The sequence below is a fragment of the Stegostoma tigrinum genome, chromosome 13, assembly GCF_030684315.1.
Source record: "Stegostoma tigrinum isolate sSteTig4 chromosome 13, sSteTig4.hap1, whole genome shotgun sequence".
NCBI classification, from domain to species: domain Eukaryota; kingdom Metazoa; phylum Chordata; class Chondrichthyes; order Orectolobiformes; family Stegostomatidae; genus Stegostoma; species Stegostoma tigrinum.
Window position 1 is genome coordinate 56,215,938 of NC_081366.1, and position 144,179 is coordinate 56,360,116.

The 144,179-nt window shown below is 42.1% G+C and overlaps 2 protein-coding genes across 2 annotated transcripts; both read left to right on the forward strand.

The window, feature by feature from the left end:
* The first annotated feature begins 17,854 nt into the window (after positions 1-17,854).
* On the forward strand, positions 17,855-101,547 carry slu7 (SLU7 homolog, splicing factor). Its single transcript, XM_048543598.2, has 16 exons — positions 17,855-17,990; positions 30,233-30,437; positions 40,821-40,974; positions 41,519-41,599; positions 48,141-48,305; positions 52,664-52,732; positions 61,091-61,135; positions 62,077-62,205; positions 63,798-63,895; positions 66,052-66,119; positions 66,216-66,355; positions 75,626-75,787; positions 86,189-86,293; positions 87,739-87,822; positions 95,453-95,563; positions 97,075-101,547. Exons 2-16 carry the CDS (start codon positions 30,265-30,267, stop codon positions 97,252-97,254), a joined length of 1,764 nt encoding a protein of 587 aa, XP_048399555.1. The 5' UTR covers positions 17,855-17,990; positions 30,233-30,264; the 3' UTR covers positions 97,255-101,547.
* A 10,979-nt stretch (positions 101,548-112,526) lies between these two features.
* On the forward strand, positions 112,527-137,605 carry c1qtnf2 (C1q and TNF related 2). The gene is made up of 4 exons (XM_048543542.2): positions 112,527-112,754; positions 114,330-114,445; positions 123,596-123,844; positions 127,807-137,605. Exons 3-4 carry the CDS (start codon positions 123,601-123,603, stop codon positions 128,436-128,438), a joined length of 876 nt encoding a protein of 291 aa, XP_048399499.1. The 5' UTR covers positions 112,527-112,754; positions 114,330-114,445; positions 123,596-123,600; the 3' UTR covers positions 128,439-137,605.
* Positions 137,606-144,179: the final 6,574 nt, after the last annotated feature.

A 144,179-nucleotide genomic window follows, 5' to 3' on the forward strand; every position in this document is an offset into this window, starting at 1 on the left:
CTTTAAAAACTTAAGAAGAAATTCTCTCAACATTGAAGATGTGCTTCTTCCATTTTCACTTTATTCTCCCACATTTCTTGCCATTGTCAAAGCTGAGCAAGGACATCGAAAATTCCATCTCAAACTTTTCCATAGTTATTTGAAAAGATAACGTTAACAGAGCGAGAGCTATTCCAACAAAAAGTGTATCTGAAGAACTAATAATGGAAAATAAGAGGATGATAGATCAATTGAACAAGTATTTTATATCAGTCCTTACAAGGACACAAATCACATCTCAGAGAAAAAGCACATCAGGAATTGGGAGGAGTGGAGTAACTTAGGAAAATTACAAGCTTCAGGGAAGTGGTACTGAGCAAGTTGTCGGTAATGTGAGCAGAGAAGTCCTCGGGTTCTGATGGACATCATCCTAGAATCTTAAAACAAGTGGCTCATGAAATAGGTGGAGTGTTGGTTTTAAGTTTCCAAGATTCCCTTGATTCAGGGAAGTTTCTGTTAAACTGTAAGATACAAATATAACTATTTTATTCAAAAAAAGGAGGGAAAGCAGGAAACCACAGAAGAGTTAAATTACTATCTGCAATAGGGACGGTGTTATAAGCTATTATTACTTGTGCAGGGCATTTAGTGAAGTTCAAGGTAATCACGTGGAGTCCACATGGGAAATTATTCTTTACCCAACTTATTAGAGTTTTTTTGAAGATGTAACATGTGCAATATATAAAAGGGAATTGGTGGGTATATTATACTTAGATTTTCCGAAAGCATTTGATAAGGTGCCAAATATTGCAAAATGTTTTGCAGAAATAAGACATAATGGTGTGGGGAAACATATTGAAGCGACAAGTTCAGCTAGCTAACAAAAATCAGAGTACAGAAAAAACATAACTGTCTTTTTGTGGTTGGCAAGAGCTGATGAGTGATGTACCTCAGGGATCAGTACTAGGACTTAGACTTATTTGCAATGTATAAATGACTTGATTGAAGGGATGGAAGGTTTTCTGATGACTTAAAGAGAGGTAGGATGAAATAATGTCACCTGCCCTGAAAGCCTCAGGTGCATCTGTACACAGTCACCACTGTAGGCATCAGATCAGCCATTTTGAGAGTGCACTCACAGAAAGCAACGGGCCCAGATAGAGTTCCCATCTGTGCACTCAGATCCTGTGCATATGTGCTGGTGAGAGTATTTGGTGACATCTTTAATCTCTCTGTACTAAGATCTGAAGTCCCACTTGCTTCAAGAAGACTACAATCATCTTGGTGACAAAGAAAACTTTTGCAGTGAGCCTCAATGACTACTGCTCGGTGGTTCTGACCTCGATAAATATTAAGAGCTTCGCGAGATTAGTTGTGGCTTACATTAACTCTAGCCTCCCAACATGCCTTGATCCCTTACAATTTGCCTACCATCACAACAGATCCACAGCAGACACCATCTCCCTGGCCCTACACACATCTTTGAAACATCTAGATAACAAGGTTTCAGAGATACTAGGAACTGCAGATGCTGGAGGATCTGAGATAGCAAGGTGTAGAGCTAGACGGACACAGCAGGCCAAGAAGCATCAGAGGAGCAGGAAAGTTGACGTTTTGGGCCTAGACCCTTCTTCCGCCCGAAACATCAGCCTTCCTGCTCCTATGATGCTGCTTGGCCTGCTGTGTTAATCCAGATCTACACCTTGTTATCTCTAGATAACAAAGTTACCTATTTTAGGCCACACAGTGTGGAGCTGGAGGAACACAGCAGGCCAGGCAGCAAGAGAAGAGCAGGAAAGCTGATGTCTCAGGTCGGGATGCTTCTTCAGAAATGGGGGAGGCGGAAGGGAGCGCTGAAATAAATGGAGGGGGTGGGCCGAGGGAAGGTAAGTGGGATGGTGATAGGTGATTGCAGGTAGGCAGTAGTGGGGATTGGTCAATGAGGTGGGAGGGGCAGATAGGTGGGAGAGAAGACAGACAGGTCAAGGAGGCAGGGATGAGAGGGAGACAGGTAGAAGAGAAGATGGGCAGATCAAGGAGGCATGGATAGGAGGGGCTTGGGAAGGTAGGTGGAAGGGCGATAGGTGACTACAGGTAGGCAGTGATGGGGATTGGTCAGTGAGGTGGGAGGAGTGGATAGGTAGGAGAGAAGATGGACAGGTCAAGGAGGTGGGGTTGAGAGGCAGAGTTCATCTTGGGATGAGGCCGGAGGTGGGGAGATTTTGAAACTAGTAAAGTCCACACAGAGACCATTGGGTTGTAGGGTCCCAAGGCAGAATAAGAGGTGCTATTCCTCCAGCTTCCAGGTGGCGTCATTATCACACTGGAGGAGATCCAGGATGGACATGTTGTCGATGGAGTGGGAGGAGAGTTGAAGTGGTTCGCAACTGGAAGGTGTTGTCGTTTGTCGCAAACCGAGTGTAGGTGCTCTACAAAGCGGCCTCTGAGCCTCTGCTTGGTCTCACCGATGTAGAGGAGGTTGCATTGGGAGCAGCGGATGAAATAGACCACATTAGCAGATGTGCAGGTGAACATCTGTCTGATGTGGAAAGTTTTTTTGCATCCTTGGATGGAGGTGAGGGGGGAGGTGTAGGGGCAGGTTTAGCACTTCCTGAGGTTGCAAGGGAAGATGCCGGGGGCGGTGGGGATAGTGGAGAGTGTGGAGTGGACAAGGGAGTGGAGAAAGTAGTCCCTACAGAAGGTAGATAGGAGTGGGGAGGGAAATATAACCTTGGTGGTGGGGTCAGATTTCAGGTGGCAGAATTGGCGGACAATGATATGTTGAATCTGGATGCTAGTGGGGTGATACATGAGGACAAGGGGGAATCTGTCCTTGTTTTTGTTGTGGGGAGGGTGTGTGAGGGCAGAGGTGTGGGAAACGCAAGAGATGCAGTATACAGCCTTTTTGACCACTGAAGGGGGGACGTTGTAGTCCTTCAAATACAAGGACACCTGGGATGTTTGGGAGTGGAACGCCTCACCTTGGGAGGAGATGTGGCAGAGACAAAGGAATTGGGAGTAGGGGATTGCATTCTTGCAGGAAGGTGGGTGCTGTGGGAGTTGGTGGGCTTGAAACAGATATCAGTTTCGAGGTGGTTACCAGAGATGGAGGCTGAGAGGTGCAGAGAGGAGAGAGAGGTATCAGAGATGGTCCAGATGAACTTGAGGTTGGGGTGAAAAGTCTTAGTAAAGTTGATGAACTGTTCAAGCTCCTCGTGGGAACATGAGGTGACGCCAATACAACCATCGATGTAGTGGAGGAAGAGGTGGGGGATAGTGCCAGTGTACCTACTCCTCTGATGCTGCCTGGCCTGCCGTGTTCCTCCAGCTCCATACTGTGTTATCTCTGATTCCAGTATCGGCAGTTCTTACCATCTTACCTGTTTCGGGCCCCTACTTATTGACAAGAGCTCTGCCTTCAACACCATAATTCCAATCTAACTGATCTCTAAACTCTGAGACCCAGGTCTCTGCTTTGCCCTCTGCAACCTGATCCTCAACTTCCTAACCCACAGGTTGTAATCAATGAGAATAGGCAGGAACACCTCCTCCAAAATAATCCTCATTACCAACACTTCACAAGGTTGAGTACTCAGCCCCTTTCCATATGCCCTATACACTAATGACTGTGAGACTAAATTCGGTCCTAACTCCATCTACAGGTTCAATGATAACACAGCCATTGTAAAAGCATGATGGACAAAATACAGTAAAGAGATAGAGTGGTGTGGTGTGGTGTAAGGATAACAATTTCTCCCTTAACATGAGCAAATTGAAAAAGCTGGTCATTGACTACAGATAGCAAAGTGGAGGCTGCAATCCTGTCCATATCAGTGGTGCCGAAGTGGAGCCGGTCAAAAGAGTCAAAATCCTAGGAGTGGTGATCACCCACAATATGTCCTAGTCCACCCATGTTTTCACTATTGTCAAGACAGCATAACAATGTCAACATTTCTTCAGAAGGTTAAGGAAATTTGGCATGACCACAAAGACCCTTAACAATTTTTATAGATGCGCTGTAGAAAGCGCTATATCCAGTTGCATCACAGGTTGATATGGCAACTGTTCTGCCCAGGACCGTTAGAAACTACAGAGAATTGTGAAAATAGCCAAATCCATCTTGCAAGCCAGTTTTCCATCCATTGATTCTATCTATACTTCTTGCTGCCTCAGGAAGGCAGCCAACATAATCAAAGACACCTCCCATTCCAGTTATACCCTCTTCCAATCTCTTCCATCAGGCAGAAGATTAAAAAAAAACTATACACACATACCAAAAGATTCAAGAACAGCTTCTTCCCTGCTGTTATTAGTCTTCTGAATGGTTCTCTCAAATTTAAAGATTAATGTTGATCTCGCTCTTCGTGTACCTTGTTTGCACTTGTAACACTATATTCTTCACTCTGTTCTATTACCTAAATGCGCTTTGTATGGTATGATCTGTCTGTACTACATACAAAACAAAACTTTTCACTGTACCTCAGTACATTGACAATAATAAATCAAATCAAATCAAAGCACAGTAATTTGTGTAGAGGCCATGACACATTGGGATGTGGAGATTTAGCGAATAGAGTATAACATGGAAAAATATGAAATTGTTTTGGCGGGAAAAAATAGGGGAGGCATATTATCCAAATGGTGAGAGGTTGCTGAGCTCCAAGATGCCTAGGGATCTGATATCCGAATGTAGGAATTGCAAAGATTAATGTGCCAAGGTGTAGTAAGTAAATCAGAAAGTTAATATAATGTTATAGTTTATTGTAAGGGAAATCAAATACAAAATGTAAGGAAGCTACATTTTAGTCATGTGCAGCATGGGTGAGACCACATCTGGAGTACCGTCAATGGCATTGATCTGCTTATTTAAGGAAGGGTGAAAATGCATTGGAAGCAGTTCAGAGAATGTTTACCAGACTAATATCTGGAATAGGTGGGTTGTTTTCAGAGGAAATGTTATGGTTGCATCCATTAAAATTGAAAAGAGTAAGAGATGACTTACTTGAGAGGCTCATGATAGAGTGCACTTGGAAAGGATGATTTCTCTTATGGAGAATTTAGAATTTTCATATTTCAAGGCAGAGGTAGAATGATTCTTGGTAAGCAAGGGATCAGAAGGTTGTGGTAGTAATATAAAATTTAAAATCAACGATTAATTTAGCATTAAATGTGACTTGCAGAAGATAAGCAATACAAATATTACAACGAAGATAGACAAAATAAAATCAGCAGGCAGAATCTTGCTATTAATCGACTAAGTGTCACTTATCAAGTTTCATAGAAGGTTTCTCTCCATGAGCCCCAAGCAAGTTTGCACATATTATCATTCCAAACTCACCTCATTAACGATGCACCATGTTGCGGGATGTCATTCAACTAATGCTAGCCTGATTCTCCTACTCACTGTAGGCAAAAGTACTCTTCACTGCCAGCATTCCTAAGATTCCTGGCACCAGTGCCATATTTAAGTTGCATCTGCAGTATATCAAACACTATCAGACCAAGCTTCCTTGCCTGGTTTGTGTCATTTGACTCAGACATGACAGGCAAAGGGAAATTGGCGCACCACATTGTGAGGGATGGTATGGTGAAAAAGAGGACCTTTCTCTTCCCCAGGACAGGCAAAGGAGTCCACAACATCAGTCTGTGCCAATCTGGTCCAAGGTTGCCACCCAAGTCACTGCAGTTTCAACAATGTAGAGGAACATTCAGCAGTGTAGTAAGGTCAATGACCTGCTTCGCTCTGCCAGTATGAGTGCCATACTCTTCTCTCTGCTATCTCACATTTATTGTACTTCCACTACTGCACCCACCTTCCACCAAGATTCATGCTGGAATACTTCCACTGTTGCGCGCAACATCTTCCTCCTCTTGTTCTCACCACCCAATCCCCTCAGACTACTAACCCTGCATGGCTACTCACCTCCTATTCACTCACTCAGAACTCTTCACCATTTTCTACCCAACTACACCAACACTAACAGCTGTGCCAGCCAAGTTCGTCTCAATCAGTTCTGCACTTGTCTCATTTCAGGAGAAGATGGTCCACTAAAGAGCCAAAAGAGCCAAGATGAATGATGGTCTGACCAAAATCCAGCTTCTTAACCCATAAGAGAATTCTAACCATAGCTACTGTCAGTGTTCGGCTGGCCATGCCCAAGCCTCTAGACTGATAGTGAAGGATGCCCTTTACTTACTATACCAGGTCACCCTGCCTGGAAAGTGACTGCAGACTCTTAGCCATTGAGACAAAGTTGTTCGCTTGAAGCACATGCAGTGTATTTGGCATATAAGTGACTGGCAGATGGTGCAGGTGTGAGATTAACGGAATATGGTGTCATTTGGCAAAATGTACACCCCTTGACTGATAACCATAACAAGCTGTCTGCCTTGTGGCTTTGCTGAACAACAAAGTAGAAGTTCTATTAGACTGTTAGCTCTAGCTGAGGGGGCACTGCATGAAAGTATAAGGCAAGATAAGACAAAGCATAAATGTTGTGATTATCCAATTAAACTCAAAAGTGATTGAATGTCAACAGACCAAGTAAGTATTTTCCCTAGGCTGCATCTAGGTCCAATCCAAGAAGTCGATGCCAACCTAGTATTTCAAATATCTTTGCAGTCACATTGTAATAAGAGGTGCCAGTGCATTACAAACTACAGCACTGAAGAGCAGACCTATGCTATAAATGGATTAGCGATATGCCATGAGGGTGCAGTGAAGCAGGTACGTACCAGACATCATGTGGGGATGCATAGTGGGGGAGCCATGCAGTCACTGTCCATGAAGCATGACCTGAGATGTTGGTGCCTGGTGTCGAAGATGGAAGTCCAGATGAGCAAGCTGTAAGATGGAGTCCCAAGGTAATTGCTTTGACTTCCATGTTGTGAATTCCCACCCAGTTTCAATCTGGCAGGTGGCATAATGGCAAACTGCGTAATAATCAGGTGAGATTAAATAATAATAAGGAGGATAATGAATGTAAATACATGCTCATGGCTCCCAACTCACAAGTATGTCTCGTCTTTCAAAACTTGGTTGGAAAATTGAACATTTTGCTGTTGACATCAAGAAGATTCTCTTCAACTCTGATGTCAAGTCTCTTGATCAGGTACTGCCAGCCTTCGATCAAGTGAATGTCTCTACACCACTCCACCTTCCAGTGCGGACAAGCTGTCCAGCTTGTTGCATGACTAATCCTAACCCTAACCTTAACCCTAACCATAACCCAAACCTGGTTTAATGCTCACCACAGCAGGATATAATCTTTATGGGGTGAGTCTTTGGCCATTTAAGGGCCTCATCAGTAGCAGGATGGTAAAGTTGACCATGACCATTCTGGTATACTTCTTGGCCACCAGGTACCAAAATCTCAGGGCATGCTTCATGGACAGCAACTGCATTCCTTCTCCATCATGCAACCCAACATGATATTTCATATGTACGTGACTCACTACAGGCACGCCCTTCCCCACCTCTAAGCTCAACACAAATGAGAGCAGAGGATCTGCCTTTTTCCATTTCTAAATATTTGTTGTAAGAATGCTGTACCAATTGTGATATAAATCATCCTTACTACACAAACTATTTGACAGAATACGGAGTTTATACCTGGATTGGTTAGCTCTGAGATATATTAGGAAACATTTTGCAGTCCTGGGCATTAAAATAATGCAATCTTGTATCAATATGTATAAAATCATACCAAAACAATCTCACAATCTGCTGAAGTGATAAGGGGAACTGCAGATGCTGGACAATCCAAGATAACAAAGTGTGGAGCTGGATGAACACAGCAGGCCAAGCAGCATCTCAGAAGCAAAAAAGCTGACGTTTCGGGCCTAGACCCTTCATCAGAGGGGGATGGGAAGAGGGAACTGGAATAAATAGGGAGAGGGGGGAGGCGGATCGAAGTTGGAGAGAAAACAAGATGAGTAGAGAGGAGAGTATAGGTGAGGAGGTAGACGGGGGATAGGTCAGTCCAGGGAAGATGGACAGGTCAAGGAGGCGAGATGAGGTGGTAGGTAGGAAATGGAGGTGCGGCTTGAGGTGGGAAGAAGGGATGGGTGAGAGGAAGAACAGGTTAGGGAAGCAGAGACAGGCTGGGCTGGTTTTGGGATGCAGTGGGGGGAGGGGAAGAACTGGGCTGGTTTTGGGATGCAGTGGGGGAAGGGGAGATTTTGAAGCTTGTGAAGTCCACATTGATACCATTGGGCTGCAGGGTTCCCAAGCAGAATATGAGTTGCTGTTCCTGCAACTTTCGGGTGGCATCATTGTGACATTGCAGGAGGCCCATGATGGACATGTCGTCTGAGGAATGGGAGGGGGAGTTGAAATGGTTCGCGACTGGGAGGTGCAGTTGATTGTTGCTAACCGAGCGGAGGTGTTCTGCAAAGCGGTCCCCAAGCCTCCGCTTGGTTTCCCCAATGTAGAGGGAGCCACACCGGGTGCAATGGATACAATATACCACATTGACAGATGTGCAGGTGAACATCTGCTTGATATGGAAGGTCATCTTGGGACCTGAAATGGGGATGAGGGAGGAGGTGTGGGGGCAAGTGTAGCACTTGCTGTGGTTGCGGGGAAGGTGCTGGGTGTTGTGGGGTTGGAGGGGAGTATGGAGCGGACAAGGGAGTCGCGGAGAGAGTGCGCTCTCCGGAAGGCAGACAAAGGTGGGGATGGAAAAATAGCTTGGGTAGTGGGGTCGGATTGTAGATGTCGGAAGTGTCGGAGGATGATACGTTGTATCCGGAGGTTGGTGGGGTGGTATGTGAGAACGATGGGGATCCTCTGGAGGCGGTTGTGGCGGGGGCGGGGTGTGAGGGATGTGTTGCGGGAAATGTGGGAGACGCGGTCAAGGGAGTTCTCGACCATTGCGGGGGGAAAGTTGCGGTCCTTGAAGAACGTGGACACCTGGGATGTGCGGGAGTGGAATGCCTCATCCTGGTAGCAGATGCGGAGGAGGCGGAGGAATTGGGAATGGGGATGGAATTTTTGCAGGAGGGTGGGTGGGAGGAGGTGTATTCTCGGTAGCTGTGGGAGTCTTTGGGCTTGAAATGGACATCAGTTTCTAGCTGGTTACCTGAGATGGAGACTGAGAGGTCCAGGAAGTTGAGGGATATGTTGGAGATGGCCCAGGTTAACTTGGGGTTGGGGTGGAAGGTGTTGGTAAAGTGGATGAACTGTTTGAGCTCCTCTGGGGAGCAAGAGGCGGCGCCGATACAGTCATCAATGTAACGGAGAAAGAGGTGAGGTTTGGGGCCTGTGTAGGTGCGGAACAGGGACTGTTCCACGTAACCTACAAAGAGGGAGGCATAGCTTGGGTCCATGCAGGTACCCATGGTCACCCCCTTTGTCTGTAGGAAGTGGGATGTACCTCCACTGCATCTCAAAACAAGCCAAGCCTGCCTCTGCTTCCCTAACCTGTTCTTCCTCTCACTCATCCCTTCTTCCCACCTCAAGCCGCACCTCCATTTCCTACCTACCACCTCATCCCGCCTCCTTGACCTGTCCACTTTCCCTGGACTGACCTATCCCCTCCCTACCTCCTCACCTATACTCTCCTGTCTACCTATCTTCTTTTCTCTCCATCTTCAGTCCGCCTCCCCCTCTCTCCCTATTTATTCCAGTACCCTCTCCCCATCCCCCTCTCTGATGAAGGTTCTAGGCCTGAAACGTCAGCTTTTTTGCTCCTGAGATGCTGCTTGGCCTGCTGTGTTCATCCAGCTCCACACTTTGTTATCTCACAATCTTCTGAAGTCGCTTCTATTTATTATTTATAGTTAAACTGTCAGCTTGGATTGGACCAGCCTGTGAGAACTCAACATCAGCAGTGATGTAAAGAAGTGCAGGATAGCAGGTCTCAAAGCCTGTAGTTACTATTTAGAGGTGGTTTTATCTATTGTTTGCTGGGCAAAAGATGAGAAATAGCTGTAGAAAGATCCAGTGATATACGAAGTTGTTCTTCCAAAAGCAAAGCAACAGAGGATTGTCCTTCATCGAGTACCAGTATACTCTCTTCAGACTGATTAGCAGGACAAATGTCAATACAATTGAAACTACTTCCAGTTAGTGCATCCCTGATCATTACAACATAATGGCTCAGAAAATAGCTTAATGTTGAGAAAAGACCGATTTTTTTTCTGGCTCATTTGCCAATTATTTTCAATGTGTGTTTTCTGATTTCAACTCTTCTTCTCATGAAAACAGTTTCTCACTATCTAGTCTATTAAAATCCTGCACAATTTTAAATATCTTTAATAAATCTCCCCTTTATCGTCTCTGCTTGAAGGAAAATAATCCTAACTTATCCAATCTTTCCAAAAAAGTGGAGACTCTCATCCCCATTCTTGTAAATCTCTTCTACTGTCTCCAAGGTCTTGACATCCTTCCTAAAATGGAGCACCCAAGATTCAATGCAGTTTTCCAAATGAGGCTTAAGCATTGATTTGTAAATTGTTCATTCCTCATTTTATGACTGTACTCCTTTGCCTATCAAATGCAGGCTCCCATGTGGTGTTTCTGTAAGCTGTAACGGCCTTTTCAGTTTGACTGCTACTTTCAATTTGTGTACGTGAAACTGCATTACTCTATGTGCCCCCTTTTCCTGCAAAATTGTGCAATGTGCATTGTAATGCATCTCCTCATTCTTCATTCAAAAATGCATCATCCCACAATGCTTACCATAAATTATAGGGTGAAATGAGTGAATTGCCATTTTTGACTTGCCTCAAAGTTCACCTTTACAGAGAAGGGTTAATTTCTTTACATTTCACCTGTTTTTAAAAGGAAATAGCATATTGACTCCTTTGACACCCTGGCTGATTTTAATTTGTATGGAAATTAACTAAATTTAAAGCTAGCAGTTCATTTCACTTGCATTATTTTTAGTTAAAATTACTCTGAAGGGATGATATGAATTGGACTCCCCAGCAGAGCAGTGAAAGAAAAACTCCTGGAAAACTTTAACATCCAGTTGGACTTTTCGAATGTGTACATTTTGGATAGCAGGGTGATCAAATGCCAATATTTATACAAACACTCAAACTAGGAAGAGGAAAAGACTGCTCGTTATTTCAAGACTGCTCCACTATTCAATAAGATCATGGCTGATTTGTTTGTGTGGCGAATTCCATTTTTTTCACATACCCATATAACCTTTGATTTCCTTGTTTAACAAGAATCTTTCTACACTTGTCTTAAAAATATTCTACACCCACCCTCCAACATCTTCTGGGTTAGCGATCTATATTCACATAATTCTCTGAGAGAAAAAAAAATTCTCCTCCTTGTTCTACCCAGACCACAGGCTAGACTGTCCAGTTTATTACTGTTACAGACAGGGTGCACCACGTCATTAAGGTGCTGAGCGAGGAGGGATGAACAGGCTCCCATCCCCTTATATCAGTGTTAATGGGAACTGCAGATGCTGGAGAATCCAAGATAATAAAATGTGAGGCTGGATGAACACAGCAGGCCCAGCAGCATCTCAGGTGCACAAAAGCTGACGTTTCGGGCCTAGACCCTTCATCAGAGAGGGGCATGGGGTGAGGGTTCTGGAACAAATAGGGAGAGAGGGGGAGGCGGACCGAAGATGGAGAGAAAAGAAGATAGGTGGAGAGGAGAGTATAGGTGGGGAGGTAGGGGGGGTGGATAGGTCAGTCCAGGGAAGACGGACAGGTCAAGGAGGTGGGATGAGGTTAGTAGGTAGGAGTTGGAGGTGCGGCTTGGGGTGGGAGGAAGGGATGGGTGAGAGGAAGAACAGGTTAGGGAGGCAGAGACAGGTTGGACTGGTTTTGGGATGCAGTGGGTGGAGGGGAAGAGCTGGGCTGGTTGTGTGGTGCAGTGGGGGGAGGGGACGAACTGGGCTGGTTTTGGGATGCGGTGGGGGAAGGGGAGATTTTGAAGGTGGTGAAGTCCACATTGATGCCATTGGGCTGCAGGGTGTGGACTTCACCAGCTTCAAAAAACCCTGCAGCTGTGTGATTGCTGTAACCAGTAAGCAGACAACCTTAGCTGCAGCCATAGCAACCCCTGTCTAATAACTGAAGCTGAACCTCTGTAGTGACAGCATCATAAACAAAACACTTATGGATCACAACTGCGATAGGGTTAGGTAAAACTGTCTAGTTAAGGAAATCACACAAAAGCCTACCTGAAGAAATCTAACACATGGAAAGTGTGAATGAATCTTTAATTTCCAACTTCAAAATAAAACAAACAAACATCACAGCATCAGTTAAAGAAACACGTATTTGGAGCATTCAAACACATCAATCAGTGCTTTATATATTGTGAATCATTTTGAAGTCTTATGTAGCAAATCAATACAATACATCACTACAACAAATTTTATCATAATGAGGTTTCAAAAATTTGTTGACTGACCGGTTATTTAATATTTTATAGATTTAGCATTGTTGAGGAACGAGTGTTAGACTGTAACTACTGTGATTGAATATTGTAATGAGATTTTTCCTACCCAGCTCTATGTATGAAAGAAGCAGGAAAATGCTCATTTAGCAGATTACCTTAAAGTTAAGAATATAGCTTTGACAGAGATAACATCTTTGAACACTTGCCTGAACACTGCAAAGTCAAACTTCTGCTGCAGTTTGCACTACTACTGATTTGAGAAGACAGTTGGGGATCTTAATGTGAAGGTTGTCTTCAACCTATTAAGACAATTTAGACTGTGAAAGTTAATTGAAAGCATGAATGTGTAGGTAAAAAGCTTGAATTCTGATTTCATAAAAAATAGGCTAGTAAAATTTCCCATAGTCCTACCAAACCACAGGGCTGCTCTCTCATTAGATAGAGACAACTGGTGATGGTTTAACGACATTCACGACGGGTTTCACCACATTTCGGGTGAGGGATAGATTGAGAAGAAGAGTCCTTCATGATAACCTCAACTGGTGCAGGAATCAAACCTACACTGTTGGCATCACTATGCATCACAAACCAAACATCCAGGTAAACTGAGATAGTTGCCTAAATATTTGTGTGCCTTTCTCAGCTGTCAAAAGTGAAAACAAAAGTGGACATTTATATGAAGCATCCTTTGAAATAGTCACCACATATGCTGAGCCACATGTATTACAAATTTGCCTGATCTACAATTACAGTGCTTCGAAGCCATTCTCACCACAGTAAGATTACATGGCTTTAGTTCTGCTGAACTTGATAAGCTGTAAATTGCATTTAGTCTTTAAAATTTTGAGCTGTTTTTATTTTTAACTATTTTAAAGATTGCATAATTTTGTAAATTACAGGGCAACATTAAGTGTAGAAAAAAATGTTGTAAATAGTACTGCATATTTTATCAGGAGCCTTGCCTCTACTGTTTTTCTTCTTTTACCCATTCCCGATTATCTCTCATACAAAAGTATTTTCCCTGAAATTAAAATTTTTATCTGCCGCTGACAAACACATTTGCTTGTGTAAAGGCTGTTAAGGTGAGTGCTTGTTTTGGAGAACTAAAGTAGGAAAATGAAGAGATTTTTGTCCACCCGATTTTGTTTGGGTTCCTCCCCTTCACACAGCTCGGTTGATTTGAGAGATCATTCACAAAGAACTGTTGGTTGCCCTTTGATACTCTTTTTAAGTTGCCATTCTTCATCCACGAGTAGTGCAGCCTCTTCAATAGTAGGAAAGTGTATCTGTGCCGCACCCAATCCTGTTTGCACTGAATGTTCGCTTGTATGTTGTTTACAGCAGGTTCACTGGATAACAATCAAAACGGAATCTTGGGTGATTTTCCTTTTCCTTTCTCTATTTCAAGGCTGTTCAAAACCAAACGTGACTTTCCAGCCACTACCTGTCTGTAATCAGCGTATACTCGAGCAACGTCCAAGGTTAAAATTTCCTACCCTGTTAGTCTGTATGGCTGTCTTCCAGACTTCATTGTGCATTCACAGAATTGTGCTACAAAAAAAAAGTTAAAGGTTAGCTTTTCTGATTCCTCACCCATGACATTCTACCTGGCCTACCCCAAAAATCACTATCCTAGCATTGAATGGGAAATCATTAATGGTACTCCCTGTAGTTTTCTGAATTGTGCTCACAACAAATCAAGTATTTTGCCAAAGGACAAAGAAACCAACAATGTCTCCTTGTTTAGTATGTATCAAGTTTCATTACAGTTCTGGTTGTACCTATTCATTCCTTTGGAAATGCCTATTTTTCTGTCCAGTTTTTAAATGCTTTTGAATAAGTTCCTTTCAAGTTCATATTATGCAAAAAATTGCTCTACAAATGAGATGCATATGCTAATAACATATAACAAGTTTATGTATGATTTGAGTGCCAATATCCCTTTCTCACCATTATCAGAGTGCCGTGGCACTTTAAATTTCAGCCACCATGCATAAAGCCGCAGATGGTTAATGGAGATTGATAGAACATTGAAATAGTATGCCACAACCAAAACAAGTAACTAAAAACAATAAATCACATATAGTGAAGTCATTTAATCAAGCTCTCATCAAATTCTAAGCCTTCTGTAACAGGTGCTAAACCCAAAATGGCCAAAAGCACTTCCAAATACAGCTAAACAAAAGCAAAGTACAACAGATCCTGGAAATCTGCTACAAAAAGGAAGAAAATATTGAAAATACTCAGCAAGTCTGATAAGACTGGGCAGTGAAAATGCTTCAGGTCGAGGACCTTTCCTCAGAGACTTGAACAAAGGTACTGAAATAACTCTACAGAGGCAAGTATCCCATCATCAAGTCACCCTCTCTTTACATATGAGCAGTTCTTGATTTAAGTACTGCCACATTCAGAGTCGGGTATCAGAGTTTCAATTTCTCTGACACTCACCCTTTTAATATGTTAGCCAGAGCACCCTGATTGGGACTGATAATCTGATGCAATCAGGGAATTTGTATTCTGAGATACAGCTGGTTGACCTCGTTACAATCACCCCCTGACCCCAGGTCCAAGATATAGACCAGTGTTTTACTTGGAGGCCCTCCTAGGGTGTTTTAGCACTGGGTCAGGTTCCTCTAACTCAGTGTTGAACATGGGCGGCATGTAACACATATGGGAGCCTGCCTCTTGTGCCAGGAGTGCATCAGTAGAATTTTGCTCTCTTCTTCTGGTGGCAAAGGTGTCAAGGTGGATATGACTGTCATGTCCATTTTGGACTCAGAGGACTCAGCAATGCTTGGTGGAGATGGTGAATCTATGGGTTCTGACAGCATTTCTGCTTTTTCAGGGGGTTAGGGAAGTCCCATGTCGTTTGTACGTTTGCAGCTTTCATATGGTCCACATGCTTGCTCAGATCCGTCAAACCTGTCTAAACTTTATACATCACTAGTCCTGATCTCGGGTCAACCGTTCCTCTTACCCAGACGGGGCCATTTCCATGATTCTTACGCCAGACTTCATTCCCTGTATCAAATTGTCTCTCTTGCTTAGCGGAGTCTTCTTGTCCACCACTGGAGTTCCTAAGGCCATTTCACCCTGCCCCCAATGTCCAGGAAGATCAGACATAATTTGGTGCAGAGTCTTAAACTGTTTAGTGGTGTAATCTCTGTAGTTGCACGTGGAGTTTTCCAATATCAAGTAAGAACCTTGACAGCTTAGTATCTAGTGAGGCTGTAGGTTATTTCTTCAAGGGAGCCTTCAAAGACTGGACTGCTCGTTCTGCCAGGCCATCGGATGATGCATGGTATGGAGCTGTCCTTATGTGTTGAATCCCATTTGACTATAAGAAATAACCAAATTCTGTGCTGATGGCCTATTACGTGTGACTAATATGCTAAAAACGATGAGCTCAATTTTTCTATCATCATCCCTGTGTTTGACAAATCAACCTCATACATGTCTAACCACTTTGAGTGGGCGTCCATAATGACTAAGAACACTGAATTCATGAAAGGACCTGTATTGTCAACAAATTCGATCTGGCCAGAGCTTTATATATCCTTAGCAGTACGTCTCTGCTCTTTCATTCTAGCCTTCTCAAAATGAATGTTAATATTCCATTTGCCTTCCTAACTGCAAACTGAGCCTGCATTTCAACCTTGAGAATATCTTGAATGTGGACTCCTAAGTCCCTTTATGTTTCAGATTTCCAAAGCCTTTCCTTGTTTTGAAAATAGTCTACACCTCTATTCTTCCCACCTAAGTGCATAACCTCACACTTTCACTCATTATAATCCATTTGCCACTTCTTTGCTCACTCTACTGACCTGTCCAAGACCTTCTGCAGCTCCCCACTTCATCAATACTGTCTGTCCTTCCACCTAACTTTGTATCAACTGCAAACTTAGCAAAATACCCTACTTTGACCAGATTGTTAATGTATAACGTGAATAGTTGTGGTCCCAACTTCTTAAATAGTGGTGTTACATTAGTTATGTTCCAGTTCTCTGCGACCCTTCCTGACTCCAGTAATTCGTGAAAAATCACTACAATCTCCTCAGCTATCACCCTCAGGACCCTGGGTCTGAATCATTTATCTACTTTCAGACCTTTCCCTTTGTGATAGCCACTACATTTACTTCTACTACAAACTGTAATGTGATATGTAGGCACAGAGTTTTCATTAGTTATTGGCAATTGTGATTGTATTTTCATTTCATTGCTGGTTGCTAGAAATAGAAACTAAGAGCAGATGTTGGTGATTTGGCTCTTTGAGCCTGCACCACCATTCAATATGATCATGGCTGATCTTCTGTTTCAATGCAATATTATCACCTACTCTCCATATCACTTGATGCCTTTAATGTCTGAAAACTTATCAATATCTTTCTTGACTATTCCAACTGAGACAGCCTTCACAGCCATCTATGATAGTGAATTCCACAAGTTGACCACACTGTGAGTGAAAAAATGTTTCTTCTTCTCAGTGCTAAATGAACTACTCCATATCCTGAGACTGACATTCTGGTTCTAGAAATTGTCTACTTCTCCAAATAGTAAATTCAATTTATTTCATTATACTGAGCATTGTATATTTTTAGATCGGACACATTTTATAACATTTTAATCCTAAATTATTTATTTTGAACATCCTGCTATGTATTATTTTGAAAGCTTTTTAGTCATTTTATAGCAGATTAAAAATATTGAAATATGAATCTTTAAAGTTTGTATACAAGTATATGTCACACAAATTCAACTTTTAGCACTGTTTTTAAATACTACTTGTTTATTTTACTCTAATTAACTTTTACAGTGACAACAATAAAACCCATCTTTCACCATTAATAATAGACAGCCTCTGTTACAATGCGTACTTCCTGTAAGTCAAATTTGCTTCAGGCATCATGCTTATATACATTGAGCATAAGCAATGCCACGGGATATTTGATTATTGTATAAAACATGTTATTCTTGTTACATCAATTGTGTTACTAGCAGCGCAGAGTGAAAATATTTCTCAACAGGCCTTTTTTTAAACCATATACCATCTGGTCTCAATGATTTATTTACATTCAGGCCTTTCAGCTTTCCATAAGTGATAGCAACTACACTCACTTCTGCCTCAAACTATAAGGTGATATCTAGGTTCAGAGTTTTCATTAGTTATTGGAATCATGATTGTATTTTCATTTTATTGCTGGTGACTGGATATAGAAACTAAGTGCTGCTATGTTGGTTTTAACTTCTTGATGAAAATTCACTGCCGTATGGACTTACGCTCGTGTGTAATGATATTCCTCCATGGTGGATATTTTGTAAAATGTAAATGACAGTGTTAACCCAAAATATGCGCTTCATCCAAAAGAACAGACATTACTTTTCAGCTATAATAAAATAAAGAACGGTAGATACTGGAGATCAAAAAAAAGTCCTCGAGAAACTCAGCAGGCCTAGCAACATCCACGGAGAAGTGAAAGGTGGCTACGTCGCAGCTTCCGGGATGATGGTTGTACACAGCCTCGTTGTGAAATAAAGATGGCGGATGCGGGCACGTCCTATCTCTCTGACGGAGCGCTGCGCAGAATTGTCGGAAGTGAAACCTGGGGCCTTGTTTACTACGAGGCTGGGCGGATGGGTGAGTGGATGTTTCGGCTGAGAGTGATATTTACTGCACGTCAGCTTTAGCAGTAACACATCAGTTTCTAACGGGACCGGTTTGTCGACCCGATGATACTGGACTGGGCGCCGACTCTGTTTCCATGGGAGGCCCTGGGCTGACAAACTCGCCTCTTCTCGGCGAACGAGACAGGAGACAGTGGGCTTCGGCCTCACCGTCTTGCTCCTGAGGGTCGGGGATGGCCCTCGCTGTGCCTAGGGCATGTATATGTGTGTAGGTGACGGTGAATGGGCTGGAGGCAGATTGTGTTGGAGTACATTCCTGCTGGTGTTGATGGCCCACAGTTCCTCATGGATGCCCAGTTTTGAGTTGCTGGATCTGTTTATCCTATTTCCCACAATAGTGCCACATGACATGTATAGTGGGTCAGCAATATAGGTCAGCGTGATATAGGTTGTCTTGCACTCAGGTTGCTGACTTTTTGATGAACTAAATGTAATATTTTCCACCCCTCGCATTGTTGTGTCTCTATGTCAGTACAACTCGTAATTTGCATCATACATTTTAGACTCGCTGTTTTAAACAATCAGTGCCTGGACACTTGATGCCAAGAATCAAATCATACTGGGTAGGAAGTGACAAAAATAGTCAGAGCTGTGGTGTGACCGGCAGATCAGTGTAGATGGGTCAGGTCAAGACACTTTAGTTTTACTAGACCAGGGCTGTTCTCTCATTGGAGAAAGATGATGGGTGGTGATTTAAACTGAGGGCCACTACACCTCAGGTAAGGAGAGAGGTTGAGAAGGGGAGTCCTCCATGGTAACCTCAGCAGGTGCAGGAAATGAACCTATGCTGTTGGCATTACAGTGCTTTGCAGCTGTCAGGGTACATCCAAGCTATTGTAAGACAGGTAGTCCGGAATCATTGCGGGGGTACATGCAGGTCATTATGCAGTAGATTCCTAAATCATAGAGCAGGGAAACAGGGTGAAGTATGGATGAAAATGTTTTGAGTTATTGAGTGAAAACATACAGACCAGTTGGAAGAGTGCTGCTGAATTGGCAACATTGTGTTCAACCAATTCCTTTCTTCTGTTCTGGAGTGTAAGAAGAGCAATATCTACCCTGGATTTGTGTTGGTGTGCTTCAGTTTGTATTGCTGTAATTTGGATTTCACTGCAAAAGGACCTTGTGATCCTAATGACCAGTGACAATTGCAAATGTGGATATTAAAGTATGGTATATGTATAGCAGCTATATATGAAGTACAACATTTCTTTATAGTCTCTATCCCTACTTTATGGGAGAAACTGCTAGAATATGAGTTGAAGGGGTGAATTTAGCAGTCCTTATCCCCTGTATTAACGTTATTCCTAGAGGAAAGAGTTCCACAACATGTCATTCAATATAAATTATACTTTTTGGGTTAATAACCCTGCCATATTTTGGGGACACCCTGCATTCTCAATGTAGAGATGGGAATTCATTTCCCAAGAACTGTGCAATGCGTGCTGTTAATGATACTGTCATGGACAGATGTGTTTGCGGTACGCAGATTGGTGAGGGTAAGGTTCGCAGCAGTGTCCTTTAGGACTTGACCAATTCAATCAGTAGTGCTACTGCTGAGCTACTTTTTATGGACACAGAAATCCCCCACCCAGGGTACTGATTCATCAGCTAACGGGGCTGGGTACATGTTAATCAACAAATGATTTCCTTACCTACATCTCACCTGATGCCATGAGGCTTCATGGGGATCTGGAGTCAATGTTGAGGACTCCCAGGGCAACTTCCTCCTGACTATATACAACTATTTTACCACCTTATCTGGGGCTGCCCTGCAAGAGGGACAGGACATAACCAAGGATGGTGATGGTGTTTGAAATTTATAAATCTGGTAAATAAACCAAAAAACATAACACTGACTGTACTGTGTGTTGTGAAATTATACATCTTCATTTCTGTCTCTCTCTTATGGTCTAAATAAGTAACTAGTTTCCAGAATTTCAAGCATCATTTCATTTTGTTAGGATTCCTTTTCGTTTGCATCATTAGCGGACCTTAGTTTCGTACACACAGCTGAAATCTCTGGTTGGTCAGTCTGTCTCAAGGTTAAATAGTTCTTTGCTGACAACTTCCCCAATGAATAGATGGTATTAGCCTGGCAAACTATAAACTGTCATTTTAGTCACCATTTTATCACTACAAAGTGTGGAGTTATATAATTTGGCTCGTGTCTTTTTAACACCCACTCAGTTATTCAGTCACAGCACATAGTTATTTATTTTTTAGTGTAGTGATCAGATTAACTAGATCAAAATGAAGGAGCTGATTACAAGGTTTCCGTAAGTGGAAGAAATAGGAATTTTATGACTGACTACCCCTGATGGGGAAAAAATAGTGTGACTTCAACCTTACGCAGATAAGAGTAGTAAGTTTCAAAAGTAGAGATTGTCTAACACACAAAAGAAGAATAAAGGTTAACAGTTTAAAAATCATTGGCAGTGTTAGATTTCTAACCTGAAATGACAGATGTGTAATTCTGGATGTGAGTTTGCTCGCTGAGCTGGAAGGCTAGTTTTCAGACGTTTCGTCACCATATTAGGGAACATCATCAGTGAACCTCCAACAAAGCACTGGTGCTATGTCCCGCTTTCTATTTATCTGGTTAGGTTTCCTTGGGTTGGTGATGTCATTTCCTGTTCTTTTTCTCAGGGGATGGTAGATTGGCTCCACATCAATGTGTTTGTTGATGGAGTACATACAGATGAGGAAGGACACCACTTTGATTGGGACAACACGTCCATCCTAGGACAAGCCAAACAGAGACACGAACGAGAATTCCTAGAAGCATGGCATTCCAACCGGAACTCCATCAACAAACACACTGATTTGGAGCCAATGTGTTTGTTGATGGAGTTCCGGTTGGAATGCCGTGCTTCTAGGAATTCTCGTTCGTGTCTCTGTTTGGCTTGTCCTAGGATGGACGTGTTGTCCCAATCAAAGTGGTGTCCTTCCTCATCTGTATGTACTCCATCAACAAACACATTGATGTGGAGCCAATCTACCATCCCCTGTGAAAAAGAACAGGAAATGACATCACCAACGCAGGAAATGACATCACCAACCCAAGGAAACCTAACCAGATAAATAGAAAGCGGGACATAACACCAGTGCTTCGTCGGAGGCTCACTGATGTTACCTAGAATGGTGACGAAACATCTGGGAACAAACCGGCAAGCTCAGTGAACCAGCTTACATGTCGAACACAAAAAAGACCCACTCTCTTGTGGACCGAGAGGAGGAGAGTGCTATCTTGGAGGTGAAAGGAGGACGTCGGGTTGGCTGTGCACCCTTGCGACCAGTGGATCTTAATGCTGGCTTCGGCCTAACGCTGGTTCAGGGGAGCAGCCAACCTGCAACGATGGCTGCGGCAAGTGCTTGTGCCCCAGGTCAGGGGGTCCGGAACACCATCCGTGTTTCTGTAAAGAAGGTGGATGAAGGTGCGCCTGTGGACCGCACCTTCTTCGTGAAGAGGGTCCTGTTGGACTGTTGTGAGTTCGCTGCTGCGGACATTTACTGCCTGCAGGATTTCCCTGGAGGAGGTTTTTACGACGTGACCTTCAGGAGTGCCAAGCTTTGCGAGCGCTTCCTGGAGGTTTTCAAGGAGAAAGGAGGTGAGGGCCCCCTCCCTGTATTGACCGCTGTCCCACTGTTTGTGATGCCAGCGCAGAGGAGCCGTATGGTGACTGTGCACATGGAAAACCCGCATGTGCCAGCAGTTGATGCCCTGACCTTCCTCGGAAGGTATGTGAAGGTGGAAGGGGATCTAACTGACATCGTGGACCCCTTTGGCATCTGGACGAGTAAGAGGCAGGTCAAGGTGACGCTGAGGATGGGTGCAGACGGGAATGTCGCACACCCACCGTCCAGCTTCGCGATCGGCGGGAGCAGGGGCTACCTGACCTATACAGGGCAACCTAAAGTCTGCCATGCCTGTGGTAGGTCAGGTCACATGGCGGCCGACTGCAAAGTCACCATCTGCAGGAACTGCAGGGAGGAGGGACACCTTGCAAAGGATTGCCCACGAGAGAGAAGCTGCAACCTTTGCGGGGAAGCGGGCCACTTCTATAGGGCATGCCCGCGGCGGGGTACCACCTACGCCCAGGTCGCCGACAGGGGAAATGCGGGGCCAGCCCTCCTGGAGGAGAGGAAGGCACCAGGGCCCAGCAAGGACCCCACTAATGTGCAGGAGGACCAGGCCGTGCAGGAGGGCCCAGCCCTGCAGGATGGGCCCGAGGCCAGCAAAGCACCCCTGCAGGCTCCGATTTTTTCCCCCCCGACAACCCGGAGCCAATGGAGGCGGCGACAGGCGACCCAGGGGATTGGACAACAGTCCGGAAAGCGAGGAGGAAGGTGCGTCGACGGGCCCAGGAACCGCAACCATCAGGCGGGAAGAGGCAGCTACAGGGGGGCTATAAGAGCTCCTCTGACGAGGAGGACTCAGAGAGGGCCCACCCGAAGCAGAAGTTAAAGGTCTCGGGGGGGAAGGAAAGTAGCACCCCAGTTCCAGGTGACGGGAGGCGTCCTGAGGCTCCCTCCGACACCCAGTCACGTGCCGCTGGGGCACTGGAGGGCCGCCCGGAACCTCCAGGCGGGAAGGAGAAAACAGCGCGTCCCCAGCCTGACCCGGAGTCGGACCCTCCTGCCTCGCACCCCTGACGGGGGGATGCCACCCGGAAGGCAGCACGGACGGTTTCCTGAGCCCGGAGAGCGTCCAGCAGTTAGCCCGGGCAATGGGCATGAAGGGACAGATGGAGGGGCTGGACCTTGGACTTGGGGAGGGTACTGCGGTCACTGCCCACAATGGGGGTATGAGTTGCGAGCATTAATGTGCGCAGCGTCAAGTCAACCGCGAGATGTGTGTCCACGTTGGCCTACCTGACCACCGTCAAGGCGGACCTCCTGTTTCTGCAGGAGTGCGGGATACCGCACCTCGGCAGGTACGGGAAATGGTCCGGCGCCTGGACGTGTGGGCCTTCGATCTGGTCGGGGGGTAACGACTGTTGCTCCTCGGGCCTGGCTATTCTGCTGCGGGGGCGCAACTTCACCATCTCTCAAGTTCAGGAGGTGGTGGGGGGGGCGCCTCCTAGTGACTGACATCACCTACAGGAATGCTCCCCTGAGGCTGATCAACGTGTACGCCCCAGCGGTACGGAGTGAGCGGTTGGCCGTCCTGCAGCGGCTTCCACCCCTGCTGGCTACGTCCAGGCCGGTCATCCTAGGCGGGGACTTCAACTGCATCATTGATGCAGATGGAAGATCCGGCGTGGGGACAGCGGGTGGGGGGGAGTCAACTGGATGTCACGTCCAGATTCCTGATGGGCACGGTGAAGGACGCCAAGCTGCTCGACGTCTTCAGCACCCCTGCAGACGGAGCGCAGCAGAGGTACACCTGGTCGCGGCCAGACGGGTCTATCCGCTCAAGGATAGACTTCCTGTTTGTGTCACGGACGTTCTCGGTCAGGTCCACCGGCGTCGAGCTGGTGTTCTTCTCTGACCACTGCCTCCTGCTGGCCATCTGTCACTTACAGGACGACCAGCCGGCCGGCAAGGGGACGTGGAAGCTCAACACGACTCTCTTGACCCCAGAGAACGTCGAGGAGCTTAAGAGGGAGTACGCCGGTTGGAGAACCGTGAAACCCCTCTTTGAGTCTCCAGGTGACTGGTGGGAGATGGTGAAGGAGAACATCAAGAGGTTCTTTGTCCTCAAGGGTGTTCAGAAGGCAAGAGAGAGGCGGGGAAATCTGTCGCGACTCCAGAAAAGGGTGCAGAACCTGCTCCTTCTGCAGTTGATGGGGGTCGATGTCACGGAGGACCTCCGTGAGGTGAGGGGCCAGCAAGCCTCGCTCTTCGCCGCGGAGGCCTCCAGGATAATCTTCCGGTCCAGGGTCCGCTTCGTGGAGCGGGACGAGACGTGCTCGCTTTTCTTCTTTCAGAAGGTGCACAAAGAGAGCTCTGTGCTTAGCCGGCTGAAGGAGGACGACGGCTTGGTGACGTCGTCTCGGCCCAGCAATTTGAGGATCAGCAGGTCCTTCTATGCCGGACTGTACGACACGAAGCCCACGGATAGCACGGCCTCCGAGTCGTTCCTGTCGTCTATCACGGAGGTCTTAGACGACGGCACGAGGGAGTGGCTGGACCGGCCGATATCCCTGGACGAGCTGGCCAGAGCCCTCAAGTCCTTGCAGAGGAATAGGACTCCCAGAAGCGACGGCTTACCGGTCGAGCTGTATTCCGCTCTGTGGGGCCTGGTCGGCCAGGACCTGCTGGAGGTGTACGATAGTGCGCTTCGGGCAGGGGAAATGTGCAAGTACATGAGGATGCGCATCATTACCCTCATTTACAAGAGGAAGAGGGAGAGGGAAGAAATTAAAAATTGGCGTCCCATTTCACTTTTGAACGTGGACTACAAAATCCTGGCCAAGGTCATTGCCAACCGGGTCAGGTCTGTCCTGGAGTCAGTGATTCACCCTGACCAAACCTGTGCTGTGCCGGGCAGGAAGATCGCTGAGAGCCTCGCGCTCATCAGGGAAACGATCGCCTACGTACGGGACAGGCGGGTGGACACCTGCCTCGTCAGCCTGGACCAGGAGAAGGCCTTCGACAGGGTCTCTCATGCTTACATGAGGGACGTCCTCTCCAAATTGGGGTTCGGGGAGGGCATCTGCAATTGAATCCGGCTGCTCTACGCCAACATCTTTAGCGCAGTCTCGATCAACGGGTGGGAATCAGACAGTTTTCCTGTTAGATCTGGAGTCGGGCAGGGCTGCCCACTCTCTCCTGCCTTGTTCGTGTGCTGTGTGGAGCCTTTCGCCGCCTCCATCAGGAAGGACGTGAGCCTGAAGGGCGTGACTATCCCAGGCAGCGGAGGCCTTCAGGTCAAGACCTCCCTGTACATGGACGATGTCGCCGTCTTCTGCACCGATCGTCGGTCGGTGAGTAGACTATTGGACATCTGCGGCATGTTTGAACTGGCCTCGGGTGCCAAAGTCAATGTGGGTAAGAGCGAGTTCATGTTCTTCGGGAACTGGGACGACCGCTCCTTCATCCCCTTCACCGTCGGGACGGACTACCTGAAGGTGCTGGGTGTTTGGTTTGGTGGAGCTGGGGCATGCACTAAGACTTGGGAGGAGTGTATCGCCAAATTGAAGCAGAAGCTGGGCAGGTGGGCGCTCCGGTCCCTCTCCATCGCGGGTAAGAACCTGGTTGTCAGGTGCGAGGGGCTTTCGGTACTGTTGTATGTGGCGCAGGCCTGGCCTATTCCCTGGACCTGCGCCGCTGCGGTCACCCGGGCCATCTTCCACTTCATTTGGGGGTCGAGGATGGACCGGGTCCGCAGAGACACCATGTGCAAAGACCTGGGGAATGGGGGAAAGGGCGTACCGAACGCCACCCTCACCCTGACGGCTACCTTTGTGTGCGGCTGCATCAAGCTGTGCTTAGATCCTCAGTACGCAAACACCAAGTGTCACTACTTACTGAGGTTCTACCTGTCCCCGGTGTTGCGAAGGATGGGCCTGGCCTCGTTGCCGCGGAACGCTCCGAGTAGTTGTACCGTTCCGTACCACCTGTCCTTCGTGGAGAAATTTTTGAAAGGAAACACTTTTGACCACAAGGCCGTCAGGCAATGGTCAGCACGTAGTATCCTCGGGACCCTTCGGGAAAAGGAGAGGGTGGATCCTGTCGTGTGGTTCCCCACGCAGACTGCCAAAGTCATTTGGCAGAATGCCTCATCGCCAGAACTTTCAAACAAGCACAAGGACATTGCTTGGCTGGCGGTGAGAGGGGCTCTGCCAGTGAGATCCTTTTATGCATGCCCGGAATCTCTGCGCCACCGCACGCTGCCCTCGAGGTGGCTGCGGGGGGGGACAAGACTGTTGATCACCTCCTTCTGGAGTGTGCCTATGCGCAGGAGGTCTGGAGGGGGATGCAGTGGTATTTGTCGAGGTTCGTCCCGAGCAGCTCTGTGACGCGGGACACCGTGCTCTACGGGCTGTTTCCCAGGACGCACACTGTGACCAACATCAACTGCACCTGGAGGACCATGAATGCGGTGAAAGACGCTCTTTGGTCTGCCCGCAATTTGCTGGTCTGCCAGCTGAAAGAACTGACCCCGACCGAATGTTGCAGACTGGCGCACTCCAAGGTCCAGGGCTACGTGCTGAGGGACGCGCTGAAGCTTGGGGCAGCCGCTGCCAAGGCGCGGTGGGGAAAGACCACCGTATGAACCCCCTCGTCCAGAATAGGAAAAAGAACCCTATCTGGTAACTGGGCCCAGCTGGCGCCTTCCCCAACTGGTCAGGGGACCAACTGGGACTGTGCGGGGTGACGACTGCTGGGGTGGTTTCTTTGCTTTGTTTTTTTTTTCTCTCTGTTTTGTTTTTTCCTTTAGTTGGTGTACGTACCCCCTGGGTAACCCGGAGTGGCTTGCATGACTGGATAGGTGTATAAATGTTTTATTTTTTGTACATTCTATGAATAAACTATATTTTTTCAAATAAAAAACAAGTGATGAAACGTCTGAAAACGAACCTTCCAGCTCAGCGAGCAAACTCACGTCCAGAACCTTAACCTGAGCTACAAATCTTCTCAAGATGTGTTATTGTTGATGGTGCGGTGATGAAGTGTATAGAAATCTTTAAATCGTTGATGAGTGGTTGTTTCCAGAATTTGCTTTTTACTGGGGCTATTTTTGGGGTGATCAGAGAACCAAGAGCGAGAATGTCTTCAAGTCATTGCTAAAGAATCTGTTTTCTTTTTCTTTCTCTTTCCTGCAACTTTAACCGTTTATAGATACTGGAGTCTGCCCCCCGTTGCGTCTCCAAGCTGGCTGTAGCAAAGGCAACCTTTCATGCCCAGTGTGCCAAATTATGGTGCACATGTGAAATAAAGCAAAGTTTAATTTCTTGATGCAGATTCAGTTGCCTGATTTTGAGGTATTTAGATGATAATGGCAATTTCAGTGTAGACTGTTTTTATTTTCCCACATGGGTTCTGGACTTGGCTCGATCTGCAGTCAGGTTATCGTGTCAGCTGTATTAGGTCAGTATTTGTTTCTCTTTTAAAACCATTTTTTAGCCCAGTAAGATCTTGGTTATATAACACTGGAAGTTAAAGTTTTGATAGTCCACATTTTACCATGTATATGTACAATTAAATCTCAATACAGATTAATGTATTGCAGATATTTGCCAGAGTGAGCTGAGAGGGCCTGCCTACTAAAGTTAATTTGCTCCTTCTAGTTGCTATGCATGTGGATGTAGTAAATTGAGAGGTTACTCATCTATTGGGTATTTATGGAGATGTCTGGTTGCACCAAAAATTGTCAAGTTTTTTTTTAATACTTGCTGCTAGCTCCTCTCAGCGCTGCCTTCTGCAAAATCTGGAAACTGCATGTGTACTTCATCAGGCAGGTCTTGTTTCATGCTTCCACTGGTTTGAAATTATTTCTCTAGGCACACAATGCCAACTCCCCTTCATCCCTATCTTCCCCCATTCCACTTATTTTCAACACTTTCATTGATGTTTCCTTCTTTCTTTTTCATCTTATTTTCATTTCACACTCTGGTAGTCCATTTCCCTTGATTTAAAATTTTTGCATATAACCCCCATCTAATTTTCTCATACGTGTCCTTCCAGTTTGTTTCTCTGTCCAGCTTGTCCAATTGCAGTAAGACATAAATGGAATTCTTTCCTCTTTTGAGCCTATTTAGTGCCTTAGGATGTCTTTGTTAGTGATAATAAATGCAAGTTATCTATATCTCTGGAACATTTCTTGACTTGTGAAAGGAAAAGCAAAAGCAAAATAATTAGTTACAGATTGTGGATAGGCTAATTCATTTGAGTTGGAGTGAACATCAGTGAAGCATGAGCTGAGGAGGTACTGAATTTCATGTGGAAATTTCACTTCCTTTTTCTGACTACATTTGGGCCAGGAATCTCATTAAGGTTAACTCATTGGAGCTGCAAACACTGAGCAATGAATTACTACTTTACATAAAGATGGGCACGATAACCCACCCATCAAAAGGCTAGTGTAAAACTTGCCTTATTTTGAAATCTAATTTAATCAAACCGTACCAAAAGTTTAAAATATGCTATTGGCTTGACCTTGGTTTGTTTGATTGGTCCGTTCTGTGCATGGCTCCTCCCTACCTATGAAAATTGTGTGTCAATTAGTTTTGTCAGTGAGTATCAGTGCATATTTAGTGGTATGGTTCAATGATGAGTTTTTCTTCATGATCTGATCCTTGCTACATGAGTGGTTTTGTTACCTTTAGACTATTATTGACCTTTCTATTGAGTATGAACTGGCCATTAAAACTACCTGGGAAATAAGTGTAGCTAAATTAGAAATGCTAAAAAAAGTGTATTGTTTTTGACAGCCAAGGAAACAAGCACAATAAATCAGCTCTGTTACTGTTAACATGTATTGTTAACTAATGGTATAAGACAATACCGTGGAGTTGGGAATTCTTGCAGTATTTGACAGGCAGTGAATAAAGTGGGGGTGGAGGGGGGATGAATCTGTTTATCATGTGATGAGAAAAATAAACAGTACTATAAGATGAGGAAAGGAAAAGGAAAATGTAAAGGCTTGGATGAAACTTTTCAGATATTAATTCACGATTATGCCCTTCAGTGATTTATGGCCGAGAAATTTTATATTCACTTAGGAATATCTTCCTGGCATCATAAGATGGCTGAGACAACTCAAACCGTACAGTTTTACAGGCTATTCACTGTCATTTGTTTTTTCTGTAACTGCCTTAAACAGACATTAGAGCTTGCTGTGGATGATTAAAACATCGGAGTAGTAATGAATGAATATGTAGAAGATAATAAAGTCAAGCAGTAGCTTTGCACTTGAGATGCATTGATTAGAGTGGATGCAGTTCATATGTGTAGCTCAGTGAGGGAATTATGAAGATTGAAAGATCAAAAGTGATTTTTGGGCACATTATATATTCAATAAGATTTTGGAGTAAATTGGTAACTTGGGTTGTGCATGTTGTGGTTGGTTGGCTCTCCGAGTTGGCTTGTTGTTCCACAGATGTTTCGTTACCCAGCTCGGTGAGCTAACCAACCATGGTATTACACAATTCGATACAACTTAGCTTACTTAAAAGCTTCATTAATGGGGCAAAATTAAATGACAATAAAGTGTTTTTGTATGTAGGAGTAAATTTCAAACCTAAGAACTTTTTTAAATTCTTATGGGATGTGGGCAGTGCTACTCAGCATTTATTGCCCATGTCTAGTAGCCCTTGAAAAGGGGTGGTGATTTGGCTTCTTCAATTATTGTAGTCCATGTGCTGTAGGTACACCTACAATGCTGTTAAGGGGAGAATTCCAGGATTTTGACTCTGGCAACAGTGAAGGATTGATGATATATTTCCAAATCAGAGTGATGAGTGGCTTGGAGGAGAACTTTCATGTTTCCATGTAAGCGCTGTCATTGAACATCCGTTTGGAAGATGCTACCTAAGAATCTATGGCAGATTTTGGCAATGCATGTTGCTGAGATATGACTGAAACCATCAAAACTAGTTTAGCCAGACTAAGTCAAACTCTGAGATGACCTGTGGGCCATCAGGCAACCAAAGTATGAAACCAGCTCCAGTTAAACCTCACCTCAGAATCAACCATCTAGAAATTTAACTACAAGAACCTGTTGAAAACTCTTCTCTTAATTTCAACTTTAAAGTTCCAACTTGATTGAAGAGAACCAGCCCTGTTGGTGTGAGATGCTGGAGGCTGTAAAGCATAATTTGAAGTAATTGTAAAGGTGTGTTATCTTAGCTGTGCCTAATCTTATTGTACGTGTATGAGAATGCATTTTTTTAAAATTTACAGTAAGAGAGAATAGATAACTTTCTTTATGTTAATCTCTCAAAAATTAGCAGCTATACTATTTAGTTTGGGTACACCCTGAAAAGGTAGGAAAAGCACATCTCCTTCAATACAAGGCATACAAATGGACAGTAAGAGAGTACCTACGTTTGATCCATGACAGCTGGCAATGATACTTTATAGGCTGGCAATCAATGGTGCCTATTCCTTTGCGTAATAAAAGCAAGTGGGAACATGATGGGTACACAATTTTAACTGAAAATGTTTATTTTTAGTAAAAGGCATTTTTTGAAATTCCAAATTTGAGCAACTTTATAATCGATGCTTTTCTTTTGACGTTCACAGATTAAGACTACAAAATCCTAAAAATCAAGACAATGGAATCTAGGACTGTGCAGAGCAAGAATCCAGCTAATTCTGAAGAGTCACCAGGTATGGTGGGCTTAGATGAACCTAAAAAAATGACAAGGGAAGACTGGAGGAAGAAGAAAGAATTAGAAGAGCAGAGAAAGCTTGGAAATGCACCAGCTGAAGTGGATGAAGAAGGAAAGTAGGTACCATTTCTATTTCAGTATTTTCTGTCCTTGGTCAGCTGAGTGGCTCCGAGGGAATGAACACAATTGGAGATGGAAATTGATCATTAGCTGTTAGAGGTTAATATTTTGGCTGTTGACTGATGTTTGTTTAACTAAATCTTTACTGAATGAATTCAGATCGGGCAGGAAAACCTAGGTTGGTCAGTATATTGCCATGAGCAATACAGCTGGAATTGGCAGTCTCCATAGCCCTTAAATACTGTGGCTGCAAGAACAGAGGCTAGAAAATCTTCAGTGAGAAACTTGCCTTTGAACTTCTCAAGTGTGCCCATCATCTATAAAGGCACTAGTCAGGATAGTGATGGAATAGTCCCCTCTGGGTACAACTGCAGCAAAATCAACAAATGTGACTCTCTCTACAGTTACAGTTCTATTAATTAACTTGAAATATTTCAAGTGGCAAAATTAGGCAAATAATATATGTATTCTTCGTTTCCACTACTCCATTACACAGAACGTACAAATTTAGAGTTAGGAGTTCTTATCTCGGCTCTTTAAGCTTGCCTACCATTCGATAAGATTAAGAGTGATCTGATTACTCCTGCTCCAACGTATCTTCCCTGCCAGCCAGTTAACATTTCTCCCTTTATTTTGTTATTGCTGAAGAAATCTCTCTAGTCCAGAAATAGCTTCCTTTAGAGTATTCCAAAAATGTAATACTCCCTTTAACGTAGTGAAAAGTTAGTACACCCTCTGTATTTGTCGGTTTTGAACCTTATTTAACTTAAAGAATTATAAAATTTAAAATCTCAATGGAAACAAATTTGAGCACACTCTACAGACCTTAGTTATACTTTTTCTTGTAGCTTAAAGCTGGACACTGTCCAAGACACAGCATACCACTTGATTGGCACCATATCCACCAACATTCTCTCCTTCCACCACTGATGCCTAGTAGCAGCACTACATACAATTTACAAGATGATCTACAGACATTAAGGTTCCTCGCATAACACCTTCCAAACCCATGTTTGCAACCATCTTGCAAGGTAAGAGCTGCAGCCAGATGGCGACATCACCTGCAAATTCCTATTTATGCTGCACACTGTCCTCACTTGGAAATATGTTACCAATCCTTCAGTGTTGCTGTGTCAGAATCCTGGAATACTGTCCTTGGCAGCTTTTTGGGTCTATGGCAAACAGACTTCATCATTTGAGAAGGCAAATCACCATTGCCTTTTCAAGAGCAACTAGAGGCTAGCAATAAATACTGGCCCAGCCAGTGACACCTATATCTTGGCTCAAAGAACCGAGATAAGAACTCCTAATTCTACATTTGTATGTTCTGTGTAATGGAGTGGTGGAAACTAAGAATACATATATTATTTGCCTAATTTTGCCACTTGAAATATTTCAAGTTAATTAATAGAACTGTAACTGTAGAGAGAGTCACATGAATGAGTGAAACAAAATTGTTCCTGTTGTATCTCTAGGTGATCCTTAGACTAACCAATTTTCATCCTCTTTCAAGCTATATAAATTGGTGTTTCCTTTCTAAATGTGGTTTCTTGCATTGCAGTCCTGATGAGTGCAAGACAAAAAAAAATTTGACTTCATGGCTTCACTTGTTTTCATTAATTTTAAATTAGTGTTATGGAGGAGAGGTCGAAACCCCCTGAGAAGCTCACCTAACCTTGTAATCTGTTAAAGGAAATGGAAAGTGGTTATAAACCCCCTCTTACCTCCTGGTCTGTTATAAAAGAAAGGTGAAGTTAAATGAACTCCTGACAGTCACTCTATAAACAGCAAGTTACAATTTAATTATCTAACTCTAATAGCTAACAAGTGAACAGAACTACTAACAAAACCAAACAATTCCCCCCTTAACTATTTCTAAATAAAAACAATTCTATTGGTATGTTGTTCTAATAAATGGAAGCCCCACTTATATAAACGCAAGTGAATAAAAAAAATTAAAACTTAATCTCTCGAAATTGCAGTCAGGATAAGTCTTCCTGAATGTTCTTTGCCTTGTCTGCTGTCCTTCATTCAAGAACACCTTTCACCATCGAATTTGTGTCAAATAAACGTGCCATAGTATGTTTATTTAGATGGTGCTTACTCTGGCTCTCTCAGAAATCTAAGCTGTCAATGATTCTTTTATATATAACAAATGTCCTTTTCATTTATACCCTCAATGACCTATTAATTTCTTAGAATAGGATTGGTCAGCGGTTGTCAAAACCATCAGATTTACATTTAATTGGGCTTTGGTATCTAGGGCCCGGTCTAAATTCAAAAACCTGTTGCCTTGCTAAAAAGCTACTGTTTTGCGAGTATAGCCTTTTGATTATCATGTTTCAATTTCCAGAACTGTCTGCAGACATTTTTCTTTAATTGAAGCCTAGGAAAAAAACAGCATCTTTTAAAGGGACCACACACTTCTCTCCCACCACCATCCCCCCCCCACCATCATTTTACAAACATCAAATTCTAACATTCTGCTTTCTAATTGACAAATACTGTACCCAACTTCATAACACTTGCCCCCTTTGAGAAAGGAAGAACAAACAAGAAGAAGAGGTAGCATTTTTGAGCCTTAATACCAATATTGCCAGATCCGTAGGTCATTAATCTAGAGTTACACATTTCATACTAATTCTATGTACACACATCAACAAAATATCGATCACTATCCATTTCTATCTTGTATAGATGTTTTCCTTAAAACTGCGATAAAGCATCTGCAGTAACATTTTCACAACTCCCAACATGCACACGGTCTGTTAAATTAAATTCTTATAACTTAAGACTCCAATGAAATAGTCTGGTGTTCTTGTCTTTAAATCTTTCTAAAAACAACAAAGGGTTGTGATCAGTATACACAACCATCTCATATTGTTTGCAACATAAATATTAAATTGTTGTAAGGCCAGTACCAAACTCAATAACACTTTCAGTGGTTGAATATTTTCTCTGGTGGATATGGAGTTGCTTTGAAAACAAAAACAAACGATTGGCCTTTTCACAATCCTCCTACTGTAACAACACAACTCCACTACCTACATCGTTTGTGTCGATAGTGACTTTAAAGAGTTGAGAAATTAGGCATGGCTAAAATGGGTGTGATTGTTGACAGCTTTTAAATTCTCAAATGCCTCCTGGCATTGTTCTGACTATTGGAATTTCGTGTTCTTCAATAAATCCGACAGCAGTGCCATCACAATACTAAAGTTTGGTACAAATTTCCTGTAGAACCTGCTTAGTCCAAAAAAATCATAACACTTTCTTCTTAGAGGATCGTCTTGGAAACTAATCAATGTTCCTTGGTGTCATCCATCCATGACGGATGTTGTGTCCTAAGAATGCCAGTTCCACCTTTGCAAATACTATCTTTGCCAAGTTTATAACCAACTTTGCTTTCTGTAGTCTCTCCAATTGCTCCCTCAAATGTGCCATGTGTTCTGTCCATGAATAGCTAAATATCACTGTCATCTATATAGATGGCGCAATTAGTCAATCCTGCCATAACTCAGTTCATAGGTTTTTGAAGTGTGGCTGGTGCTTTCTTTATTCCAAAGTCATTACTTTAAATTGATTTAGCTCATTTGAGGTTGCAAAAGCAGAAACTACTTTCACCATCTGTGACAAAGGTACTTGCCGGTAATCACAAAGTAAGTCCAACTTTTATACAAGTTGCCTGTCCAACTGTTTCCACGCATCAGCTCAATGATGTCTTATTGGAGTATCACTTCCACTTACTTCTATACCTGTGCTGCTTAAAGGAGATTAAGCCTGTAGGGGTGTTTTATTAGAACAGCGTTCCCTATGTCAACTTCATGTACTAGTGTTAATGCTCCCCATTCTATTTCTACACATGTCCACAGTGCCGTGACAAGCCTTTCAATTCAGTTCTCTGTTCCGGAGACAAACCATTTACTGTCATATCCCAAGCTTTAAGGACTTTCTCAATATTTAATTAATTTTGAGGCATATCAAAATCTTAAATCATCTGGATTTGATTCCTCACTGGCAGTAACTGATACCTGTCTCTCTGTTTCCCTTTAATCGGGTGTTTACAGCATGTTCACATGACATACCCGATAAGAAAAAAATTATCGGACATCTTTACCAGATAATTCTCTTGATTTTAACTTTTCAATCTGAAAGGGACCACTAAACCTTTCTTTGAAGGGATCCCTTCAATACTTGATCTACTACCAATACTTGATCAAACATATGAATTTTAGATTTCTTATCTGCTTCTTGCTTCATTAGATGCTGTGCCACTGTCAGATGTTGTCTAGCTAATTCACCTACTCTGTTTAATCTTTCTCTCAGATACATAATTCAACTGCGAGATCTGATTTCAAACATATCAACTTTTCATTAATTAGTTTTAAGACCATCTTACTTCATGTCTGAATGTAGATTCAAATGGAATAGGCTGAGTTGATTCATTTGGAGCATCTGTAATAGCAAATAATATAAATGGGATACCTTTATCACAATCATTTGAATAATCCTGGCAATAAGCCCTCAGCATGGTCTTTAGGGTCTCATATCACCTTTCGAATGCTCTCTGGGATTCAGGATGATATGTACTTGATTTAAAGTTTAGATGTCTAAACTATCCATGACCACTACACAGTTTGGCAGTAAAATTGGACCCTTGGTCTGACAGAATTTCCCTGGCCAGTCCATAATGGGTAAAGAAAACAAGCAATTCCTCTGTAACTTGGTTTTGCTTTGACATTCCATAATGGAATTGCCTCTTGAAATCTGGTAGACACATCCATTATGGTTAGTAAATACTGGTTCCCATTTTTGGTTTCAGGGAAGGGACCTACACAATCAATCGTAATCCGCATAAAAGGTTCTTCAAATGTGGGAATTGACATAGAGGGCACTGGTTTTCCTACCAGCTGAAATGTACAACAGTACAGCAAAATTCAACCACACCTTTGTAATCCAGCCAATAGAAATGCTTCTGTGTCTTGGCCAGAGTCTTCCTCGCACAGATGACCTCCTATAGTAATTTGTGTGCTCCCCACAACACTTCCTGTCTGTATGCCACTGGCAGCACAGTCTGGTGAACATCTTTCCATTTCCGCTGTGCACTAACCTGCCAAGGTCTCTGTGTATGCCTTAGGATTCTAAACTTAAGGTCATAACATTCTGGAATATGTTGATTCCTTTTCTGAGTAGGTCTTATGAGATAAATCTTTACTGTCACATCTTTTTGTAGTAACTCCATTAGTCTTTCAGAAATCAACACCTCTGCCTGATCCTCTACCTTCTGAGATTCTTCCTTTACCATTTCACCAACCAGGGTGTCAGCTAACTGGACCTCAACTCCTTCCTAGATAACAAGGTGTTGAACTGGATGAACACAGGAGACCAGGCAGCATCAGAGCAGGAAAGCGGATGCTCTGTTGCTGCGTGGCCTGCTGTGCTTATCCAGCTTGTCATCTCAGACTCCAGAATGGGCAGTTGCTACTTTCTGTCAGCTCCTTTGCCTTTGGTTTGACTTATGGCTGTGGAATCTTGTCACTGCACAGTCTGGAAAAAATTCCAGGCTATTTTTCCTTAAACTCCTCAGTTCCGTGGTTTTCTTTTGGCTTCTCCACTTCAAGGGGCGTTACTCCCACGTTTGATCTGGCTAGATCATTTCCAAGAACAAATGGTGTATTCTTGGAATAGATACTCAATCACACTCAATGTCGCTTCAGTCGTACCTTAGATAGGGGAATGCCGAATCTTTCTCCATTTATTCCATTCCATAGAATATCACTCTCTGGGGTAACATTTCAGAAAAAGTGCAAATACTTTAATCTTTTCGTAGTAACACTGACCAACCTCCACATCTCTCAGTATTGTAACTTCTTTACTGCTCCCCCTATTCTGCATGAGTAAACCTTACCAGCAGAGTAAATCTTTGAAGAGATCGGGCACTATTTGACTGTAATCCATAACTAGGCTGTACACTGCACTGTAGTTCCTCTACTTCTCTTAGGATTTCCTTCACCATCTCAACTAATCCCCCGGGTTTAGCCTCTTTTACCACATCTTTATCCTAGTGCCTCTCTAACCACTGGCACTGTAACTGTAACCCCCTCGATTACAGTGAAGATACCTGAGGCCTTTTGCCTCTTTCACCCTTTTGGGTTTCTTTGTTCGCATGTGATAAACTGTTCAGTGTGATCTACTTTTATGTGGTTTTTTTACTGAAGAATCTCCCTTTTGGAATGAAATTGCTATTAGAAGCTAAATTTCGATTTATACATCATGCATATTCATCAGTCATCTCTGCAGCTCTTCTTGCTGTTTTAACTTTGTTTCTCAGCATGAATTCTTATCATTTTTGGAAGTGAGTTTTTTTTTAAACTCCTCCAGCAGAATAATTGCGCGAAGATCCTCACATGTCTTTTCTATCTTTAATGTACTCACACAGCTAAGTTGCCAAATTTAATCCTTTCAAACTTGATGTGAGTCTGACCTGGTTCTTTCCTTATATTTCTGAACTGCTGTCTATATGCTTCTGGTACCAATTTGTGGGCACTCAAAAATAGCTTGTTCTACTCCTTCATTGTCTCCTGACACCTCCCCTGACAGCACTGAAAACCTCTCCCTACCAGTTTGGTCTGAATTAACATTAGTGACATATCCTCTGGCCAGTCCATCTGCCTAGCCAGTTTCTCAAAGGAAATGAAAAAGGCTGGATGTGAGTTTGCTCACTGAGCTGGAATGTTAGTTTTCAGACGTTTCGTCACCATTCTAGGTAACATCGTCAGTGAGCCTCCGACAAAGCACTGGTGTTATGTCCTGCTTTCTATTTATCTGTTTAGGTTTCCTTGGGTTGGTGATGTCATTTCCTGTTCTTTTTCTCAGAGGATGGTAGATTGATTTGGAGCCAATGTGTTGATTGATGGAGTTCCAGTTGGAATGCCATGCTTCTAGGAATTCTCGTGCATGTCTCTGTTTGGCTTGTCCTAGGATGGATGTGTTGTCCCACCTCATCTGTATGTAAGGAAACTAGACATTTCCGAAATGACTGCCAACTACTTGGACCTCTTGGCATCAGGGTAGCCCACAAACCCACCAATGCACTAAAACAGCAGCTAATGAACTTAAGACCCTATACAGACAACAAGCAAAACGAACGTCATCTACAAAATACCTTGCAAGAACTGTGACAAACACTACATTGGACAAACAGGCAGAAAGCTAGCCACCAGGATACATGAACATCATCTAGCCACAAAACGACATGACCCACTATCACTAGTATCCTTACATACAGATGAGGAAGGACACCACTTTGATTGGGACAACACGTCCATCCTAGGACAAGCCAAACAGAGACACGCCCGGAGAATTCCTGGAAGCATGGCATTCCAACTGGAACTCCATCAACAAACACATTTTCTCGGATGGTAGATTGATTTGGAGCCAATGTGTTTGTTGATGGAGTTCCAGTTGGAATGCCATGCTTCCAGGAATTCTCCGGGCGTGTCTCTGTTTGGCTTGTCCTAGGATGGACGTGTTGTCCCAATCAAAGTGGTGTCCTTCCTCATCTGTATGTAAGGATACTAGTGATAGTGGGTCATGTCGTTTTGTGGCTAGATGATGTTCATGTATCCTGGTGGCTAGTTTTCTGCCTGTTTGTCCAATGTAGTGTTTGTCACAGTTCTTGCAAGGTATTTTGTAGATGACGTTCGTTTTGCTTGTTGTCTGTATAGGGTCTTAAGTTCATTAGCTGCTGTTTTAGTGCATTGGTGGGTTTGTGGGCTACCCTGATGCCAAGAGGTCCAAGTAGTTGGCAGTCATTTCGGAAATGTCTAGTTTCCTTACATACAGATGAGGTGGGACAACACACCCATCCTAGGACAAGCCAAACAGAGACATGCACGAGAATTCCTAGAAGCATGGCATTCCAACTGGAATTCCATCAATCAACACATTGGCTCCAAATCAATCTACCATCCTCTGAGAAAAAGAACAGGAAATGACATCACCAACCCAAGGAAACCTAAACAGATAAATAGAAAGCAGGACATAACACCAGTGCTTTGTCAGAGGCTCACTGACGATGTTACCTAGAATGGTGACGAAACGTCTGAAAACTAACCTTCCAGCTCAGCGAACAAACTCACATCCAGAAACTCCACCTGAGCTACAAATCTTCTCAAAACTCGCTATGAAAAGGCTATTACATCCTTTTTCATCAAGGTTTGGCACTGTTTGGACATTTGTCTATATCCCTACTAGGCTGTTGGCTACGATGAGTCACCCTCACTTCGGTTTTGTAATTCTCCCATTTGAAGTCTTTTCTTTGCTTCAAATTCCAGCATCACCTTTTTCAAGCAGCACATTCTTTCCTCTGTCTTTCTCTTCTAGCTCCAATTGTCTAATGTTCAGTTTAATTTTTTTCCTTCCAATGCCATTGCACTTTCCTGTTTCTCTGGTATAGTTAAATGCTTGATTAACTTCTTTACAACTTCACCATTCCTCTTATCCCTAGTTAAACCCAAATCTAGCCTGTTGGTTAAGTCTGAAAATGTATCCTTCCTCTGGCTTTCTAAACCTGTCAAGTTTGGGAAGCAGCCTCAAACCTTTGAGCCTGTTTAGCAACATTAAGAGCCATTTCTCTCACTTTTGATTTCACCAACCACAACTCACTGAAATTAAGCAGATTTTCCACTTCTCACCCAAGTCTGTGTAAATCTGCTGGGACCCTTCAAACCCCAAATCTGTTCAGATCGTGCACACCAGATCCTAGATAAAGCTCCCAAGCTGTTTGAGGGGAGGTTCTGATAATTAAAACCAAAACCCCCAGAGAAGTTCACCTAAGCTCATAATCTGTTGAAGTAGATGTGAGAAGTGGTATAACCTGCCTCTTACCTCCCAGCTTGTTATAAGAGAGGAGTGAAATAAAATGAATTCTTGACAGTCAGTCTGCAATTCACAAGTAATAATTTATTTAATTAACAGAACTACCAACAAACAGCACAATTTCCCCCTTAATTCCTAACCATTCCCAAATAAAACAAAATTTCTAATGGTTTGCTGTTCCAATAGATACAAATCTCACTTACATAAATCAAGTTATAAAGAAAATTAAAACTTATTCTCCTTGGAAGTTATAATCAGGATAAGTCTTCCAGAATGTTCTTTGCCTTCTCTGCAGCCCTTCAGTCAGGAACACCTTCCTCCATGTCAGGAGTATTAGCTAAGAGTGCTTTAGTACCTTTATTTATTTAGATGGTGCTTACTGTGAGAGCCAATGATTCTTTTAGAGCTGAGAGCTGTTCTCTTGGCAAATGACAATGGACTCTCATGCCAATTTTCAAATGTCCTGTTCCTTTATATCCTTGATGACCTATTAATTTCTTAGAATAGGATTGGTCAGAGGTTGTCAAAACCATCAGATTTAAATTCAGTTGGGCTTTGGTATCTAGAGCCTAGTTTAAACTAATTAGCTAAAGTCAAAAACTTGTCTTGCTGAAAATGCTGCTTTACCTGCTAACAGTAAAGACTTTTGATATAATGTTTCAATTTCAAGAACTCTCTGCATCTGCTGCTGCCTGCTGACATTTCTTTTTAATCTCCAAGCCTTAAAAAAAAAGCATCTTTGAAAGGTACCAAACACTATTTCGCTCCCCCTCCCCCCGCCCACCTTCCATCATTTTACAAACATCAATTTCTAACATAACAGTGTAGAGCTGGAAGAACACAGCAGGCCAGGCAGCATCAGAGAAGCAGGGAAGCTGATGTTTTTGGGTTGGGGCCTTTTCACACTGTCATCTCTGACTCCAGCATCAGCAGTTCCACTACCTCTGAATCAATTTCTAACCTCCTGCTTTCCAATCCACAAATACTCTACCCAATGTTGCAACAATTAGGATTTAGTAAATAAATTTTTCCAAGTAACGATGGGTGAAAGCAGTTTGCATAATTCATAGGATTGCAAAATTCAAAGTGCATGATCATGGGCTGATTTATTTGCTATAAAGGAATGCACTTGTGTCATCTATTGACCTGTTGCATAGTTGCCTATAGGAGAGATACTTACAGTATTTGTACTGAGCTTTCCGTGAAAGGCTATCCCATGTGCTGAATTCACTTTGGGAATAGTTACTTTGTTAAACAGGTTTCAAACGAAAGATCAAATTGTTCGAAAGAATACTGTAATAACGCCCTGAACATTTTAATCTATGCTGAAGTGAAATCAGAATAATAAGTAGTGAAGTTCTCATGATGAGAATTGATAACTCCCAACATCGTTCAAAGTTTTAATTGAAATGCCATGTTGATTGGCAAAAACTCAAGATTGAAACCGAATGTGAACTATCAGAATTTAAACTAATCTTTTGGTTTTGCTTCCTACTTTGTAGAGATATCAACCCACACATTCCTCAGTATATATCATCTGTACCTTGGTACATCGATCCTTCCAAAAGACCTACACTCAAGCACCAAAGGCCACAACTTGAAAAGGAGAGAAAATTCAATTCAATTGGAGACTGGTACAAGAAAGGTGTAAAGGAGGTATGTAGAGTGTGCTTAAATTAGTTTCTATTGAGATTTTTAATTCTATAATTTCTTAAAAAGTGAATAAAGCTCAAAACCCACAAAAATATACAGGGTTTACTCATTTTTTGTTACATAAGGAAGTATAGTGTTTTTGGAATGCTCAAAGTATGTTAATATATGACCTGGCTGTAGAGTTTTCTTCAGTAAAAAGAAATCAGTGGAATAAACATCGACCATCTGGGAAGGAAGGTAGACAGGAATGTGAATTAGTCAGATCAGTCATAATCTTGTTGAATGGTCAGTGGGTTCAAAGGGCTGATTTACCAACTCCTAATTCTAATTTGTATGTTTTGTGTATTGGAGCAGCGGGAACTAAGAGCACGTACAAATTGTCTATTCTTGCCTCTTAAAATATATCAAGTTAATCAAAACTGTTAACAGTAATCAGTCGTGAACTATTTTGTTTTGAACAAAATTATGTTTTGTGATGTTTTCTGTGTGCATTCAAAATTGAAATGAACTAAAGAATGATGATGATGACGTATATTGCCTTACTCAGGGTCCTGTTGTCACCAAGTACAGGAGAGGTGCATGTGAAAACTGTGGAGCATTAACACATGGGAAAAAAGATTGCATGGAAGTAAGTGACTGTCAACTTCTAGGAGTTGTTTGTCTGTTTCTGTAAGTTATTTTCTGGGACATACCCCTTGCAATACTTTTTTGCAGCAGGTACCTAAGAAGGAGAAATCATTTTATTTAGGTACAGCATTTCGAGAAATAATCTGTTTAGATTTATTGCTTTCAGCTATTTCAGAGTGACTGTGGGGCAAAGCTACCGAACACTAGTGAAATGGGGAAATGTTCTGAAAATCTAACTAATAAAAGATTTTTTTTTGAACCACTTCAACTGAGGTCATTTTCTTGCAAAAATTGTAATGGGTGAAATTCTAATCCATGTTAATAGATTTTAGCTCAGCAGTTTTGCTGAAATATTTGTAAATTGTATTGGAGGTAAAAGGATAGAAAATTCTAGGTAGAATTCTTTAGCATTTTAATTTGTTTGTTAGGGCTGAATTTACCCTAAAATGAGGTAAATGTCAATTTCAGGAGTTTCATGGAGCTTTTCCCTCCTTTGCCCTGGCAACTTTTCTTATTTAATTTTATCCTGCTTGCTGCATTAAATATGCACCAAGCCTTCACGATACTACTGTCGTACTACTGTGTGCAGGCCTGTGACAAAATGCTTGAGGCTGCTACACTTAAATCCTACACATCCTGTCAGCCTGGTCTGTAGTAACTTCCCGGTCAATCCGATGTCCATGATCTGGGAGAACATGCAGCAATGCCACAAAGCATTAATAACTTTTCCAGCTTTGCAAGGGTAGGCGCTACCATCTTTTCACTCTGCTGTTTACATTCACTCTCTGGCTGTACACTCCTCCCATCAAAGCTAATGTGCTATCACTCTCAATATTCCATGCTCAAGGTACCCAGTCAGACTTTCATGTCAGATATTGTCGCTGTCTAATTTCTTATCAGTACTTGGGAGAAAATTGCAGACCGAATGTAAATATAAGATTAAGTAAAAATACGATGTTAATGTGTGCGAATTGGCTCGTTGACATTTGTTTGATTCACATCTCGCCATTAAAACCTCAGACTTTCTTTTCCCCCTCAAGCTTATGAATCTTATTTTTCTGTTTATCATGTTTTCCAAACTGACTTGCCATTGCCCATGTCATTCAGCCTTACATCATGTAAAAGATTAATCATTGTGAAGGTATGCCTTACTGTTTGAACTAACTTTGAATTTCCTGTCAGAATAACAACATCTTGGATTCCGACTTCTCCAGAAACTTTGAGCATCTTATTCTTACGTTTGTAATGATGTTAATAGTGGAGTAACCGAGCCCATTGCAATGAATGCTATATGGTTGCTGAAATGTGGAGGTCTCTGCATCCCAATGTGATTTGTCACGGTATTCTCCTGAGAATTCAAGGATTCTTTCCTCAAAGAGGATGGGAAAAAGGATATCAGACACCTCTTCACTCGTCTTTACCCTGTTTGCCCTTTTGTGGACCACTTTCCCTTGAGGTGCCACAAAGGGACAGATTGAGTGAGAAGAAAGTGTTTGGCACATCTGTTAGTGCTGGTGCAGGAAAGCTGGTGAGGTGTTCCAAATAAGTGAGGAGAAAGCACAGTTAGCAGTAAGAGTTAGTAGTCTGATGTGAGTGAGAGCCATTGAGGAAAGATGCAGATGCAGTGTTGAGAGAGGTGTATTGTAAGCCTTGGTGGAAGATGGTTGAGGTATGGTTAGACTGTAAGGCAGCAGAGCGCAGTGGTGACATTTAACCTTGTGGAACACTAAAGGTCATTAACCTTTTTGTGACATTGCTGCATGTTCCTCTCAACTATGGGTATGATACTGACTTAGGTGGCAGCCTCAGATTGGGCTGGCAGGGTCTGGTGTCATGGTCTTCTGTGGAAATCGTGGGAAATGTGGCTGGTTATCCATTCTACAACCCAATTCACCAGTCCCTGTTGCCAAAAGTGAGGTGCCAACTTGCCTTCCTTAGCCATATTGTTTGGAATTGTACAGCAACACAATAAGGGCAGTTCCTGACATGCAAAGTTTGAATGCTGCTTTGCTCAAAATTAAATATGGCATTGGCAGTGTGAAGGCCAACCCTAACAAGGGAAGCCCTCCATGAAACTTCGTAATATTGCCACAGCCAAAGTATGGGTAAGTTTCATAAATATATCCATTTTTAATCCTGGTGATTCAATAACTTTTAAATACAGTGGCCTTTCTTTGACTTCTTACATAGAATTTACAAATTAAGTGTGTCATAATCCATTTGATCCCTGTAGTCTGCTCTGCCATTCAACCAGGTCATGGCTGATCTGATTGTGGCCTCAAACCCTAAATTCCCACCACTGCTGTTAACTGTTGACTCTCTTACTCGTCAAGAATTTTATCACCCTTTCCTTTACCAATGTTAGCCCATCCGGTATCTTAGCCAAATCCTCTTTCACCATTTTCCTTGGTAAAGGCAGATGCAAAGTTCTAATTTAGGCATTTCAGCCAATTTCTGTCCTTTTTGTGTGTCAACAAGTTTGGTCTGTAATTGGTCTCTGTCCTCCTTTTATGATCCACTGTTATAAACCTGAGGGAAGCCATTCGTTTCTAAAAAGAAATTTGAATTCTCAGATTTTAATTGAAAGAGTTATGCTGCAAGATTTCACTTTTTAGCCAAATGCTTTTACCATGCAAAAAATAACCGATGTAAGTACTACTAAACTGACATCATGTTTCATGCCTCTTATTATTTAAGCCTGAAAGTTTCAACAAGATGCTTCCAGTTGTACTTTATTCCACGCAAGGGTTCCCCAATATTCTATAGAAATATGAGTTTCTCATTCACTTCTCCTGAGTCCAAATCAGCACATGACACAGCTCTTAGAAATTCACTGTTGTCCTCGTAACTTTCCTAGTATGGCACTTAGATTTCCAGAACCTGCACCGCCAGGATTCACTGGCTTTGTCGGTAAATCTGACAAATTTAGTTCTTCCTGAGTTTGGAATTTTCATTCTAAGCTTCAGCCCACTTTCAATTTTTGCATATTGACTTTCGACCAGAAGGCCCTTGGCCCAAAATGGTCTCCATGCTCCATGTTCTGGCTGCAACAGATACAGCAGTATTTTCTTGAAGACTTCGAAGCTGACTAACTGTGTTTCTTTCAGCAAGTGTACAGACAAGGCCCCATACCACATAAACATGGTACATGTGGAACGATCCAGATAGAAATGTAAACTACTTATCTCCCAAGTTAAACCTTTTCCTTTGGTCTGTAAAGTATGAATTCTTTGAAATCTTCCCTGGCTGATCCTTTGCTTCCAGCCTTTTCATTGATCTGGAATCATCCGTATGAATAATTAACAACCCTTGGATGATGTCTGTGAGGCATCTCATCTCTGACATGACTCAGAAATTGGTTACTAATTAGTCTGTATTTTGACACACTGGCATAATTCTATGTTTTCATACTTCTAACTCTGACCTTGTACATGGAAGAACCTTTTGTGTAACAACTTTGGATGGTCTGGCACTTTCCAGAATTTCAATGACCTTATTTATGTACCTTTTGGGAAAATTAAATTTTGACAACATATGGATCATGACATTAAGCATATATAATACCCTGTACTACTTATGTGCCTTTGGAAGACATTTCGATTCCCATTAATATTAGCATCAGTCACTTATCTTGCTTGCTTTAAGCCTCTCTAATTTCACTTTCACTTCTCCTCTGAACTTTGAACCTTGTGTTCATCTTTGTTTTCAATTATAATTTCAATGTTGCATCTTGCATCCCCTTTTTGTGTATTCTCTTTGTCACTTTTATCACTTAGGACATTCTAGTTTTGTTTTACTCATTTTCTCATCAGGAGTGTATCTTATCTACCAATCTATCTCTTTAAATGTGGTTCATTGTTCTGTTGTGATTTTGCCTGCCAGTCTTTGATTGGAATTTTCCAGTTTATGGAGTCTAGATTTGTCCTGCCCCTTCTCTTCTCTCTCCTTCCCTCGCCTCCCTGCCCCCAACATTAACCTAAATGTCTTCCATTTGGCATAAAAGCAGTGTAGGGTATTGGCAAACATGTGATTTTTCATGTAATTGGTCATCCTTCCTTCAGTTAAGTAGTTTTACACTGGATTATTCAGTGTCCTGACCCAAACCCACTAATAAATGGTCAGTTTCCTAAATGGAATCCCCATTGACATTTGATTCACTTAATTCACCACATTCTTTGGAATGAGATCCCCTACCCCATTTTGTTAAGCCGTAATCATACTGTATGATCAAGCGAGGAGAGGTGAAATGGCTCATCTCTTTTCCCACTTGTTTGAATTTCCAAAAGGTGCCAGTTTGGTGCCTGCTTACACATGGATGCTAAAGAATTAGCCAGACAGAATCCCTTGACTTAAACAAGTAATTGGTTGTTTTATTGTGCTCAAACCCAACCAGGTAAAAATACTAAAATATGTCTGACTTCCTCAATATAAGTGCAGACACACATGTGTATTTTTGCATTTTAAATTCCCGTTGCAGAGTACGAAGATTAAATTTGGCTGTGTTAACATTCAATAAGAAAGGAAAGATAAGAGTCACTGGTTATTGCTGGCCTGTGTCACCTGGCTATCCAAAGACTCTTGGATCTCAGCTGGATGTTTAAGCTTGTGGCTGGTACCTTCTACCCCTGGAAACACCAGTGTAGAAAGAAATACTTTAAAAATTCTTTGTGACCAGGCAATCAAAGTGAACTGTGAGGGTGCCATCTTAGCTGGAGATGAGAGAGAGCAGCAGCTTCTCACTGACGCTAGCGGTCTTTTCATAATCACATGTCCTTGGTAAAGGTGCACACAGAACTAGTTAATTGCATTACCTCAGTCTGACCTGCTACCAGAAACCAAAAAATTCCAGTGATTATTAGGACACAGCCATGCAAGGAAATTTGAGGTCTGTTCTTTGAGTGAATCTTTTTCATGTTTCCATGTTAGAATAGTGTGACTATCTCCATTTTGATATAGCAGGGAAAAGACTGTTTATGCAGTTCCAAGTGTTTAATGTTACTGATTGGGTCTTCATAGACCGAGTGTCTCTTTCACTGTGAAATAGAATGTAGACTACATTGTAATGAAAATTGTGGCACCCATTTTTAATGTCAAAAGAGTCCTTGTGTTTCAGTTAAAATCATTTTTTTTTCAGAGCCGCTCCTATGTCTTATCTACAGCAAGTGAATTTAAAATTAATATTTGACATGAATGTTTTTGTTATGTTGCTACTCAAAAAATACTCCTGAATGTACATCTAAACAGTTTGGCCTTTTTATAGTACTACTCCAGTTAATCTAAAGATAATTAAAGTCTGTTGTTATTATCATTCTATAGATTTTGCAATTTCTGTAATTTCTTTTTAGGTTTGATCCTCGATATCATTCCCACTAATTAGGGGAGTGTGTGAAATATATCAGTTGTTTAATGACACCTTTCTGTTTCTTAATGCTAACCAAATCAATACTGCTTTTGACCCTTTCAAAGCATCCTTTCTCCAACACTGTAATATTCTCTTTAATATATACTACCACCCATTCTCCTTTCTTTCCTTCCTATTGTTTTCTGATCATCTTGTAATATTTACGATCCAGCCCTAAATGTCTTTTTGAACCAAATCTTTGTTCTCACCACAACCTTGTACTTCAGGTATTTATTTACACTTTGAAGCTCACCACACTTGTGCATTGATATGCATTAATTGTATGTAAATACACGAAGATCCTAGTTTAGAATATATTGTCTTCCATTTAAATCTGACCCCTCAGCACAGCTTACCTTACTATTCCTTGCTCAAGTAGTGTGTCACCCAATCCATTGTGCACATGCTTCACCTTATTTTGGTACAACCTGGCTCTCATCGTTTTCCTAACTTAATGCTATTTGGGAAGCTTTAAACTGATTTTAACAGAATTTGCAACTTTTTATTGCCTTATGTACCAACCTAGAGTCAACCAAGCCAAGCAGATCACTCTACACATTGGATAAGCTGCATATATTGCTGCTATTCTATATGACAGCAAAGAGGATTAGCCTAGGGATTAATCTGAAACTAAAGCTGTCAGTGCCTAAAACAAAATTCAGGCACTCCAGGATGTGCTTGGCATCAGTGTGGTCACATTGATGTAGCTCAAGGTAAATTCTAGGTATATGTGGGAAAAATTTTCTTTAGGACTTCTGTGTGTTGCATAAACTTATACTGTCCTCGCTTTTCTGTTTCTTCCCTCCCATTTCCTTCAACTTGCATTGTCAACCACACACAGGAACTTTGGACCAAATTTTAAACTTGTGGTTTAAATGCGCCCCCCCCCCCACCCCAGCTGCATGTGTAACTGGAAACCATGTCCAAACCTGACTGCTAGGCCTTGTAAAGTCTCTGTGAAGATCTGAAATGAAGGCTTTTCTTGAAAGAATACAGTGAAAATATAAATGTTTCACTGTAATTTGGCTGTTTAATATTATTATAACTGTGTAGAAAATTTTGTTACAAGTTTGCAGATACTTTCCGTAACTTCATTTTGTACAATGCTCTTACAAAGGTTTCATATTTTTTTTCTGAATAGAGACCTAGGAAAGTGGGAGCAAAGTTTACAGGTATCAACATTGCTCCAGATGAACATGTGCAACCAACTTTTTCATTTGACTATGATGGAAAACGTGATCGTTGGAATGGCTATGATCCAGAGGATCACATGAGGATTGTGGAGGAATATTCAAAAGTAGATTTGGTAAGTGATAGAGTAAACCTCTGAATGGCAAATTGGAAGAATAACTGTTGAGAAAGATATTTTGGTGCCTTGACCCTTTTGTTTTGAATGAACCCTAAGGTCACAGAGCCACCATTTGGTTTGTTGTAGTGAGTTTTAATAATGGCATGTTGCATTTGGTACTTAAGAGCTTACTTTATTCATCCAGACCTCTTCCTGTGTTTAAACTGGGCTTCCCTATGTTCATTTTATTTTTATTCTAAAATAAAGCTTTCAGTAACAACCAACATATGACGTTTATTTGCTATTTTATCATGGTTAGTTTTGTGTGTAACAAAGTGGCTCCATATGGCAGCAATAATATCTAGAAAGATTAGAATTTAGCGTTTGGGTATTATAAGAAGTACTCTACAACTTAAGAAAATTATGGGTAGTTTTGTTATTTTGAGAAGATATATTTACTTTAAGGAAATTGTGGAGACATGCAACTTTAATAGCACACCTTGTACTTCATGTGGAAAGATAACATTCAGGTTTTCGTAATGAATAATGGGAAGGAAATTATCGAAGTGACAAATGTTTAGAAAACTATCTCAGTAGGACAGAAAGTAATACACATGCATTTATTTCTTCGCATTTAGCTTTGGTTTCATTCTCTTTTTGGTGTAGGCTTGGGAAAAGTAATACCATCTGTCTACTAACTCATGATACCTTGTGTCTGAATTTTCAGGTAGATATAACAATTGGGCTATCATTTGCTATTATCGAGGAGTACATTTGACGGCAATCCACACATACATTCCTGGTTGCTGTGCATTTCCAGAGGCTTAATTTCAACAGTACTCTTTTCCTCATTTTGTTTGAGATTCGACGTTGCTGGGTAGACTAGCATTTATTGCCCGTCCTTAATTGTCCTTGAGAAGGTGGCGATGAGTTGCCTTCTCGAACTGCTGCTAGCCTTGGGAATGTAAGGCAAGAGTGGACTGTTAGGACAGGAATTACCTGGATTATATTCGTCCTGCTTCATGTGGACCAGGATATACCAGGGTAATTTTCCACATTGGTGGGTTGATACAAATGTTTGACTTGTGCTGGAATGGCTTGACTAGGGATACAGACGGTTCTGAAGCATAAACAACCAAATCGAATCCTTACAGTGTGGAAACAGGCCTTTCATCGCAACAAGTCCACACTGACCCTCAATACATCCCACCCAGACCCATTTCCCCCTATAACCCATCTAATCTACACAACTCTGAACACTACGGGCAATTTAGCATGGCCAATCCACCACCATCTTTGGACTGTGGAAGGAAACTGGAGCACCTGGAGGAAACCCATGCAGTTTCAGGGAAAACATGCAGACTCCACACAGACAGTCACCTGAAGCTGGAATCGAACTCCGGTTCCTGGTGCTGTAAAGTGAGCCACCGAGCCTAACCAATACGTTTTCAGGACTATTGCCAGAATTTTGTCCGACACTATTGGCCTTTTCTGAATCTGGTACTATCAGCTGTTTCTTTACATTATTTGGTGTGAACAGAATATGCTGAAGACTAGTATCTGTGATGTGGAACTCAGGAGGAAGCTGAGACAAATCATTCCACTTGGCACTCCTGGCTGAAGGTGACTGCAAATATTTCAATATGGCCTTTTACACCTGACGTGCTAGGTTCCCCCACGTTGAGGGTGGGGATATTTGTGCAGCCACCACCTCCTGTTGTTTGTTTCGTTGTCCATCATTATTTGTAACTGAATATGGCAGAGCTGCAGTGTTTTATGTCTAACCAAGTGACTTGACATTCAGACATACAAAAGGCATAAGATTAGAAAATTTGCCCACTAATACTTACTAAATATGATGGAGAAGTTAGAGCTTTCTTATTTAAGTGAATGCTGTTATGTAAGTGGTAGATCTTGGATACTGTCAAACATTTCTTACGTAGAAAATTTACTACTTGCAGCATGTTCTCATTTCTTCCTTTTTTTAGCTATTGTCAGTTTTTTGTTGTGTTCCTTTCTTCTGTTTCTTTATTTACCTCCTTTTATTGTGCTTTCTATTCTATTTTCAATGAAATATTCTAGCTTACACTTATTGACTTAGACTGTGTAGGATTCTCTAGTCTGAGTTGTTAGGTCATGCTGGTACTTGTTTTGTTCACAAGTTCCCAAATCCCTGCAGGATAGGTAGCACACCATTTTTGGCTCCCATAATTAACTGCATTTTCCAGTTCAAAAAAACCCACTCTCTTGGGCAGAAATGACGAATGGGAGGTAGTGTTCATTTCCCATGAATTCAGAATCTAGACCCAGTTTGATTTTTGTCTTTAAAATCTTAACTTTTCATTTCACTTAAAGAAATCTGAGCTCTGAGATATTGACCCTCCAAGACATTGGGTCTTAACTAAATTAGGTGATTTCCCCAGGAGGAAAGTCACAGCTCTTGGAACATAAACCAATTGAAGTGTGCTGTTCCTAAAGCTCAAACTGTTTCTGTCCTGCAGATGGAGCCAAAAGCTCTTTCAATGGCTTCCATTCAAGCACTTGAACGACTCTTGTACTATGACTGAAATACCTCTCAGCTTTTCAAAAAATATCAGTTTTTTTGTGGTTTTTGTTTCTTGGCTTTTTTTTTCAAAGAATTTACCAAGTACTGAATGTGTGTTTTGTAGACCATTATGCCACACTAATACCTGTGAAAATTGACAGATTGCCTCATGAAAAGCTGCGACTTTCCTCATGGACCGATCACTTTATTGAAGTGAGACCCAATGGTCCAAATCTTCCAAACAGCCTCAAACTTGCACCTGGGTTATCTACATCTGATGCACCCTATCCACAGGTCCCTGCCACTGTGTTTGAACTGTTAGTCTGAAAGGACTGTTGTACCCATTCAATAAGGCTGGGATAGGCTGTTCCTCAATCTGTGAGGGTTGGCTGATATTCCAGGATCAGCACATATTGATTTGGGCTTCCAGTCTTATCTACTGCTATTTTTGATCTTTAACTCATCTCACCGAAGTAATCTTCTGGTTAAGTCTGATGCTTGCCATGAGCTGCAAGGAATTGGAGATGCTGTGCAGCTCAGCTGTCAGTTAAAGGTACTGTCTGGAGATGCCATTGAAGATATAAAATGCCGAGGGAGCTGGGGCTGTAGCTTGCCTCTTTTTTATCCCTCTCTTGGTCTTCTCAAAGATTCTATGGCCTGTGTCCAATAATAGCATCACGCAGGAGTACGAAAGTCAATGAGGTGACTATTTTCTATATTTGGAGGTTTTGAACTTTCAACTGTCGAAATACTGTCATTGTCACGCTATGTCTCTAACCTCTGACTGAGCTGAATGCTATCAAGTCTGTGTAGCACGCTTCTAACAAAGTAGGTTCACTGAAGGTGTAAACAATGCTTTGTTCTTAAACAGCCCTGGCTGTTAGCAGCTAGCCAGGCCTGTCTGAGGATTTTGAGGGGAAGTTGGTCATCCAAGGCCCAGCTGCATGAATGCTGCCGGCTCAAAGCTCTGCAGTTTGCAAATTGCAGAGTGCAGATAGGTTTAAACTTGGCTTCCACATTTTGAATTTATTTATAGTACATGCTTACGAAAGAAAATCAATATTTCTGTAACATTCCTGCAGGTAATGGATCATCCTGGGAATAGCCAGGAGGTCAGGCAGTGACTGTGGGAGGAAAAGAGCAGTCGGGCATTGGTAGAGGGTGAAGATAAATAGTTAAAAGTTTAAACTTGCTGGTTAATTCCTGAATGGCTATCATGACAGGACTTCTGCAGGGTCCCAAAAAGCACCATTGTCCAGGTCTCTGACATTTCCGAACTGGAAAATTTGAGCCAGTGTCTTAAGAGGTTGCCAATAATACCTAAGCTTTTTTCTTATTTAGAAACTGAATAATTAATGGTATGCAGCAGACCAAATTTTTTCAGAGGTCTTGCAAAAAAGATTGTAAAACATTGCAGGAGGAATTACTGAAAATTGATATTATTTTAGAATAGATAACTAAATCTGTGTGGCTTAATGGAATTTGGACAATTATGCATATCTAGGGCAAATTTATCACCAGGGTTCAAACTCCTTTATCTAATCAAGCACTAAAATACTTGTAGATCTCTAAGTTGTAAATGACTGTGTATGATAAGTTGAGACTTGAGGGCATTCTTGTTACACATAACTAAAACTTTATGGAAATTATGTTCCTTTTGGAAAAATTTTCTTTTTGTAAAATCAGTCATTGCAGGTATGTAATATTAAAAATAAATATCAATAGGTCCATACCTTAAAAAAAAATTAATTCTGAATTTTCTGCAAAATGTAATAGACTTAAATTAAAGTGCTCTGTTACTTTTGATTTAAAAGTGCTATTTCCCTTTTAGGCCAAGAGAACCCTGAAAGCTCAGAAATTGCAGGAAGAGCTGGCATCTGGGAAGTTAGTGGACTACGTGGTGAGTATATATTAAACAGGATATTGCGCCATATCTACATCAACAAGTTGAGTGTGTGATGGCTTTAGGTAGGCACATTGAAACCAGTGGAATTCCATAACATTCATTTGGGGTTAGTCCCCAATTTGTATCAATTGACATGATGCAGGGGCCAAATGTATAGCAGCTAAATTGTTTGATAACATCAATCTGTAGGAAAGCAAGTTGTCTAGTACTGTTACAGAGGCTACAAAGCAATGTAGTTTAGTTGAGTGAATGTCAAAAAGTTGGCAGATTGATTCTCTTGTGAGAAATTCAGAACCTGTCCACCTTTTACAGGAAGAATAGAAAATCAGTTTACTATTCAAATAGCAAGCAATTACTGAACTCCACAGTACAGAAGAATCTGGACGTACTGGTGCAATGCTCTCAAAATTTAGTAAGTTATCATGAAGACAGATTAAATGCTGGTGTTTATCGCATGGGTAACAATGTAAATGTAGGGAAGCTGTACAGGGTCCTAGTGAGACCAGTTGTGGAGCACTGTGTATGATTTTGGTTATCTTATTTGAAAAATGATATAATTGCATTAGAAGTACTTCAGAGAAGTTTCACTCACTCCGAGGGTGAGAGAGTTTTCCTGTGTTGAAAAGTTGGATAGGCTTGTCCTGCATTTATTAAGAGTTTAGAAGAATGAGAAATGATCTTATGGAAGCATTTAAACTTTGAGGGGAATTCACAGTGTGGATACTGAGAGAATGTTTCCCCTTGTTGACTAGATTAGAGCTAGGTGTCACAGTTTAAGAATGAGAGCTATCACTTTTTAATTTGGAGGTAAGTATTTTTTTTCTTTGGATGTTTGTATGTGGAATTATTTGCCCCAAGAAGTGATGGAGGCTATATCATTGAATTATTCAAGGCAGAATTGACTATCCAGAGTTGAACCCCTGACTCCCTCATCTTTGTCTAGCAGACAGGCAAGTGGGTTTGAGACTAAATCAAAATCAGCAATGAGCTTATTGAATGGCAGAGCTCAAAGGCCCATGTGGCCTATTCCTGCTTCTAAAGCCTCAATTCCTAAAAGATTGTGCTGAATCTTGCAGGCATAATCTTTTTCAAAAATCTGTGATCACCTTTATTTCTCTGCTGTACACTTTGCAGTGAACTAGGGTATTTATTCATAATATGTTCTAACCAAAGACTGCATTATCCAGATTTGGAAAGCATTTATAATTGAATTGAATTGCATCTTGCTGTAGCCTTAGCTTATGTGGGAAATCTGACCAATCTTGTTCACTTAGGGACCTGAAGTATTTTGAAAGAACAATGTTACGAGGAACATTGAGTGCTTTTAGTGAATATATGCTCCGGAATAGATTTGAACAGCTTTCTGCAAATGTTTCACGTGACCTGAGAAAAGTTGATGCGCCAGTAAAAGAAAGAGAGTCTTGTAGCACCTTCTTTTCATGCCATTAACGTGGTCTAGGGTGATCTTAGGCCTCCGCTTCATCTGTTGACAAGACCTACAATGACAAAAGGAGAGGGAAAATTGAAGACAGTGCAGGTCCATGAGGCAAGTTTTTGAGCCTTGTGGCCTGTTCTGGATAGTTACATTAGCTGGTCTGTGTTCAAAAATACATTACTGCTGTGTGCTCTTCATCCTGCTTGTTTATGGATGTTCTGTTGCAAACTGGTTATAGTCTGCAATGCGTCTAGTGCCTTAACCCTCCAAAAGCACCGGTCTTGCTTCAACCTTCAAGCCAAAAATCCTGAAACGACACAGAGTAAAAACTTGTTAAAATAACTCTGCCCCATTTTCCTGACTGGCACCTAAAGAATGGAAAATCCTGGATCCAACCAGTTAAGGTATTTCAAGCAGGCTTTTCTGAGAAACCCCACTTTTGTTTTAAACTGAAATCACAATGGAGATGCATCCGTATCCTTGGTGTTGCTTTTTGTAGTGACCAAGTAAAAACATAAAGGAGCCGCATATTAAGCTCATAATCATTATCTTGGTTGAGTTAGTGTTGTTAATACATTCATTATTGTTGAGCAAGTGACAGTTTGCAGTCATATCTAACATGTTTTGTGCTTTTCAAGTGCGGGGCGTTTGAGTACAGTCTATACTCTGAATCAAAAAGCACATTCCTCAGAATGTTTATCACAATCAGCCAATCATTAAAACTTACAGTCTATACACACGATATCACATAAGCACTAAAATTCATGTGTAAAATTGCTTCATTTTCTGGTAGGCCAAGCATCTTGTTAGATTGAAGGGCCTATGCCTGAAATGTCAGTTTTCCTGCTCCTCTGATGCTGCTTGGCCTGCTGTATTCATCCGGCTTTGTACCTTGTTATCTCTTTGCTTCTGGTCCCTTTGTAAGTTTGCACAATACACAGCACTCCATGATCTGATCAGGATAAGGTAACTTCTATCTGCCCTGTTTCTACCTAGAGCCTGCATGCTAAGCGAATGGCTAGGACTGTATTCCTAAAATGGAGCTATACAAATGTAGCACATGGAGCTATACAAATCCCACCATATATCTTGACCAGTAGAAACAAGCTTGCAATATTTAGTAGTGGAGAAGCCACAGTGGATTTCTCAACCACCACATCATGATAAGAGAGAATATTTACTGTTCCACCTTAAATGTGAATTGGAGTGTGGGATGGGTTATGTTTGAGGTAATTCTATGGGGCTGCAGATTCAAATCTAGCAAACGTGCCATCTGCCTACCAGAAATATGCTCAGAGTAAGAGGTTAGAGCTCATTCCATCAAAAACACACTTCTCGTTGAAACTAACAAAAATATTTGTACTAGACCAGAGAGTTCCATGGCTACACCATTAATTTGGGTATGCCTTGTGTTTAGAATTGGGCAGAACTTGCAGTGTTATTAGCTCCACTAATAACCAGTTCATGATAACCAATCAAGTTTTTATGTAGCTTAGTTACACTTGTTATTAGTGACATATGTTGATACTCTGGGAGCTATTCTCTGCACAAAAGAGGGGCATTCAAGTCCTGTACCTTTTTCTTTAATTACCCACAAAAATGGAGAGCTTGTATTTCCCTGTTAATTTCCGGGCAACGCCTCAGGTAATCTGAAGCAATTTCGAAGCCAGTCAGCAACATCCCCTTTTCTCATGGTGCAAATTATTTTCAAACTTTTATTTTCTTGCATTTGTCCTAATGAACAAAGAAACTTCAGCAACATGTCATTCTTATCCCCAACTGGTACAATGTAGTCAGTGTAAGAAACCTAAAAGCGAGGACTCTGTGCAAAAACATTTTAAAGTTAGAGAAATAGGGACATGATTAAGTTTATTGCTGAGCATTTGGAGAATAGAAAATTTGATTTCTTATTCGGCAAATATTGACTCATTGGCTTTAATTTTAAAAAAACGGTGCCAACCAACAACGCATTGCAGCCTGCATTACATAAAATGCCACTATATTCTGTTCCAAACTAATAACCCAAGTGCGGCAAAATCCAATCCACTTTTCCTCTCTCTCTTGATTTTAAAAAAAAAGTCATCATGTATCTTTTAGTCCCAAGTTAAAGTGATCAAAGAAAATCAAAATAAATATTGCTTATTTCTGACTGCATTATGCTTCAAAATTTGAATTAACTATTCAGGTTATTCAAATATTCTAACTTTCTGCAAGGCATCCATTTGCTCTACATAATTGGGAATTTTTGACACCATAGAGTGATAGTCATACAGGACGGAAACAGATCCTCTGGTCCACCTTGTCCATGCTGACCATGTGTCTTAGTCTCATTTGCCTGTATTTGGCCTATTTCCTTCTAAACCCTTCCTATTTGTATACCTGTCCAGATGCTCAATGTTCTGACCAATGCACCCTTAAGGTACTCAAACCCTATAGTCCCAGCAATATCCTTGTAAATGTTTTCTGTACCCCTTCTAGTTTAACATCCTTCCTATAACAATGTGACCATATTTAACACAGTATCCTAAAAGTGGTCTCACTAATATCTTGTACAGCCATGACGTGACTTCCCAGCTCTTGTGCTCATTGCTCTGACCAATGAAGGCAAGCCTGCCAGGCCCCCATACACCTCACTTTCACCATGGACGTCCAGTCCCTATACACCTGTATTTCGCATGCAGATGGCCTCAAGGCCCTCCGCTTCTTCCTGTCCCGCAGGCCCGACCAGTCCCTCTCCACCGACACCCTCATCCGCCTAGCCGAACTCGTCCTCATCCTCAACAACTTCTCTTTCGACTCCTCCCACTTCCTACAGACTAAGGGGGTGGCCATGGGCACCCGTATGGGCCCCAGCTATGCCTGCCTCTTTGTAGGTTACGTGGAACAGTCCCTCTTCCACACCTACACAGGCCCCAAACCCCACCTCTTCCTCCGTTACATTGATGACTGTATCGGCGCCGCCTCTTGCTCCCCAGAGGAGCTCGAACAGTTCATCCACTTCACCAACACCTTCCACCCCAACCATCAGTTCACCTGGGCCATCTCCAGCACATCCCTCACCTTCCTGGACCTCTCAGTCTCTATCTCAGGCAACCAGCTTGTAAGTGATGTCCATTTCAAGCCCACCGACTCCCACAGCTACCTAGAATACACCTCCTCCCACCCACCCTCCTGCAAAAATTCCATCCCCTATTCCCAATTCCTCCTCCTCCGCCTCCGCCGCATCTGCTCCCAGGATGAGGCATTCCACTCCAGCACATCCCAGATGTCCAAGTTCTTCAAGGACCGCAACTTTCCCCCCACAGTGGTCGAGAACACCCTTGACCGCGTCTCCCGCATTTCGCGCAACACATCCCTCACACCCCGCCCCCGCCACAACTGCCCCAAGAGGATCCCCCTCGTTCTTACACGCCACCCCACCAACCTCCGGATACAAAGCATCATCCTCCGACACTTCCGCCATCTACAATCCGACCCCACCACCCATGACATTTTTCCATCCCCACCCCTGTCTGCTTTCCAGAGAGACCACTCTCTCCGTGACTCCCTTGTTCGCTCCACACTGCCCTCCAACCCCACCACACGCGGCACCTTCCCCTGCAACCGCAGGAAATGCTACACTTGCCCCCACACCTCCTCCTTCACCCCATCCCAAGCCCCAAGATGACTTTCCACATTAAGCAGAGGTTCACCTGCACATCTGCCAATGTGATATACTGCATCCACTGTACCCGGTGTGGCTACCTCTACATTGGGGAAACCGAGCGGAGGCTTGGGGACCGCTTTGCAGAACACCTCTGCTCGGTTCGCGATGAACAACTGCACCTCCCCAGTCGCAAACCATTTCCACTCCCTCTCCCATTCTTTAGATGACATGTCCATCATGGGCCTCCTGCAGTGCCACAATGATGCGACTTGAAGGTTGCAGGAACAGCAACTCATATTTTGCTTGGGAACCCTGCAGCCCAATGGTATCAATGTGGACTTCACCAGCTTCAAAATCTCCCCTTCCCCCACCGCATTCCAAAACCAGCCCAGCTCTTCCCCTCCACCCACTGCATCCCATAACCAGTCCAACCTGTCTCTGCCTCCCTAACCTGTTCTTCCTCTCACCCATCCCTTCCTCCCACCCCAAGCCGCACCTCCATTTCCTATCTACCAACATCATCCCACCTCCTTGACCTGTCCGTCTTCCATGGACTGACCTATCCCCTCCCTACCTCCCCACCTATACTCTCCTCTCCACCTATCTTCTTTTCTCTCCATCTTCGGTCCGCCTCCCCCTCTCCCCCTATTTATTCCAGAACCCTCACCCCATCCCCCTCCCTGATGAAGGGCCTAGGCCCGAAACGTCAGCTTTTGTGCTCCTGAGATGCTGCTGGGCCTGCTGTTTTCATCCAGCCTCACATTTCATTATCTTGGATTCTCCAGCATCTGCAGTTCCCATTATCACTACTTTAACCTCCCTGTCTACTTTTGAAGCCACTTTCAACAAACTATGAACCCTTCATCCTAGGTCCCTCTTCAATTACACTCTCTAGGCTCTTCCATTAACTGTGTAAGTCCTGCCCTGGTTTGCGTTATGAAAATGCAGCACTCGCATTTATCAAAATAAGCCCACCTGTCATTTCTTGGCCCATTTGATCAAGATCTTGTACTCTTGAATAACCTTTATCACCATCCACAATTTTGCCGTCTTCTGCAAACTTACAAACCAGACTCCATTTAGTTTCATCTGAATCATTGATATAAATGTCGAACAACAGTGGACCCATAACTGATTCTTGGGACACATCATTGGTCATAGGCTTCCTGATAACAATCCTGTATCACCACCCTCTGTCTTCTACCATAAAGCCAATTTTGTATCCAGTTGATTTGATTGTCTCCGTCTCTCCCTGGATCCCATTTGATCTAACCATACAAACTAGTCCACCATATGGAACCTTGCCAAAGGCCTTGCTAAAATCCATATAGACAACATCTACCACCCTACCATCTTCTTGGTAACTTCTTCAAAAAAACTCAATCAAATTTGTGAGACATGGCTTCCCACACACAAGTCACGCTGACTAACCCTAAAATTCCTTGCCTTTCCAAATGCATGTGTATTCTATCTTTCAGAATCCCCTCCAACAACTTCTCCATCACTGATGTCACACTGTCCAGTCTATAGTTTTCGGTCTTTTTGTTGCAACCTTTCTTAAACGATAGCACAACATTATGCACCCTCCAGTCTTCAGGCACCTCACCCATGGCTGTGTTGGTACAAATATCTGTGCAAGGGGCCCCTCAATCTCTTTCCTAGCATCTCACAATGTCCTGGGATATGCTTGATCAGGCCCTAGGGATTTACCTACCTTTTCTGCATTTTAAGACCTGCTACACCACCTCTTCCAAGACATTAGTGTTTATTTCCCTGAGTTTCCTAGCTTCCATATCTTTCTCCACAGTAAATACTGAAGAAAAACGCTTGTCAGTGTCTCACCCATCTCCTGTGGTTCCACACGTAAACAGCCTTGTTGATTCTTAAGTGACCCTATTCTTTCCCTAATTATTATTTTACCCTTGACATACTTGGAGAATCTCTTAGGGATTCTTCTTAACCTTATTTTCCAAAGCTATCCCATGTCCCCTTTTGCCTTTCTGATTTTTCTCAGTGCTGTAATCAATGAAGGCAACATACCATTCTGATGTCACACTCACGGCCACAGAAATTTCTCTCTGTGCCCCCGACTAGAGACTCCCCAGTCGCAATCAACTGCTTGGATCTTGACGTTCCTCTCTCATCAGCAGAGTCAGCCATGATGCCAAAGACCTGGCTGTCAGTGCTGTTTTCCCGAGCCATCCCCCCACAGCAGTATCCAAAACTGTATCCTTATTTGAGCAGTAAATAGCCATGAGACTCTTTCACTACCTGCCTAGCCCTCTTGACAGTCACCTATCTACCTGACTCTATCCGCCATGACCTTGAATTGAACATAATACTTAATGATTACTTCACCAGGCGTTGAGTATTTTCCTAGCTTCATTCAAAATTTGAATAGCTCTAAATAGAAACAGTTCTTCCTTTTGAAGGTGGTTACTAGCCCATGTTCATTGAGAAATAAAGAGCATGCATGTTGTGTGAGGTGAAAATAGAATCCAGCTATTTATAAGATTCCTCTTCCAGGCAGTTTCATAACTCAAATGATCATTGGATTATTTTTATATATTGGCTTAAGCTTTGAAGATCGGTAAATGAGTAAATTTTATTCTCTCCTTCAGTCTATTATGATTGCGTTATTGAGCTTCTCCAGGATGTAATTTTCTTTAAATCCTTTTGTAGTATGCACTCTCATGTAGCTCAGAAATGTAAACACGTGTTTTTTCGGCATTTATGATGCTTTTAAATATTTGGGTGCTTGTAATTTGAATATGGAGATAATTTAGATGGGATGAAATATAGCAAAAGATCTAAAACAATATACTGTCATTTTTAATGTTCATTTAGTTGATTCTAATACATCTCTCAATGAAAAGTTGAAATAAGCAATCAACCTAGTCAAAACTCAGCCTTGTGAATGCAGAGGTCCTGAAAAGCCTTCAAATTTCTAACAATATTAGACATACATATTAAATGAAACTCCCAAGGAGCAAATCTTTGTACGTGCTAGTTGAAGTATAATAATTGACAGTAACTGCCAGGTCACTCCGGACAGCATTAAAAGTATTAAATGTTAGGCCATGTTTTAGCATGAAATGCAATGGAGTTAGTCTTAGACTCCCACAATGAACATTTGTAGATATCAAGCAGAATAAGTAAAGTAATGCTGATACAGAATGGATATACATCTATAATTGCTATTCTACTTGCGTAACTGTGCTTAGTCATGCGGAGTCAATCTATCTATTTTATCTATCATTTATTATTGCAGAACTCTTCAAGACGTCAGAGGGGAGAAGAGGATCATGATTCAGCAGTACGTGTATTAATTCAATGTAACATTTTCCATGTTGCTGAATGTTTCTAGTTCCAATTGGAGCAAGTGTATTCTGCATACAGTTAATGTTGCATGTAATTTCTATCTTCACCCCCACACCCCACCTCCCAGCCAGTCAGTGAATTCTAATGTTTTTCCATCCAACAGCACTCAATTCTGTTTCGGCTGAGTTGGACCAACAATTTTGTGTAACCTCCCTAGCTTATGTTGCACGATCTAATCGTGCGTTTACTTGGATCCATCAGGGAAGCACATTACATACGTTGTAAAATTTTATATTAAAAGTAAAACTTAACAACTTTGATATTCAGTTGCTGAATGAATTAATACTCAGCATAGTATCACAGAATCCCTACAGTGTGGAAACAAGTCCACGCAGACACGGGGAGAAATGTGCGGAGTTTGCACAACAGTCACCCGAGGCTGGAATCGAACCTGGGTCCCTGGCGCTGTGAGGCTGCAGTGCTAACCACTGAGCCGCCGTGCCACCCCAATGAGTTCACACTGACCCTCGGAGCATTCCACCCAGGCCCATCCCCCTATAACTCACCTAATCTACACATTCCTGAACACTACAGGCAACATAATATGGCCAACCCACCTAGCCTGCACATCTTTGGACTGTGGAAGGAAACTGAGCACCTGGACGAAACCCACGAAGACACTGAGAGAATGTGCAAACTCCGCACGCAGCAAATCAAACCCGGGTTCCTGGTGCTGTGAGGCAGCAGTGTTAACCACTGAGCCACCGTGCAGCTATCATGTTGAAGGATAGATGTATTCTCTTTATTATCTATGATACCAATGAACAGATAATGGAGATATTCTGAACATAAATACAGCTTTTGGTATAAATAGAAAATGTACTTTTTCTCATTGATTTATCATGACTTTGAGCTTTGTAATTGTCATTGTTTCAGGAGAAAGACAACAGTGAAGATGAAGATGAAGATAAGTATGCAGATGACATTGATATGCCTGGACAGAACTTTGACTCAAAGAGAAGAATTACAGTTAGAAATCTACGTATTCGTGAGGACATTGCAAAAGTACGGGAATGGTACTTATAATTAGGTTTAATCACAATACCTTCTGACTTTTCTGTTGTTCAATAATATTTACTGTTGGTGACAGTACTTTGGGTAGAATACGTGCAACATGTTAATGGTTTAAGGCTGAAGACATAGGTATTTTCAGAGCTTAAAAGATGAGTTTGATGTCTGTGGCAAGTGTTAATTTACTTGTGTACATATTTTGAACCCTTCTAAGTATGGTTTTTTAATGGGCTCTTTCTCTTCCCACATTTGATTGCTGGCCAACAGAATGCACTTGCATTGTTACCCTGGCTCCAGCAAATGGTGTTTTTCAGCTTGTCTTTGGAAATTTTTGCAGACTGCCTGGGATAGCTTAAATCCAGTAATATTCAGTAGTATTTAAAGCAAAATCTCAAATATCATGTAAAAATGTCTTAAAACCATTGTTTCAAATTAGATTATCCCTCTGAGAATTGCATTTGCATTCTGCACCAGAGCAAACAATTAGCAATATTATAATTTACATGCAGAACAAAACAAATGTTGTTCAAGGTTTATTTCTTTTATTCTTTACATTTTTTATCCTTTTTAAAAAAAGGTATTACATTAAAAAATCTTGTAATTTGAAAACCAGCTGACTTATTGTGGGATGAACTTCTACAGATGTTGACAGTTTTCTGGAAACCACCACAAAGTGGTTATTCTTTAATTATTCTTTTTCTGAGGATGGTGACTTCAGCTTGTACAAGGGGGCATTGCTACAAATTGAGGGGTGATAGATTTAAGACAGATGTCAGAGGCAGGTTCTTTACTCAGAGAGTGGTAAGGGCGTGGAATGCCCTGCCTGCAAATGTAGTTAACTCAGCCACATTATGGGCATTTAAACAGTCCTTGGATACGCATATGGATGATGATGGGATAGTGTGGGGGATGGGCTTAGATTAGTTCACAGGTTGGCGCAACATCAAGGGCCAAAGGGCCTGTTCTGCACTGTATTGTTCTATGTTTTATGCGCCACTGTAGGAATAGTTTGAAACTATTAGATTAAAAGATCTTCCACATTCAGTTGTAACAGGAAATGGGAATACGTTACAGTAACTTTTATTCTTTATTCACTTGATTTATCTTCTTCAAACTTAAGAAAATATGTCTAATGTGATTCCACAGCTACCCAAGGCAAAATCCATTACTTCAGCATAATTTGAGGCCAGCTGGACTTCTGACCTACTTTGCTGCTGCTTGCTTGGTATCATGCAGCAGACTGCCAAGAGTCTGGCAGTTCATGAAGGTTGTGATCAGTGGTTGGATGTTTGTTATTTTATTGTGAGTTGTGTCATGTCAGCAGCTTCCTAAATTTACTGTAGAAAGAATTAGGTGTTTTTAAAATATCAATACTAAATCATTGTTGCTATTTTAAAGATCCATATGGCACAGAGAGAAGTAATTAGCTCAACAAAATAAAACGTGACAGGAAACTCCTATGATAATTCTGAATTTGATTTTAATTGTTCACTTCAATTGTACAGGAGTTTTAAATACAAAATAAATTAAAGCAGTATCTTGTTTGTACTTTTTTAATGCTGTTTTTGTTTCTCCCCTTTTCTAAGTACCTGAGGAACTTGGATCCAAATTCAGCATATTATGATCCAAAAACGAGAGCGATGAGGGAGAATCCCTATTCCAACACTGGCAGAAACCCAGATGAGTATGTGATTTTAAAATGCTTAGTCTGTTCAATAATGGTCACAGCAGCCCAAATATCTAACTACGTTGTCTATAAAAGGACTTTGTCAAATAAATGATATCCAGGTTGCATTTGCCTCATTTAAATGAAAGGATACAATGTATTGAATTTAGTTAACTAACTCTCCGGATCTTAATGAGTACTTGGTTGAATTTAAGACAAAATTTAAGAAATTATACGATCCCAATAAATAGAGGAAGCTCAAAATTACTGAAAGTGCAATTTTGCACTCCAGTTTTGATAAATGCTGTCATTTAAAGTTCATGTGAACTTTAATTTGTTTTTCTATTTTCCACTGTATATTTCTATCTTTTTTGTAAAGTAGTTGAATGCATTCTTTGTAAGAAAGGCTAGTCTGATCTTATTTTGTTTGAGTATTTAAGTAGCATTTATTACTAGTACTCATTCAGTATATATGTTTAGCCCATTTCATTGGGCAGTTAAGAGTCAAACACATGGTTAGTGTTCTGAAGCAATCTTTGGATTATAAAGGCAGGAATGGCTGATTTCTTTCCCTGGAGAACCAGACGAGTTTTTATATCAAGGAGATGTTTTATGGTCACCATAAGTGACTTCTTATTCCAGATTTGTTTAGTTCATTGCATTTATTTTGTTTAACTGGCATAATTGGATTTGAATTAGTTCTGCTGGATAACTGATCTAAGTATGTGGGTTGCAAGTCCAAAACCTATCACAATGCTCCTGCTATCTTGAGCAGATTCTTTCACTGCAGCCACTGCACCACAACCTAACCATACAAAAGTGCTGTGAGCAATAAACACAGCTCATTTCCTTAAGGTGCAAAATATTATTATTTTGTAATATGCTTTTGTTGACAATGCTTCTGGAATTTGTGGCTTGGAAGTAGGTGGTATTGAGTCTTTGCTACATCCACTTTATAATCCCTCTGTATGTAGTACATCCAAATTTCAGGCTCACTGAAGATTCTCCCTCAAAATACGTTTTTGGCCAAGCTTGGAGTCACTCTTCTAAATCTCCACCTGTGGCTCACAGATTATCTTTGTCTGATTCCCCTTTTTATAGGGTATCTTAGAATTCTAGGTAAAACACATTACAAATGAAAGTTACTGATGCCCAGAAAATAAACCATTTGGTGTTCGTGTACAAAATATTACAGCTTGAATCATTCAATACAGTACACTTTGTGTTAGGTATCTGTATGATGCAAGCCTGAAATACAGAAGGATTATTAGGTGGATATAGCAAAGACTCTTACCATCTACTTTCAAGCCACAAATTCCAGAAGCAGTGTCGACAAAAGTGAGTAGAGAGGAGCATTGTATAGCTTGAGTAGGCTTCCATTGCTGAAGGATGAGGTTGTGAAGGGACTTGGATATATGTTTGAAATTTTAACGAATTAGTGCCAGGTTACAGAACTGATGTAGATTAGTTTTTTCATCTGGGTTGTATTAAGCTGATGTGTTTAGAAGGCAGGAGAGAGATGGAATCTTTGAGTTTGGAAGTGACAGATGCATGGGTGTCTCCTCTGTAAAAGATGGATAGAGGCAAAGATGTAGATGAGTGATTCTAAAGAGGTGGTTGTGATCAGTTTTGATAAAAGATGGCAGAAACATAATGGTGTGTCCATGCAGCGTGCCCGCTGAGCTAAGAATTGTGTTTTCAAATGTCAAAGGGCACAATTGAATGAAAGTGATGAGTCAAGGATGGATGTGTGTGGAGGCATATTTAATTGTAAATGTTGAAACTTGAAGAGGGTGCATAGAGATGTTAAATGTTATTGCTCAACATCTAATAAGATGAAAAGATGCTGATAGATTTGTGAATAAAATTTTGCATTTGTTTTTTCCAGCTTATCGTTTGTTTTACTTGCTCAAAAATCTTCACCAAACAGAGCAAATCCTGAACAGCTAGGGAGTCTAGTTTTGAACATGAAGTTTGTTTTAAAGTTAATTGGATAATTAATGCTTAATCTATCTTCATTAAAATAGCAACTATACTTCAAAATTTTAATTGACTATGACGAGTACTGAGATGTTATGATGTTGTAAAATATACCCGATGAATGGAAGGTATTTTCTCACCTAGAGGTGCCATATTGCTAGAATCTTATCTTCTGTTGTATCTTTTTATTCTAGAGTTGGCTACGCAGGAGATAACTTTGTACGATACACGGGTGACACCGTTAAAATGGCACAGACACAATGTAAGTTCTCTAACATCTGAACTTGAGAGGTTTCAAGGCTCTATCTCTTTCTATGTTTACAACTGTGACAGTTTCATGAACATTTTTTCCCCATAGTGTTTGCCTGGGAGGCTTATGAGAAAGGTTCAGAGGTTCATCTCCAAGCTGATCCTACGAAACTTGAAGTCCTTCACCAGTCATTCAAGGTTAAGAAAGAAGAGTTTGAGAAACAACAGAAAGGAAGCATATTAGAGAAGGTACAACACACAGTAACTTTCAGATTGTATAGTGTCATAAGAGTTGCATCTTTTAAAAGTTACAAACAGACTTAGCACCTCATCGTTTACATCTGAAAAACTTTGAGTCCGTTCTTTTGAAAAGTCATCAGGCTCCTAATCAACATGGATATTTTGGGTTGAGTCTCCCTGCCTACTTTATCAGAACATGCACCAGCAGAAAATATCCCACACTGTTGTCATAACTGTAAGGGCAATAATTTCAAACAAGCCTAAAGTGCTCACCTGCTAACTTGATGTTGTGTGACTGGCAGAGTTTCTGCATTAAAAGAAAAAATGAAGTGATGAATATATTATCAGAAACCTCCTGAGACTTCAAGTTGTTTGTTGCTTTTTCTGTTGGGAAACTCCATTTCTGTGCCAAATGGAAATATAGACTGATGAAAGTCCATGTTGACTGAGGCAAACATGTCCCATACACTGTTCCTGCAGCTAGAGTAAACTTAAGACTTGTGTGAGAAAAGGCACTGGATTGCTCAATGCTGAAAAAAATATGATAGGAAGGGAGAAACAAGAATATTATCAATGCTGTAATTCTTTTTGGGTCCAGATTGTTATAGTGATTGATTGCAGTACTTTGAAGACAGCTAATTTTTATATCAGTTGCAAAGATTAGCTGTTGTAATTGAAATCAGACAACATAAATTGGTTTGCTTTTTATGTAATGCATGATATATGTAAGTAGAGATCCATTATTTAAAAGATTCTCATTCCATATTCAAACATTGTATCTGTGGCATTGAGACCAAATTTGAATGGATACCATATTGCTGTGAATGATTACATTTCTCTTTACAGTCTTACCATAACACTTCACCCCAACAGATAAGGGCAGTTGAGGAGTGTGGGTTGGGTGGGAGGTGCTGGTGGAGGGAGGTGTGGGAAGAAGTGTCAATGATCCCTTCTCGAAGGGCAGTGTACTTAACTGCACACAGTATGTGAAACAAGGTAACTGAGCTTGGAGCGTAGACTGAATTTGACAGGTATGATGTGTGTATCAGGGCTGGGAATTAACTATCCAAGCGTACATATCCCATTGAAAGGACTGGAAGATAGGCAAGGGAGAAGGGTTACCTTGTTAGTAAGAAATTTCATCATATTACTTGCTATTGGTTTACAGACAGAAGGCATAGAATCTGTGGGGGAGAGTTGAGAAACTGCAAAGGTACGAAGACTCTGATGGGAGATTTTCTGATGAAGGATCACCAGACCCTAAATGTTAACTCTGTTTTTTTCCTTCACAAATGCTGCCAGGCCTGCTGAGCTTTTCCAGCAACTTTGTTTTTGTTCGACTCTGGGAGTAGTTCATAGACCTCCTAGCAGTAGTCAGGATTGGGGAAGAAAATAAATTGGGAGAGAGGAAAGGCACTGTTACAACAATCATGGGTGACTTCATGGTAGACTGGGAATATCGGGTTGGTAGTGGATCTGAAAAGAAGAAATATGTTGAATATCTGCAAGATGATTTTTCTTTTTGGATCAGCTTTTGATGGAGCCACAAAGGAGTAGGAAGTTTTAGATTTAGTGATGTGTAATGAGACAGATTTGATTAGGGAGCTTAAGGTGCAGGAACCTGTACAGGGCAGTGACCATAACATGATAGAGTTCACGCTGTAGTTTGAGAGGGAGAAGCTGGAATCAGATGTAACAGTATCACAGTTGAGTAATGGTAACTGCAAAGACATGAGGGAGAAGATAGCCAGATTTGTTTGGAAAGAGAGCCAAGCAGAGAAGATGGTGGAGCTGCAGTGGCAGGAGCGTCTGAGGCTAATTTGGGAGGCACAACTGAAATTCATCCCAAGGAAAACAGAACATGCTAAGGGGAGGATTGTCAACCATGGTTGCTTCAATGCAGATCCAGACAGTATAAAAGAAAAAGAACATATTGTATATGTTGAAGATTAGTGGGAGGCCATAAGATTGAGAAGCTTTTTCAAAAGCAGCAGATGATAGCTTTAAAAAGGCAGTAAGTGGGAGAAGATGAAATAGGAGATGAATAATGCTAGTAATATAAGAAAAGATTGCAAGAGTCCTTTTCTTAAGATATCTAATGGATAAGACAGGCAAGAATGAGCACTGGACTGCTGGAAAGTGAGACTGGAGAAGTAGTAATGAGGAACAAAGAAATCCTGGAGGAACTGAATAAGCAGTTTGCAACAGTTTTGGCAATAGAAGACTGGCAGCATATCGGAAATTCGAGAGTTGAGGACAGAGGTGAGTGTGGTAGCCATTACTAAGGAGAAGGTGCTGGGGAAGCCGAGAGGTCTGAAGGTGGGTGAATCACCCGGACCAGATGGACTATTCCCCAGAGTTGTGAAGACGGTGTCTGAGGCGATTGTAGGGACATTGGTAGTAATTTTTGAGGAATCGCTGGAGTCAGGGAGGGTGCCAGAGGATTAGAAAATAGCTAATGTAACACTCCTGTTTATGAAAGGAGGGGGGCAGAACACAGGAAACTGGGCCAGTTAGCCTGGCCTCAGTCGTTGGTAAGATTTTAAAGTCCATTATTACAGATGAGATTGGAGTACTTGGAGTGCATGGTTAAATAGGGTTGAGTCAGCCTGGCTTTGTCGAGAGGAGGTCATACCTGACAAATCTGTTGGAGCAGTTTGAAGAGGTAACAAGCAAGTTAGATAAAGTCAAGGCAGTGGATGTGATCTAGTTGGTCTTTGACAAAATGCCACACAAGAGGCTGTTAAATAAGTTAAGACTCCCTGGTGTTAGGAACAAGGTACTCGACAGTGGATTGACTGATTGGCAGAAGACATAAGATTAGAGATAAAGGGTCTTTATCACATTGGCAGCCAGTGACTGGTGGAGTTCTGCAGGGCTCCATGTTCAGACCACACCAATTCACGATATATACTTGCGACCTGGGCGAAGGAACTGGGCATTATTGCTAAGTTTACAGATGAGACAAAGGTAAGTGGAGGGACATGTGATGTTGAGGAACTGGGAAGGCTGTAAAAGGACTTGGACAGGCTACGGGAGTGGACAAAGAGGTGGCACACAATACAGTATGGGAAAGTGAGAGGTTAGGCTCTTGGGTAGGAAGAATCAAGGCATTGACTATTTGCTAAACAAGGAAAGGCTTTGGAAATCTGAAGTGCAGGGGGACTTGGTCCTAGTTCAAGATCCTGTTCAGGTTAACATGCAGATTCACTTGGGAGATACGAAGCCAAATACAATGTAAGCATTCGTTTTGAGATGGCAAGAACATGAGCAGTGATGTACTGCTGAGGCTGTATTAGGTTCTCTTCAGACCATGTTTGGAATACTGAGAAGTTTTCGGCCCTATATCAAAGGAAGGATGTGCTGCATTGGAGGTGGCCCAGATGAGATTTACGAGAAGATCCTGGTGTCGTATGAAGAACTGGATTTGTACTCTTGTGGAGTTTAGAAGAATGGGGCAGTGGGAGTGATGTGATTTGCAATTTATAAAATACTGAGAGGCCTGGATGGAGTGGATGTGGAGAAGATGTTTTAACTAGTAGGAGAGGTTAGGATCCAAGGGCAAAGCCTCGGATTGAAGGATGACTGTTTAGAACTGAGATGATGAGGAATTTCTTTAGCTAGAGAATGGTCAATCTTTAGAACTCATTGCCACAGAAGGTTGTGGAAACCAAGACATTGAGTGCCTTTAAGATAAGGGAAGGTTCTTGATTAGTAAGGAGATCAAGGGTTACAGGGAGAAGGCAGGAGAATGGAGCTGACTAACATATCAACCATGATTGAATGGCAGAGTAGACTCAGTGGGCTGAATGGCCTATTCCTGCTCCTACGTCTTGTGGTCTACCAAATCTAGCCAAAACCTTAAATGTTCCCTCAACTAGCTTCCTGTGAGATTGAAAGATTTTTTTCAAAACTAATCATTTTTGAACCATCACAAAAACATGAATTGAGTAGATTAAGGGTGAAAACATAAGTCATCCAAGTATTTAATGTGAGGCTGGATGAACACAGCAGGCCAAGCAGCATCTCAGGAGCACAAAAGCTGACGTTTCGGGCCTAGACCCTTCTTCAGAGAGGGGGATGGGGTGAGGGTTCTGGAATAAATAGGGAGAGAGGGGGAGGCGGACCGAAGATGGAGAGAAAAGAAGATAGGTGGAGAGAGTATAGGTGGGGAGGTAGGGAGGGGGTAGGTCAGTCCAGGGAAGACGGACAGGTCAAGGAGGTGGGATGAGGTTAGTAGGTAGGAGATGGGGGTGCGGCTTGGGGTGGGAGGAAGGGATGGGTGGGAGGAAGAACAGGTTAGGGAGGCAGAGACAGGTTGGACTGGTTTTGGGATGCAGTGGGTGGAGGGGAAGAGCAGGGCTGGTTGTGTGGTGCAGTGGGGGGAGGGGGCGAACTGGGCTGGTTTAGGGATGCGGTGGGGGAAGGGGAGATTTTGAAGCTCGAGAAGTCCACATTGATACCATTGGGCTGCAGGGTTCCCAAGCGGAATATGAGTTGCTGTTCCTGCAACCTTCGGGTGGCATCATTGTGGCACTGCAGGAGGCCCATGATGGACATGTCATCTAAAGAATGGGAGGGGGAGTGGAAATGGTTTGCGATTGGGAGGTGCAGTTGTTTGTTGCGAACCGAGCGGAGGTGTTCTGCAAAGCGGTCCCCAAGCCTCCGCTTGGTTTCTCCAATGTAGAGGAAGCCATACCGGGTACAGTGGATGCAGTATACCACATTGGCAGATGTGCAGGTGAACCTCTGCTTAATGTGGAATGTCATCTTGGGGCCTGGGATAGGGGTGAGGGAGGAGGTGTGGGGGCAAGTGTAGCATTTCCTGCGGTTGCAGGGGAAGGTGCCGGGTGTGGTGGGGTTGGAGGGCAGTGTGGAGCGAACAAGGGAGTCACGGAGAGAGTGGTCTCTCCGGAAAGCAGACAGGGGAGGGGATGGAAAAATGTCTTGGGTGGTGGGGTCGGATTGTAGATGGCGGATGTGTCGGAGGATGATGCGTTGTATCTGGAGGTTGGTGGGGTGGTGTGTGAGAACGAGGGGGATCCTCTTGGGGCGGTTGTGGCAGGGGCGGTGTGTGAGGGATGTGTTGCGGGAAATGCGGGAGACGCGGTCAAGGGCATTCTCGATCACTGTGGGGGGAATGTTGCGGTCCTTGAAGAACTTGGACATCTGGGATGTGCGGGAGTGGAATGTCTTATCGTGGGAGCAGATGCGGCGGAGAAGGAGGAATTGGGAATAGGGGATGGAATTTTTGCAGGAGGGTGGGTGGGAGGAGGTGTATTCTAGGTAGCTGTGGGAGTCGGTGGGCTTGAAATGGACATCACTTACAAGCTGCTTGCCTGAGATGGAGACTGAGAGATCCAGGAAGGTGAGGGATGTGCTGGAGATGGCCCAGGTGAACTGAAGGTTGGGGTGGAAGGTGTTGGTGAAGTGGATGAACTGTTCGAGCTCCTTTGGGGAGTAAGAGGCGGCGCCGATACAGTCATCAATGTAACGGAGGAAGAGGTGGGGTTTGGGGCCTGTGTAGGTGTGGAAGAGGGACTGTTCCACGTAACCTGCAAAGAGGCAGGCGTAGCTGGGGCCCATGCGGGTGCCCATGGCCACCCCCTTAGTCTGTAGGAAGTGGGAGGAGTCGCAAGAGAAGTTGTTGAGGGTGAGGACGAGTGAGAAAATGAAGTAGATAGAAACGGGCCGTGCGGGGTTGGGGAACAACACAAGTCCTCCTCCTGGACAACACCCCCAGGCCTCCTACCTTCCCTCGACCTCTTCATCTCCAACTGCCGTCAAGACATCGACCGCCTCAATCTCTCCACCCCACTCACCCACTCCAACCTCTCCCCCGCAGAACAGGCAGCCCTTCGTTCCCTCCGCTGCAACCCCAACCTCACCATCAAACCCGCAGACAAGGGTGGCGCAGTGGTAGTATGGCGCACTGACCTCTACATCGCCGAGGCCAGACGCCAACTCTCCGACACCACCTCCTACCGCCCCCTCGATCATGACCCCACACCCGAGCACCAAACCATCATCTCCAACACCATTCATGACCTCATCACCTCAGGGGACCTCCCACCCACAGGCTGCAACCTCATTGTTCCCCAAACCCGCACGGCCCGTTTCTATCTCCTTCCCAAAATCCACAAACCTGCCTGCCCTGGTCGACCCATCGTCTCAGCCTGCTCCTGCCCCACCGAACTCATCCCCACCTATCTGGACTCCATTTTCTCCCCTTTGGTCCAGGAACTCCCTACCTACGTCCGTGACACCACCCATGCTCTCCACCTCCTCCAGGACTTCCAATTCCCTGGCCCCCAACACCTCATTTTCACCATGTACATCCAGTCCCTATACACCTGCATTCCGCATGCAGATGGCCTCAAGGCCCTCCGCTTCTTCCTGTCCCGCAGGCCCGACCAGTCCCCCTCCACCGACACCCTCATCCGCCTAGCCGAACTCGTCCTCACCCTCAACAGCTTCTCTTTCGACTCCTCCCACTTCCTACAGACTAAGGGGGTGGCCATGGGCACCCGCATGGGCCCCAGCTATGCCTGCCTCTTTGTAGGTTACGTGGAACAGTCCCTCTTCCACACCTACACAGGCCCCAAACCCCACCTCTTCCTCCGTTACATTGATGACTGTATCGGCGCTGCTCCTTGCTCCCCAGAGGAGCTCGAACAGTTCATCCACTTCACCAACACCTTCCACCCCAACCTTCAGTTCACCTGGGCCATCTCCAGCACATCCCTCACCTTCCTGGATCTCTCAGTCTCCATCTCAGGCAAGCAGCTTGTAAGTGATGTCCATTTCAAGCCCACCGACTCCCACAGCTACCTAGAATACACCTCCTCCCACCCACCCTCCTGCAAAAATTCCATCCTCTATTCCCAATTCGTCCGCCTCTGCCGCATCTGCTCCCACGATAAGACATTCCACTCCCGCACATCCCAGATGTCCAAGTTCTTCAAGGACCGCAACTTTCCCCCCACAGTGATCGAGAACGCCCTTGACCGCGTTTCCCTCAACACATCCCTCACACCCCGCCCCCACCACAACCGCCCCAAGAGGATCCCCCTCGTTCTCACACACCACCCCACCAACCTCCGGATACAATGCATCATCCTCCGACACTTCCGCCATCTACAATCCGACCCCACCACCCAAGACATTTTTCCATCCCCACCCTTGTCTGCTTTCCAGAGGGACCACTCTCTCCGTGACTCCCTTGTTCATTCCACACTGCCCTCCAACCCCACCACACCCGGCACCTTCCCCTGCAACCGCAGGAAATGCTACACTTGCCCCCACACCTCCTCCCTCACCCCTATCCCAGGCCCCAAGATGACATTCCACATTAAGCAGAGGTTCACCTGCACATCTGCCAATGTGGTATACTGCATCCACTGTACCCAGTGTGGCTTCCTCTACATTGGGGAAACCAAGCGGAGGCTTGGGGACCGCTTTGCAGAACACCTCCGCTCGGTTCGCAACAAACAACTGCACCTCCCAGTCGCAAACCATTTCCACTCCCCCTCCCATTCTTTAGATGACATGTCCATCATGGGCCTCCTGCAGTGCCACAATGATGCCACCCGAAGGTTGCAGGAACAGCAACTCCTATTCCGCTTGGGAACCCTGCAGCCTAATGGTATCAATGTGGACTTCTCGAGCTTCAAAATCTCCCCTTCCCCCACCACATCCCTAAACCAGCCCAGTTCGCCCCCTCCCCCCACTGCACCACACAACCAGCCCTGCTCTTCCCCTCCACCCACTGCATCCCAAAACCAGTCCAACCTGTTCTTCCTCCCACCCATCCCTTCCTCCCACCCCAAGCCGTACCCCCATCTCCTACCTACTAACCTCATCCCACCTCCTTGACCTGTCCGTCTTCCCTGGACTGACCTATCCCCTCGCTACCTCCCCACCTATACTCTCTCCACCTATCTTCTTTTCTCTCCATCTTCGGTCCGCCTCCCCCTCTCTCCCTATTTATTCCAGAACCCTCCCCCCATCCCCCTCTCTGATGAAGGGTCTCGGCCCGAAACGTCAGCTTTTGTGCTCCTGAGATGCTGCTGGGCCTGCTGTGTTCATCCAGCCTCACATTTTATTATCTTGGATTCTCCAGCATCTGCAGTTCCCATTATCACTCATCCAAGTATTTTTGTATTTATTCACTTGCTCGCCTGGTATTATTGCCTTTTTGTTGGTTCTTTTCCATTTGCTCATTCTTGAACATGCTTCCTTCTAGTTATCATTGTTTCTTGTCATCACTTCTGTACTTGTTTTTACATTACCTCTTTCCATCTCTTAACATTACTTTTCTAATCCTCTTCTTTTCTCTGTTTGGAACTTTTCATTGTAATTGATCATTGGTGTGCCATTCCATTGAATGTCAAATTTTAAATCAAAAGTACTGATTTTCTGAAGAAGGGTCCAGACTCAAAACGTCAGCTTTCCTGCTCCTCTGCTGCCTGGCATTCATCCAGCTCTACACCTATGTTTCATGCCTTTTTTAATTGTTCGCTGATGTAGCTCTAATGCTTTAAGATCATTGGTACGAAAGATAAAGCAACAGTGATTTTTAATATATATTTGTTGACAGGCTGTTTTAATTCTCAGTCTTTAAACTGGAGTCTAAATGTTCAAAAGTAATTTGGGTTGTCAATCCTATTCATTGTGATATGGTCTTCGGTAATTTCAATCTGAACATTTGTTACAGTCCCCATGTAACAGGCTAGAAATAGGACAAGATGCTTGACTGCTTGAGCAACTGAAGGCTAAAAGTCCTAGGTTTCTGTATTGTCAGTGAGCATCCATTTGTAGCACAAGTCATTCTTCAATTTGTTTGTTTCTGTCCATTAATTTAACCTTTTAACCCATTCTAAACCTGTTTGGGCCTGAGGACTGAAACACAACATTGGGTTTTTACTTTGGCCATTGAACATGTAGTTCTAATTTTCCGTACCTCATGCTAATCCATTCACTGGCAGATTGTCATAAATTCACAAATGGCAGACTGGGGCATAGAATCATTTAGCTTATGCTGTCAGACTCTAACATTACCATTGCAGTGAATGCCGGCCCATTGCTTTTGTTTCTGAAGTGGGGAAAATATTCAAGTTAGAACTTGTTAAACCTGTGTTCAACCTGTACTTGTTAATCCTCCTGTAAAGTAAGATCTGATTAATTGTTTAAAAACTAATTTTTGGATAAATGACCAGCTGTCCTAATCTGACTGTGCAATATTTTCTGATAGTTAATAAAGTTACCAATTTTTTGCAGTATGGAGGTCAGGAGCACCTAAATGTTCCACCACGTGAACTGCTGCTAGCTCAAACAGAGGATTATGTGGAATATTCAAGACATGGTGCTGTCTTAAAAGGCCAAGAGAAAGCAGTCGTACGTTCTAAGTATGAAGAGGATGTCCTGATTGGTAATCACACGGTAAGTGATTTGAGGTTTAATTAAAAGAACTCCCCCCTACTTTGATCTTATGAACTTGGAGATATTTGATAATGTGAACAGTTCTTTAAACATCAGTTTGTTGGAATTTGTATTTCATCATAAATCACCACTGCTCTTTCTGTCCCCATCTCTCATCTTGGAACCATCTTGCCTCACAAAACTGCAACATAGAACATGCCCTTCAGTCCACGATGTTGTGCCGAACTTTTACTCTAATCCTGAAGTCTTTCTAATGTCTACCCCTACCTTACACTATCATCCATATGCCTTTCTGGATGTGAGTTTGCTTGCTGAGCTGGAAGGTTAGTTTTCAGACGTTTCGTCACCTTTTTTTAATTTGAAAAAATATACTTTATTCATAAGATGTACAAAAAATAAAAGATTTATACACCCACCCAGTCATGCAAGCCGCTCCGGGTTACCCGGGGGTACGTACACCAACTAAAGGAAAAAAACAAAGAAGAAAAAAATACAAAGCAAAAAAAAACCCCGGCAGTCGTCACCCCGCACAGTCCCAGTTGGCCCCCTGACCAGTTGGGGAAGGCACCAGTTGGGCCCAGTTGCCAGATAGGGCCCTTTTTTCTATTCTGGACGAGGGGTTTCATACCGTGGTCTTTCCCCACTGCGCCTTGGCGGCGGCTGCCCCAAGCTTTAGCGCGTCCCTCAGCACGTAGTCTTGGACCTTGGAGTGCGCCAGTCTGCAACATTCGGTCGGGGTCAGTTCTTTCACCTGGCAGACCAACAACTTGCGGGCAGACCAAAGAGCGTCTTTCACCGCATTGATGGTCTTCCAGGCGCAGTTGATGTTGGTCTCGGTGTGCGTCCCGGGAAACAGCCCGTAGAGCACGGAGTCCCGCGTCACAGAGCTGCTCGGGACAAACCTCGACAAATACCACTGCATCCCCCTCCAGACCTCCTGCGCATAGGCACACTCCAGAAGGAGGTGATCGACAGTCTTGTCCCCCCCCCGCAGCCACCTCGAGGGCAGCGTGCGGTGGCGCATAGATTCCGGGCAGGCATAAAGGATCTTGCTGGTAGAGCCCCTCTCACCGCCAGCCAAGCAATGTCCTTGTGCTTGTTTGAAAGTTCTGGCGATGAGGCATTCTGCCAAACGACTTTGGCAGTCTGCGTGGGGAACCACACGACGGGATCCACCCCCTCCTTTTCCCGAAGGGTTGCGAGGATACTACGTGCTGACCACTGCCTGACGTCCTTGTGGTCGAAGGTGTTTCCTTTCAAAAATTTCTCCACGAAGGACAGGTGGTACGGAACGGTCCAACTACTCGGAGCGTTCCGCGGCAATGAGGCCAGGCCCATCCTTCGCAACACCGGGGACAGGTAGAACCTCAGTAAGTAGTGACACTTGGTGTTTGCGTACTGAGGATCTACGCACAGCTTGATGCGGCCGCACACAAAGGTAGCCGTCAGGGTGAGGGTGGCGTTCGGTACGTCCTTTCCCCCATTTTCCAGGTCTTTGGACATGGTGTCCCTGCGGACCTGGTCCATCCTCGACCCCCAAATGAAGTGGAAGATGGCCTGGGTGACCACAGCGGCGCAGGTCCAGGGAAGAGGCCAGGCCTGCGCCACATACAACAGTACCGAAAGCCCCTCGCACCTGACAACCAGGTTCTTACCCGCGATGGTGAGGGACTGGAGCATCCACCTGCCCAGCTTCTGCTTCATTGGGTGATACACTCCTCCCAAGTCTTAGTGCACGCCCCAGCTCCACCAAACCAAACACCCAGCACCTTCAGGTAGTCTGTCCTGACGCTGAAGGGGATGAAGGAGCAGTCGTCCCAGTTCCCGAAGAACATGACCTCGCTCCACACAGCACACGAACAAGGCAGGAGAGAGTGGGCAGCCCTGCCTGACTCCAGATCTGACCGGAAAATTGTCCGATTCCCACCCGTTGATCGAGACTGCACTAACGATGTTGGTATAGAGCAGCCGGATCCAATTGCAGATGCCCTCTCCGAACCCCAATTTGGAGAGGACGTCCCTCATGTAAGCATGAGAGACCCTGTCGAAGGCCTTCTCCTGGTCCAGGCTGATGAGGCAGGTGTCCACCCGCCTCTCCTGTACATAGGCGATCGTATCCCTGATGAGCGCGAGGCTCTCAGCGATCTTCCTGCCTGGCACAGCACAGGTTTGGTCAGGGTGAATCACCGACTCCAGGACAGACCTGACCCACTTGGCTATGACTTTGGCCAGGATTTTGTAGTCCACGTTGAATAGTGAAATGGGATGCCAATTCTTAATTTCTTCCCCCTTCCCCTTCCTCTTGTAAATGAGGGTGAGGATGCCCTTCCTCATGGGACTTGCACATTTCCCCTGCCCGAAGCGCACTATCGTACACCTCCAGCAGGTCCTGGCCGACCAGGTCCCACAGAGCGGAATACAGCTCGACCGGTAAGTCGTCGCTCCCGGGAGTCCTATTCCTCTCCAAGGACTTGAGGGCTCTGGTCAGCTTGTCCAGGGATATCGGCCGGTCCAGCCACTCCCTCGTGCCGTCGTCTAAGACCTCCATGATAGACGACAGGAACGACTCGGAGGCCGTGCTGTCCGTGGGCTTTGTGTCGTACAGTCCGGCATAGAAGGATCTGCTGATGCTCAAAATGTTGGGCTGAGACTACGTCACTGAGCCGTTATCCTCCTTCAGCCGGCTAAGCACAGAGCTCTCTTTTTGTGCACCTTCTGAAAGAAGAAACGCGAGCACGTCTCGTCCCGCTCCACGGAGCGGACCCTGGACCGGAAGATTATCCGGGATACCTCTGCAGCGAAGAGCGAGGCTTGCTGGCCCCTCACCTCACGGAAGTCCTCCATGACATCGACCCCCATCAACTGCAGAAGGAGCAGGTTCTCCACCCTTTTCTGGAGTCGCGACAGCTTTCCCCGCCTCTCCCTCGCCTTTCGAACACCCTTGAGGACAAAGAACCTCTTGATGTTCTCCTTCACCGTCTCCCACCAGTTGCCCGGAGACTCAAAGAGGGATTTCACGGTTCTCCAACTGGTGTACTCCCTCTTAAGCTCCTCGACGTTCTCTGGGGTCAACAGAGTCGTGTTGAGCTTCCACGTCCCCTTGCCGGCCGGCTGGTTGTCCTGTAAGTGACAGTCGGCCAGCAGGAGGCAGCGGTCAGGAAAGAACACCGGCTCGACGCCAGTGGACCTGACCGAGAGCGCCCGTGACACAAACAGGAAGTCTATCCTTGAGCGAAGAGACGCGTCTGGCATCGACCAGGTGTACCTCTGCCGCACTCCGTCTGCAGGGGCGCTGAAGACGTCGAGCAGCTTGGCGTCCTTCACCGTGCCCATCAGGAATCTGGACGTGACGTCCAGTTGACTCCCCCCACCCGCTGATCCCACGCCGGATCTTCCATCTGCATCGATGATGCAGTTGAGGTCTCCGCCTAGGATGACTGGCCTGGACGTAGCCAGCAGGGGTGGAAGCCGTTGCAGGACGGCCAACCGCTGGGGCGTACACGTTGATCAGCCTCAGGGGAGCGTTCCTGTAGGTGACGTCAGCAACTAGGAGGCGCCCCCCCCACCACCTCCTGAACTTGAGAGATGGTGAGGTTGCGCCCCCGCAGCAGAATAGCCAGGCCCGAGGATCGACAGTCGTTACCGCCCCCCGACCAGATCGAAGGCCCACAGGTCCAGGCGCCAGTCCATTTCCCGTACCTGCTGAGGTGCGGTATCCCGCACTCCTGCAGAAACAGGAGGTCCGCCCTGATGGTGGTCAGGTAGGCCAACGTGGACACACATCTTGCGGTGGACTTGACGCTGTGCACATTAATGCTCGCAACTCGTACCCCCATTGTGGGCAGTGACCGCAGTACCCTCCCCAAGTCCAGGGTCCTGCCCCTCTATCCGTCCCTTCATGCCCATTGCTCAGGCTAACTGCTGGACGCTCTCCGGGCTCAGGTAACCGTCTTTGCTGCCTTCCGGGTGGCATCCCCCCGTCGAGGGTACGGAGGCAGGAGAGTCAGGCTGGGGATGCGCTGTTTCCTCCTTCCCGCTTGGAAGTTCCGGGGGGCCCGCCAGTGCCCCAGCAGCACGTGACTGGGTGTCGGAGGGTGCCTCAGGACGCCTCCCGTCACCTGGAAGCATGGTGCTGCTTTCCTTCTCCCTTGAGATCTTTAACTTCTGCTTCGGGTGGGCCCTCTCCGAATCGCCCTCGTCAGAGGAGCTCTTATCACCCCCCTGTAGCTGCCTCTTCCCGCCTGATGGTTGCGGTTCCTGGGCCCGCCGACGCACCTTCCTCCTCGCTTTCCAGACTGTCGTCCACTCCCTTGGGTCACCTGTTGCCACCTCCATCGACTCCGGGCTTTCGGATTGGGGGGGAGCGGAGCCTGCAGGGGCGCTTTGCTGGCCTCGGGCCCATCCTGCGGGGCTGGGCCCTCCTGCACATTAGTGGGGTCGTTGCAGTGCCCTGGTGCCTTCCTCTCCTCCGGGGGGACTGGCCCCGCATTGCCCCTGCCGGCGACCTGGGCGTAGGTGGTTCCCCTGCTGCGGGCATGCCCTATAGAGGTGGCCCGCTTCCCCGCAAAGGTTACAGCTTTTCTCTTGTGGGCAGTCCTTTGCAAGGTGTCCCTCCTCCCTGCAGATGGTGGCTTTGCAGTCGGCCGCCACGTGACCTGACCTACCACAGGCGTGGCAGACTTTAGGTTGCCCTGCATAGGTCAGGTAGCCCTTGCTCCCGCCAATCGCGAAGCTGGACGGTGGGTGTACGACGTTCCCGTCCGTGCCCATCCTCAGCATCACCTTGTCCTGCCTCTTACTGGTCCAGATGCCAAAAGGGTCCATGATGTCAGTTAGGTCCCCTTCCACCTTCACGTACCTTCCAAGGAAGGTCAGGACATCAACTACTGGCACATGCGGGTTGTACATGTGTACAGTCACCATACGGCTCCTCTGCACTGGCATCACGAACAGCGGTCAATACAGAGAGGGGGCCCTCACCTCCTTTCTCCTTGAAAACCTCGCAAAGCTTGGCACTCCTGAAGGTCACATCGTGAAAACCTCCTCCAGGGAAATCCTGCAGGCAGTACATGTCCGCAGCAGCGAACCCACAACAGTCCAACAGGACCCTCTTCACGAAGAAGGTGTGGTCCACAGGTGCACCTTCATTCACCTTCTTCACGGAAACACTGATGGTGTTCCGGACCCCCTGACCTGGGGCACGAGCACTCGCCGCAGCCATCATTGCAGGTTGGCTGCTCCCCTGAACCAGCGTTAGGCCAAAGCCAGCATTAAGATCCACTGGTTGCAAGGGTGCACAGCCAACCCGACGTCTTCCTTTCACCTCCAACACAGCGCGCTCCTCCTCTCAGTCCACAAGAGAGGTGGGTCTTTATTTTGTTCCAGATGTAAGCTGGTTCACTGAGCTTGAAGGTGTGTTCCCAGCCCTTTCATCACCATTTTAGGTAACATCATCAGTGAGCGTCCGATGAAGCGCTGGTGTTATGTCCCGCTTTCTATTTATCTGTTTAGGTTTCCTTGGGTTGGTGATGTCATTTCCTGTTCTTTTTCTCAGAGGATGATAGATTGGCACCAAATCAAGGCGTTTGTTGATGGAGTTCCGGTTGGAAATGCCATGCTTCTAGGAATTCTCATGCGTCCCTCTGTTTGGCTTGTCCTAGGATGGATGTGTTGTCCCAATCAAAGTGGTGTCCTTCCTCATCTATATGTAAGGATACTAGTGATAGTGGGTCATGTCGTTTTGTGGCTAGTTCATGTTCATGTTCATGTTCTCAAAACCCGCTCGCACCTATGGGCGCAATACGCTAAAAATGAACATCAACTAGCCACAAAACGACATGACCCACTATCACTAGTATCCTTACATATAGATGAGGAAGGACACCACTTTGATTGGGACAACACATCCATCCTAGGACAAGCCAAACAGAGGGACACACGAGAATTCCTAGAAGCATGGCATTTCCAACCGGAACTCCATCAACAAACACCTTGATTTGGTGCCAATCTATCATCCTCTGAGAAAAAGAACAGGAAATGACATCACCAACCCAAGGAAACCTAAACAGATAAATAGAAAGCGGGACATAACACCAGTGCTTCGTCAGAGGCTCACTGATGATGTTACCTAGAATGGTGACAAAACGTCTGAAAACTAACCTTTCAGCTCAGCAAGCAAACTCACATCCAGAACCTCAACCTGAGCTACAAATCTTCTCAAAACTCAATATGCCTTTCTAATAGCCACTTAAATGCCCCTAATGAGGCTGACCCCACTACCTTCTCCAGCAGTGCATTCCACGCCCTGACTACTCTAGGAGTGAAGACCTTACCACTGATGTCTTGCCTATATCTACCTCCACTCACTTTAAAACTACGCCCCTCATTATAACTAGCTCCACCCTAGGAAAAAGTCTCCGGTTGTCTGCTCTATCTATACCTCGGATCATTTTGTACACCTCTGTCAAGTCACCTCTCATCCTTTGTCGTTCTAAAGAGAAAAGCCCTAGCGCTCTCAACCTTTCCTCGTAAGACCTTCCCTCCATTCCAGGCAACATCCTGGTAAATCTCCTCTGCACATTTTCCAATGCTTCCACATCTTTCCTGTAATGAGGCAACCAGAACTGGGCACAATACTCCAGATGTGGTCGAACCAGGCTTTTGTATAGCTGGAGCATAACGTTACGGCTCTTGAACTCAATCTCTCTATTAATGAAAGCTAACACACCATACGCCTTCTTAACAACTCTATCCACCTGGGTGGCAGCTTTCAGGGAACTGTGGACATTAACCCCAAGATCCCTCTGCTCCTCCATACTGCCAAGAATCTTTCCGTTAACCCTGTATTCTGCTTTCAGGTTTTCCTTTCCAAAATGAATCATCTCACACTTTTCAGGGTTAAACTCCATCTGCCACTTCTCAGCCCAGCTTTGCATCCTATCAATGTTCCATTGTAATTTAGAACAGCCCTCCACACTGTCCACAACGTGACCCACTTTGGTATTGTCCGCGAACTTACTAATCCAACCTTCCACTCCTTCATCCAAATTATTTACAAACCTTACCTTGCTCCCCATTTAGTCCTATCCTTGCTTTATCTCTTACCTATCTGGAAGTTCTTCATCAGGATTCTGGCCTTGGTAAAGCCATGCAGTATTGAAGATTACTTATACTGAGGAGGAGAAAAGAAGCTTGCATTTGTGTTGGACTTTATGACCTCATATCATAGACATCTATAACACCAAAAAAGGCCCTAAATTCCATCAAGTCTGCACCAGTCAAAAACAACGATTGAACTTTTCTAATTCCATTTCTGAACACTTGGCTCACAGCCTTGTATGCCTTCACATTGCAAGTGTACACCTAAATTCCTGTTAAATGTTGAGGATTTCTGCCTCCAGCACCCCTGTATAGACAGTGAGTTCAAGGTTCTCACCACCCTCTGGGTGAAAAACGTTTGCCTCGCATCCCCTCTAAACTTCCTGCCCCTTACCTTAAATCTGTACCCCTGGTTGTTGATCCCTCCACCAAGGGGGAAGGTTTCTTCTTACCTACGCTGTCTATGATCCTCATGACTTTGTCCATCTCAGTCATGACCCCCATGCAGTCTCCTCTGCTCCAGTCTCTCTTCATAAGTAAAACACTCCAGCCCAGGCGATATCTTGGTCAATCTCCTTTGCACTCTATCCAGTGCAGTCGCATTCTCCTGTAATGTCAATTTCAGAACTGCACACAAATACCCTCGTTGTGGTCTAACAAATTTTTTATACAGTTCCAGCATTATTTCCCTTTGCTTAAACACTCCGCCTTGGCTATTAAAGACAAATGTCTCATATGCCTTCCAAGCCACATTAACTACCTACCTTAGTTCGAGAAGGCAGCTTACTACCATCTCTCAAGGATAATGAGAAATGGGCTTAAATGCTAACTAACTAGTGAAGCCTGCATCTTAGAAAAAATAGAACAAAATGTGCGCACATTAAATTTTTTAAAAATCATGTTTTTTCTTTATTTGTTAAAGGGATCAGGACTTTGCTGGCTAGGCAGCATTTATTGTCCATCCCTAATTGCCCAGAGGGCAGTTTAGAGTCACCCCAATTGCTGTAGGTCTGGAGTCACACGTAGGCCAGACCAGATAAAGATGGCCGTTTCCTTCCCGAAATGGCAGTTGTGAAACAGATGGATTTTTCCGACAATCAACAATGGATTTGTGGTCATTTATTAGACACTTAATTCCAGATTTTTATTAAATTCAGATTCCCCCACCTGCTGTGGCGGGATTTGAACCCAGGTCCTCAGAATGTTATCTGGGTCTCTGGATTAACAGCTCAGTGATAATAGCACTAGGCCATTGCATCCTCCCTCCTTGTTCGGAATGATGGTTTGTATTGATGAGCATGAGAGAGATTACCTGTTCAAATGTTGGCTGTTAAACAGTTCGTAGTGAGGATTAGAAATATCAACAACAACTTCATATAGAACAATAAGTCCCTTGACGGACCCCTTTTCATGGCTCTGTGAGGGAGGGGATGGGTTCAGAAATAAATTGGACACCACATTTCCTCTGAAGAGTCTATTTTATTCTCCCGATTTCTTCATCTCTATCTGATGATGCATCCTTTCATATCGATGGTTCAGATGTATCTTTCCTTTTCTCCACAGAAGATTTCTTTTCACTGTAGTTAACAAGACTCCTTGTCTGTGTCTGCTCCATTTCCCCCTCCTCCAGAGCCACAATTCAATTTCCTTTGTCCTCAATTTCCATATAATCAGCCTCTACTAAACAGATCCTCTTCTGCATTTTGACCACCTTGAGCAGGACACCACAAAAAAATAGACGTCCCTGTCCCCTTTCTGAACGGATTATTACCTTCACCGCACAGTCCACACCTCAATTACCCCAACATCACCTCCCCTTTTGGCACTTTTCAATGGAACTGCAAGAATGAAAACCTTTTTATTACATCTTTTCTTTCCAACTGAGGTTTCAAACTCCTCTTCCACATGAAATACAAATTTAATTGACATTCATTGTTAACATTCTAATTAGGGCACTGTATTCTGTGTTTACAATGCAAACTATTATACAGTGAGGAAACTGGATATAGATTATATATCTGTTTTGTGGAATACCTCTACTTAGTTTACATGTGAGCCTGAGCCTGTCATTTTAATTAAAAACCATAAGAGCTGCAGATGCTGTAAATCAGGAACAAAAACAAAGTTGCTGGAGAGAAAGAGATAACAAAGTGTGGAGCTGGATGAACACAGGCCAAGCAGCATCTCAGGAGCACAAAAGCTGATGTTTCAGGCCTAGACCCTTCATCAGAGGGGTGATGAAGGGTCTAGGCCCGAAATGTCAGCTTTTGTGCTCCTGAGATGCTGCTTGGCCTGCTGTGTTCATCCAGCTCCACACTTTGTTATCTTGGATTCTCCAGCATCTGCAGTTCCCATTATCACTTATTGCTGGAGAGAAGCTCAGCAGGTCTGACTGCATCTGTGAAGGAGAAAACAGAGTTAATGTTTCAGGTCCACTGACCCTTCCTCAGAACTTATCCAGCAACTTTATTTTTGTTCATGTCATTTCAGTTCTCTACCTTGTTCTCACTCTGACTCTTCCATCCTTAGCCTTCTACTGTTTTCTAAAGAAGTTCAACACCAGCTCAAAGAGCAACATTTCATCTCTCAATGGACACTTCACAGTCTTAAGGTCTCAGCACTGAGTTCAGCCATCTCAAACTGAAACCTCTGCAGCAATTTAGTCTCAAATTGTTTTTCAGGTAGCAATTGTTCATTGTTCTGCCATCCACACTTCTGCAAGCCTTTTTACTTGTGGTATTATTACTCTGCTTAGTCTTCTACCTTTTATCTTTTAATCTCCTCTTCTTTAAAACCTACACAGACCTTCATTGTTCTTTTTACCATCCTCCCCTCTCCTTCAGACTTACTAAATGGTATGAAAAATCAACAACCTAAAATGTTAACTCTGCTTCTGTCTCCAAAAGTGCAGCTGGATCTACTTATTATATTCATGTTTTTAATTTTAGGTTTGCAGAATCAGCAGCTTTTGTTTGTAGGCATTTTTGTTTGGTTCATATTTTTTAGTTTCAATAAAGTATTACTTTATAGTGTTACTTCCACTTCAAATCAATCAATGTTTTTCCAAAATAATTTCGTTAATATTACAGTAATGAGGAAATTGTCATATTTTGGATATTATAGGAAGATAATAAATATCATTAAAAAATGTACTCCTATACAGTGTCATGAGGAATCTCTAGCGGGCTAAGTCAAAAACCCATTTAGGAAGCTGCTGTAATGAGTTTTCAAATCTTTCGGTTGCAATGCTATATTTTATGGGCAGCCTTTCATTTGATGTTTTACTTGTGTGTTATCTTACAGTCTGTTTGGGGCTCCTACTGGAAGGAAGGGAAATGGGGGTACAAGTGTTGTCACTCATTTATCAAGACATCTTATTGTACAGGAGAAAAAGGAAAACAGATCGCTGTACGTACTGCAATATTTCAAGATTGTCTGTTTCATTATTCTTGCAAAATTGTGTAATTTTTCAGCAGTTTGAATGCAATCTTGTGTACTTCTAATTTATTTTTAATTATTCAAGTTGGTAAGTTATTTGGTTCATGTTTAACTTGGAATTCCATCTTAGCATATGGATTCAAATTTTAATCTTGGATGAATATTCCATCACACTGTTGACTTCAGCTTTGTAAGTAATGGAAGAGGCTTTAATAGTGAATTGAGCTGCTTGTTGCAAGCTAATCACAATCCGTTCCATTCTTGAACTGTGTGGAGTTAATGTGGACAGTCCAAATAAGTTTCTGAAATAGTGCAGATTGTTGAGCCATTAGGGCTAGAGATGATTAAGCTTTCTCTTGTTTGAACTGATCATTCTCAGCCACTTTTAAGCGTAGACCTGAATGTTATCTAGATTCTGCTGTAGTCTGACAGAGGATGCTTCTTTATCCAAGGTCAGAAGTCTCACAACATTAGGCTATAGTCCAACCAGTTTATTTGAAATCATAAGCTTTTGGACCGCTGCTCCACCTGACAAAGGAGCAGCACTCCAAAAGCTTGTGATTTCAAATAAACCTGTTAGACTATAATCTGGTGTTGTGTGACTTCTGAACTTGTCCACCCTAGTCCGACACCAGCATCTTCACCTCATCTTTATCCAAGGAATTCTGAAGGAAGTCAAATGTGATTTATTCGGTGACGAACCACATTGACATTATGAAAGAGGTAGATGTCATGATAAAACCAGTTGTTGAAATAAACTGAAGTTGTAAGTCCACACCTTGGGTACGTAGAGAGTTATAGGGTTCAACAGAAGTTAAAAATGCATATAGTAAAGATAAACTAAAACTTTAATGATAACATTGTTTTAAATTTAAAATTATATTTTCCAATTCTGCTGAAAGATCTACACATGAACCATTAACATGTTGTTATTGGGGTGGCATCGACATAATGCTAACATTATCTGACTAGTAATCCAGAATCCATAACATGATAGCTGGTGAAATTTGGATTCAATAAAAATCTGCAATTAAAGCCTAATCTAATGACAACCATGTCACCATTGTCACCCATCTGGCTCACAAATATCCTTTAGGGATAGAAATGTGCCATCTTTACCTTGTCTGCTCTACTTGTGACTCCAGACCCACGGCAGCCTGGTTAACTCTTGACTGCTCATGAAGTGACCCAGCAAGCCGATCAGCTCAAGTGCAGTTAGAGATGGGCAATAGGGGCTGGCCCAGTAGCAATGTCAACATCTAGTTAATGATTTTAAAAAAAACTCTCACTAAGTTCTGATGGACTGCTGTATTCCCAATGATATCCATTCTTTCATCATAAATGAATTATTTAATGATAGATTCAATGCTAGATTTCAATCTTCATCAATATGTTGCACTTCTTTTCTCACTTAGGTGGAAGATAAATCTGAATTTCCAAGTGAGATCCCCAGTTCTAACCAAGAAGCATATGAAAGCATACCAAAAACTTTAGTGGAGGCAAGTACCATTTTCATGTAAAAACGTAAAGAAACTGTGGATGGTATAAATCAGAAAACTAAAACAGAAATTGCTGGAAAAGCTCGCCAGGTCTGGCAGCATCTGTGGAGAGAAATCAATGTTAACATTTTGGGTTGAGTGACCCTTCCTCACAATTCTGTCAAGAGATGATTAAGCTTTCTCATGGTTGAATGGAACAGAGTTCTGAGATAGGGTCACTAAACCCAAAACGTTAAGCTTGATTTCTCTCCATGCTGCCAGCCCTGCGAAGTTTTTCCAGCAATTTTTGTTTTTATAATTTTCACCTACTGCTTTGTCCAAATGTAATAGAAAGCTTTAGAAATCCGAGTTTTATTTTATTAGATAACCACTTGAATCTGTGGCTGTCTGAATTTCTTCATAATTTCCCTTGTTTTTAATATAAATAATATTTGAATACTTAGCAGTAGGTTCCTGACTTCCAGTGGTATCCTTGTAGTTCTCTTTCAAAGAAATGCTGCCTGAACATTTCTGATTTCAATCACCTATTCGGTGAAAATCACATTTTTCAAACACAGCAATTTTTTGTTATTTGCCACTTGCAGAGCTTTATGAGGTTTCAACAAATGCTAATGTTAATGTGTTGGCTAGGGTATTGGTTAGCCAATTTGGGTAAGTGGCTAGTAGTTTGTGATTCAGAATAATCGCAACAATATGGGAGTGATAATGGGAACTGCAAATGCTGGAGAATCCAAGATAACAAAGTGTGGAGCTGGATGAACACGGCAGGCCAAGCAGCATCTCAGGAGCACAAAAGCTGACGTTTCGGGCCTGGACCCTTCATCAGAGAGGGGGATGGGGAGAGGGAACTGGAATAAATAGGGAGAGAGGGGGAGGCGGACCGAAGATGGAGAGAAAACAAGATAGGTAGAGAGGACAGTATAGGTACGGAGGGGTTAGGTCAGTCCAGGGAAGATGGACAGGTCAAGGAGGCGGGATGAGGTGGTAGGTAGGAAATGGAGGTGCGGCTTGAGGTCGGAGGAAGGGATGGGTGAGAGGAAAACAGGTTAGGGAAGCAGAGACAGGCTGGGCTGGTTTTGGGATGCAATGGGGGGAGGGGAAGAACTGGGCTGGTTTTGGCATGCAGTGGGGGAAGGGGAGATTTTGAAGCTTGTGAAGTCCACATTGATACCATTGGGCAAGCGGAATATGAGTTGCTGTTCCTGCATCATTGTGGCACTGCAGGAGGCCCATGATGGACATGTCGTCTGAGGAATGGGAGGGTGAGCTGAAATGTTTCGCAACTGGGAGGTGCAGCTGTTTGTTGCGAACTGAGCAGAGGTGTTCTGCAAAGCGATCCCCAAGCCTCCGCTTGGTTTCCCCAATGTAGGGGAAGCCACACTGGGTACAATAAGTACCAAATATGAAAGAAGTCATAGGAAGACACAAAGTAGACCAATCAGCCTAACTGTGGCTCGGTGCATAGCACTCTGACTTTGGGGTCCAGTGTTTGAGTGAATTAAGTGCCACTTCAGTGACTTGAGTGCAAAATATATGCTGACGTTCCCCTATTTTACTGAGGGAGCTTCGCACTGTCAGAGGTCCTATGTTTTGGATGGGATGAAATGGAAATCCTGGCTCTCTCTCAAATGATTGCAGAATGTCCTATCAAAGAAGAGCAGAGTAGGAGACTTCACCCTGCTGTTACTATCAATTATAATAATGATAAATATATAATATTAATGCTGATATTAATCCATCTACCAATATCACCCACAACCACTATCAATCAGAAGGACAAAGGCAGAAGATACATGGGAACACCACCCTTTGCAAACTCCTGCCCAAGTCATTCACCATCCTGTATTGGAAATATATCGCTATTCCTTCAAAGTCATTGGGTTAAAATCCTGAATTCCCTACCAAATGGCTCTGTGGATATACTTGCACTAAATGGATGGCTGTATTTCAATTGGGCACCTCACCACCAACTTCTCAAGGGCAATGAGATAGGGTAATAAAAGCTGGGTGGCCAGCAATATATTCATCCTGTGGAAGAAAATCATAAAAATAGATTATTTAGCCATTGCACAAATTGACTGATTCACTTCCTACATTACAATGAAGATTGTGAAAGGTGATATACAAATGTAAATCTCTCTTTCTTTGGAAAGACAAATAAAGACAAAGTTTGACCATGTCTGTCTCATTTACTTTTCTCCCTCACCGGTTTCCCCATCTCTCCCCTGAAGCAACTAGAGAGAGGGAGGGTGAAGGTGGACATTGAAATTGATCTTGGGCAGCAGAGCAAACTGGAAGATTTCATATTCTGCAATAGAAAGAAAGGCTTTCATTTATGTAGAACTTTTCACACCGACCAGATGTTGCTAACTGTTTTACAGCCAATTAAGTACCTTTTGGAGTGTGGTCACTGTTGTAATGGGGCAAATGCAACAGCCAGTATGCATGCAGTAAGCTCCCACAAACAGCAATAGTTAGAAAATCTGCTTTGTGCTGTTGATTGAGGGATAAATAGAGAACACTAGGGAGAACTCCCTACTCTTCCAAATAGACCACCTAGGCAAGGGCTTGGTTTAACTGTCTTAGTGAGAGACAGGGGCTTGCGACTGTACAGGACAGTTATTAGGCCACTTTTTTGAATTCAATTCTGGTCTCCCTACTATAGGAAAGATGTTAGACTTGAAAGGGTTCAGAAAAGATTTACAAGGATGCTTGCAGACTAGAGCTACAGGGAGAGGCTGAATAGGCTAGGGCTATTTTTCCTGGAGCATCAGAGGCTGAGGGGTGACCTTATAGAAGTTTATAAAATCATGAGAGGCATGGATAGGGTGCATAACCAAGGTGTTTTTCTCAGGTCAGTGGAGTCCAAAACTAGGGAGCATAGGCTTAAAGTGAGAGGAGATGTAAAGATCTTAAGATTTAAAAAAGACCCAAGTCACAACTTTTCACAGAGAGGGCAGTGCATGTTTGGAATGAGCTGTTAGAGAAAGTGGTGGAGGCTGATACAATTACAACATTTAAAAGGTATCTAGATGAGTATATGAATAGGAAGGGTTTAGGGACTAGATTAATTTTGAATACTTGGTCAGCATGGACAAGTTGGACCAAAGGGCCTGTTTCCATGCTCTATGACTGGCATGACACTAGCTCAGTGCTGGACTGGAGTGATAGCTTTTACTCATTGTATCTGTACTCAAATATACCACATTGACAGATGTGCAGGTGAACATCTGCTTGATATGGAAGGTCATTTTGGGGCCTGGGATAGGGGTGAGGGAGGAGGTGTGGGGACAAGTGTAGCACTTCCTGCGGTTGCAGGGGAAGGTGCCGGGCGTGGTGGGGTTGGAGGGGTGTGTGGAGCGGACAAGGGAGTTATGGAGAGACTGGTCTCTCCGGAAGGCAGACAAGGGTGGGGATGGAAAAATAGCTTGGGTGGTGGGGTCGGATTGTAGATGGCAGAAGTGTTGGAGGATGATACGTTGTATCCGGAGGTTGGTGGGGTGGTATGTGAGAACGAGGGGGATCCTCTGGGGGCGGTTGTGGCGGGGGCGGGGTGTGAGGGATGTGTTGCGGGAAATGCGGGAGACACGGTCAAGGGCGTTCTTGACCACTGCGGGGGGGAAAGTTGCGGTCCTTGAAGAACGTGAACATCGGGGATGTGCGGGAGTGGAATGCCTCATCCTGGGGGCGGAGGCGGAGGAATTGGGAATAGGGGATGGAATTTTTGCAGGAGGGTGGGTGGGTGGAGGTGTATTCCAGGTAGCTATGGGAGTCAGTGGGCTTGAAATGGACATCAGTTACAAGCTGGTTACCTGAGATGGAGATTGAGAGGTCCAGGAAGGTGAGGGATGTGTTGGGGATGGCCCAGGTGAACTTGAGGTTGGGCCACCTCTTGCTCCCCGGAGGAACTCGAACAGTTCATCCACTTCAGCAACACCTTCCACCCCAACCTCAAGTTCACCTGGGCCATCTCCAACACATCCCTCACCTTCCTGGACCTCTCAGTCTCCATCTCAGGTAACCAGCTAGAAACTGATGTCCATTTCAAGCCTACTGACTCCCACAGCTACCTAGAATACACCTCCTCCCACCCACCCTCCTGCAAAAATTCCATCCCCTATTCCCAATTCCTCCGCCTCCACCACATCTGCTCCCAGGATGAGGCATTCCACTCAAGCACATTCAAGATGTCCACGTTCTTCAAGGATCGCAACTTTCCCCCCGCAGTGGTCGAGAATGCCCTTCACTGCGTCTCCTGCATGTCCCGCAACATATCCCTCACATCCCGCCCCCGCCACAACCGCCCCCAGTGGATCCCCCTCATTTTCACATACCACCCCACCAACCTCCGGATACAACGTATCATCCTCCGACACTTCTGCCATCTACAATCCGACCCCACCACCCAAGCTATTTTTCCATCCCCATTCTTGTCTGCCTTCCGGAGAGACCATTCTCTCCGCGACTCCCTTGTCCGCTCCACACTCCCCTCCAACCCCACCACACCCGGCACCTTCCCCTGCAACCGCAGGAAATGCTACACTTGCCCCCACACCTCCTCCCTCACCCCATCCCAGGCCCCAAAAAGCCCTTCCATATCAAGCAGAACTTCACCTGCAAAGCTGCTAATGTGGTATATTGTATCCATTGTACCCGGCGTGGCTTCCTCGAGATTGGGGAAACCAAGCGGGGGCTTGGGGATCGCTTTGCAGAACACCTCTGCTCGGTTCGCAACAAACAGCTGCACCTCCCAGTCGCGAAACATTTCAGCTCCCCCTCCCATTCCTCAGACGACATGCCCATCATGGGCCTCCTGCAGTGCCACAATGATGCCACCCGAAGGTTGCAGGAACAGCAACTCATATTCCGCTTGGGAACCCTGCAGCCCAATGGTATCAATGTGGACTTCACAAGCTTCAAAATCTCCCCTTCCCCCACTGCATCCCAAAACCAGCCCAGTTCTTCCCTTCCCCTCCCCCCCCCCCCATTGCATCACAAAACCAGCCCAGCTCATCCCCTCCCCCCACTGCATCCCAAAACCAGCCCAGCCTGTCTCTGCTTCCCTAACCTGTTCTTCCTCTCACCCATCCCTTCCTCCCACCTCAAGCCGCACCTCCATTTCCTACCTACCACCTCAACCCGCCTCCTTGACCTGTCCATCTTCCCTGGACTGACCTATCCCCTCCCTACCTCCTCACCTATACTCCTCTCTACCTGTCTTGTTTTCTCTCCATCTTCAGTCCGCCTCCCCCTCGCTCCCTATTTATTCCAGTTCCCTCTCCCCATCCCCCTCTCTGATGAAGGGTCTCGGCCCGAAACGTCAGCTTTTGGGCTCCTGAGATGGCAACAATATGGGAGTTGGCTTCCATTCTGGTTGAGGTGTGTTTGGACCTTTCTGTTCACGTCATAGTGATTCAGTGACCGTTAAATAATTAAACAAGTCATCTAGTAACAAAGAAGATGTTGATGTAGTGCTTAATCTGTTACAAGGACACCCTGAATCAAACATTTACTTGAATAATGTTATCCTAAATAGAGACTAGCCCTTCAGTCCAATTTAGGTCATAATGTGGGACTAGCATAATTAGTTAGCTTGCAACAATTGGAAATACAATCCGCCCACAACTGTAGATACTTCTAGGTCTTGTTAACTGAAGTGTACTTCGTGTGTGTGGTACTTTAAGTGGGAATCAACTTGAGCGTTAGGGCATGTTTCTATTTCTTTATGCAATATGAAACACAGCAACTGTTGCAATGGGCCAGTGACCAACATGTGACCTCTAAAAGGAATTGGCTTTATTTTATTCACTTGTGGGATGAGTATCACTGGTTGGCCAGCATTTATTGCCCATTCTTAGTTGCTGTTGAGAAAGTGGTGGTGAACTGCCTTCTTGAAGCACTGCAGCCCATTTGTTGTTGGTTAGAGAGGGAACAGTGATATATTTCCAACTTGGAATGGTGTGTGGCTTGGAGAAGAACTTGTAGATGGTGACATTCCCATGTATCTTGAACTTCTGGATGGATGTGGTCATTGGTTTGGAAGGTGCTGACTAAGCATTTCTGCTAAATTTTTGCAGTGCATTTTGTAGACGGTAGCAGCAGTGTGTATTGAGTGTCGGCGGTAGAGGGAGTGGTTGTTTTGGATGTGCTGTGAAAACAGGGGGCTACTTTATCCTGGATGGTGTCGATCTTCCTGAGTATTGTTAGAGCTTTCCATCACATTCTTGATTCACCTGGTAGATGATGGACAGGCTTTGGGGAGTCAAGAGGTGAAATTACTCACCATAGTGTTCCTAATCTCTGACTTTCTTTAGCAGCCACTATGTTTATGTAGTGAATTCAATTGAGCTTCTAATCAGTAGTAACCCCAAAAGTTGTTGATAGTGAGGGATTCAGTGAAGGTGACATGGTTGAATGTCATGGAGTGCTAGTTAGATTATCTGGCATTTGTCAGCCCAGGCCTGGATATTTTCCAAATTTTGTTGCATTTGACCATGCAGATACTGCTTCAGTATCTAAAGACTCACAACCGGTGCTGAAAATGGCGTAATCATCGGCGAGCATCCCACTTCCGACCTTATGGAGGCTGGACCATTGAAGCAGCTGAAGACATTTGGGTCTGGGACACTACGCTGAGGAACTCCTGCAGCTGAGATAACTGACGTCCAGCCACCACGACCATGTTCTATGTGCCAGATAACTCATCAACAGCAGAGAATTTTCCTCGATTCTCGTTGATTCCAGTTATGCTAGAGCTTGTTTATGCTGTGCTTAATCGAATGTGGTCTTAATGTTAAGAGCTATCTCTCTTGCCTCACCTCCAGAATTCAGCTCTTTAGGCCACGTTTGAACCAAGGCTGTAATGAGGTTGGGAGTTGAGTATCCCAGGCAGAGCCCAAACTGGGTCATCACTGAGCAGCTTATTGCCGAGCAAGTGCTGCTGGACAGCCCTGTTGATAACCACCTTTCATCTCAGTGGTTAGCACTGCTGCCTCACAACGCTAGAACCCAGGTTCAATTCCACCCTCTGGTGGCTGTCTGTGTGGAGTTTGCACATTCTCCTTGTATGTGCGTGGGTTTCTTCCAGGAGCTCCAGTTTCTACCCACAGTCCAAAAATGTGCAGGTTGGGTAGATTGGCTGTGCTAAATTGCTTGTAGTGTCCAGGAGTGTGTAGATTAGGTAGATTAGCCATGGGAAATGCCAGGATACAGGGAAAATGTACGGGAATGGGTCTAGCTGGGATGCTCTTCAGAAGGGTGGTGTGGACTTGGTGGACCGAATGGCCTGTTTCCACATCATAGGGACTCTATGATTTTATGATCAAGAGTAGACAGATGGGGTGGTTATTGGTCTGGTTGGCTTCGTCCTGCTTCTGGTGTACAGGACTTTCCACATTTTCAGGTAAATGCCAGTGTTGTAGCTGTACCGTTACAGCTTGGCCAAGGGAGCAGCAGGTTCTGAATCAAAAGTCTTCAGTACTATTGCCAGAAAGTTGCCAGGGCCCATAACCTTTGCAGCATCTAGTGTCTCCAACTGTTTCTTGATGTCACATGGAGTGAATCAAATTGCCTGAACCCATTTGCAGCCTGTATTAATTATTTATAACACCAGTTTGTCTCTTTGTTATAGATTCATAAAGAAAAGCTTAAAGAAAGCAATAAGAAAAAGAAGAAACACAGAAAAAGTCATGGTTCAGACAGTGAAGATGAAGAAGCAAAGAAGCAAGAAAAATTGAAAAAGGTTTGAGTTTTATATATATCCTAGCTTCTCCTCCCTTTTCAAAGAATCTTCTTTAAATATACTTGAGTAAATTTATTTTGATTAAATTCCTACAGTTAGTTCACTGTTAACACTTTGTTTACCAAAATGATATTTCCTTTCTGTCTAACAGATGTGCAAACAGGTAGAACTACGTAAATGAGATAACTAACTTTACAAAATTACACTGAGGAATCCATTAGTTCTACTAATTTGATAAGTCACTTCTAATTTACATTTTGGATTAACTTTAACAGTGCAAATCAATAGTAAAAATTCAGCGTAAAAGTGAAATATTGAAACATTTGATTGTTGTGCTGCCTTTTGTACATTGATTACATCTGTGCATGACAGCTTCTATTCCATGTTTACAGAATAAAATCTATTATCTGTCAAAAGTCCCTATAATAGGGGTCTTTAGCTGACTACAGTTCAAATAGACTATTTTGTAAAGAAAGCATTTGTTCTGCAGTTTTATTTAATTGTATTTTATCTCCAATAATACATGGCATAAAAAGTTAGTTAGTATACATCAAACTTATAGCTACTGAAGTATAGATCTATTGATATACTTCATTTGTGCTGCAAGTGGAAATGTGTTATTATTGAGTAATACACTACATGCACAACTATGGTGATCTGGTCTGCTGGAATAGCTTATACACTATCCCACCTAATGCTTTTTGACCAATTTCCTTTTCTCGTACTCCTGACAGTTTCCATGCTGGATAACCCTGACTGTATCTTGCTATAACATTTCTCACAAAAAAATGACTGCCACATCACATCTCTTTGATTAATGTCCATTTTTATTCAATTATGCTGTTATCATGTGCCTTTGAAGGAAGGTATGAGGAATGTTTCAAATGCAACTTGGCTGTTACTTTTCTGTCAGATGAATTTTGTAGCTATGTAGCGGGCAGCAAAAGCTGACTATGTGGTTTACCAATGACATATGTAGTGTAGCACATTCTAGTGCCTGTTGAAATTGTTGGTTAATTGATATGCAATTGATCTCACATGAATCAGTAATTTTTGAGTTACATTTCCTCTTTGGTAGTTTCACCTTCTGTAACATCAAATACTCTTTCAGCTTGCATTCTCCTAATAATGAATTCTGTGATCTTTATTGAAAATTGGAAGTAATGAGACCACCCTTTGCAAAATAAAATCACGTGAAATCATATGAGTTAAAATAATATCTGCTCATTTTTTAAGAAAATACCTTAGTACTTTTAACAAATATACCAGCATTAGAATCTGTGATAATGCAATTAATGTTAATATAGGAAACAGATAATCTACAGCTAAGTGCTAGCTCATTTGTATTTTTGGAGCGATCCTATAAGCCTGCACATAACCCTTTATCAGTGTGCCTGGTACATTACTTTGCTGGTTTTTCTGTTTTGCATGCTTTAGAAATCAGTTGTTAAGCTTTCAAGCTTGTTGCTATGTAACTGCTGCCACATGATGTTTAATTTTAACATACTCAGGCCCTGGTTGCTGAAGAAGCTCGTTTGAAGCAAGTTGAACAAATTTTGCAAATTGATGAACGTAAGCGAGGTTACAACAGCGTACATGAAATAAAAGAACCTACAGAAGAAGAAATGGAGGCATACAGAATGAAACGTCAAAGACCAGAAGATCCAATGGCTTCTTTCCTTGGAAAGTAATGTATGACTTCTATCAAGGTTAAATAATTGAACGTTCCCAGAACCTATGAACAGCAGTGCTACAAAAGGTTGATTTGTCAGATCTCCACAAGCTGAAAATAAAATTCCATTTTTGATTAATGTATAATGAATTCAGTATCTCTTTTTGCAAATGCTGAATATTTTGCAGTGTTCCCTGCTTGGAGAAACTGGTAGTGTTCATCTCTTCTGGATTTGGTTTGGTTTGGCAAATAGTTTTCTACTATTTAAGGATTTGTCATTTTAATATGCTTGTTTGTAGAGTGTCAAGAACTTGCAGTCTTCAAGTAATTTGAATTATTCAGTTTATAGTCTGTTATATTGAACTTGCATGGGTATGATGGGCCAAATGACCTCCTTTATTTGCCATAATAATTTAAACACATGACTCATGCATATGCTAACTCAAGGTTAAAAGCCTGCAGATTCAATTCTTGCTTTGCCATAAGCTCTGTAACCATACAATTTCAGATATGACTATTTTCAAATGTTTAATTTTCTTTTTGATCACTTATTTAAAAGGTACTGTATTTCTTTGCACATTTTCTATGTAAAGTTTTTTTTTACACCATCTTGAAATCAAACTTTTAAGATTTGTCCTTATTGACAATAAAATCTGCATTGACTGCAAGAAATCTAAGAAAAAGGATTATGTACTTTTTGATGCTGGTTATTAAGATCCTCTCTTCTCTTCCATGTTCCTGATTTGAAACCCGTTTACCAGCGTAATTCTTAAGTAGACCATTTTAAGAAATTTTTAATATGATTTAATTCTTCAAGCCTGACTTCCTATCCCTGTTGGAAACTACTTCTGATTTTTTTTACTTGTGACATCACTGATGGAAACTGAAATTTGGAAATTTCTTGAATTGCAGTTACAAGGTTACCCACCAGTGTGTCCCCCATGACGGAACCTATGAACTGAAGAACATGTTTTGAGCATTCACCCTGATGGCTTTTGCAATTAACATGCTGAGGAGCAGGCAATTTGTAGTGGCAGTACACTGTTTAATAAACACAGACAATTGTTGACCAAAGAGGAAAGAATCATGCACAGTTGACCTTCAAAGTAATTAATTTGGAGGCCAAACTTTATTTTTGGTGTGGGTTGAATGGAATGGACAGTTGCTACTATACAGCCCCTACCTCAACCGCATACAATTTGCTGAACATCCAATGGCCACTTTCCTACTGAAGACACTCAATAGAGATAAGGAACAGAGAATCTGGCTAGCTATTTTATTTTTCTTTGCTTCCTGTGTAATCTTGTATTCAAACCCACCGACTGTCTCCATAATATTTCATCCTTCAGCTCTCCTTTAGTCAGAAAGGAAATTCAGTTGAGAGATAGCAAGAACCGCAGATGCTGAAGGTCAGGCAGTCTCAGAGGAGTAGGAGTATCAACATTTCAGGCCGAGACTCTTCGCCAGGACTGGGGAGGGAGCTGGGAAATAAATAGTGGAAAGAGGCCTGGGACAGTGATTGGTGCATGCAGGTAGGGATAGTGGGGATTGGTCAGTGGGAATGGTGGGGTGGATAGGTGGAGAAGGAGATGGACAGGAAGTGTCAAGTCAAGGAGTCCGGGATGAGAGGGAGGGATTGGACATGGAATGAAGCTAAGGGGTGGGTAAATTTTAAAACTGGTGAATTCTATGCTTAAGCCATCGGGCTGTAGGCTCCTGAGGTGGAATAGGAAGTGTTGTTCCTCCAGTTTGTTTGAGGCACCAGAGGAGGCCCATGATGGACATGTCACAGAAGGAGTGGGAGGGAGAGTTAAAATGGTTAGCACCTGGAAGGTGTCATTGATTATAGTGTATGGAGCACAGGTACTCCACAAATCTGTCACCAAGTCTACGTTTAGTCTCACCAATGTAGAGGAGGCCCCATCGGGATCAACGGATACAGTACACAAGGTTGGAGGATGTACAGGTGAACCCCTGTTGGATATGGAAAGTTTTATCTTGAGCCTTGGATGGAGGTGAGAGGGGAGGTTTTGGGGCATGTGTAGCCCCTATTGGAGTTGCAGGGAAAGGTGCTGAGTGTGGTGGGTTGGTGGGGAGTGTGGAGCGGATGGGGGAGTCGCAGACTGAACAGTCCTTACTAAAGGCAGATAGGGGTGGGGAGGGAAATGTCTCTTTAGTGGGATCCCTACACCTTCTAGTCGCTAACCATTTCACCTCCCCCCGCCCACTTTCTGGGTCACATGTCCAGCCTGGGCCGCCTCCAGTGCCACAATGACGCCACATGCAAACTGGAGGAACAACACCTCATATTTCGACTTGGGAGCCTACAGCCTGATGGTCTAAACATGAAGTTCACCAGTTTCAAAATCTCCCGACCCCCTTGCCTCATCCAATCTCCAAACCTCCCTCTCGTCCCCACCTCCTTGACCTGACACTACCTCTCCACCTCCTTCCCCACCTAACTGTCCCACCATTCCTACTAACCAATCCCCACTACCCCTACCTGTATCCACTTATTGCCATCCCACCTTCCTTCCCCCAGCCCACCCCTCTTCCCTCTATTTATTTCCCAGCTCCCAGCTCCCTTCCCCCTCCCCAGTCCTGAAGAAGGGTCGAGGCTCAAAACATCGACTCTCCTACTCCTCTGCTGCCTGATCTGCTGTGTTCCTCCAGTTGCACACTATTATCAAATCCATTTGAGACATTTTGTGAAATGAATCAGGAAAGACAATTTTCATTTGTTAAGAGGATATAAGTTTAGTACGTTCCCATAATGAAGGAATGCTTAGTTTTCTGATGGGCCATTCAGACATGCAATTAGATAAATGATTGAATAAGTAAAAATAAATGTCATGTAATGATAAGAGAATGGGACTGGAATACATTATTATTTCAGAAAGCTTGTGAGAGCGATGGAGCTTTTTTTATTCTTCCTCCTGACATAGAATAACATTTTACAATGAAGTCAACTGCAGGCTTGTTTCTCTGATGCAAGCTTGTTTCTCTGATGCAAGCTTTGTGTTGTCTTTGGATACCAAGGTATTGTCAGGTATTATTGTAAGGCATTACAGCAGCTCACAGTCCTGATTGTGCTTCTTGCGAGCTCCTTGTAGTAAGTACACAGTGGTTATTTTAACTCAAGGTAAACCATTTTAAATAAATTAATAAATGTGTACTAGACTGCTACTTTAAGTTATCAACTAGTTGGCAGAGAATCGCTGGAAATGTCTATCTATTTCATCTGAACATCTTGGAATCAACATGTAAGACAGACAATACATAATATCCACATTTCTTTATTGAGGGTTGTTGATTAAAGGTAGATTGTATGCAACATTGTCGAAGACAAATCTTAATATCAGACCATAAATTGCTCATATCTACATTTGCCTGACATAGAGTTAAATGAAGGCTGAAGATATCAATTTTCTGTTTTACAGTTTGCATTCCATGATAATTGTATCTCATTTTTTGATTGTTTAGCTTGTTTATTTTTCTTTATTATGAACAATAAATTATTAAAATGTTCACAACAATTTTTTTTCTAGCCTATAGGTAATCTCACAAAAGCATTGAGATTGCAGTGTTTTAAAGTGAGAAATCATTGGAGTTTAATTTTCTGTTTTTCTTTCTTTATTAGTTTCCATTGAACTCTGTTTTGTGCAGCGATTTAAACCCTTCGTGTGATTCCATGTGTGGCCAACCTTCACTAAATTACAGATCTATTCCATTTGAGTTTTCTTGTCTGTAAACTGTTGTTTTTCTTTGTTTTAAGAGTATGACTCTAATCTTCAGTGTTTCAAATTGGTGGTTATTTTGAGAATAAGAAGGAGCATCAATGAGGCAACATGATCAATTTGATTGCCACTGTGCATCACATCTTTTTAAAACCACCTCGCAGCTCTCAGTGCTTAATCACCCAGATTTTGTGGCCGTGACAAGACATGACGAATGTCACCATGGACTTTCGTCAATCCTGTAAAACAGACAGAAGCTCTTGGGAGTCTCAAGAACACAGTTCAATGCAAAAATATTGAAAATACTGCCAACAATTTGTACGTTTCATAGGATATGCTGTTGATGTATGGAGATTTCAACCAATTCTTAATCGATGACCTAATGAGAACTTTCCCTTCTATACTGAAATATCACTGTTTAAAAAGATCTTAAAGGTTTCACCTTTTCAATGTAGATCAACTGCACTGACCACAAGTTTGAGATGAATATCTTGTCTTGAAATCTTAGTGAAGTACTGAACGCTTTAAATATTTATGGTAGGTTACATTTAATAAAGCTGTTTCAGATCTTTAAATTTTATTGTAACTCAATGTACTTTAGCTTTTTTTTAAATATTAAGATCATATGTTTTGAAATTCCATTCTTTCGTTATTATACTCTGGCCAGTAGAAAAAGTAGAGGGAGCTTCCATGTGTTAACAATATAGTTGATCTCGTTTTGAAACATATGTAAAATAAGATAGACATATTTTCCTAAATGTTGACTGAAACCTTGATCGTGCACAGAAATAACAGAAGTAGAAGAGAGTGCCAGGATTGCTAATAAACTATGAGTTGCAAACTAATGTAACACAATAAGGGTATATCATCTACAATCACCCAAGAGTGCATTTAACAAGGTTACAATTTTGGTGTATGCCAATTAAAATTTGAACAGATCTCTTATTTTTGTCAACAAAATAAGCTGGTTTGATATAGAAATGGATATATATTTTCATACTCATTTGCTAGTAATTAAATGAAAGTGTTTTCCAATATAACTTTATTGATTAGCAAAGTGGACCTCTGTTCCATATAGTTGAAAATAGGAGTGAAGCAAATAGGCAATTAATGTACAGTGAAACACCACCTTTCACTTATGACCCTATTAACTGAAGTTTATTTTCTAACTAACTCTCTTTATTTGCTTTTTAAAATTGCATGATGCAAAAATAATGAGTGTGGATGCATTCTCCTAAAGATAATTGACGAAGCGTGAACTCCAGAAACAATGCTTAATTTCAAATAGAAATTGCAAATGATACATGAACTAGCAATTGTCATAACTTGGCTTCAATTTTCAATTGAAATTATTTGTGCATCCTGAGTTTGCACAAGACTGCATTAACCTTACATAAATTGCTAATTTCCTTTTTGGTCCTGTGTTACGGAGGGAACACAGAATAGCTGAACCCCTCTTATAATTAAACTAAAACACAAGCCCCAATCTGTTGTAAAAGGAGTAGGGCTTTCCCTCTAATAATTACCCCCGAAATGCTCAGAGAAGCTCGTCTTTCCCCTTGTAATCTATTAAAAGGGTTGTTAAAAGAAACAAAATCCCTGATCTCCACTTTACAAGTAGCAAGAAACTATTTATTTAACCAACCAATGAACAAATTAACAGATTTACTTACAAACCGACAATTCCCCCTTAGACTATTAACTACTTCCTAACTAGTCTAAATGCTACGGAATACTGCTGAAGTAAACATTTTAAGTCCCATTTAATAAGTCCAATTACTAAAAACAAATTTATAACTTAATCCCTCCAAGTTTGTACAGTCTGTCTTCTGGAATATTCTGTCTTCTCCCATTCTCTTCACAAACTCCATTCTTCCACTAATTCTCCTGTCAGGGATTTTTATCTCCGTAATTTCTTCAATGAGGACTTGATTTTTAAATAAGTTTCAACACAGTGTCCCTCCCTTCTCCATCCCAGGAAAAGCATTGTTTTTAAACAGATAGCAGAAGTTGGTTATTAAGGTGAGAGTTGGTTGCAGTAAGCCTAAAGGCAGTTGGCAGTTGTTGAATGGTGACTGACTTTAAGGGTGAATGAGTCACTCTGTCAGGACAGAACCAGAATTAGTTATTTTTTTGAACCATGTTTTCTATGAGATGTTTCTGGTTTACTACAAAACCAGCATGAAGATTTGGAATCTTCCTACCTAATCCGATACGGCAGTTTCTGGAATCTCAAAGAAAGGAAAACTTCGTAAGAATTATAGCCTGGATGATCTGAGAAAGTAACCCTGATCAACATTTCAGGAAAAAACCAAGGTATCTATATATAATGCCCTTGAGCAACACATCTTGAAAAACATTTAAATAATCTGGCCATGTTGTTATTTTATTTATCCTTTAACTATATTTGTTTGTCATTTGTATGAATGCGGCTGAATACAAATATTTTTGGATTCAAAAGCACAGACAGTAATCAGCGTACTATGCAGTTTAATTTTCTCTCTGCTAATATTAGTTTGTGTTTAATAAATTGTAGAGCCTGTGGCTGTAAATTAATTATTTACAAAGTCTGCCATTGTTTATACAAGGTGTGGTTAGGAACCATTGGAGTGACTATTTGGGGATCTTCAATACTTTATTTTACTGAGTTGCGAATATCATTCTACAAAGACTGTTCTGGTTTCGCTGTCTCCATGCCATAACAAACTTTCCTTGGTGATTTCAACTTGCACCACAATTCATTTTGTTTTTGTTTCTCCTCTGAGTTTACTGCTTTCCCAACCTCCCCAAATCTCTCCCTCCATGTAAACTCCCCAGTTCACTTTCGGGACCATTCTCTTGATCTTGTCATCTCTAATAGTTCTCTTAGATCCTTGTATCAATCACAGAAAAAGCCATCTCTGGCCATCTCCTTGTATTATTCTCTCCAACCTCATCTTCCTTCCAAATCCCAATATTATCTCTTTTGTCTGTACCTGAGGGGGGGAAAAAAACTCATCTTCCAGGCTCCCAAACTGCCTCCCCCAGTCTACTTACAACTGCTTTCACTATTCCAACTGTCAAACAGTCTGAAAGGTTAATCACAACATTTCAGCAGCTACTGATTTACTGAACTACCTCCTTATGTAGTTCCCAAGAAAGCCATTATGCTTGGTACTTTCCTTCTGTACAGCTCCACTCACTTAAATTCAGGAATGCTGACTTTGAAGTGTTATGATGGAAAACAAGTTTAGCCATCCACTTCTAAGAACTAACTGGACTAAGTAAAGCTTCAGTGTATTCTGTTCGAATCTGCCAAAAGCACTCACTATTCCAGACAGATAACTTCCTTGATGGCAGACCATCTCTTGAATCCTTCTTCCTTATCCCCTCTGCTCTCACCTCTTACAAGTGAGAGAAGCTCACTTTAGACTTTGGTTTCTCAACTTTGGTGACAATTAGCTGCCTCTGCATCATTTCTCCTTTTTAACTAGCTAATCTTCTAAAGGTCTGCTGTGTCTTAACCCTGAATTGTTATTGAACTATCCAAAGAGTGGCAGGGCCACCAGAAGATTGTTTCAAAACTATAATATTTGTCAAAATAAGCAATGAACAAGACCCTGGAGATCAGCCAACTAAAATGGACATCTGATTTTGCAATCAATGCTTTGTATATCCATGCAGGGTTAATGGGTTAGAAAAACCAGTGACCTGCAGACAGACATGATGTTGAGGTGCTGATGTTGGACTGGGTGGACAAGGTCAGAAATCACATGACACCATGTTATAGTCCAACAGGTTTATCTGAAAATGCAAGCTTTCAGAGCCTCAGTTGTTCCGCAGCTGTTAGTGAGAGAGGTAGTATCAGACGCAGAATTTATAAGAGCTCAAAGGTCACACCACTGATGAGGTTATATTAAACAAACCTATAATGCTGTTAAATCTTTGATCATTTAGAAGGTTTTAATTGTGTAAAATGTATATGTAAATCCCCAAATTCCTTTCTAGCCACTTTCCTGAGAAAACTAATGGTTTTACAAGTGTAAAGCAGAGGTCTGTCTCGTGCTCGCTCTCACCCCTCCCACCCACACGTGCACACAAACACACACATGCTCACGCTCTGTCTCCCCCATATGCGCGTGCACCCTCGTAGATCCTCTCATACAGTGTGTGTCTCTCGCCTGCACACAAATCTATAGGGTGAATTTGTATCTGCAGATACATTGTTTTGTCCAAAAAGCACACAATTTATAGACATTTGGTCAATGAAGCATTTTATAAATTCCTGCTTTTGAAATAAAACCAGTCTGACTAGACCAAAACACAAACAAATTCTAAACAAGGTCTCATACCTAACATGCACTGTCTGACCTAAAATGTCACCACCTCTTTATACTGATAAAACCTTTTAGATTTCTCAGGACAGCGAATTGTAAGGAATTCGGAGATTTACATATACATATTAATCAATTAAAGCTTTCTTACTGATTAAGGATTTAACAGCATCTTAGGTTTGTTTAATATATTCTCATCAATGGTGTGACGCTTTGATCTTTCACTTATAAATTCTGTCTGATACTACCTCTCACTAACCTTGGATGAAGGAGTGAAGTTCCAAAAGCTTATGTTTTCAAATAAACCAGCAGACAGACACCGATACCAGAAGATAGCACAGCAAAGAGACAGAATTTTGGTTATGATAGTAATCTCACGTGGAGAAGGGAACAGTTGTGGAAAACAAGAGGATAATGATTTAAGGAAAGGCAATGCTTCACAATATCAGCATGTATGGGATGGGAAGGAAAGTTGAGGGGTCAGACATGTAGGGAATGGGGTGATTTAATCTCATACAAGTTGCCCTTGATGCTTTTTCAAAAATACACACAAAACTGAAATGAGAAAAAGGAATTGTTTCTGACCATACTCCTGGAAATGCACAATGAAATTATTTGCATTCATTCAAAATCTTGGAAGTTAACCTTGGATCTCTTTCTACAGAGACTGGGAAATGCAATGAATCGATTATTCTGAAATTTACATGGGCACATTTTGTTGCTTGGCCACTTCCTTGACCATTTACCTCTATGATAATGCCTGGTGATGGGGTCAAGGGTTCTGATTACTGACCCAATTTCCATCCATGTGCCCATTATTGAGTGAATAATTTCTCCAAATATTCTGTTTTGCTTTTACTCTCAACCGTTCTTTTCTGGGCTAACTAGAACCATTACAACTTAAAAAGCTTTCCTAAAACTTGTTGTTAGTTTGGAATAACTTGAACGCTGGTAAGTTTTTGAAAACATGTATAAGTCACCAAAAACTTTTGTTGTCCACGAGATGTTTAAATTTCAGAAATTGTAATATTTTCTGATCCAGTTCAGTTGCTTAGAAATATCCTTCATCCTGTTGCAGATTTATAGAGTTACAGTCATACGACATGGAAACAGACCCTTTGGTCCAACCAGTCCATGCAGTCTATTTTCCCAAACTAAACTAGTCCCACTTGCCTCCGCTTGGCCCATATCCATTCAAACCTTACCTATTCGTAAACTTCTGCAAATGTCTTTTAAACCTTGTAACTATACCTGCCCCCATCATTTTCTCTGGCAGTTAATTCCACTCACAAATAGCTGTCCGTGTAAAAAAAAAAGCCTCTCATGTCCTTCTTAATTCTTTATCCTCTCACCTTTTAAAAATATGCCCCCTACTATTCCTCTCATGATTTTATAAATTTCAGTAAGGTTATTCCTCAACCTCCTACACTACAGTGAAACAAGTCCCAGCCTTTCAAGTTGATTTTTGTATCTCGAACCCTCCATCCCCAGCAACGTCATGGTAAGTCTTTTCTGAAACCTCTCCAGTTTAATGATATCATTCCTATAGCAGGATGACTAGAACTGCACACAAGTCCAGAAGAAGCCTCATCAACGTCCTGAATAACCTCCACATGACATCCCAACTCCTGTACTTAAAGATTTGAGCAAAAAAGGCAAGCATGCTAACCTACCACCACAATTTTGGTTTCAGTATCAGAATGTGGTGAGATTGATAAATATGTACTTTAATGTGTTAGGAAGAGCAGGCAGGAAAGTGGAGTTGAGACCGAAATAAGATCAGCCATGATCATATCAAATGGCAGAGCAATGCTTGATGGGCTTAACTTCCTGCTCCTACTCCTAGTTCTTCTGTTCTTAAAACTAATTGTATTCTTGAAGAAACTCGAGGAAACATTTGGTTTAGTGGATCTCTATCTGTGACACGTCAAAATAAATTTGGGTGACTCAGTGGTTAGCGCTGCTGCCTGACCGCACCAGAGACCTGAGTTTGATTCCATTCTTGAGCAACTATGTAGAGTTTGCACATTCTCCCCATGTCTGCGTGGGTTTCCTCCAGATGCTCTGGTTTTCTCCCACGGTCCAAAGATATTCAGGCTAGGTGGGCTGGCCATGCTAAATTTCCCGTAGTGTTCAGGGATGTGTAGATTAGGTGAGTTACAGAAGGATGGGTCTGGGTGGGGTGCTCTGAGGTTCAGTGTGGATTTGTTGGACCAGAAGGCCTATCCCCACACTGTAGGAATTCTGGTAAATTCTATTTAACGAGACGATGTGGTGAATTCATAAATCCCTACAGTGTGGACAAAGGCAATTTGGTCCATCAGGTCCACACCAACCCTCCAAATAACATTCTGCCGATACCTAGCCTTCTGTTCTATCACTGTAACCCCATGTTTACCATGGCTAACCCTCTTACTGTACACATCTTTGGACTGTGGGAGGAAGCCAAAGCACCCAAAAGCCATCTTGAAGTGACACCATGATCATTATTTCTACATTTCACGGTACTGCTACATAGATCCACTTACAAAGACATGTAAGTAGGGATAAAACTCACATGAGCTTGCTGAAAATAATACTGTCAATGTTTTTATTATTTGTATTTTAAAAATGAGTTAAATTATGAAGAGTTGTAGAACTGACCAAAATTGCAACAAATGATATAAAAAATGTTTGTTTTGCATATGAAAAATATGTACACTAAGTTAATAGAATATCTGTTTTAAATGATGGATGGTTAGAGATTAAAGTCCTCAAAGAGGCTGTATTCTTGGCAAAGGAATGGTGCTTCAGTACATCAAACTCCATCTGGAGGATTAAAGCAGCCAGTTTTTTCCCCACTAATTTTAATTAGTTTTAATTTGCTTTCAACTTTACAATGAGCAAAAATGAATACTGTTTGAATTAAGGAAAAATAAATGTCATCCCACGATTTCAGGAAGGAGCAAGAGAGGAAAAATAGGGAACTACAGACTTGTCTGTCTGGCAGTAATAGGTAAAATGCCAAAATGAAGCATAAAGTATGGTGATAAATAGTTACTTGGATAAAAATGATCTAGTTGAACATCGTCAGCATGGATCTGTGAATGGAAAATTATGTTTGACGAACTTGTTAGAAAATTTGTTACTAACAGAATTAATAAACAGGAGTCAATGTTTGTAGTTTAGGTCTTCAGAAAGCTTTTGATAAAGTCCTTCACAGAAGCTTATTTAAAGCACGTAGTGTAGAAGTTAATGTACTGCAATGGATTAAGGATTGGCTAAGAATAAGAAAACAGAGTAGGAATAAACGGGTTATGAGTATTGGGGTACAACAAAATCAGCACTTGGGCCCCAGCCGTTCACAACATATATGACAATGATTTTAATGTGAAGACCAAATATAACATTTCCAAATTTGCAGGTGATACAAATGTTAGCAGGGATTTGTGTGGTGAGGAAGATATAAAACATTTCCAGGAAGATTTGGGCAAGAACATAGCAGATGGAATACAATGTGGAAAAATGTGGGGTTATATACTTTGGTGAGAAGAACAGATGTGTTGAGAATTTCCAACATGATGAGGAGAGGTTAGAAAGTGAGGATGTGCAAAAGGACTTGGATATTATTGCTACTAAGTCACTGAAGGCTACTTTGCAGTTGCAGGAAGCTGTTAGGGAGACAAATGGAATGTTAACCCTTTATGGCAAGAGAATTTGAGTAGAAGGTTGGTTAGATTGCACCTGGAGTACTGAGTGAAGTTTTGACCCCCTTAACTCAGTAGCGTATTATTGCCATATAGGAAGTGCTCTATGGTATATGTTCCTGGGATGACAGAGCTGTCGTGTAGAATATATAACAGTATAGCATTGGGAATAAGCCCTTCATCCATCATGTCTATGCTGAGCACGATGCCATTCTAAAATAATCCCATCTGCTTGCACATGGTCTGTATCCCTCTATTCCCTGTCTGTTCTAAATGCCTCTTAAATGATGCTATTGTACCATGTTCCACCACTTCCCCTGGCAGCATGTTGCAGGCACAACCACCCATTGCGTAAAAAAAAAATTACCTTGCAAATCTCCTTTAGACTTATCCTCTCTCACCTTAAACATATGCCCCCAGTATATGCATTTACACCCTTGGAAAAAGACTCCTACAATCCAACCCTATCATGCCTCTTGTAATTCTATATACTTCTATATACTTCAAATTCTATATATTTTTCTCAGGTTGGGTCTCAGTCTCCGACACTCTAGCATAAATAATCCAGGTTAGTTCAATCTCTCCTGATAGTTAGTACACTCCAATCCAGGCAACATCCCAGTAAACATCTTTCGCACCCTCACCAAGGGCTCCTCATCTTTCCTATAGTGTGGCAACCAGAACAGCACACTGATACTCCAAGTGTGGCCTAACCGAAGTCTTATGCAACAGCAACATGACTTGCCACCTTTTATATTCAATGTCCCAAACAATGAAGGCAAACACGCTGTACACCTTCTTTAGTAACTTATCCACTTAAGTCGTCACTTTCAGGAAACAATAGACTTGCACTTCAAGATCTCTGTGAATCAATGCTCCTAACGGCCTTGCCATTTTCTGTATATTTTCCTCTTGCATTTGACTTCCCAAAATGTACTTGTCCGGATTATGCACCAGCTGATTCAACTCTGTCCAACTGATCTATAGCCTGCTGTATCCTTTGACAATCTTCCTCACTATCCATAACTCCACCAATTTTTCTGCCATCTGTAAACTGCCTACATATTCATCCAAATCATTTACATATGTTACAAACAACAGAGCACTGATCCCAGAACTAATCATCTTGGAACACCAGTTAGAAGAACACCCCAAAGTAATTACCCTCTGTCTTCTATGACCAATCAATCTTATATCCAACTTACCAACTCACCGTGAATCCTATGTGCCTTAATCTTCTGCATAAGCCTACCATGAGGAATCTTGTTAAATGCTTTACTAAAGTCCATATAGACAACATCACAGCTCTATCCTCATCAATCATCCTTATCACTTCCTCAAAAATATCAAATTTGTGAGATAAGACATCCTCCACATAAAGCCATGTTAATTTTTATCCTTAATAACTCTATTCTTTTCCAAATCTGAGTGAATCCTGTCCCTAAGAAATTTCTTCAATAATTCCTTACCACTGATTTAAGGCTGTATGAAGGGAGATTAAGTAAACAGGGCCTGTATCTTCTGGAGTGTTGAAGAATGTGAAGTGATGTCATTTAAACCTGCAAAATACTTAAAAGATTGACAGAGTAGATGTAAGTAAGATGTTTCCCATGTTTGAGGAGTCTAAAATCAGAGGACACAATTTAAAAATAAGAGGACGTCAGGTAGGTCCAAAATAATGAGAAACGTTCTTACTCAGAGGATTGTGAACCTCTAGAATTTTCTACCCCAGAGGGCTACAGAAGCTCAGTCTTTGAGATAATTTTTTTTGATTTACCAATAGAGTCAAGGATTAATAGGTTAATGTGTGTAAAAGGCAATATAGTAGTCAATCAGATGTGATTGTGTGCAATAATGAAGGGGGCCTGATGGGCCAAATGGTTTCCGTACGTTCCTGCATTCATATTTCATATTCGCTGTAAAATACACATATCCCAACATAAACATTATTATGTTGATTTCTTTTTCAAACAATGCATGTTTAAGGCTAAGATAGCTAGATTCCTGATCAGTTGGGGTATCAAATGTTACAGGGAAAACCTAGGAAAGTAGATGTGTGGAATGTCAAATCAGCCATGATTCTATAGAATGGTGGAGCAAGTAAGCTGAATTGCCTACTCTTGTTCTTATTTTTTATGGCCATATTCTCTTAAAAGCATTTGGATTAATATTGGGTAAAAATATAATCAGAGGTTACTGGGCTAATAGTAAGATTCTTAGTAGTGTAGATGAGCAGAGAGATCTCGGTGTCCATATACACAGATCCTTGAAAGTTGCCACCCAAGTTGACAGGGCTGTTAAGAAGGCATACAGTGTTTTAGCTTTTATTAATAGAGGGATCGAGTTCCGGAACCAAGAGGTTATGCTGCAGCTGTACAAAACTCTGGTGCGGCCGCACTTGGAGTACTGCGTATAGTTCTGGTCACCGCATTATAAGAAGGATGTGGAAGCTTTGGAAAGGGTGCAGAGGAGATTTACTAGAATGTTGCCTGGTATGGAGGGAAGGTCTTACGAGGAAAGGCTGAGGGACCTGAGGCTGTTTTCATTAGAGAGAAGAAGGTTGAGAGGTGACTTAATTGAAACATATAAAATAATCAGAGGGTTGGATAGGGTGGATAGGGAGAGCCTTTTTCCTAGGATGGTGACGGCGAGCACGAGGGGGCATAGCTTTAAATTGAGGGGTGAAAGATATAGGACAGATGTCAGAGGTAGCTTCTTTACTCAGAGAGTAGTAAGGGAATGGAATGCTTTGCCTGCAATGGTTGTAGATTCGCCAACTTTAGGTACATTTAAGTCATCATTGGATGAGCATATGGACGTACGTGGAATAGTGTAGGTTAGATGGGCTTGAGATCGGTATGACAGGTCGGCACAACACCAAGGGCCGAAGGGCCTGTACTGTGCTGTAATGTTCTATGTTAAGTTACACAACACCAAGTTATGGTCTAATAGCTTTATTTGAAAGCACAAGCTTTCAGAGCACTGCGCCTTTGTCAGGGGAAGTAAAGCACACAGGCACAGAATTTATGGGCAGACAGCTCAAATTTGTATGATCTTTTGATCTCTCTGCCTATTAATTCTGTACCTGTGTGCTTTTCTTTACTTCACCTGACGAAGGAGCAGCGCTGTGGCAGCTTGTGATTTCAAATATTGGACCATAACCTGGCAGTGTGTGACTTCTGACCTTGTCCACTCCAGTCCAACACCAGCATGTCGACACCATGGGTACAAATGTGTTGGGTCTATTTTTCAGAATTGAATTAAAGGTAGCTCTAGTAATTAATGGAAGGGCAACTGTTTCCCTGCTCAATGCTTTTCACTTTCGCCCCACAGATCAAAGAACAAAATCAAACTAAAGCAAATCCAAAAATGAAGTTTACACATGAATACTGGAGACAGCTGTCAAAGCAATTTTGTGCAGATAAAAACCAGCAGTTTCAGACCACTTCAGCATGTGCAGTCTGATTCTTAATGCAGTCAAACTTTCCAACTACGTGACGTAGGCAGGAGCTTTTCCAGCTGATTATGTTATAAGCAAAGAATGTACAAGATAGAGGAAGGAGAGAAGGGGATAGACCATAAGTTACTTTGACTTGGAAAGGGGTGCAGGAAGAAGAATCATGAAATGTCTCTGAACTTATCCTGTCTGTGATCTGTTTTTGAAGCCTGATAGGGATTGCAAAACAACGGGAAGGAGCAGCTTACTTTCTTGACCAAATGTTTCATGCAAACTGAAAATTGTTAACTTCACTGCAGCTTAACTGGCAACGCAGCTACATTCGGGTAGGTTCTGTTTACATTGTTTTTATTTTAACTCTTCTCGTGCTTTTGTACTGAATGATATGATTTAAGATTGAATCCTGGTAAAACGTAGCTGAAGAATATCTGCCTTCACCTATATTTATGCTAAGTCTTTAGGGACAAAATAAGTAAATGTAGGTTATTAGAAGGAAACACCAGGCATTATTGATGACCCGCCTTTACTGCTTTCAGTTTTGATTCCTTAATCTTTATGAATGGTAGTTATATAAGGTGTGCAAATTACTAAATAAGCAATGCCCAAGTGTATTAGTTTGCCTCTTTTTAATATGAAAGAACACTGCAAAACTGAACAAATTCACTATGTTTTTCTGGCATTCAGCCAAATCTGATACAATGACAGAAGTTGAGGTTTTAATCTCAAAGATCGATTTTAAGAGATCAGTTGCTGACCAATATTTTGTGTCTCGAATTAATTTCTACACTACTTCTGTAAGCTAACTCCAGGAAAGCTGAATTTCTTGTATATTTTGTACTAAGAATTTTGACATGAGCCTCAATTTGTCAAGTTTGGAGAAGGCATGTGTCAGACAATTATGAAATACAGTGAAATTATTATTTGCCTTAATGAGAGGGATCTCTCTAGTGGAGAATGGGAATGGCAAGTAATAACTCCAAAATTGTTCTCAAATTTTGATGTCACACTTCTGGTAGCATAATAACATAGACACATGCATGAATCAGAAAAGGAAATATTATGGTGTGTCATTTATAGAAGCTGAGAAACAAATAGCAAATTGAATTATGCATTCAGACATCCTGAGCAGTTATGGTCTGTCAAATGTCTTAGAAGAAGAATGTAGATAACGGAGTTCCCATGTTATGTAAGATATTCTGCAATGACTCATTTGTTGCCTGGTTTTCTCCAGATTAGTTCACAGTATACTATCTGCTCTGGTCAATTGCTATTTCACACTAGTTCTGATGATTCCTGAGGGGATCGAAGATGTAGAACATTAAATGTATTTTTAAAGAATTTAATTTATTTTACATTTGTTTAGATGCTGCCTTAGAGGAATTAGCATATCCAATTACAGTGTGTTACAAATATTGCTGCTTTGGAATGTGGCATAAGTACTACTTTATTTCTAAGAAGTATCGCTCGGTTCACAGTAACTCCACTTAACAATGCATTTGACTAACGTCATTCGTTCTGTTTTTGTGGGACCACAATTGAAGAATAATTAGGGAAGTATATACATAACAGTAAAGCATAACATATTGGAAAGTAACGCTTTGATTTACATTTTAATGACAATAGTATGTCAATCAGTGATTATTTTGAACCACTACCTTCAGATATTCATGGATCTAATTTACATTCTCACTGGTCATTTTAGCTTTTGTTAAACCTAACAGATTCTTTGAACTGTATTACAAGGCTGCAGGTTTTTCAAGCTTCCAGATGTTGTAAGAAGTGAAACTAAAATGAAAGCGAATTTTGGAAAATGAATGCGAAGATGCCTTGAATTCCTCGACTAAGTCTATTTTATTCATGCTAAAACAAATGATAACAACTTGGTTTTAATATTTTCTTAGATCACAAGGCATCTGTGGGAGGAGCTGAACACAAAGTGGCACTAACCGGTCCGGGTTCGAGGACATCTTTTTGGAGTACTGGAACAGATGACTGCATAGGGGCATCATAACTGAAGGTGAAAGTGCATCCAGACAATGGGCAAATACTGTTGCAGTATGCAGCACTTGTAATTGTAAATAACCTCTGAGATTGAACACCAGTGGAATATAGCAAGAATTGTGGGGCACGTTTTAAGGTTGTTATCTTGCTTTACGTGCATGCTATCAGAATGCTACAGATAATTGGCCACATTGAGGTGGGCATATGATCTCAGGTTTTTATTACCAATATATAACCCAGCTGGAGATTATATTCTTGGCTCCCTGATGATTATACTATTCCTGCTCTGACAAAACAGGATATACAAACGTAGGAACAGTAGGAGGCCATTCATCCCATATGCCATTTATTATCATCAAGCTGATCATCCATTGCAAAGCCTTTTCCGCATATTCTGCCCCATGTCACGTTATATCGTTGTCAGATTTCTGGATGCCAATCTCTGATTAAAACATATTCTGTGGTTGAGCTTCCTAGACCTCTGGGATCACGATTTTCAAATGCTCACACCATCAGGGTAAAACAAATATCCTCATCTCAGACCCAAGCAGTTTCCCCCCGTGTTTTGTAATTGTGACACCAGATTCTATACTCCCCAACCAGGGACCTCAAGTATTTTGTAGTTTTCAATGAGTTTACCCCTCAGTCTTCAAAACTCTAGTTTCCCAATCTCTTTCACTGGAACTGACCCACTGGCCCAGGAGTTCAACTGGTGAACCTTTGTTGGATACGATGACCATAATATCTTTTCTAATGTGAAGGAAGCAAAACTGCACACTGTACTCCAGATGTGGCCAAACCCCATTTCTATACTCTTAAAGCCATTGCTGCGCCTGTACTTAAACCCTCTTGTGATAATGGCTAAAGTACAATTAGACTTCCTTTTACCTCTCTGCACCTGCATCTTAACCTTCAGTGACTTATGGCCAAGGATACTGGAGCCCTTCTGCATATCTACATTTTCCAACTTCTTACCAGTTGAGAAACACTCTGAACATCTGTTGTTCCTATGGAAGAGAATGACCTCACATTTTTCCACACTTAATTTCATCTGCTATGTTCTTGCCAACTCACTTAAGTTTATCCAAATCATTGTGAAGCTGTTTTGCACAATCTTCACAGCATACATTCCCACTTGGCTTCCTGTCATCTGCAAACTTGGTAAAATTACATTTAATCTCTATGTCCAATCGTTAATATAGATTGTGAAAGTTTGGGCTCAAGTATGATCCTTGACATATCTGTAATAGCTTGCCAATCTGCCTGTAATGAAGCCACATTTAGCTTAGACAAACATTTCTGCTATACATAACCATATAAGATTTTACAGCTAATTATTTTGTTTTCCACTTGTTTATATTTATATTCTAATTTTACTTTCTTGATCCTCCTTTTTATTCTAAAATTCTTTCAAACTTTGGCTTTATCACTGTTTCTGAAAACTTGGAAAGGCCTTAAAAATGTCATACAATCCTAAGATTTTGAGGGGTTTTGTATCATGAGGAATTGTTAGAGACTTTTCAGGATGCTCTTTGGAGTGTTGGTATAGACCTGATGAGCAATACGTCCTCTGTCTGCTCTTTAGGGATTCTATGAATAGAACAAGTTACTTTGACTGGTTAGATATAAATACTGAGATCATCAGGAATCAGAAGTTGCAGGAATGACCCCATTGAAATCTTGAGATGTTTCCTATTTCTCCACCCAAAACAGTGACATCATCAAATGAACCAATTGCAGCCTCCAACCCTAACCCTTTCAGAACCATTACCTTATGCAACGTTTATGAGCTTAAAAAGCAGAGGCGAATAGTTAAAAACTGGTTGAAGATCTGCACTGCATCCAACCTAGTGATGCCCAATGTCTGCCCAGAGCCATCTCCAATTGAATGAGCTGTGCTGGAGCAAGCACTCTGTTTTACTGTACAAATTGAAGGCCTATGACATTTATGGGATCCTGTCGCAAAATGCAAGCATAAATAAGTGGAATTAATGCTTTATGATCTTTGCCTAGTTATACCAGGTTTTTAGTTATGTAAGCAGTGATTCTTAAATGAATCTTGGGAGACACCTTAAGTAACAAAATAATTTGTTAAAGTTATGTTATTTTGGATACAGGAATTGTTTTATGTCCCCACCAGGACCTGAGAGCTGTCTAGGAGCAGAGTCAGATGCAATTCTTTCTCAGTCCAACCAGTTAGGCTGGAGCCAGATGCAATTTGATGCCCACAGACCCATGCTTCTTTTTGCCTGAAGCCTGAGATCATATCTGACTCAGACATCAGTGTGGAAGGGACTAGTGAGCAAAGCAATGACTACCAATTTGATGCGGTTATTTGTCATAACTTCTCCTCTTAAATTCTGTAATCCGTTCTTGGCTCTTGAATATTGTTCAGGAATTACATTTGAAAATTATTGCAAGATATTAATTTCACCCTGATTGATTTTGCCTCATAAGCCATGTTCCAATTACTTACACATTTTGCAAGTGGATATTTAACATCTGGTGCTTCAAAGTTGGAACTGCAGGTAATTAAAATGATTTCCCCCAGATAACTGTGTTTGCAAGTTAATAAGGAATTTCCTCAAACATTTTCATCACTGCCAATTTTCTTGTGGGTTGTCTCAGTGGTATTTTCAAATTATTGCAATCCAACACACTGTTACTCATTAGCATCTTCTCACTATTAGAACAAACATGTTATTTTATTCAAATAAAAAACAAAGAACTCCAGATGCTGTAAATCAGGAACAAAAAGAGAATTGCTGGAAAAGCTCAGCAGGCCGGGCAGCATCTGTGGAGGAGAAGACAGAATTAACGTTTCAGGTCCGATGACCCTTTCTCAGAACTGAGGAAGGGTCACCGGGCCTGAAAGCACTTCTGAATATAAAAAAAAGTGCTCAGAGCCCACCATTATGAATCTAGGGAGGATTATCAGATTGTTGGTCTGTGAATAAGTCTACTTACAGAACCAAATCTCACTGCACCTAGTGTTTCTTTTTTGGACACATTTTAAGAAGCAAATAATTAGTAGAGGAATCCCAAGTTCCTTTCATTTTCTCCCTAACCTGAAGGTAATAAGCTTAATTATTGCAAGTCTAATAATTCAGGCTGCAGTCTACCACTTCTGTATAGACGGTGTCTGTGATATTCCTACTTTGTATGGTTGTCTTTACTTCAAGTGAACGCACTTATTGCCTAGCCATTAGGGAAGTCTGTTATTTAAAGATAAGAGCTCAGGAAGGGTTCAGTCGAAAAATGAAAGTTTCATCATGTATCAAAGCAGGAAAATATTTGTGCTGCTTTTTTGTAAATAAATATTTAAGTGTGTTTTAAAACATTAGGAAAAGAAGCAATTGAAATTGTTTTTTTTAAATGAGTCAGGGTCCAAAATACAATATAGATTTTAAAGATTTAATGAAATACCTATTTAGAATCATCAATTGTGCATGAGAATTTGAGAATATTATAAAGATTTTGTCCATATAAAAGCAAGATATGAAATTACCACCTACATATTGCATCCAGACATGGGCCAAGGAATTCAGCGATACCCATTTTTGGGTATCTTATCTGCAAAGCACTAACAGTTCAATTTGAGGAGATACAAACCACTGTGGTCTTAATTATTCTGTATCTAATCTTGCGATTGGCATTTGAGCAGGGTCGTATGTTCATTTAGGCCAGTGTATAAAGTCACGAGGATCTGGGGATGAAGGGTTTTGGAATAGAACTGGCAAAGGATCGGCATGGGGAATGGGGAGTGTTGGCTAGGTTGCTGGGAAAGAACCTCACAGAGGCCTGCAGTACTTTTGAGGTATCTCAAAATTGATTCAGGGTGGTGGACTGGGACTAGGATGTTGGCACCTGAACTGGGGTGGGCTGGGCTGGGCTAGAAACTCTTGGAAATTTAATCAGAATGAATTCAGGAATTTTGGTACTGGGAGCAGCAGAGATTGTGTACTAATCTTTGTTTTTCCCATACTACTTAACACTGATTTTCCTGGAGACAGTCAGCACAGGTAAAAGCTACCTTCAGGTGTGTGCTGCAGTTACCAACACAATGTTAGGTCTCACATTAGTGTTTGTTTGTACCCTCGTTCTACTCTGATATGATTAAAGGCTACCTCTTGTTTAACTTTTATCAAAACAGTATCTTATCTCACCTGCACTAGACTTGAGTATGTGGGTCAGTTTGGCACAAAATAGCACTTGCAGCACTGAAAACCTGGGCAACACAGAGGCAAGTTTCATGCAAGTCCATTATGTCACAACAGGGAGCATTGAACCTCAGACCCACTCTTTGGTCCCACTCTTCACTGCAAAAACCAAAAGAGCAAGAAAAAAAAAAGTTTGTGTAATTTAGAAAGAAATGCCCTTCATCCTCTCTCTGAACTATGCATAGCCAATTTTTGAAAGACAATAGGAAATTCGTAGTTAACACATTTTGGTAATCGATTTAAGGTAATTATAGAGGAAATCATGTTTAACTCTTTATGTATCATATTTCATATATCTTATACTCTAGCCACCTGTCTAATGCTTCTGCCCCATCACTACCCCAACCAACTGCCCTATCTTTTACATTTTAAGCACCTTATTATCAGACAAAATAGCTTCCCTTTTACAGTTTAAGAAATATACTTGCTGTACGTATAATGGAAACAAGCTTGCCTCTTCAACTTCACCACCTCACAATCTATCTCCAGCTGAGAGATGCTCCTTAAATCTTGTCTCTTTGGCAATGCTTTTGGTCACCTGTCCTAATTTGCCTTCATGTAGATCAGCATTAAATCCAAAATTAATATCAAGACAGCGCATAAATCAAGCCTGATAACTAAGAATTTCTTTGCTCTTCAAATAATAGTTAAAGGTAAATGTTATCTATAGGAATGTGTTAATACAAAAGAAAATAATTAAATAGCATTGATTTTACAATGCACTACTGGAGTCCTGAAGAGTCACTTGACCCAAAATGTTAACTGATTTCTCTCCACAGATGCAGCCAAACTTCCTGAGCTTTTGCAGATATTTGTTTTTATTTTAGATTTACAGCATCTGCAGTTCTTTCAGTTTTTATTTTGTTACAAATGGTCTTAAATTTGCCTCAAAGAATCGTGTTTTATATAGAGAATGTCTTAAGTGGTATCTTTCTACTTGTAAAAGATCCTTGTGTGACACCTGCTGCATTATATCAGGGAACAACTCTGGGCTGCTGGTTACTTGAAGTGATGGTGGATACTGTTACTGTGCAAAAATTTGTTTCTTTGAGAGTTGTGACCTATTTGTAACAAGTAGAAAATGCACAGATGGCATTATTTGCACAGTTAAATATCTTGTTGTGGCACTGAAAGTATGTGGCAGAAGTCAATCAATGCTTAACACTTGCTGAAGCACATTTTTACTCAGAATTAATGAGATTAATATAATACAAATCTAAAACGATTCCACTATTCTTATTTGTGTAGCACCAGCAACCATGTACAACTTCCCAGGCAACAATCTCCATGATAGTGTCTTTGAAAGGAACAACAGATTTGGCTGGCTGGGTTTATCCTACAATGTGTGCTTTGTATTCCTTCTGCAGCCATTTCCTCTGGAAGAATTATAAATAATACAGCAGTTGAACAAATACATATGGAAGAATTTCATGAAAGAACTTGGAATTTCTGACCTGCATCATTCTTGGTCCCCTTTAGTGATTCTCAGCTGCTAGTTCACTATCATATTCACTACTAGTCTTTGTGTTGTACGAGATCAACTCAGATTAAATACTGAAGCAAGCTCATCTGATGCCTGTATTTTGAATCCAATTATTGGATAACGAATCTTATAAAAAAAAATTATTCAGCCTGTTCAGACACACTTGGAGTAGGTAGGACTTAAACCCAAACCTTCTGACTCAGAGGGAGGGACGTGATCACAGTTCCGCAAGTTATTTGAGCTAGGCTCAACTGACTCAAGATTGTGACCTTAATAATTTGAACTTGAATGCACTCAAGCACTAGAAATTGTTGAAAGAATCATCATGAGGTTAATTTCAAGGTTCTGAGTTACAAGGAAACACTGAAAGGATTTGGGCTTTTCAGTCTGGAAAGGACATAGCTGAAAGATGATGTTATAGAGGTAGGCCAAATGTGATATTACATTGTTTAAGAATAGAAAGATTCTTCCCATGGCCTGGTCAACAATAAGCCCTCAAGGAGCCTCAAAAGCTGTTTGGAGTTACTTGCAGTTTCCAAATTGGATTTAATGCTCTCCTGCTGTGAATACATTTCAAATTTACTTTAGTTAAAAGAAATTTTACGTGGAGTATTGAAAGAAATAATATGTCTCTTGTTAGTTAGGACATCAGGGAATATCATTTAGCAATCAGTACATTCTCCGCTTACATTTTACCAAAGCAGGATTTTAGGCAGGAATGCAGAATTTCTGAGCAGCTGTTTTTTTTCTGTATATTCCTTTAATGAAGATCAATGTATGTGAGGGCTCAAACTGAGGGAGAAGGTAATCACATACATATCTAAAAAAGTGATTCAGACTTCAGTTCCATCTTGATGAAATTAACCTTTTTTTGGCAAATAATTCGGGGCAAATTTAGCTAGAAAGGAAAATTATAATGCTATATGAAGGATTTTAGCTGGTGAAAGTTGATTTAATATTGCATACAATTCCTTCTGTACTGTACTATTTTGCACATGTTTCCATTCAAGGGATTCCACAGTAGAACACAAATGGATTTGGGTGAAGGATTTACCACACAAAGAAGCAGCTTATTACTTTCTCCAAATGGAACATGTGAGGTGACTCAAATTGAGTATCAAGAACACCACAGAGATATTTATATCTCTGCAGCTAGTCCAGATTCCAGTACTGTTTCAAGGAGCTTGCAACTCACCCTGTGGCAGTGAAAGATAAACAGACTTGATTTTTTTTCCACTGCAGGATTGTGTCAAGTGTCTGCTGATATTGAAATAGTGAGAGCCGCAAATGCTGGAGTCAGTGATAACAACAGTGTGGAGCTGGAGGACCACAGCAGGCCAGGCAGCATCCGAGGAACAGGGAAGTTGACATTTTGGGTCAGGACCCTTCTTCAGGGGAAAAAAAGGGTCCTGACCCAAAATGTCAATTTTTCAACTCCTCTGATGCTGCCTGGTCTGCTGTGTTCAGCCTGCTGATTTTATTGGCATTCTTTGAAGTATGGTCACAATAGCAAGCATGTCTTTGAAACCTTCCTAATGAACTGTTCGTGTTTTATCCATTTCTGCAAAATAAGAGCAGCAAATTCTCCAAGTAAGACAAGTATCATTCTGATGTTTGATTTCCATATGTAAGCAATAAATTTAATTGAATATATACTAACAAAATACGATCCACATCAGCTTTAAAAGTTTTCAGGAGCAGATTGAGATAATGTTTGAGCAAATTACTGCAGATGCTGGAGTCCGTACTGAAAACAAAATATACTGGAGATCACAGGTGGCATCCATGGAGAGAAAACGAGCTAACCTTTAAAGTCCAGATGACTACTTCACGTCAGTTCTGATAAAGAGTCATCTAGACTCAAAACATCCCCTTGCTTTCCCTCTATGTATGCTGCCTGACCCGGTCTGATGTCCAGCTCTTCATGTTTTCATTTGAGATAATGTACACTGTGCTTATTAACATCTCCACATTGGGGATGATGGGTGGAAATAGGCTGTTCAGGTAGTCCAAGGTTTAAGGGGACATGGAAGCTCTGGAAACATACCTAGTGTGGCCTGGAGCTTACCATGTCCACTGTGAGTTGCGTTCCTTGCCATTACTGACCATTGTCTAGGTGCAAATGCAACTAGAAAATGGCTGGGACGATGCCCATGGTAAGCTACTCAGTATGATGGATGAAATAGTGGAATCCACATCTGCCGGACACGAGGACATTGAAAGGGCAAATATACAAGCATGTGCTTGCAAACTTCAGTTACATGTCGTTTATAGACAGTACTTCACACATGTGCAATGCTTTCTTTTTTTAATCAAATGTTGGTCAAATATAGTTGTACCATGCTTTGATGTTTACAAAACTAACATTATCTCAGTGAAGCAGAAGAGAGAGACAGAGGATCGCAAATTTAGAATTCAAATGATGCAGTTTAAAAAAAAGACAGAAGTTATGGGGAGTCTAATGGAGAGAGTCCTAATCCTAGTGGATCCTAGTCCTAGAAGAGGATTTTAGGGATTATGACACTGTGGAAAAAGCTATACTCATTGCATTTGAATTAATGCCTGGATCATATAAGCAAATGTTTTGGAATTTAAAGAAAAATCTGGGAAAATGACACTGAATTTGAAAGTGATAAAGGAAGTAATTTTGACAGGTGATACAAACATTATTAGCTAATCATTTATGAAGTCAATAGAAAGCTCACTCTCAGAAGAATTTTAAAATTCACTACCTTTTCTAATAAGAATCCATGTTGAACAACAAAGGGATGCAATTGCTTGGAAGACAACAGTAATGTGTATCATTTAGTTTAGATTGTTGAACGTGCTAAGCAAAGGTTGAGATTTAACCCTGGATTTTCCTCATTTGATCACTCAGTGCTTGCTATAAACAACATCATTTTAACTGGCAATCTGGAATGTACCACTTAGTACAATTAACTTTACATGAGTCGATGTCCCTTTTAAGCTAATGTGTGTGCTTGACTGTGCTGCAACTTTGAATGTACTGTGCAGTGAAATAAACAGGCCATGTGTGCCAAAGAAGAATTAAAGGGAATATCGCTGTGGAGAAAAGGATGTTAGAACTGTTGCTAATATTCCTGATGCATAAAGGGAAATTCATCCACATTTCCCACTCTTGATCGTGAATCTTGCTGAAAGTACACTGAAGTAGATGTTCAGTGAGAACAAAGTTGGGATCACTTTTTCTTTCAGATCTCCAGAAAGGATACGTAAACAGGATAACTATTTGTTGTATCAGAAATAATGGGAACTGCAGATGCTGGAGAATCCAAGATAACAAAGTGTGAAGCTGGATGAACACAGCAGGCCAAGCAGCATCTCAGGAAGCTCCTGAGATGCTGCTTGGCCTGCTGTGTTCATCCAGCTTCACACTTTGTTAACTATTTGTTGTATTTTGCTTTTGGTTGAACTAAAAACCTATTTTAACCTTCCTTCCTAGATTTTATGATGTTCTGGTTGGTTCTCCTTTTCTGTTTTACATCTCATGCTGCCAATCAACTTCGAAAAAGCCAAAAGTTGCCCATTACAATCGATCCTTCTCAGCTCATCTGCAGTGCACCTGGCCCTCCTGGGGCTCCTGGTCCTCCAGGATATCCTGGTCAATCAGGGATAATCGGAAGAATGGGGATTCCTGGGAAAGATGGGGCAGATGGGAAAGATGGTCTTAAAGGCCAAAAGGGAGAACAAGGTAAAATAGTGACACCACTCTTTCTTGTATCTGTTGTCAGTAATCTGGAATTTACAGGCATATCCATGCCTACTAATGCCACATTGGGCCAGGTTAAGATTAATCCACTGAGCAAGTGCAGTTGTGCTAGTCAAGAAATCTACCACTGTTCTCATCTGCCAGAGACTGAGTTTATTCCAATGTTGGTGATGACCATTCAAGGGTCTTAATTAGTGCTGCATTAGGAAGGTCAACCAAAGGCCATTGTGTCCAGGTGTTAATTTCTGAGATGGCAGGAGGATGTCAAGCATCCCCCATTTTTCAGCCAGTTTATTTGCTTTTATTGTCACCTTCCTCACCACTTCCTCTGAGAAGCGAGTATTTTATCCCTGGATGTCAATTCAGACATAATACAATGGTGTAAAATGAGTTATGGAGTGTCAGAAAGTCTCTTTACTGCTGACTCCTTTCATTTTTTTTAAGAGTTCAAGACCTACCCCAAAGAAGGAGAACAGCATATAACGTTTTTAGGTCCTTTAAAATAACAGCTTTTAATTAGTAAGAGTATTGCAAATGACAGCGACAGTGGATTTCTTTTCTAATTCAGCTTCTTATAAATTTTCCTAATTTTGAAGTTATAATCGTCATTGATATGTGATCATTCTGGTTATCGATTAGAACAATGCTTGGATAGATGTTGTGGATATTAAGCTAAGATATCCATAATACAATCAGATTGTAAGAAAAGTGCAAATAGGCAAGGCTGATTAATTCAAGAAATAGATAGCCCTTTAAATGGTGTTTTCTACCCATGTATTTATCTATGGATTGTAGGGGAGGGAAGACCTTACATGGCCTCCAACCTGCACAAATGTGCAAGGCCCTTAATATTTTTACTTGCGAATGTTGTAAAATATGTAAATTATATATGAATTTCTTGTATAACTTAAATATGAAGAGTTAATGTTTATTAGGAAAAAATTTTTACAACAATCTTAACATCAAAAAATTAAAATTTTAAGATCATTAAAGTTAAATAGGTTTAAGCTTCAAACCAGTACTGGTTAATTAAACAAGCATTATTATTTATTTCCTAAAATAACAATTTTTATATTATTTTAATGGCTGATTTAATGACTCTATAGATTATATACTTTGTTGAAAATGCATGTATTGACCTTATCCAAAGTATGATAACTTCTGGATTTGACAAAATGTTGCAATGATAAAAATTATCCTTGATTTTCCTTCTTTACTTGGCTAAGATATAGTTACTTGTCTGGGACTATTGCTTTTATGTGCTTTTCATCTGTATACAGTTTTCATAAAGTTTAATGCAGTAAATTGGATATAAGGTTGCTTCACCTTTACATAAACATTGATAGCTTAGTGCACTGTAAAAGGAGAGTTGAAAATTGCAAATAAACATATCATTAAAAAATCCATGCAATTTTGAACTTGAGCCATAGTGATAATACAGCACAGAAACAGACCCAAATCGGTCCAATTCGTCCATGCTGACCAGATATTCTAAATAAATCTAGCCCCATTTGCCAGCATTTGGCCCATATCCCTCTAAACCGTTTCTATTCCTATACCCATTCAGCTGCCTTTTTAATGTTGTAATTGTACCAGCCTCCACCACTTCCTCTGGCAGGTCTATGCTACCCTCTGTGTGAAAGATTTGCCCCTTCGGTCCCTTTTAAATCTTTCCCCTCTCACTTTAAAACCTATGCCCTCTAGTTTGGGACTCCAGTACCCTGGGGAAAAGGTCTTGTTTATTTACCCTATCCATGCCCTTCATGATTTTATGAAACTCTGTAAGATCACCCCTCAGCCTCTGACACTTCAGGGAAAATGGCTCCCAGCCTATTGAGCCTCTCCCTACAGCTCGAACCCTGCGACTCCATTTTCAAGTAATTCTGAAACATGACCCAACTTTGTAGCATAGGTTCCTTTGAATTAACACCAAATCAATATTTACTTCCATAGAATGTGTTATTATTCTCATTCCAAGTCATTACATCAAAAATCAAGAAATTTAAACTAGAACTTCATTTCACAAACTTCCCAACTTCATCTTGGGTTAAACTCATTCTAAGCAGTCCCAGGGAACTCTAAGTGATTTTATCTCCACTGATAAAATTTATACAATATACTCCACAGAAATTGTAGTAAATCCATAGGAAATGCAGATTAGATCCATAAGTCGCATGACACCAGGTTATAGTCCAACAGGTTTAGTTGAAATCACAAGCTTTTGGAGTGCTGCTCCTTCATCAGGTGACTTCACCTGACAGAGGGGTAACACGTCAAAAGCTTGCGATTCCAAATAAACCTGTTGGATTATAACCTGGAGTCGTTTAATTTCTGACTCAGTAGTCAATGGATTAACATCTTTGGTTCAGTCTGTGTACCTGATTTTTTTTTTTTAAGAATGAGAATTGGAGTACTGATGCAGACCTTAATGACTGCCTATTGGGAGGAAATATGATGTGGAGCTCATGCTCCTAATTAGTTTCCAATTGCCCCACCAGAAAATACATATGTGTGATCTCTTGGTGGTTAGCTGAACTGAGTAGTATAGCATGCCAACCTTCACTGTTGACATGAGAAATAGCCAATTAGACCAGGTAACCTATTTTGATGCCATGGTACTATATAACCGAGCAAGATTCAAGAGCCTTCAAGATAGGGCGAAAGGGAGAGACATGAATGTAAAGCAGATAATCAGGTTTGATGAAAGGTCATCCAACTGAAACTGCACCTAAGAATTTTATAATTTGATTCTAATATTTTGAAAGTAGACTTCTAGAGAAAGGATTGTTTGGTTTTATTGAGGACCTGGAAGCATTTTTTGAAAAATGTTAGATTAGATTAGATTAGATTAGATTAGATTCCCTACAGTGTGGAAACAGGCCCTTTGGCCCAACAAGTACACACCGCCCCCTTGGAGCATCCCACCCAGACCCATCCCCCTATAACCCACACACCCCTGAACACTACAGGCAATTTCGCATGGCCAATCCACCCAGCCCGCACATCTTTGGACTGGAGGAAACCGGAGCAAACCTGTGCAGGAATAGGGAGAACGTGCAAACTCCACACAGGCAGTCACCCAAGGCTGGAATTGAATCCGGGTCCCTGATGCTGTGAGGCTGCAGTGCTAACCACTGAGCCACTGTGCTGCATACATCACCAATGTTTGTACCATTAAAGTACAAGGCATGAATTCAACCCATCATGGTTCCAGGTTTCTGAACAAATTCAAATGTTTAAATAAACATTGTAAAAGGACAGAAAAAGAAACAGAAAACTTAACAATAAATGCACATTCCATACACATCAGCACTAGGTAGTGGCATAAAACAAGAACATTATTCAGAACTCCTAAATGTGAAAAAGAGGAGGTGATGGCTTACTGGTGTTATTGCTGGGCTGTTAATCCAGCGGCCCAGGCAACATTCTGCAGGCCTGGGTTCAAATCCTGCCATGGTAGATAGTGGAATTTGAATTTAATAAAAATATCTGGGAAATAAGAGTCTAATGCTGACCATCTGGTTCACTAATGTCCTTTAGGGAAGGAAACTGCCATCCTTACCTGGTCTGGCCTACATGTGGTTCCAGACTCAGTAAAGCGGTTGACTCTGAACTGCTTCTGGGCAATTAGGGATGGGCAATAAATGCTGCCCAACCAGAGATGCCTTCATCCTGTTAATGAATTAAAACAAACTAAACAACTTTTTTGAACTTTGAATTGACAGAACAGCTCTGGTTGAAAGTTATGACAGAAACAAAATAAACAGATTGAATTTTTCATGACCTCAGTTTACCAAACTATTTCACAGCTATCAAAGTCCTTTGTAAAGTAGTCACTATTGCACAGTGATCACTTGGTGTCTTACTTCAACACAGATCTTGTATGACCATGTGAACTGCATTACAAATTTTACAAGGAAATAAAAGCAATGTTTTCTTTTCAGGTGACAGAGGAAAACCAGGAATAGGTGGAAAACCTGGTGTTAAAGGCATACGGGGAGCTATTGGCAAAGCAGGCCCCCGAGGACCAAGGGGTTTGAGAGGGGCTCGAGGTAATTCAGGAACTAATGGACTAAAAGGTGCTAATGGAATCAATGGTGAACCGGGTTTGCCTGGAATCTGCAAGTGTGGTACAAATACTGCAAGATCAGCGTTCTCTGTGGCTATCACCTACAGCTACCCAAAGGAACGTATGCCCATCAAATTTGACAAGGTCCTTTTGAATGAAGGAGGGCATTATAATGTTTCCAGTGGCAAATTTATATGTGGTATACCTGGTATTTACTACTTTTCCTACGATATTACCCTGGCAAACAAGCACCTTGCTATTGGGTTGGTGCACAATGGGCAATATCGCGTTAAAACTTTTGACGCCAACACTGGGAATTATGATGTAGCCTCTGGTTCAACTATTATGTTCCTAAAACGTGAAGATGAAGTTTGGCTGCAGATATTCTATTCTGAACAGAACGGTCTGTATTATGATCCGCACAGGGCAGACAGTTTATTCACTGGCTTCATGATTTACATTGATCAGGACTATGTGAATGAACTTGAAGAGGAGCAAATTCTCTAAACAACAAAACCCTTGTTTTTTTTGTGTTCTAAAACATACATTTTCAAAGATGCTGCAATAGGCGCTGTTCAACCACATAAATCCAGATTGAGATATTTAAAATCAGTGATTTTAATGTACAACCTAACAAGATAACACCTTCTTTAAAGTAGCAAACAGAAAAATGTCGCAGGGCACAAGCAAGATTTTATTAAAAATCTGTTTTCCAAGTGAGTGACATGCCAACAGTATAGGCTTATATTTATTTCCCACTCTAGTTGTTCCTGAATGGTTCTGGTGGAGTTCCATGTCAGTGTCTTCAATGCTTATTGGATTGCTGATACACTTTGGAAGAATGGGCCAGCGACAAAATTCTGACTGCTGGTACTTCAGATCAAATGAGGACAGCAACTTTGGACAGCACTCCAAAAATGTGTAGGTTAGATGGATTGGCCATGATAAATTGCCCATAGTGTCTACGGTGTTTAGACCAGGTGGATTAGCCATGGGAAAAATGCAAGGTTACAGGGGTAGGGTAGGAGTCTGGGTGGGATGTTCTTCAGTTTGGACTTGATGGGCCAAATGTTCTGCTTCTATACTGTACGGATTCTATGAACTTGCCTTCACCTGAATGGCATGAGTGAACTAGTTGGCATTACAATATTCCAGGAGCTTTTATGATAATTATTTATGTTAGCATCTTAAGTGAGTAGTCTACTAAATTAATCTTATTTTGGCATATTAGACATTAATGAATACTTTGACCAATTTGGTGTTCTTGATTTGCCACCACGTGCCTTGGTTTCATAGTTTTATTGCCTCCACAAGGCAAATACAAACACAAGACCCAATCTCGAAGCACATACCCGAAAGGAAGCTAGCAGGGTTGGGTGCTGGACAGGAGGGTATATGGGTATGAAAGTGGGGGAAGAATATTCATGTCCCTGTTCACACCATGCTCTTGACCAGCACTATTTTAATTCATAAACTTCAGGAGGCCTATACGTAGCCCATCAAGGCAGTGAGACCTTATAAATATGCAAATTAGGGCCCCAAGGTGATTTTTAACCATTGTGTCACAGGTTCATACAGTGCAGAAAAGGCCCTTTGGCCCATCACGTCTGCACCAACATAAATACCACTAAAATTGCATTAATTCCAATTTCCTGTACTTGATGCATAATATTGCTTATGTGACTTGGGCTGAATTCAGACGCTACCACCCAGGAAACATGTCAACAAGCTGAGCTGGGACAGGTGAGGTTAGGAAAATGTTTTCAATTATTTTCCAGGCCAGTAGGAGTGGGAGTACCATTGAAAGACCTGGAGGTAAACATTGAAGATCCTAATTTGGACTTCTACTCGGCATTATAACCATACTCCACTTATCCATCAACCATTGTTTAAAAAGTGCCAGGAGCACACTATTGCATTTTCAGTTATGGTTTCCTGCTGATGAAATTGTGCTCCCACCCATCAGCCAGCTCATGATTTTGACCATGCTTATGCTGGAATCTGACTTCAAGCATTTGAAGTAAAACCTGTAAGTTACACTCTCTTAGGGCCTCCTGCAACCAGGTCCAGACCGTACAGAGTGTAGTCATGCCTGGAGTTAGCGCTGAGACCGCTAGGTCGGTGTCATAGGTCATCACTGAACCACTGAGTTCAAGTTTTGAAGTTTTTTTTAATGGAGGCACAAAGAAAAATATCACGTATTTCATATAGTGTGCTGGGATAAGTGGTGAAAACACAATATTACATGGTCAACAGTAATGCCATGCAGGACAGGACATGGGAGATGAATTTATATATGGTAAGCTCTTTTAATACCTTGTTATGACCAAGTGAGGACAGACGATGTCTCCTTTCTTTTTAATTCCTCTTGGTCAATTTCAACACTTTTTATTTTATTTTCAGCAAGTAACCATCAAACTTCAAGTAAAGATGTAACTAACTAGATTAATATCAAAGAGATAATTATAAGGTTTCCTCAAATGAAAGAAAGTGAAATTTTATTACTTAATAATCCTAAGAAAAAATAGAACATGGCATCAACTGCACATATAAACATGTAATAAGTTTAAAAAGGAAAACAAGTTTTGATTTGGACAGGAAGAGTAAAGGTTACACAATCCAATTTCCTTGGATTTCTTCATGTGTAATATTTTTAACCTGAGACAATAGTTATTTACTTCTTGACTGGTATCTTTAGTAGTGATGTACGTTGATACCTTCAAGTTCTTGGTGAATACTTGTTTCCCAATCTGCTTTCTTTCAACAGATTTTGACTTGGAATAGAACATAGAAAAGTACAGCACAGTACAGGCACTTCGGCCCATGATGTTGTGCCGTGGATTAATCCTAATCCAAAACTAAAATAACCTAACCTACATTCCCCTCAATTCACTGCTGTCCATGTGCATGTCCAGCAGTCGCTTAAGTGTCACTAATGACTCTGCTTGCACGACTACCACTGGCAAAGTATTCCATGTGCTCACAACTCTCTGGGTGAAGAACCTCCCTCTGACGTCTCCTTTATACCTTCCTCCTAACACCTTAAAACTATGACCCCTCGTGGCAGTCAATCCTGCCCTGGGGAAAAGTCTCTGGCTATCGACTCTATCCATGCCTCTCATTAACTTGTACACCTCAATCAGGCCAACTCTCTTCCTCCTCCTCTCCAGAGAGAAAAGTCCAAGCTCAGTCAACCTCTCCTCGTAAGACAAGCCCTCCAGTCCAGGCAGCATCCTGGTAAACCTCCCTTGCACCCTCTCCAAAGCCTCCACATCTTTCCTATAATAGGGCGACCAGAACTGGACACAATATTCCAAGTGTGGTCTCAACAGGGTTTTGTAGAGCTGCAGCATAACGTCGAGGCTCTTAAACTCGATCCCCCTATTAATGAAAGCCAAAACACTTTATGCTTTCTTAACAACCTTATCTACTTGGGTATCAACTTTGAGGGAGCTATGCACTTGAACACCAATATCCCGCTGTTCCTCCACACTGCCGAGAATCCTGCCTTTAATCCTATATTCAGCATTTAAGTTCGACCTTCCAAAATGCATCACTTTGCATTTATCCAGGTTGAACTCCATCTGCCATTTCTCAGCCCAGCTCTGCATACTGTCAATGTCTCACTGAAGCCTGCAAATAGCCCTCGATACTATCAACGACACCAACAAGTGTGAGATGATGCACTTTGGTAGGAGTAACCGGAAGGCAAAGTACAGGGCTAATGGTAAGATTCTTAGCAGTGTAGATGAGCAGAGAGATCTCGGTGTCCATGTACGCAGATCATTGAAAGTTGCCACCCAGGTTGACAGGGCTGTTAAGAAGGCATACAGTGTTTTAGCTTTTATTAATAGAGGGATTGAGTTCCGGAACCAAGAGGTTAATATGAAGCTGTACAAAACTCTGGTGCGGCCGCACTTGGAGTATTGTGTACAGTTCTGGTTACCGCATTATGAGAAGGATGTGGAAGCTTTGGAAAGGGTGCAGAGGACATTTACTAGGATGTTGCCTGGTATGGAGGGAAGGTCTTACGAGGAAAGGCTGAGGGACTTGAGGCTGTTTTCATTAGAGAGAAGAAGGTTGAGAGGTGACTTAATTGAAACATATAAAATAATCAGAGGGTTGGATAGGGAGAGCCTTTTTCCTAGGATGGTGACGGCGAGCACAAGGGGGCATAGCTTTAAATTGAGGGGTGAAAGATATAGGACAGATGTCAGAGGTAGTTTCTTTACTCAGAGAGTAGTAAGGGAATGGAACGTTTTGCCTGCAACGGTAGTAGATTCGCCAACTTTAGGTACATTTAAGTCGTCATTGGACAAGCATATGGACGTATATGGAATAGTGTAGGTTAGATGGGCTTGAGATCGGTATGACAGGTCAGCACAACATCGAGGGCCGAAGGGCCTGTACTGTGCTGTAATGTTCTATGTTCTAATGTACACCTCCAACCTTTGTGTCATCAGCAAACATACTAATCCACTCCTCAACCTCCTCATCCAAGTCATTTATAAAAAGTACAAAGATCAGAGGCCCAAGAACAGACCCCTGTGGGCCAGCACCCAGCACTGACCTCCAGGCAGAATATTTACCATCTACAACCACTCTCTGCCTCCTGTTAGCCAAACAATTCTGAATCCAGACAGCCAAATCATCCTGTATCCCATACCTCCTGACTTTATGAATGAGCCTGCCGTGGGGAACCTTATCAAATGCCTTGCTGAACTCCATGTACACCACATCCACTGCTCAACCCTCGTCAACCTGTCTCGTGACCTCCTCAAAGAACTCTAATATTTTTGAGGCATGACCTGCCCCTCACAAAGCTATGCTGACTCCCTTTAATCACGCTATGCTTTTCCAAATAGTCATAAATCCTATCCCTCAGAATTCTTTCCAAAACCTTTCTGACCACAGACGTAAGACTGACTGGTCTGTAATTTCCAGGGATTTCCCTATTCCCTTTCTTGAAAAGAGGAACAACATTTGCCTCCCTCCAATCTTCCGGTACGACTCCCGTGGAGAGTGAGGAAACAAAGATCTTCGCCAGCGGCTTAGCAACCTCCTTTCTCGCTTCCCGGAGCAACCTAGGATAAATCTGGTCTGGCCCTGGGGACTTATCAATCTTAATGTTTGCCAAAATTTCCAGCACATCAACTTCCTCAATCTCGATCTGTTCAAGCCTGTTTCCCTGCTCCTCAAAGTTCTCATTCACAACAAGGTCCCTTTCCTTAGTGAAAGCTGAAGCAAAAAAACTCATTGAGGGCTTCTATCTGCTCATACTCCACGCACAAGTTCCCTACGCTATCCCTGATCGGCCCTACCTTCTCCCTGATCATTCTCTTATTCCTCGTGTATGACTAATATATAAGAGAAACAGAAAGAATGAGAGAGTTCCAGCTCTTGCTGTGACAGGTTCATGTTCACATCTCTCTACTCTTGCTTAAAAGCAGCTCGAGAAACATAGTTTAGTTTGTATTCCTGACACTAGCTACACTGTCTTTCAAGGTTGAATAACGGACTGGTATGCCTTTCATCTCTCAATATATGAACATATCATGCAAATGTGAATTAAAGTATGAGGTACAAATTTTATGATACTGACTCAGCTTCCTGGTTTCAATGTTTTTAGATAAAATGATAATTCCATTGTAGATTAGTTTGTTTAAACTACATGGATCTATTGGACTTGCCTTTTTGATTTGATTTAATTTGATGTGATTTATTATTGTCACATGTACCTAGGCTCAACCTGTGGTCGGGTTATTATGGAAGCCATTTTAAGTCGGTATTTGTCCCTTCTTGAAAATAACTTTTTCAGTCCATGAAAGGTCTCTGATGTAATAATTGGATGATGCAAGTTGAAAATTGATAGTCCATGTTCACCACTATGTAACAACTCTCCACCATGAAGGATGAATGTGAATTTTTCCAATTTTTTACTGTGTTTAAACGTAATTATGAAACAACAGTATAGGGATTTTGATGACAATACTTAGATTCCACATTCACTCTTTGTTCTAGTCTATGACAATCACACTTGTTACGTGAATTATTTTGGTTCTAAGTCTTAACCATTGCCGCCTATTTGTCTAGTCCTATACCAGATTCAGGCATCTGTTTTTTATAAATTTGATTTCTGGGAGGTTGGGGGTGATAATCTAAGATTTGCCTCTTGTAGGGTATCTGGATTTGCATTTCTTTGAAGTTTAAAAATAACCTTTTTTGCTGCTTCACAATAGAACTCTCCTCAGTAAAAGGAGGAGTAAATATTGAGATTTCTCCACCAGCCAGTTCTGTCATTGCAATATTCATTGTTGGACTGGCAACATTAACTGCTGTGCTAACTTGTCCTAACTTGTCAAAAAAGATCAAGAAAGTGCCCACTTCTTTCTCATCAAACCAGTGAAAATGTTCAACTTTAATTCTGAATTGGGCTGTCCCAATCTAAACTGCCTTTCCTTTTTGTTTTCCCTTTCCCAGAGTTATCTTCTCTCTGCTCTCACATTTGCATCTTTATTTCTTCCTTCAATTTCTGGAATTCTCTCTCTTCTCTTTTTCCGCTGAAATTCTGGTCCTAATCTGAACTGTTCCAATATAAATTTATTGATTTCACTTTCTTCAGTTTTCAATGCTAGAATTGCACCACCCATTTTGCAATTTCTTTTTCTGGATTTTAAGCAGAACCTCATTTCTAACTGCCCAGCTTTCTCTTTTAATCCTTCCAAAGTTAGCCTCTGCATTTTCTGAAAATTATTTTGCTCTGTTCTATGAAAGCATTAGCAACAAATGTGGGCATTTTAGAATTATAATGTTGGTGACTCAAGACAACCTGTTTGAAGTATTTTTTTCAAAAAGGAGAACTTTTGAAGGAAGCATTTATTTCCCACCCCCACTCAGTCCATAATTTGCCTGTGTGATCATTACAGTAAGCCATCATATTTGTTACTTCCAGGTGAAGTGACTATTTTTACCCCTCTCTGTTGATTGCAACAAATATATTTTAGCATGAATGTATCATACCTCTATTAAAGTTAACTAGATCAAAATGAAAGTTGCCATAGGTTGCTCTCTCATTGAGAGATGACTGCTGGTGAGTTTAACATAATGGGAACTATGCCTAAGTTGAGGGACAAGATTGAGAAGCCAGGTCCTTAGTGAGTGAAGGAATTGGATTTACAACATCAGTACCACTCTGTCAAATTATCCATCCAGTCAACTGAGTAACCAACCACCAAAGGTATCAATTCAGAGGATATCTTGAGTGAACGAAAAGGTAGTTTTATTTTCTACAAATCTCAAGGGGAAAAATAATAAGATGCAATGTCAAGCATATACAGACATAGGTTATAACGTGGAGTGTCTGCTACATACAGAGAGAATAACGGTTACAACATTTAAAAGTCCATAGACTACTTGAGGTGCTTTAATCTGAGACCACAATTGTTTAATTATTGATCGGTATCCTCAGTAGTAATTAAGTTTGTACCTATCTTGAGTTGATTAATGATTGTTACCCTGATCCACTTTCTTCATCAGGTGTTATCATTTGAGAGGCTGAGAGAAATTGAACTTTTATTGTTACACATTCATTTTTCTTTCTCTCCATTCTGTGTATTCCCGGAGTTTGGCTTCAGTGTCTTTCAAAACTAGCTAACTGGTAGGTAAGCCTTTAATTTGCCCATACATAAAATTGTCATGCAAATTTGAATTGAAACCAGAGATGTGACTTTGTTGATGTTGATTCAGTTCACTGGTTTCAGTGTCTTCTGATAAAATGATCGTTTCCTGGAGGGTGTTTTTATTTTACATGGGCCTCCTGGACTTTCCTCAATCTGTGGTCAGTTGATCATAGAAGTCATTTTCGTCCAGTCTTTGTCCCTTTATACAAATTGTTTCCGTTCATGAAAGCTTTCAGGTCATGACAATCAGATGATGCAAGTTGAAAATTCTTAGACCGTATTCTCCACTGTCATACCAAATTAAAATATCCTTAAATTGATTACTTTGTACTACTCATGGAAATTTTATTCCCAAATTTTTAACTACTTTATACCAATGTATCAATCTTATGTTCTTATAAAATATGTTGTAGCTTTGATATAGTTTATTAAAATGAAATACAATGTGAGATAGGAACTTATTTGCTTGTTGCAATGTTACATAGTCATAATCTGAAGCCAGGAAATTGTCACATGACTAGCTCATTTTATAATTCCTATTTCTATTGGCCTTCTTTGTATTGCAGAATATTATCTGTGTAGATAATAATATTTTGTATTTCTGACTGAGGGCTTAAACATACTAAAACTTGAAATTAAAAACAATTATTTGGAGAATAATTCTCATTCATTAGTTTTTCATTTGAATTATTATCTGAGCAAAAGATTTAACATTATATAATACGAATTGTAGTAGCTCATTGCTTATTGCCCCTGAAATCAGAGAATAGCAAAAAAAACCAGAGTAGAAGAATTAAAGGTATAGTCTGCTGATTTTAACAAGGTCATCATTTTTTTTTAAAAAACCTCATTTAATGTAATCATTTCAATGTAATTCCACTGCAATTGCCTGTATCCCTGAATACAAGACAGGAACAGTTGTGCTAGCAAAGCACAGCACTACATCCTGTGTTGCACTGAAGTTCCCTATACTCCTACGTTAAACGGATCTGAACAGGCCTTCCTACTCTCTAGTGCTAAATTAGGATTAATTTTATACTATGACACAGTACTGTTAGGAATTGAATGAACTTGGTGACAATCTCTGGGAGCAATAAATAGTGACACCTCTGCCACCCAGTGGTGGGAGCTTGGGGGGTTGTTGGCAAGACCTGAGGAGTTGGGGTGGCTGTCATGAACTACAGAATATGCACTAGACCAGTTGAATAGTCGACATGGTTCCTCTTTCAGGTCTCCCCAGAACCACCTTCCCTAGCTCAGTTTTCTCAGAGATAACTTTCAGGCCAATCTCGATCCCTACCCTCCCTCCTCTCCCCTTTCCATCAGGCCTGCTGGAAACCTTGAGCCTGTGCCATGCACAAATCCTGGGGCTGAAAGGCCCAATCGCCAAGCAGTTAACCCACTCATCCCAACCCCAGGTCTGGCAGGATTGGTTCTCCTGGCCCAGACACACATTACCTTGCAAACCCCATGCTACCACCATCACTTCCACAGACAGAGTTGGAGTCTCCTTCCCTCCACCTAATCCCTCCTTTCCTCCCTAGACTCCCTCATGCCAAACCTCTCAAAGTCAGGAAGAGAATGGTGCTAGTGCTATCCAGAGATGCGGCGCTGATTCTTCATTGCTGTGTTTGCCCATACACACTGCGCCTGTTCAGGACTGTGCATCTGTAGCAGCTCAGTGCACATGCTCTGGCACCAGCCATGGCCAGACCACAAGCAGAAGAAAACAAATGACTACCACCTAGGATTTGGTACAGGAGGGTAAATTGCAGCAAAGGTCCCAGAAAATCTGGGAAACAGTGAATGTATTTACAAGAACAAATTCACAAAGAGGTACTGACTACAGGATTTTCTAACCAATATGATATAAACACACATGTATATGATTGGATCTTTCCATTTCTTTCCTTTTGCCAAATAAATTTCAAAGTTGTGTACGAACAACAGATGATTATCATATGTAAGTCTTTGGCTTTGATGTCTTCCTTGATTAAATACTCTGGTAGGTTTCTTTCACCACACTCTACATAAAAAGAGTCCAAACACAAAATACCAAAGATGCTAGAAAATAAAACAAAATATGCTGGAAGGGTCAGGCTACCCATTCCTCCAGATATCTTGGATTTTGCTGAACTTGGTAGCACCTTCAGACTGGGATGGCATGGCCTTGTCGTGGACTCCCTTGCCAGTCCAGGGTGAATAGGACATCTCACCCCTGCACCACACAGTCCAACAGGGTCTCCCAGTCTCTGCTTACAAAGTGAGGTGCTAAATTTGCTTTGTCTTCAATGTCCAGGATAAATGTCAGAAAATGTAGGGGGCAAATATGGGGGGGGGGGTAACAGTGCTTATCTGGGTGCATGACAGCATCTTAAAAAAAATGATACCAGAACCAGAGTGCGTTCCATTCCAGGATATCCTAGCAGTGGCATGTTGTCCTGTGTGAGCAAGTGGTACAATTGAATGAGAGGGATGCCATGGCATGAGGTAGGTGGTTAGTGAGGAGAGTTTGGTAATATCTAGTAAGAAACCTCATTGGACATTGCAGATGGAAACCCTCTGAAACTTAAATGAAATTGGCACTAAGCTAAAAAAAGTAAACTTCCACCCAATGTTCCAGGTTTAATGACCTTTTATCAGAAAATAAGGTAAGTAAAAACATGCAAGGAACCATAAGGGAAGGAGTGCCAAGATTTTAACCTAGCGACACTGAAGGTAAAGCAAAATATTCCTGAGTTAGGATGGCAAGTGGCTTTAAGGGGAATTTGTGGGTGGGGGTACTCCCATGTATCTGTTACCCCTCGTCTTTCTAGTGGTCACAGGATTGGTAGGTGTTATTGAAGAGGCTTCGGTGTATTTCTGCAGGTAATCTTGTAAGTAGCACATACTGCTGTTACTGAGCATCAGTGGTTGAGGGAGTAGATGCTTGTGGACATGGTGCCAATCAAGCAGGATGCTTTGTCCTGAATGGTGCCAAGCTTCTTGATATTGTTGAAGCTGCAGCCACCCAGGCAAGTGGGGAATATTTCATCACTTTCCTGACTTGTGCCTTGTTTTTGGTAAACAGGTTTTGGGAAGTCAGGAGGTGAGTTACTTGCAATAGTTTTCCTAGTCTTTAACCTGCTTTTGTAACACAATACATATATGGTTCGTTCTGGTCAATGTTTGATCCCTAGGATGTTGATAGTGGGGGATTAGCAATGATAAAGCTATTGAATGTCAAGGGGTCAATTTTAGATTCTCTTTTTGGAGATGGTCGTTGTCTATCACTTGTGTGCAAATAAAATGAAACATAAAAGGACAATTATAAAAGCAATTAAATTGCTTAAATTTAAATTTGTTTAAATCGTTTATTTTTTTCACACTATGGTTGTGCACTCAGTAAAACCCACACAAATATGTAGAAAGAATGCTTCATATTAGACAAGGAATATGTTTTTAATATAAAAGGCACTTTAAACATATGTTACTTTATCTCTTTCTGTTTACTTTTTTTGTTTGCTGGAATGCTTTTTAACTTTTGTTTGAAAGTTTCTGCAAAATTAAGGCTCCAGATAGAGCTAGGAACACTACAGAAATGAACGAAAGCATTCCAATTATTCAAAAAGCCTTGTTAGTTATTGATGCCAACAAGAGTTCAACCTGGATAAATGCGAGGGCGAGGTGATGCATTTTGGAAGGTCGAATTTGAAAGCTGAGTACAGGATTAAGGATAGGATTCTTGGCAGCGTGGAGGAACAGAGGGATCTTGGTGTGCAGATACATAGATCCCTTAAAATGGCCACCCAAGTGGACAGGGTTGTTAAGAAAGCATATGGTGTTTTGGCTTTCATTAACAGGGGGATTGAGTTTAAGAGTCGTGAGATCTTGTTGCAGCTCTATAAAACTTTGGTTAGACCGCACTTGGAATACTGCGTCCAGTTCTGGGCGCCCTATTATAGGAAAGATGTGGATGCTTTGGAGAGGGTTCAGAGGAGGTTTACCAGGATGCTGCCTGGACTGGAGGGCTTATCTTATTGAGAGAGGTTGACTGAGCTTGGTCTCTTTTCATTGGAGAAAAGGAGGAGGAGAGGGGACCTAATTGAGGTATACAAGATAATGAGAGGCATAGATAGAGTTGATAGCCAGAGACTATTTCCCAGGGCAGAAATGGCTAGCACGAGGGGTCATAGTTTTAAGCTGGTTGGTGGAAAGTATAGAGGGGATGTCAGAGGCAGGTTCTTTACGCAGAGAGTTGTGAGAGCATGGAATGCGTTGCCAGCAGCAGTTGTGGAAGCAAGGTCATTGGGGTCATTTAAGAGACTGCTGGACATGTATATGGTCACAGAAATTTGATGGTGCATACATGAGGATCAATGGTCGGCACAACATTGTGGGCTGAAGGGCCTGTTCTGTGCTGTACTGTTCTATGTTCTATGTTCTATGTTCTAATTCCTATGACCAGTCCACAAAACAATGTAAAGTGGTCAGCACGAATTTCACCTACCTTCATAGTCAATTGGCTTGAAGTTTATCATGTTACCAAAAATCACTCAACTGCAAGCACACAGATGCACACAGCACATGCTGCACTTCTCTAGCTTCCACTCTAAATATCCCTGTCAGATGAACCCCCTGTATACACAGGATTTACTCAGACATTGATACTACCATCATACATGGGAACACCACCCACCACGCGGACAGCAGAAACTCATGTGACTTGGCCAAATTTGTCTACTTCATATGCTGCAGGATGCCCTGAGGCATGGTATGTTGGTAAGACCACGCAGATGCTATGACAATGGATAAATGGACACAATGCAATAATCACCAGACAGGAATGTTCCCTCCCAGTGGGGGAACTTCTAACAACACTTTGAGACACACAACAATGCCAAAATCACCAAGTAGAAACTGATAGCCAAGTTCCATACCCATGAAGATGGCCTCAAATGTGATCTTGGGTTCATGTTGTGCTACATGTTCTGTATCTGTAAAATCTTCCTTACTGTACTGTATTGACACCATATTCTTGATAACTTATGATCACTCTACCTTAATTATTTTGTACAGTTTTGGATTACTATTTACTTTGGTTAGACCCTCAGCATGAAGCTCTTATACCTATCCTGCTATTCTAGCCACTTGGTTTGTCTCCAGCACTACCTTGTTTTTCATTTTTGTAATTATCTCTGTCTCGGTTAATCAGATTATAGGTCATCCCTTCATTTGCTATTCAGCTGCTGAAACTTGATTCATACTGTAACACTTGATCACATGTGGAGACTCATTATTCACTATGTCGACACAGTCTACTCACCCCATTTGTATGATCTTTAATCTTTCTGCCTATAAATTCTGTGCTTGTGTGGTTCTCTTCACTTCACCTGAAGGAGCAACACAAAGTCTGTGATATCAAATAAACCTGTTGGACTATAACCTAGGGGTGTGTCACTTCTGCCCAAAAATGAGAAATACAAGTTTAAGCAGTACCAGAATGTATCTCTAGGGGGCACCAAACCCACCAGAAGCAAAACTTAGCCCTCCACCTAACTTTTAAGCTACTGCTGAGTAGGTCAGATGGAAATCAAAACATGTATTTTAATCATCTCTCATTCGTTCTCTGCATGTCACTCCAAAATGTTTAACTTCCCTCTTCTCTGCTTTTGGCTCTTAGTCAACTTACAAGTGGCCACTCAGGATTTTCCACTCAATAGCACTGTTGCTCACCCATAAGAGGTCCTCATCTCCAGTTGATGCAATCAGAATGCAGCAATATTTGCACATGTCTCATTTATAGAATCGAGAAAAATCAGAGCTGTCAATAGCCTTTGGGAGCCTCAGTGGAATCTTTGGGCTCTTTAGCTTTTCAACAAAAGGATTTTACTGAGCTGAAGTACCCTGGAAATGTTCCAGGAATAGTTCTCAAATCTTGTGCTCCAGAACTTACTGCACCCCTAACCAAGTTGCTCCAGTACACTCCAACACTAGCATCTGCTCTGGCAATGTGGAAATTGCTGAGGTAAGTTCTATATACAAAAAGATGAACAAATCCGACTTGGCCGAATACCACTCCACCTGTCTACTGAAGGGGATATCAACAGGGCTATCAATTCAGAATTACTTAATAATCTGCTCATTGATGTTCTAGGCCATTCAGATCCTGACCCCATTACAGCCTTTGTGCAAACATGGAAAAAAAATTGAGATGTGTGATGAGAGTGACTACCATGGATATCAAGGTCACATTTGATGAAGCACAGCCTCAAGGAGCACCGTCAAGATTGGAATCAATGGCAATTAGGGCAAAACTCTCTACTGAAGAGTAGCCATACCTGGCACAAAATAAGACAGTTGTAGCTGTTGGTGGTCAGAGAGTCATCTCAGCTCCAGGACATCACTGTAGAGGTGTCTCAGAATAGTGTCCCAGGTCCAACCATCAAAGATCCATCAACAATTTGCCCTCTGCCAGAGTGTGAATCTTCATTGATCAATGCACACAATCTTCAGTACGATTTGTGACTTTTCAGGTACTAACATAGTTCATGTCCAAATGCAGCAAGGCCTGGACAGGGTTGGGGTGACTAATGGTAAGTAACATTCATACCACAAGCACAAAGCAGTGACCATTTCCAACAAGAGAATATCTAACCACCACTCCTTAATATTCAACAGTCTTGCCATCACTGAATCTTCCACCATTAACATCCTGGTGTTACTATTAATCACAAAATGAACTGGACTAGTCATAAGTATGCACTAGTTACAAGAATATGTCAGGGGATAGGAATTCTGCAATGAGTAGCTCACCTCCTAATTCCCTGAAGCTTGTCCACCATCTATAAGCCACAATTTGGAAGTTTGTTGTAATATTCCCATTTACCTGGATGAGTGTAATTCCAATAAACTCAAGAAACGTAACCAGGAAAAAGCGCACTTGATTGACACCAAATCCACAGTCACTCCCTCCACCACCGAAGCTCAGTAGCAACACGGTACCTTCTACAATGTGCACTATAGAAATTTACCAAGGCTTCTTAGACAGCACCATCCAAATCAATGACCACTAACATCTAAAAAGACAAGGGTAGCATCATATGCAAGTTTCCCTCAAAGCCACTCACCTTCCTGAAATAGAAACGTATCACACTCCTTTGGTGTTGCTGGGCCAAAAGCCTGGAATTGCCTCCCTAAGGGCATTGTGGGTCTGCCTCTAGCACATGGGCTAAGGCATTTCAAGCAGGTGGTTCATCACCACCTTCTTAAAGACCACTAGGAATGGGCAATAAGTCCTGTCCCAGCCAAAAACACCCATCTCCTATGAGTGGATAATAAAATACCCCAGGGCACTGGTGGTCAGGGCACTCATTCCAGGAATATTGCAGTCATTACTTAAGGCTGAGAATTAGATTGAAAACATCCTTTTAGATCCAATGCTAAGACCATTCGAAAATCATTATTTATGAAACATGTGTTATATAATACATCCCATTCCAGCTGCTTCCTGTTGAATATTCGTAGCATGTGCCTTGAGTCTTTACAATGCCAGATCCTTTGATTATTTTTCAGTAAATTACTTTCAAGTCATCTGGAACAAAATGTTCCAACACACTCAGAAATTGCCTGTGAAAGTATCTGATTTAATTTCAACATCCTGGCGCATTCTGACAAGTTGCTACGATTGAGCAAATAATATAATGATAGGCTGCAAAACATTGAGTTACAATGCTGTGGGGGTGTATCTTTGTTTTCCAGCCATAGTATCAGGCTATTTATATAAAACGAAAAAAAGGAAGAACTGCGGCTCCTGAAAATAACAAACAAATTGTTGGTAAACCTCAGCAGATCTAGAAGAATGAAAACTCTAATGAAGGGTCACTGGACCTGAAATGTTAACTCTGCCTTGTCTCCACAGGTGCTGCCAGACCTGCTGAGTTTTTTCAGCAAGTTCTGTTTTTGTGTTTATACTAATATATTTAGATCTTATACCTCAATTTTTTCCATTTTGAATTGTTATGTTCATGTTGACTAAAAAAAAGTGCACGTAACAATATTAGAAATGGAGTGCAGTTACATCACATGCAACTTTAGATAGAAAACCATTCTCTTGGCAGTTGGAGAAGGCAACATCTCAGAGGGGGCAGCCAGAATGGGACTCTTGGTGAGGCGATGGCCTGGTCTGGCAGCAGATCCAGGGACTCCTGGTTATTGATGAGATTCTGGCTGCAGCTCCTGGTTGCTGTTTGCCTGGAGCTGGTTATTGGTGAAGCAGCAGTTGCAGTAGAGTGGGAACCCCTAGTTGCAGGGTGAGTGTGGGCTTTGCACAGGACTTTGCATTGGCAGCAGCGATGAAGTTGGCTCTGTGGGAAAAAGATGGCACCATATGAGTGACTACTCCTACATTGGTGGGTGTGGTGCAGCTGGCAGAGAGATGTGGAGGAAGATGGTAGTGCAAGTGGTGGTGAGTGGTTCAGGGTTCAAGACCATGGCAGTAGCGGCAGAAAGAAGACAGACTGTCTTTCAATAGTATCTTTTAAGCTTTTTATTCTTAATATTCAAAATGGCACTGGATCAGAGCAACAGT

What these genes read in the sequence shown, in the direction of transcription:
- slu7 (XM_048543598.2), top strand. Translation starts at nt 30,265, where the DNA reads ATGGAATCTAGGACTGTGCAGAGCAAGAATCCAGCTAATTCTGAAGAG. An exon ending in GAAGTGGATGAAGAAGGAAA is followed by an intron (nt 30,438 to 40,820) that starts GTAGGTACCATT and finishes CCTACTTTGTAG; the next exon opens with AGATATCAACCCACACATTC. An exon ending in TACCAAAAACTTTAGTGGAG is followed by an intron (nt 87,823 to 95,452) that starts GCAAGTACCATT and finishes TCTTTGTTATAG; the next exon opens with ATTCATAAAGAAAAGCTTAA.
- c1qtnf2 (XM_048543542.2), top strand. Translation starts at nt 123,601, where the DNA reads ATGATGTTCTGGTTGGTTCTCCTTTTCTGTTTTACATCTCATGCTGCC. An exon ending in AGGCCAAAAGGGAGAACAAG is followed by an intron (nt 123,845 to 127,806) that starts GTAAAATAGTGA and finishes TTTTCTTTTCAG; the next exon opens with GTGACAGAGGAAAACCAGGA.